The sequence below is a fragment of the Antechinus flavipes genome, chromosome 4 (genome assembly GCF_016432865.1).
Source record: "Antechinus flavipes isolate AdamAnt ecotype Samford, QLD, Australia chromosome 4, AdamAnt_v2, whole genome shotgun sequence".
NCBI lineage: Eukaryota > Metazoa > Chordata > Mammalia > Dasyuromorphia > Dasyuridae > Antechinus > Antechinus flavipes.
In genome coordinates, this window is record NC_067401.1 from 364,099,386 (window position 1) to 364,216,457 (window position 117,072).

General features: G+C 35.5%; 3 protein-coding genes across 7 annotated transcripts; 1 reads left to right on the forward strand and 2 right to left on the reverse strand.

Annotated features, from left to right (window-relative positions):
- Positions 1-32,849: 32,849 nt before the first annotated feature.
- PSMB1 (proteasome 20S subunit beta 1) lies at positions 32,850-46,219 on the reverse strand. Its single transcript, XM_051998201.1, has 6 exons — positions 46,025-46,219; positions 41,075-41,182; positions 39,680-39,761; positions 35,414-35,543; positions 34,111-34,217; positions 32,850-33,151 (listed from the first exon to the last, which is right to left on the reverse strand). The coding sequence occupies exons 1-6, from the start codon at positions 46,144-46,146 to the stop codon at positions 32,966-32,968; spliced, it is 735 nt and encodes a 244-aa protein (XP_051854161.1). The 5' UTR covers positions 46,147-46,219; the 3' UTR covers positions 32,850-32,965.
- Positions 46,220-54,393: 8,174 nt separating this feature from the next.
- On the forward strand, positions 54,394-76,081 carry TBP (TATA-box binding protein). Of its 5 annotated transcripts, none has more exons than XM_051998203.1 (9): positions 54,394-54,496; positions 59,037-59,140; positions 61,318-61,529; positions 62,723-63,072; positions 63,806-63,893; positions 65,721-65,812; positions 70,274-70,441; positions 73,629-73,723; positions 75,386-76,081. In XM_051998203.1, exons 3-9 carry the CDS (start codon positions 61,476-61,478, stop codon positions 75,463-75,465), a joined length of 927 nt encoding a protein of 308 aa, XP_051854163.1. In that variant the 5' UTR covers positions 54,394-54,496; positions 59,037-59,140; positions 61,318-61,475; the 3' UTR covers positions 75,466-76,081. The 5 variants fall into 5 exon arrangements, with proteins under 5 accessions (XP_051854163.1, XP_051854164.1, XP_051854166.1 ...); XM_051998204.1 differs by having other exon boundaries at positions 61,335-61,529; XM_051998207.1 differs by lacking the exon at positions 54,394-54,496 and adding an exon at positions 55,862-56,049.
- Positions 76,082-85,567: 9,486 nt separating this feature from the next.
- Positions 85,568-102,334, reverse strand: PDCD2 (programmed cell death 2). The gene is made up of 6 exons (XM_051998208.1): positions 101,949-102,334; positions 95,333-95,575; positions 94,351-94,503; positions 92,300-92,403; positions 91,063-91,176; positions 85,568-90,704 (listed from the first exon to the last, which is right to left on the reverse strand). Exons 1-6 carry the CDS (start codon positions 102,277-102,279, stop codon positions 90,546-90,548), a joined length of 1,104 nt encoding a protein of 367 aa, XP_051854168.1. The 5' UTR covers positions 102,280-102,334; the 3' UTR covers positions 85,568-90,545.
- Positions 102,335-117,072: the final 14,738 nt, after the last annotated feature.

The following is a 117,072-nucleotide window of genomic DNA, read 5'->3' on the forward strand; positions in this document are numbered from 1 at the left end:
CAGCCCATGTAGGTCTCTCCAAGCCTCTCTGTATTCATCCTGCTGGTCATTCCTTATAGAGCAATAATATTCCATAACGTTCATATACCACAATTTACCCAGCCATTCTCCAATTGATGGGCATCCATTCATTTTCCAGTTTCTAGCCACTACAAACAGGGCTGCTACAAACATTTTGGCACATACAGGTCCCCTTCCCTTTTTTAGTATCTCTTTGGGGTATAAGCCCAATAGAAACACTGTTGGATCAAAGGGTATGCACAGTTTGATAACTTTTTGGGCATAATTCCAGATCGCTCTCCAGAATGGCTGGATTCGTTCACAACTCCACCAACAATGCATCAATGTCCCCGTTTTCCCGCATCCCCTCCAACATTCATCATTGTTTTTTCCTGTCATCTTAGCCAATCTGACAGGAGTGTAGTGATATCTCAGAGTTGTCTTAATTTGCATTTCTCTGATCAATAGTGATTTGGAACACTCTTTCATGTGAGTGGTAATAGTTTCAATTTCTTCATCTGAAAATTGTCTGTTCATATCCTTTGACCATTTATCAATTGGAGAATGGCTTGATTTTTTATAAATTTGAGTCAGTTCTCTATATATTTTGGAAATGAGGCCTTTATCAGAACCTTTAATTGTAAAGATGTTTTCCCAGTTAGTTACTTCCCTACTAATCTTGTTTGCATTCGTTCTGTTTGTACAAAGGCTTTTTAATTTGATATAATCAAAATTTTCTATTTTGTGATTGGTAATGGTCTCTAGTTCATCTTTGGTCACAAATTTCTTTCTCCTCCACAAGTCTGAGAGATAAACTATCCTATGTTCTTCTAATTTATTTATAATCTCGTTCTTTATGCCTAGGTCATGGACCCATTTTGATCTTATCTTGGTATGTGGTGTTAAGTGTGGGTCCTTGCCTAATTTCTGCCATACTAATTTCCAGTTATCCCAGCAGTTTTTATCAAATAATGAAATCTTATCCCAAAATTTAGAATCTTTGGGTTTGTCAAACACTAGATTGCTATAGTTGACTATTCTGTCTTGTGAACCTAACCTTTTCCACTGATCAACTAATCTATTTCTAAGCCAATACCAGATGGTTTTGGTGACTGCTGCTTTATAATATAATTTTAGATCAGGTACAGCTAGACCACCTTCATTTGATTTTTTTTTCATTAATTCCCTTGAGATTCTCGACTTTTTATTGTTCCATATGAATTTTGTTGTTATTTTTTCTAAATCATTAAAATATTTTCTTGGAAGTCTGATTGGTATAGCACTAAATAAATAGATTAGTTTAGGGAGTATTGTCATCTTTATTATATTTGCTCGGCCTATCCAAGAGCACTTAATATTTTTCCAATTATTTAAGTCTGACTTTATTTGTGTGAAAACTTTTTTGTAATTTTGCTCATATAATTCCTGACTTTCCTTTGGTAGGTAGATTCCCAAATATTTTATGCTATCAACAGTTATTTTGAATGGAATTTCTCTTTGTATCTCTTGCTCTTGGATTTTGTTGGTGGTGTATAAGAATGCTGAGGATTTATGGGGATTTATTTTGTATCCTGCTACTTTGCTAAAATTATGAATTATTTCTAATAGCTTTTTAGTAGAATCTCTGGGGTTTTCTAGGTATACCATCATATCATCTGCAAAGAGTGATAGTTTGGTTTCCTCATTGCCTACTCTAATTCCTTTAATCTCTTTCTCGACTCTTATTGCAGAGGCCAGTGTTTCTAATACAATATTGAATAATAATGGTGATAGTGGGCAACCTTGCTTCACTCCAGATTTTACCGGGAAAGGTTCCAGTTTTTCCCCATTGCATATGATGCTTACTGAAGGTTTAAAATATATGCTCCTAACTATTTTAAGGAAAAGTCCTTTTATTCCTATGCTCTCAAGTGTTTTTATTAGGAATGGCTGTTGGATTTTATCAAATGCTTTTTCTGCATCTATTGAAATGATCATATGGTTTTTGTTTGGTTGGTTGTTGATATAGTCAATTATGTTAATAGTTTTCCTAATATTGAACCAGCCCTGCATTCCTGGTATAAATCCTACTTGGTCATAGTGTATTATCCTGGGGATGATTTTCTGTAATCTTTTTGCTAATATTTTATTTAAGATTTTAGCATCAATATTCATTAGGGAGATTGGTCTATAATTTTCTTTCTCTGTTTTCAGCCTACCTGGTTTAGGTATCAGTACCATATCTGTGTCATAAAAGGAGTTTGGTAGGACTCCTTCAATCCCTACTTCTTCAAATAGTTTATTTAGCATTGGAGTTAATTGATCTTTAAATGTTTGATAGAATTCAGATGTAAATCCATCTGGTCCTGGGGTTTTTTTCTTAGGGAGTTGATTGATAGTTTGTTCTATTTCTTTTTCTGAGATAGGAGTGTTTAGGATATTTACTTCTTCCTCTGTTAGTTTAGGTAAGCTATATTTTTGGAGGTATTCTTCTATTTCATTTAAGTTGTCGAATTTATTGGCGTAAAGTTGGGCAAAGTAACTCCTAATTATTGCTCTAATTTCCTCTTCGTTAGTGGTGAGTTCTCCCTTTTCATTTTTAAGACTAACAATTTGATTTTCCTCTTTCCTTTTTTTAATCAGATTTACTAAGGGTTTGTCTATTTTGTTGGTTTTTTCATAGAACCAACTCTTAGTTTTATTAATCAATTCAATAGTTTTTTTACTTTCAATTTTATTGATCTCTCCTTTTATTTTTTGAATTTCAAGTTTAGTGTTTGATTGGGGGTTTTTAATTTGTTCTTTTCTAGCATTTTTAGTTGCAAGCCCAATTCATTGACCTTCTCTTTCTCTATTTTATACAAATAGGCCTCTAGAGATATGAGATTTCCCCTTATTACCGCTTTGGCTGCATCCCATACATTTTGGTATGATGTCTCATTATTATCATTTTCTTGGATGAAGTTATTAATTATGTCTATAATTTGCTGTTTCACCCAATCATTCTTTAGTATGAGATTATTTAGTTTCCAATTATTTTTTGGTCTACTTTCCTGTGGCTTTTTATTGAATGTAATTTTCAATGCATCATGGTCTGAAAAGGATGCATTCACTATTTCTGCCTTACTGCATTTGAGTTTGAGGTTTTTATGTCCTAATATATGATCAATTTTTGTATAAGTTCCATGAACTGCTGAAAAGAAGTGTACTCCTTTCTGTCCCCATTACATTTTCTCCAGAGATCTATCATATCTAATTTTTCTAGTATTCTATTTATCTCTTTGACTTCTTTCTTATTTATTTTGTGGTTTGATTTATCTAATTCTGAGAGTGCAAGGTTGAGATCTCCCACTATTATAGTTTTACTGTCTATTTCTTCTTGCAGCTCTCTTAATTTCTCTTTTAGGAATTTAGATGCTACACTACTTGGTGCATATATATTTAATATAGATACTTCTTCATTATTCATTCTACCCTTTAGCAAGATATAGTGCCCTTCCTTATCTCTTTTGATTAGATCAATTTTTGCTTTAGCTTGATCTGAGATCAGGATGGCTACCCCTGCTTTTTTGGCTTCACCTGAAGCATAGTAGATTTTGCTCCAACCTTTTACCTTTAACCTGCATGTATCACCCCGCTTCAGGTGTGTTTCCTGTATACAACATATTGTAGGATTCTGGCTCATGGCTAAACTCATTGACAAGATTATCTATAATATGTACCACCACTTCTTCCCTTCTCATTCTCTTCTTAATTTTTTACAGTCTGTCTTCCAACTCTGTTCATTCAACCAAAACTATTTTTTCTAACATTATCAGTAATCTCTTAGTGACCAAATCTAATGGCTTTTTCTCAATCCTCATTCTTCTTGACCACTTTGAAAACTTTGACATAGTTGTTTTTCCTCTTTTTCTTAATATTCTCTTCTCTTTGGGTTTCAGAACACCACTCTCTCAGTCTTTCTATCTAACTTACTCCTTTTCAGTCTCTTTTGCTGGATCATCATCTGGATTATTATCACTGGTTGTGGTTGTTACTCAAGACTTGGTCCTCTTCTCTTGTTGCTCTATAATATTTCACTTAGAGTTCTAATTAGCTCCAATGCATTCAGTTTCATCTCTATGTTGACAATCCTCACACCTACTTATCCAGTTCTAACTTCTTTGCTGACCTCTGAACTCAGATCTCCAATTACCTATTGGACATCTGGAACTATATGTTCTCTAAATAGCTTCAGCTAAAAATGTCCAAAGTGAACTTGTTTTCTTACACACACACACACACATACATCAATTCTCTCCTCTTTCAAATTTCTCTATTACTGTCAAGAGCATCTCTACCCTGCTAGTTACCTGGGTGTATCTGAGGTGTTATCCTTAGCTCTCACTCTCTCTTATCTCCCATATTTGTTGCCAAAGCCACTAGATTTTACTTTTGTATCATTCCTCCCATATTCTCTTCTGATACTGTCATGATCCTGAGGCAAATCCTCCTTCTGGACTATTTTACCAGGTTACCCCTTATTCAAGAAACTCTAATAGCTTCCTAACACCTCCAGATAAATTCAAATATAAAATCCTTTGTTCAAAAGCTTCATAATCCCCCATTTTCAGTCTTCTTATAATCTACTTAATCCTACATACTCTTTATACTGACACTAGCCTATTTGCTATTCCTGGAAACAGACACTCCATCCAGACATTTTCATTGGCTATTTCCCATGCCTGAACAGCTCTCCTAATCTCTACCTTCTGGGTTCCTTCAAGGCTCAGCTAAAATCCTACCTTCTGTAGGAAACCTTTCCTGATTCCTTAATTCTAGTGACTATCCTATTTATTAGTTCCAATTTATTCCATAGGTAGCTCATTTGTACATAGTTGTTTGTATGTTGCTTCCCTTGTTAGACTATGAATTACCTGAAAGTAGGAACTATCAATTGCCTTTCTTTATTAGTAAATATTTATTGAGTAACTGAGTTTTTAAGAATGTGAACATGGTATAAAGTTCTACATAGATAATTTGATGTAGTTAATAAACTTCTTTCATTTTTTCTTCTTTCTTTGTTCTTTTTCTTCCTTCCTTCCTCCTTTCCTTCATTTATTCCTTTCTTTCTTCCTTCCTTCTTTCCTTTTCTTTTCTTTCTTTTTTAATGAGACTGAATCTCCTAGCCTGGAACTGAAGTGGTCACTCATAGAATGATCCCAATAATGGTTGGCATAGGAGCTATAACCTGCTCCATTTACAATCTGGCCAGTTTTCCCTCTCTTTAAGCAACATGATAATCTCTCTCATCCAGGGATTTACTATATTGTATTTAGTACAGACAACCAATTGACTTAGTATACTGCAGCTCAGAACTCCTGAGCTCAAGCAATCTACCAGCCTCAGCCTCCCCATTGACAAGGTTTACAAGTATATAGAGCCATACCTACCTTTATTTCATTTTTTCTAAATTAAACAGAAAATATAAACTATTATAATGAAAATGATCAATTCACTAATACTTTGACTCCTGCAGCTACAGGAGACAGTCCAGGAAGCAGAAAAAAGAAGGCACATAATTACCAAAACAAATCTTTTGCTTTGAAATTCTTCCTACACCTAGCTTTGCTGCTCCCCTCATTCCAGGAGCTAAATAAATGTTTCTTCCTTTTAAAAATGTGGTGAAAGGAAGAAAGAAAGAAAGAAAGAAAGAAAGAAAGAAAGAAAGAAAGAAAGAAAGAAAGAAAAGAAAAGAAAGAAAGAAAGAAAGAAAGAAAGAAAGAAAGAAAGAAAGAAAAAGAAAAGAAAGAAAGAAAGGAAGGAAGGAAGGAAGGAAGGAAGGAAGGAAGGAAGGAAGGAAGGAAGGAAGGAAGGAAGGAAGGAAGGAAGGAAGGAAGGAAGAAAAGAAAAGAAAAGAAAAAGAAATTAAACAAGCTATTAATCAATTCCCTAAGGGAAAAAAAAGTGGTTTCAAGAGCAGCTATTTCTCCTTTCCATACTTGATAGTCTTCCTTTACAGAACCTGGAATAAAGGGTGAAGTGGGAGTAATAGCCCATAGATATCTGAGTTCACAAACATTTCTTGTAAAATGTGAATATCCCCTGGAAGAGATGAGTTCATCATTTATATCTTAGCTAAGTGTCAAACAATCTGATTGCTTTATTAAAATAATTCACACTAAACTGTGGGTAGAAATTAGAATTTGGATTGGAAAGCAGGAAGTACAGAAACTTTGGAACCTGGGCCACTTGTGAAAGGCTAGAATTGTCCTTAGGGAAAAAGTGCCCAAGTAGGGAGCTTTTGAAAGCCAGATATACTGGGAATAGATGGTGGTTAGGGAAGGAATTACAAGATATACTGGGAATAGATGGTGGTTAGGGAAGGAATTACAAGATAGCTAAAACTTCCCTTTCAGATTACCTTAATTTACTCTCTATATGCTTTATATGTACATAGTTATTGATAGTACCTTCCCACATTAGACTTTATGCTCCTTAAAATGGGACACTAAAGCATTGTTGATGGAGTTGTGCACTGATTTAATCATTCCGGAGAGCAATTTGGAACTATACCCAAAAGGGCAATTAAAATGTGCATTTTTTTTTAATTATAGCTTTTCATTGACAGAATATATGCATGGGTAATTCTTCAACATTGTTCCTTACAATCACTTCTGTTCCAACTTTTCCCTTCCTTCCCTCCACCCCGTCTCCGTATATCTTAAATACAATATATGTGTACATATTTGTACAGTTCTCTTGTTACACAAGAAAAATCAGATTCAGAAAGGTAAAAATTATCTGGGAAGAAAAACAAAAATGCAAGTATTCCATATTCATTTCCCAGTGTTCTTTCTCTGCGTGTAGCTGGTTTGTTTATCATTGATCAATTGGAACTGAATTGGATCTTCTCATGTGTATACCCTTTGATGCAGCAATACCACTAGTAAATTTATATTCCAGAAATCATAAAAAAAGAAAAAATACAAAAAAAATTTATTGCAAATTTTGTGGTGATAATAAGGAATTCAAGAAAAATTTTGTTTATATTATAATGCCAGAGAAACTGAGTCGAGATAGAGATTAGAGAGTTTTTAATATTTTATTTGAAAGGGAGAGATTGTGCTGGAGACATGATGTCCCCAGGGCTGATGTCCAAAGCATCCAGCAGCTAATGTGTGCTTCCCATGAAGTATAACACATGGCTCCAAGCTGCCATTGGATAGACTGAGGCAGGGGCAGAGTCAGAGCATTGAGAGCAGGAACAGACTATCAATCTGGTTCTTAACGGGTGGAGGGGCAGCACCAGACATTCTGATAAGTAGGAAAGGTCTGGAGGGTCATGATGTCTAAGACAGAAGATCTTTCTCCTTATCAAACATCCTGATGATTAAGAGGGAAGGGTGGTGTTGCAACCTGAGGATTAGGGCAGAATAACTGAGGTAAGACAATTCAAGGAGACTGTGGCATAACAACATGTAGTTGTGAAAATAATAAAATAAAATTTTAATGTTAACAAATTTTATTTACATGTAGTTGAGAAAAAATAAAATAAAAATTTAATGTAAAAAAAAAAAAAGATGGGATCCCTTCCTTTATGGAATTTACAATCTAGTGGGGACATATGATATATATAAAAATAGCTATAAATAATAGGAGAACTTTCTCATCTGCTAGACTTGAGCCCATGGAGCTGGGTATATATACATTGGCTTTATAGGAATGAAAGTAAAGTAAAAATAAAATTTATCAATAAAAAATTTTAAATTCAAACAAACAAATAAAAAAAGTGCCTAGTGTACTTTCTTAACTACTATGCCTGTCTGAGTTTGGATTTTCTTATTTATGTCTTTCTGTCCACCCCTTTTATAAGTTTTCTTAAAATTCTTTTCCTCATTCATTCATGATAACAATACATACCACACTGATGACTCTTTAAAAAAAAAAAAAAAAAAAAAAAAAAAAGGAACTCTGCACCAGAACTGAGAAGTGTTGAGACACATCCCTGAGACAATATGTTAAAGCTAAATCTTCATGTTTTTTCCCTTTAGGAATACATATCCAATTTTATAATGCAAATCAATGGGGAAGTAGGATTGCACATGCAAATTTGGCTTTATAGACAGACAATTCTTTAACGATGTGCCTCATCATTACATTAAAGGACACACCTAGGTTCTGTTTGTACAATTTCTTTATTACAGTAGTTACTCATGAAAGAGCAGCTGATGCCAAGGAAAATAAGTCAATCTCATTAATGTAGAATTAATCCTTTCCTACCCCAATATACAGAAGATAATTGGATTTGTTTATTGTTCACTAAATCCAGGTGCATCTGAATTACAATAAATATTGAAGGAAATAGTTTCAGAAAAAACACAGGGAACTACTCTGCATATTTTATTATAATCATTTGCAACTTGTTACTTCTCAAACGCCTGATCCACACCCACCATGATGGCTGATACTCACCTGATACATTCATGCCATAATGCCACTGGTACCTGCCCAAACCACCTCCACTTCCAACTCTTGGAACAATAATCAAATCAACAATACCATTCCTAGAAAAGGCATGTCAATTCTGTGCCCTATGGCTCCACTCAGCTCTTCCTGGCTTCCCTGAAGAAACCACCCCATTCCTACCCACCACTCCGGATGCGTTATCTCCCTTCTTAGAATGTAAGCTCCCCAAGGGCAAAGAATATCTTTTTTATTTGCATCCTCCACACTTAGCAGAAGTCCTGTTGTATAGCAAGCTTTTAAAAATTTTTTATTTGTTTATTCAGAAATAGTACAAGTAAAAAATATAAATATGTGCAAGAATTTAAATAATTTGTTAATTAATCAAATTGTGTTAATATAGTTAGGAATGATAGGAGTCCATTAATATTGGCATGTATTTCATTCATCAAACATTTCTGAAGGAATTCTGATAGACAATAAGCATACAAAAATGAGGGGTAAGGGAGAAAACCTTATTTCCAGCCCTCAAGGAACTTATATTCTCTACTATGCTCAGGGAGTGCTAAGCTTCCAAGAGATATACAGATAAACAATATAAGGTAGAGTATAGAGTGAGAGCAAGAAAGATACTCAAAGTGCTCTAGGAAATTTTATCATAGAAGAAAACCATCCTTCTTTAGAACAACCACCCTTTGGATTAACTGCTAGAGACAAACCACTGACTTGGATGGCCCTTGGATCTGACTCAGAGGGTATTTTTTATGTCCTTATCATGAAGTACCAGAGTCTCACACTGGGCAAGCAGTAGAAATGCCAGCTGGAACAAGTAACATATATCACCAGGAATAGCCTGATACTCTCAATAAAAGGGAACCTGCAGTGCCTGCGATAGTGAGAAGATGGATAGATAAATCACATTTGTACTGCCACCCTTTGTGTCCAGCCAGGACCATCTGGGGAAGCTGGAACTCAAGGACACTTTGTGGTATAGTTCTGCTGGTTGTAACCCACAGCTGTCCTAAATGTAGGAGTAAATCAAAACTAATAATGGTATAGGTAAAGGCAATAAGGAGAATAAAAGTAATAAATTATTCTTTGCTATTATTGTTAAGGCAGCTAGGTGGTGCAGTAGATAGAGAGCCAGATCTGAAACCAGGAAGACTCATTTTCCTAAATTCAAATTTGACTTCAGATACATATTAACTATGTGATCTTGTTTTGTAACTTGATGTAACTATGTTAATCTTGTTTGCTTGTTTCCTCATCTGTAAAATGAGGGTCATGAAGAGTTGGACACAACTGAATAATAATAACAACATTATTGTTATTGCAAGTAACAAAATATTTAAGTTATTAATCCAATACCCATGCTGTCCAATACCCGTATTGTCAATAAAAAGTTATTTTTAAAAAAAGAAAAAGAAAAAAAAAAAGAAGTCTGTGGTTTTTTCCAACTCAATGACTGAACAGATCTTCTTTATGAAGTCTCAAAGTATACTCTTTTTCATTCAATAGCTCCTGAATGCAGAGGAGAAAACAAGAATCATTTGGCTCAAGCAACTGTTAAAACTGTCAGAAACTTTTTGTAATGGTATCTTAAATGAGATTGGGACACTTTTGAAAACAGCAAATACTTTTGTTCATCACCTATCCCAAACTCTGCTGAAATGTTTATTGCTCCATGGATTTCTGAAAACTGAATTAATTTGGACTTCCATTTTAATCTCTGCCTTCATTAGACAATGATTAGGCTACTTTGCAGATACCAACATGGCCACCCAAAACTGAAAAATTGAAAACTGAAACCAGACTTCTGGTTTACTCAAAGCCAACTTGTCAGTTGGGATGATTTTGTTTATCAATTGCTTGATTTAATTCACTTTCAGAGAGGAAAAGGAAGAAAAAGAATCAGATAACAATGGAAGCTTCAAGAGTTCTTCATTTTACATATAGGAAACTGAGGTCCAAAGAATTAAAAGTTACTAAAAATCAGATAGTGTCAGAACTAGAACCCAACACTCCCCATCTCCCAATTAACTTCTTTTTCCACCTAGTCCAATATCTTTGGATTGTGTAATCCTGGCATAAATGGACAATTTAGAGGCAGTGTAGTACAATGGAAAGAGCATTAGTTTGGAGTCAGAGGAGCTGAGTTCAAATCCTATCATTTCTAAACTGTATAACTTTCGGCAAGTCACTTAATCCCTCTAAACTTGCTCCTTATCAATAAAAAGAGGAAGTTAGAGAAATGGCACTTAAGGTCCTTTACAATTCTCAATCTATGAAAAGAAAAAGTTACACCAACACAAACACGTAAATATGTGTATATATTATGTTTATATGTGTGTTTATATGTATTATGTATAGACTAAACTGAGGGAAGGAGAATTGTGTGTTAATTTCCAGAACTTCGTTTCGACACATTTAGTATCATATTGCTTGCTTTGCCAAAAGATGGGAGAAGAGCTGGAGGAAAGGAGAGAATTTGGAATCTAAAATATTGAAAATGAATGTAAAATTTAAAAATAAAATTTTAAAGAGCACCCTTATTGATTCATATGTGCTTATAGGATTAAGTCTTATCAAGTCTTAACATTCTCCCTGAGTTATAAAGGGGCTGTTCTTACCTCATAAATCCTATTAGGAATGAATACCAATTCCCTGTGTGTAAGTATGATCTCTAAAAGAATCCAAGAAAGGTTTTATTAAAAGAAAAGTCAATGAATATAACATTTGGCAACAAATTTATATGGCAACACAACTTTCCCCAAATCCCAAAAATTCTACAATGAGTATTTATGTCTATGTCATAAACCTAGCATGAAAAATCTCCTTATATTTGGGTCTTCCTTGAGCCACTTACAAAAAGACTATTGGATTATAGGTCTGACAGACCTCTGAGGACTTCATTACTATGCTGCTCTCACTTGGTGATCTCTCATTGTTCCTCAACTAACTCTTTGCCTTGTCTCTTAACCATCTCTGCATCTCAGCCAAGGTTCTTCTGTCCTTTGGACAGAATCTCCTTTTGAAGATTAACAGATGTAAAAGTATCAAAATTAGAAACCAACAGTAATATAAAGACAATCTTTTAAATGGAATGCAATTTCTTTTTTTTTAGTTTTAAGGATATCCTTTTGTTTTTTATATCCCTTTCATTTATAAATATATTCCTCTCGTCTTTCCTTTCCAGAGAGCCTTTGTTTGTACACATACACATACACATAAGTACATATATGAGTTTTAGATATAAATGTATACAAAGGTTACATGCCCACCAAAAAGAATAACTCATAAATCATAGCCAGCAAGTCTGTCTGACTTGATTCGAAATCTCAATATACCTCAATTACTCCTCTATTCTTCTCTCCTTTCCTTTGTCTGTTTCCTCTTCCTCCACTCCTCACAATCCCCCAGAAATTATTTGTATTGGTCTAATCATTGTCAACAGCTTTCAGGAAAAGGACTGTGAGCCACTTGTCACAAAAACCACAAGGAGAACAAACACAATTAACTTTGAGGAAGAAAGGTGTTTGACAAACAGTTTGTGAATGTTGTTTGACAGTTCCTAAGCAGCATGTTTTTTGTAAGAAACTATAAGAAGATTGAATTATTAAAATCCCACCAATGACATCCCTGTAAATGCCAACCAATAACTCAGATTTTGCAGAAGGAAACTTGAATTTGCTTAACATTACAAATTAAAAAGAAAGGAAAACAAATCGAAATTCTGCTCTGTGAAGTAATACATAAAATCCAACACTCCCCACTCCCGCCATGGAGAAGAATCATGAATCATTATTACACTTGGCATTGGGAAGATCTGGGTTTGAAGCTAATCTCAGACAATTATGTTTATGTGACTCAACAAATCATGAGCTTCAGTTTTCTCATCTATTAAAATGGGGATAATAATAGTGCTGAATGGTGCAGTGGTTAGAGTGCTAAACCCCATGTCAGGAAGACCACTATCCAAATTCAGTCTCAGATACCTACTAGCTATGTGACTCTTGCTAAATCACTTAACCATGTTCACCTCAGTTTCCCCGTCTGTAAAATGATTTGAAGAAGGAACCACTCCAATAGCTTTGCCAAGGAAACACCAAAAAAGAGTCAGGAAGAACCAGACCAAAAAAAAAAAAAAAAAAAAAGACTAAACAATATCTATCCCACAGAGCTAGTTTGAGAATCAAATGAGCTATTGTAGAATGAGTTGCAAATCTTAAAATGCTACATAAATGTAGCTATTATTATTTGTTTTTGTTCAATTTCATTTGTATACCAATCCAAAAGGACCTTGGGAGTTGTAGGTCTTATAGTTCCAGCCTCACCACAGTGCCTAAGGTTTTGATTTTTGTTATTGTTTTTATAGATTCATGATTTGAGTATGGAAGGCCCATAAGAAGTTAAATGGATGTTAAAGAGGAATTTATAACCCTAATTCACATAATTGCCTGGGACCATGGATGTCAAATTAGTACCAAGAAAAGATTTATAAAAGAATAAACTTAATCTTAGCCTAAGACACTCTGGCTTTTCTCAGGTGCTCATAGTTATGTGTCATGGCTTATGGTCTCAGCCATAACCTGAAAAAGCCGTTAACCTGTCCTCCCCAAATGGAGCTTTTTTAGCATATGGGAACCAAGAAGATAGCATATGGACTTGCAGAGATGAAGCACAGAAGAGAGCAGCAGAGAGCATTTTGGTAATCTCAAAACCAGCAGAGATGTCAAGAAATATGACACACAGAGCCAATACAACATTCATCAATGAATAATATGATGATAGACTAGAAGTCAATGGGTTCTCCTACAGTATCAGCGGTGTAAACTGTCCTGACCATGCGTCTTATCTTTATGTATCCTCTACCTATATGCTCTGGTCAGACGGATTCCTGGAATATGCTTCTTTTAAACATACTCCTGGTTTTTTCCAAACATTTTCAGAATGAATTTACCCTCAAAGTGTTCCCTAGTTTTATCACTTTACGTTCTTATCATTTTATTTTATAAGCTATTTGATTAATGTCTTTTGCTTAGAACTCATGTGTCTTTCAATAGCTAGTAAAAATAGATGGATAGATAGATAGGTAGAAAGACAGACAGACACATCAACAGAGGCTCATGACCAGTGGTTTTGAGTAGGTTTTGACCTTGAACCTGGTATAGCTTTTTTGGAGGCCCAAAAATGAGAAAGGAATACTGCAAGTGCTACAAATTTATAATGAAAAGAAAAAAAATCCCCATACTCAACTTCAGATAATTCTACCATATGACCTTGCTTCAGTGGAAACATGGGATTTGGGTTTGATCTTTTTTCACAGCATATCCAAAGAAATCTGTTTCACAAGTACAAGATGGGGGAATGCATAGTTAGATAACTGTTCTTTAGACATTATATAATAGGTCTAGAGCATCTAGGTCTTGTAGTAGATAGAGCACTGGGTTTAGAGTCAGAAAGACTCATCTTTATGTGTTCAAATTCAGCCTCAGATATTTACTGGCTGTGTTATCATGGACAAATCACTTAACCCTGTTTGCTCAATTCCTCATCTGTAACATGAGCTAGAGAAGGAAATGCTAAACCACTCCAGTGTCTTTGCTAAGAAAACCTCAAATGGGGTCACACAGAATTGGACATGATTGAAATGACTGAACGAATAATACCACAACCAAGAAATCTAATGTGATTATAGGCTCCTTTAAGAGAGTAAGTAATACCTTCAAGGAATAAGAAGGAAAGAATCCTACTGTATTCTACCTAGATTCATTTTTGAGTAGCACATTTTAGAAAGAACATAAGCTAGGGAGAGTTCAAGGAAGAGAAATCAGGATGTGGACAAGACTCAAAATTCAATGCCATGCGAAGATCAGTGGAAGGAACGTGGGATTTAAGCCTGGAGAACAGAAGACTTATAAGTAATAAAAAAATTATCTTCAAGCATTTAAAGAGCTGTTACCCAGAAGATAGATCAGATTTATTCTGTTTGATTCCAGATAGCAGAACTAGAACCAAAAGCTGTTGTAAAGAGGGAAGTTTAGACTTGAAATCAAGAAAAACTTGCTAACAATTATACCAAAGTGGAAGAAATTGTCTAGAGAAATGGTGCATCTTCCCTCAGAGGTCTTCAAGAAAATACTAGCTGGTCCTTTGTTGAGTGTACTATAAAGAGAGTTCTAAATGGCCAAGGAGACCTCTTCTGGCTTAAAAATTCTGTGACTTCTGTATTGCTTTGAAAACAAAGACAATCAATAATCAGGGATGTGCTGCTAAATATTTAACAAACAGGAAAAAAACACATCAATAACACACTTTTAAGTTAAACTGCATTATTAACATTTTCTTCATTGCTTTCTTAATTCTAAACAATCAACAAAACAATAAATCAAGCCCTGATTTTTTTAGCCTTCAGATTTCTAAAATGAAAAAGCTCGTACTGGAAATTTAACAACCAGCTTTTGTGCACCAGTAGAACTGGTTACCAGCATACTCCTATCAATAAGAGAAAAAAAGGTTTTTTTAACATTAAAAAAAAAGACATTTGACTATACTGTTTAGTAATGATCATAAAGGTAAAATATTCTTAAAAACAAATTCCAAGGAATGACGTATATGTGAGTGTGTGAGCAAAATATTCTGTCATGCTAAATATTTTTCTTTTTTTGAGAAAGCAATCAGAATTAAATGATTTGCCCAGGATCACATAGCTAATAAGCCTGAGGCCATATTTGAACTCAGGTCCTCCTAACTTTAGGGCCAATGCTCTATCCATAGTGCCACCTAGCTGCCTGCTAAGTAGTTCTTAAAATAATTTTCCTAATTTATAAAATGAGGGAATTGAACCAGATTATGTGACACAGCCATCAGGCCCACTGTGTTCCAACCCAGGGGAATGATATTTGCCAATACTGATAAGCTGGGACCGCAGGCCCCTTGAAATCTCAAAAACCTAAGAAGGATTTAATTTTCCAAACTAACAGGATGTTAACTCTGAATGGATCATTTCTACCTGGAGGCCTCCAATGCTTCTTTTTAGGGAACAAAGTAGACCACAGGAAGCTGTCTTCAACATATATTCTTGATCTATTGTCTACCATGTGCTTTCAGCAAGTTATATTGTTATGCCACAGTTCTCTTTAACTGTCCTGACTCAGTTTCCTTGTACAAGTTTCCCTTATCTCAGTCTCCCTAACTACTCCCCTAAGCTGTAAATCTCCCTCTGGTCCATTACTGCGGACCAATTACTCTAAGGTTATAAATTGTTAGCCCAAGCAAGATAAACAAGAGAGTAGACCTCCTGACTCTTTTCTGTCCTCAAGAATTTACAATATCCCTCTAAAATATTCCAAGATATTTCACTGACATCTTTATCTCTGTGTATTCAGACATGCTGTCTCTGGGTTTTTGAGGGTTTATGGCCTCCCCCATCCTGACAGCTTCTTACCCCTTCCTTTGTTCAGAGAAAAGGTATTTAAGAAGTTGGGGTTCCTCCATTCATTGCTGGAGGCTGGCAGCTGTTGGCTGTATGCTGGATGCTGGATTCTTTGGGATGACAGTCTTCTCCAGCTCTGGGACCAACATGGATTCCTTGGTCCCAGTATATCTTTATCTCTGTCTGACTGGATAATTTGAGATGAGAGTCCTGTCCAGTCAATCTTACTCTCCCATTAATAAAATATTAAAAACTCTCTAATCTCTCTCCTGCCTCAATTTCTCTGGCATTATAGTATGTTATATAAATATTGGTTTCAAAGTTACCAAATCTTGCATACTATATGATCTTGTGATTGTATAAATAGGTCCTTAATTGATCTGCGGATTGGAAATCTTTCTGTTTAATAGAAATTTTTCAGCATAACTTGAGTTTACTGATTTTTTGATCTGGGATACTACTAATATGATTATGTAAATGTGTGACCCATTTAGGTTTTGGCAATTTTACTGTTGAAAGGGACAAAAAGAATGACATGTAAGACTTACACATGAAAAAAAAAAAAAAACCTAAGAAAGCTACCTGCAGAGACAATGCACCTCGCCAGGAAAAATACTGTTACAACATACTATTTCTTAGCTATTCATTTTCCTAAGACCAGGAGAAGAATTCTGGAGATAATAACTACAGAATTCTGAACCATGAATTGCTGTATGATTATTGGACAAATTATATTGCCTTGTTATAGCTTAGCTGTCAGAGAAGAGAATTTGATAAATGTACTCATTGATTGCTCTAAGTAAAGTGAGATTTTGAACTGAGGGAATCCAGTCCTAAAGTTGAAAATTTGATCTAAGGAAAGACCTCAGAGTCTAGCAAAAGAGAGGCTCTATTTTTCTACATTGCTACCTGACACCTAGAAGACTTGCTTTGAGAAAAGAAAGAATATTTCTCTTCATGTTTCCACTGTTGCATGGAAGATAGAAGTCTCTCAGAGTCGAACTAAGGGAATGGAACTTAAGAAGTTCTGCCAATACAAAATTGAAGGTCTCTGTTCTTCCTGATAAAGTATAGGATGACTCTAGCCATGAAAAAACTTGACCCAGCAATAGAAAAATCTGATCCAACAATCAGGTGGTCTAGAGTAGCAAAGAAATGCCCAGCCCAGAACAGCCTGGCCCAAAGAGTAGTTACAGATCAACACCATTTTGCAGCAGTCACCCATTTAATACTGACATTAAGCCCACCAGTGAATTCTGTGAGGATACTACTTAAGGAACAACATTGAGACCCACATTTCCAAAGTTGTAAGTTTCCCTGTAATATTCCTTAGTGTCATATAATTTACAGACTTTTCCCCAAAGACACTGTATGTACTGGTATAAGTGTTCCCCTTGGTTTGAGGGCAGAATGTTGTATAATTATTATAATTTTCTTGTATAACCTTTAATTATTTTAAGAGTTAATTGAGTCAACTAGCTAAGGGCAAATATACTGCTAAGGTTCCAGAAATATAATAGAAGGGATAACAATCCACAGGTTAGCCCTTGAATCCTAAGAGTAATAGTTGCTGCTCTTTGAGTTCTCAACTTGATACTACAAATGCAGTTTGGGGGAATGAGTCAACATGTAGATTCCTATTATAATAACCTCAACTAAACTTCTTAATGACATTTATATACATAGATCCCTCTGTTATCATAATGTATCTTATATTCTGTGGCTCATTCTTCTAAAATTGAGCTCCTGTATTTCACCCTCAGGATTCTAGACTGGTATTCCTGAGGATTAAGGGTGTCTTCTCTACTGACATCAAATCAAATTCTCATAAACTATATTCTCCCATGGACCAGTGACTACTTAACCATTTAACCACTTAATCTTGATTGACTTTTTCAAAGTGATAGTTACTTCAAAAATGTGGCAAGAATAAGAATACAAACATTTCCACAAGTGCCTCCAGGGCATATTGTTCCCTATACCATCTGTCTGAGGGGGAGGAGATTCAAAACTTGGCTCATTTCCTATATAATATTAATCTCACCAAATTTATACCCAAATTTATTTATTTATGACATATATACTCATGTCATGAGGATTTATTTTAATTTCCATTGGGTAGAACAACTAAATGTCCTCCATAAAATGTCTCCTTGTTCTTTAGAATATTGATATGGCCACAACATTCCCTCATCTTGGACTACAAGGAATCCCAGATTCCTGGAGTTCATGCTCTTGACCTTTTAGAATTTTCAAGATCACAGACTATCACCAGATGCCAAAAGGAAAGGAGTCATCAAGATCCCCTGGGAACAAATGAAGTAAAAAAAGCAAGTTAGTTGACGCTAAAGAGCTTTTAAAATAATAATAATAGTAATATTTATTTTCTCAGTTTCGTGTAAAACAATTTTGAACATTCTTTTTTTTAAGCTTTGAGTTCAAAATTCTCTCCCTTTCTCACTTTCCCCCCACCTCATTGAGAAGTCAAGAAATATTTATATCTATACAGTCATGTAAAATATATTTCCTTCTTAGTCATATTGTGAAAGAAAACACAAGTCAAAAAATAAAGTGAAAAATGATATGCTTCAATCTGTATTCAGACTCCAACAATTCTTCTTCTAGAGGCAAATAGCATTTTTCATAAAGTCTTTTGGAATTTTTTTGGATCACTATATTGCTGAGAATGACTGGGTCATTCTGGTTGGTCATTGTACAATATTGCTGTCCCCTCCAAATATTACTGTTTTTCTTTTCTGTCATATTAGCCAATCTGATAGGTATAAGGTATTACCTTAAAATTGTTTCAATTTGCATTTCTAATGACTTTTTTTTTGAGTGCCTCTGAAGTCAGAGATCCTCTTCCTTCACTTATGTGATTAGCTAACCAGAACCCACAAGGGAATGTGTGCAACATGCTCCATAGTCTTCCTGACTCCAAGTCCAGCACTCTGTCCACCATACACCCAGCTAAAGTAGCATGGTGTTTTGGAAAAAGCAATGGACAAAAGATAAAAATAGTAAATGTTGGAGTTGGTGTAGGAATTCCTATTAGTGGAACTGCAAATAGATCTAATCATTTTGGAACACCAGTTAGAATTGATCCATTGATAGCATCACTAGGCATATCTCAAGGAAGTCAAAGACAGAGGAAAGGGTCCCATATATACAAAATATTTGTAGCAGCAATTTTTGTGATAATCAAAAAGGTAAAATAAAGGGGATGTCCATCAACTGAGGAGGCATATGATTGTAAAGGATTGTTATTTTATGGCATATGAATGTAAAGGAATATTATTTTGGCCTACTACATGACATAAAAAGAATTCAGAGAATCAATCTATCAATAGACACTGTGCCTTGCTATACAAACAAAAGAGAAATTCTCCCTGCCCATATTAATGATGAATAAAGTAAGCAGAACTAAGAAAACAATTTATCCAGTGAACACTATTAAAGGAAAATAAAATTGGAAAACATCAGAATTCTGATCAGTAGTGTGAGTGGTGTTGGCTCCAGAGTCTCACTTCCTTTCCCCAGAGAGAAGTTGAGTTATAGGTGCAGAAGTATACAAACATATGAGCAATGGGATGATTTACTTAGTTTAACTGTACTTCTCTGTTACAGGAAAGGTTTATGTGAGAAGGGAGTTATTGAGAAGTGACAGGATGTTTTTTTAAAAATCAATAAAATTAAGTTACATTAAGAGAAGCATTGCTCCCACAAAAATCAAGGTACTCATCTCATTATTCTTTCCCTTGTCAAACCTCAGCTGGAGAATTACCTTCAGTTCCAAGTGCTGCCGTGTGAGAAGGACATTTATAAGTAAGAGAATAGCCAAAAGTTATCCATGTTGGCGAAGAACCTTGAGTCCATATAATATATGATGACCTGTCCAAAAAATTGGGAACATTTAGCAGGAAAAGAGAAGAAAGGATAGAAATGATACTTGTGTTCAAATAGTCATTCAAATTGTCATATGATGGAGGGATTAGATACATTCTGGTTGGTCCCTGATTGTAAAATCAGGAACAATGGGTAGAAGTTGTAAAGAAGACAATTTCAGCTTGATGTCAGGACAATTTTCCGAACAATTAGAGCTATTCAAAATTGGAATAAGTAGACTGCAGAACTTATGACTTCCTCCTTGGAGGTCTTCAATCAGAGACTAACTATTTGCTTCCTATGTCATTATGGAGATGCATTTTATATATGGATTGGACTAGATAGCTTCCAAGTCTCAAATTCTGTAGCTCTATAATATTTCTTTCTTTTAAAAAATACTTAGGTTCTGCTGAGCATGTTTGTTTTGTATTTAAGATTTTAAAAAATGTTGAAAATTACAAAAACACAAAAAGAAAGCAAACATTGAACTAGCAATTAATGAGCTGAATTCTAGTCTAGCTCTCCTATTATTGAGTTGATATTTAATTAAACCATTGGTTAAGTCATTTATTCTCTCTGAGTCTGTTAAGATGAATAAGTTGGACTTAAAGATATTTAAGATCCTTTCCATCTCAAAAAATTCTCTGAATTTTGATTTACCGCATATACCATTATTCTAATCTTCCTTCGTATATACTAGAAGTTCTAGTTTAATACAATCAATTTTGTTCTGCTCTTACTTTCCTATTTGGGAACTGGCTATCTCTCATCTGAGTTATGCAACAAACACCCAGGCATACAAGATCAAACTCAGATCTTCAGCAAAGTCAACCAGCAAAGGCTGAGCAATAAGAAAGTTTCTGCAGGCCATGCCAAAATGCTATTTTTATACACTAACCTATTAAATTGTTCATGAGAGGGATTCGTGTGAGTGAGACAATACTGTCCTCTGGTGGTTGCCAGTAGAGTGACACGTAAACTGGACTAATAGGAGTCAGGGAGTGAGACTTTCCCCCAAAACAAAACACATCTCTCCATCTTTCTGGATCTGAGCCAAAAGGGCAGGAACTCTTTCAGCTCCCAACAGTCCCTAATAGAGGACTCTTCATCTGTGTTTCTAAACAGTAGCTCTCTTTCTGCAAAAGGCCACTAGCTATTGGTATGCTTGTCAAAGCATTATGACACCCCACCATAATTACATAGCACCTTTCTAAATAATGAGCTCAGAGTACCTTTCAAATCTGACCTATTTAATCCTCACAACACCCCATAAGGCACCATTACCATATTTTTGCATATACAGAAGCCTTCCCTTAGAAACCCACTGTTTCCACCCCAAAACAAAGGTTGTCCACAGGCTACAAACTAAGAGCCACTTGCCTGGTGGGGGTGGCTCCAGTAAGATGTGCATGATTTGGAAAGGAGTTCCAGACCTGTGAAAGCACAAGGCTATCCTTGGGACAGAAAAAAAAAAAAAAGGAAAGCTGTGATATGGCCCACTGAAAGCTTGGGCTCTGCCTTGGAGCTAGAAACAAAACACAAGACGGGATAGGTCTCTTTCCTTTCTAGAATGGAAAACTCCTTACCCGAAATGGTTAATACACCGTTGGTAGTCACTCTGGAGGTAATACAAGTTCGCATAACTACTAAACACATAGCCTCCGGTGTTACTTTGTTCCCTGGGTAAGATATAAGTTACTGGATCCCATCCCAAAATTCAGGTTCCTTGAACTCCCACAGAGAAAGGGCACATACTTCAAGTATTACCCTAAAGGATAAACAATGAGCTGGATCCCCAAAGTGAATAGAGAGAAGCTTTCAGAAATGGTAGTATTTTGAATGATTCCAAGCTTCTCTTTGACCTGAAGATCATTCTTTTTTAAATCAATATTCTTAGTTGGTATTGTAGGATTAAGTTGTGAATAATATTTATTATAACTGGTATTTGTACAGGATTTCAAGGTTTGCAAAACATTTTGGAAAATTAGCTCAATTTATCCTCACAAGAACTGCAGGACATGGGTGCTATTACTGTTCCCATTTTACAAATAAGGAACCTGAGGCAGATAGCAATTGAGTGAATTGCCAAGAGTTACACAATCAGAGTGTGAGACTTGGAGTGGGGAAGACTCCAAGTCTAGCACTCTATCCACTATATCACCTAGTGGTCAGTTTCAAGTACTACAGAATCTGTTGAATTTACGTTTCAGATACCCACACATTTTAAGGCACACAGGGCACACAGTACAGATGCTTGCAATCACAGAAGTCCGTGGAGACTCAGCTGCCCTTTTGTCTACAAAGGTGGCTTATTGGCAAAGAGTTCTTTGTCTTTCCCAGGCATCTGCTCAGATACTAATACCGATACTTCCATTTCTAAGCTCCAATGAGGATTGAGAAATTTCTGCTCAGTTTGATGCTTGTTTCTATATTTTTACTACTGTATAATCTCAGGGATGCTGGTACTTCCTTCAACAATTCAGCTAACTGTCCATTCTCACCATGTCTTATTGCATGATGGGAATCCTCTGGGAATTCTACAAAGAATAGTCTACTGAAACATTTTATAGTGTTTCTGAAACTTTAAATTGCTATATAAATGGTAGCTGTTTAATATTATCATCATCATTATTATTAACTTGCTGGAGGCTATCCTCTAAATCTCTTGACATTATACAATAAACAGAACTTCAAGCCATCTGCCACCCTCTCACTGACCAACTTCTTCTGGACATGAAACTAAAATGAAGATATAAGATAAAATGAGATAATATTTGTAAAATATTTACATAAAGTGCTTTCATAAATGTTTATCATTATCTCCCAGATGATATTTTTCATGTTACTTCTCAGCATAATTTTTCCTTCCTTGGTAATATTTTGTAGCCTTCTGGTGTCCTCCATGCACCTAATTATGGCTACTTGGGTGACCCTGAAATTTTAATTGTTTAAAGACTGATGTCTCACAACCTTACAGGAGCATAGCATCACCAAAAGAAAAATGACATTTGAAAATAGCCCTGTGTTTCAAGAGAGAAGCTTGGGGTCATGAAAAGTGCCACATGGTTTCCCAAAGGCAGCCCATTCCCCCTTGGATTCCCTCTAATTCCAGTTTACCATCCATCTAGCATCTGGTTTCCCCCATGGTGTTTTCCTTTTGCTTTGATTTTTCTCTCCAACATGATTCATAAAGCAATGTGTATTAAAAATAAATAAACTTACATCTAGCATCTGGTGAAATTTAAGCATTGATTGATTCGAGTTCTGGTACTAAGGTAGACTTTATCACCAATAGTAGATATATAAATATTGAGAACCTTATGACATTTTTGTCTTCTTTTTCTTATTGTTTCTGTTTTTGTTTTGTCTTCTTTAAAAAAAAAAACTATCACCAAGTATTGACTGGGCAGCTAGGTATAACAATGCTGACTGGACTCAAAGTCAGGAAAACCTGAGTTCAAATTTAGTCTCAGTCAAGTCACTCCATATCTGTTTACTTTAATCTCCTCATCTGTAAAGTGGGGGTAATAAATAACACCTGTTTACCCATGTTATTATGAGGACAAATGAGATGATAATTATACAGTTCTTAGCACAGTGCCCAGCATATAACAAATGTTATATAAATGTTAGTTGTTATATATTTATCAATAACGCATCACATTAATTTACAAATAAATATATGTCAATTACCTAAATTCCTGTAACTCCCTATTACTTCTAAGATTAAAAACAAATTCCTTTAGTTTGGCACATAAAACTACTCTGAACCTTTCTTCAACACACTTTTCTAGCCTTCTTATATATTTGTTCCCTTCACGTTCCCTCTTGTCCAATCAAGTTTGCCTTTTTGTTCTTTCTCATATATGACATTCCATGTTTATTTCTAACCATATTTGAATGCCTCAAGCCTGGGATGTCCTCTCTCCTTCCCGCTGATTCATAAAATCCCAAGTTTCCTTCAAAGTTCTACTCAAACACTACCTTTATCATGACATTCCTGATTCATTTCCAATTGCTATTCCATTAGTTTGGATTTATTTAATATATGGCTATCTACCATCGTGTGTATGTTCCTATCTCCCAAGAATTTCAGTCCTTCAGAGAAAAAAAAATTGGTTTGGTTTTTTTTTTCTTTGTATCCCCTAACCCAAAGCTTCTTAAACTGGAAGTCACAACCCATATGGCATCCCATTACTGAATGTGGGAGTCATGAAAAATTTGGCAGCAGTAAAAGATTTTTTAACACAACAATCAAAAATTAATTCAAGATCAAACGTGTAATGAATCCAAGGTGTTTCTGGCAATGCTCACCCATATTGCATCACGCAACTTCACTGCAGCTTTGGTTCTGAATATACAACATGAATACTTTGCACTGCACATTCACCATGGCTGCCAGGAATACCTCGGCTGAGATTCCAGGCAGCATTACATAAAAATTTATCGGGTAAAAAGGGGTTGTGAAACCATCAGTCTTTCAAATATAGTACTCAATTCTATATTATCTTATATACTTTATAAGTATTACTCCTCTCCTCCAACAAGACTAAAGTTCCTTGAAGATAAAAATAATTTAATCAATAATCATATATTAAATACTTACTGTGTGCAGAGCCTAAGGATCCACTCAAGTTATTTTGTCCTTGAAGTCTTTTACCTCATCCACAACCTTTCCCCACAGACCTGTGCATTACTTATTTCATATTCCTCTATTCTAGTTTCTTATATTCTTGTTAGACTAAAAGCTCTACGAGGGCACAGGAACTGAGTCTTCCCTAAACTCCTAGGCTCTGCATACTCTAAAGCTTAATAAATGGTTATTAAATTGAATTATTTTTCTCTTCAAAGATCTTAAGTCTAGTTGGGAATAAGAATAATACCTAAAAATTATAAAGTATATTGGACAGTATAAAATTAATTATTATATTATACAGTCAGATTATAAGATTTAGAAACAAGAAGGAATATTAGAGAGAATCTGGTTCCATCTCTTCATCTTATAAATGGAAACAGAGGTCTTAAGAGGTTATATGACTTTTCTAAGATTGAACAGATAATAAGTAGTAGCATCAAGATTTGAACAGAGTCCCTGACTTTAAAGCCAGTGCTCCTTTGAAGCAGTAAGCCAATGAGGACTAGGGTGGATGGAGGTAATTGGCTTGTATTGTTTGTTGATCAGTTTTTTTTTCAGTCATATCATATACTTCATGACCCCATTTGGGATTTTCTTGGCAAAGATACTGAAACCGTTTGCTATTCCCTTCTCTAGCTCATGTCACAGATGAGGAAACTGAGGCAAACAAGTTTAAGTGAGTGGCCCAGGGTCACATAGCTAGTAAGAGTTTGAGGCCAGATTTGAATTCAGAAAAATGAATCTTTCAAACTCTAGGACTGGCACTCTATCTACTGCATCCTCTAGCTGACCTTTAAAGACCTTTATTACCTAGGCCCTTCCCTTCTTTCCAGTGTGCTCCCTGGCCTCCTTGTTATTCCTTGAACAAGACACTCTATTTTCTGCATCTGGCCATTTTTCCTGGCAGTGCTCCATAATGGAATGCTCTCCCTCCCCATCATTGCCCTCTGGTTTTCCTGGTTTCCTTCAGGTCTCTTTCAAAATCCTACCTTTCACAAGAAGCCTTTCTTGATCCTTTTTCATCTTACTGCCTTCCTTCTATTGATTATCTACAGTTTATCCAATCTATATCTTATTTGTTGTCATGTTATCTCTCCCATTAGAATGGGATGCTTTTGCCTTCCTTTGTATAAAACCTCAGCATGTAGCACAGTAAGCATATAGTAAGCATTTAATAAATGCTTGTTGACTGACTGGAACAGATGAGCCTTGAAGGATGCTTTCAATAGTCTTTGGATTTGGGCAGGCATAAAAAAGTAGATGGCATTCTAAGAAGAGAAGCAAAGCAACATGATCAAAGGAAGAAATGAGCATAGCCTGAAAGTGGATGGTGAGAAAGAGTAGGAAACAATATCGGTCAAGTAGATGAAGACATATTTTGTGGGAACCAGAAAGACAGGAAGTGGTTTGATCTTGATTGGGTAGAACCACTGAAGAATTAGGAAGAGGGAAAGAACATGTTTTATTAATGCTTCTTTTTTATTAACGCTTCCTAATTTTGAAAACACATGCATGGGTAATTTTTCAGCATTGACCCTTCCAAAACTTTGTATTCAAATTCCCCCCCTTCCCCCTACTCTCTCCCCTAGATGGTAAAAAAAAATATGTTAAATCCAATATATGCATACATATTTCTTGCTGCACAAGAAAAATCAAATCAAAAAGAAAAAAATGGAAAAAAAATTAAAATGTATGCAAACAACAAAAACAGTGAAAATACTATGTTGTGATCCACACTCAATTCCCATAGTCCTCTCTCTGGGTAAAGTTGGTTGTCTCTTATTGTAAGACCATTGGAACTGGCCTGATCATCTCATTGTTGAAAAGAGCCCCATCCATCAGAATTGATCATCCTATAATCTTCTTGTTGCCGTGTATAATGATCTCCTGATTTTGCTCATTTCACTCATTATTATTAATGTTAATAAGAAACATTTATATGAAGAATTCAAAGATGATATATTAACTTACAATTCATGCAAGTCTCACCAATCCTCTCTATATTCATCCTGCTGGTCATTTCTTACAGTACAATAATATTCCATAACATTCATATACCACAATTTACTCAACCATTGACGGAAATCCATTCATTTTCCAGCTTCTAGCCACTACAAACAGGGCTGCCACAAACATTTTGACACATACAAGTCTCTTTCCTTTTTTTAGTATCTCTTTGGGGTATAAGCCCAGTAGAAATACTGCTGGATCAAAGGGTATGCACAGTTTGATAATTTTTTGAGCATAGTTCCAAATTGCTCTCCAGACTGGCTGGATGTATTCACAATTCCATCAACAATGTATCTGTGTCCTTATTTTCCCACATCCCCTCCAACATTCCGTATTATCTTTCCCTGTCATTCTAGCCAATCTGACAGTAGTGGTATCTCAGAGTTGTCTTAATTTGCATTTCTCTGATTAATAATAACTTGCAGCATATTTTCATATGGCTAGAAATAGTTTCAATTTCTTCGTCTGAGAATTATCCTTTGACCATTTGTCAATTGGAGAATGGCTTGATTTCTTATAAATTAGAGTCAATTCTCTATATATTTTGGAAATGAGACCTTTATCAGAACCTTTGATTGTAAAAATGTTTTCCCAGTTTATTGTTTCCCTTCTAATCTTGTCTGCATGAGTTTTGTTTGTACAAAAACTTTTCAATTTGATATAATCAAAATTTTCTATTTTGTAGTCAATAGTGATCTCTAGTTCTTCTTTGGTCATAAATTCCTTCCCCTTCCACAGGTCTGAGAGGTAAACTATCCTATGCTCTTCCAATTTATTTATAATCTCATTCTTTATGCCTAGGTCATGAACCCCTTTTAACCTTATCTTGGTATACCGTATTAAGTGTGGGTCAATACCTAGTTTCTGCCATACTAATTTCCAATTTTCCTAGCAATTTTTGTCAAATAATGCGTTCTTATCCCAAAAACTGGGATCTTTGGGTTTGTCAAACACTAGATTATTAAAGTTATTGGCTGTTTTGTCCTTTGAACCTAACCTATTCCATTGATCAACTAGTTTATTTCTTAGCCAGTACCAGATGGTTTTAGTAACCGCTGCTTTATAATATAATTTTAGATCTGGTACAGCTAGGCCACCTTCATTTGATTTTTTTTTTCATTAATTCCCTTGAAATTCTTGTTTTGTTAGTGATATATATGTTGATGACTTTTGTGGGTTTATTTTGTACAGTTTCCAGTTTCTTAATGCTTTTTTTAATATCTGTTATCTCCCTACCTCCAGACAAAACTTGACCTTATGACCAAAAATAAATAAATAAATAAGTGAAAACAGATGTATATACTCTGTGTTTACAATAGCTTACAATACAATAGCCTGCAGCCCCCAACTTCTCTACTTTAAAGAGGAAGAGGCTTTATTCACTCTCCTCCTGAAGTTAAGCTGATTTTTCTATGACTCAAAGTTCAACTTCCTTTTAGTGGTCTTTTCATTTACATTTTGGAGTAGATTATTCTCTTGGTTCTACTAATTTTTTCTTTGGGACCTTTTGGACAAGAAAACCACATGATGAGAACAGTGTTTTAGAAAAGTAATTTGGTTGTGTAATGCAGGAATATTAGAGTGTGGGGACTTAGGTGTCAGCCAACGACAGAACATAATAGGTAACGAGAGCCTGGAATACAGGTGGTAATAATGGAATTTTTTTTTAATGGATAAAAAAGACATTTTACTCTCAGACCAAAGGCAATGTTTACAGTTTTAAGCAGAAAGAACATCTAAAAGGCTATTAGACATTAATAAGAAGCTAGAATTTGAGACCTGTAGTCAGAGATCTAAGTTCAGATGCAGCCCCACACATTAGTGGTTTAACTTCTGCCTGCCTCAGTTCTCTCATCTATAAAGCGGGGTTCATAATACACCTTCCTCCCAAGTTGCAAGGAAAGAAATAATATTTAAAAGATATTTTACAAACCTTAAAACACTATATAAATGAAAATCTCTTTGAACTAAGTGATTTGTGTTTCACTGAGAGGAAAAAAATTAAATCATTCCTTTCAACTTGGACTTTCTGTGTTCTTCCTGTAGTGCTTTTTATATGCATTCTGCTTTCCTAGCAACAATTGATTAAAACAAGTACTTTTAAGAGATGAAAGCTCCTGTCTTCTGAGGGACAACAGTGGCACCTGGTGGTCCACAAATGCTTTTTTATCTCTGCTCAGGTTTGTCTAGGGTTATTCCATATCTGAGAGAAAGTGCTTCTTAAAACAACTCCAGAAGAAAGACTGAAAACAAATGCAGAGGGGACAGATTCTTCCATCTGTGGATTATTTCCAATTTATCCCACATATATAGTTTATTTGAAGAGAGTTGTTTGCATCTTGTATCCTCTATTAAACTCTGAACACTTTTAGAAGAGTTCAGAATAATACCTGACACATACTGCTGTATAAATGCTTATGGACTGATTTGTCACATAATTCCTAAAAATACTTTTAAGTGTCTCCTGCCTTTTGAAAAACAAATCAATAATATGATAGAATACTATAGTATTCTATCATGTACTATTATACTATAAGAAAAAATGAGGATATTCTTAGAAAAACCTAGAAAGATTTACATGAACTAATGTAAAGTGAATATATATATATGTATGTATATACAGTGCATATATACTATATAATACTCATATATTTTTATTTATATTGTGGAATATTATAGCCTATGAATGTAATGAAATAAAAAACATTAATATGAAGAATTCAAAGATGATATATTAACTTATTAACTGATGCAAAATGAAGTAAATAGATGATCTAAATAATAATTATAATAATATAAGTAAAAAATTACCAAAGCTTTAATCTGATTAATTGTAACAGCCAATCTTAGCCCCAGAAAACATTTGCCTCTTTTCAGTAAAGACATAAGTGACTACAGATGTCACATATTTCATTCCCTGTCAAACATGGTTAATTTTGCTTAACACTTTTTCTGTTACAAGGAAGAGTTCAATGTGCAAAGGTGGGACATATCAAGAAATTAAAGTGATGTAACAAAAAAAACTAATATTTTACATTTTAATGAAATACAAATAATTGAACAGATATTCTTTAAGTACAGCTGAGCCACATCAATATAATATAAATGATAATACTAATGAAATAAATTTTAAAAGTTAGCACTTAACCATACTACTATAGGCTACAATGTCAATAGGAGGGAGAGAGCCAACTAAAAATGCTATTAATGAAGTACATAAGTAACCAGAAGTAGTCAAATTTATTTCACAAGGAAAAGCCACTTTTTAAACATAAGTTCATATCCAATATTTTGGAACAATGTAATACCCAAAACAATGTCCAACTCTGGAGTACATGTTGACCTAAATGTCTATGGTCTCTTTAGGGAACAATGAATGCCATTGATCAATTACTAGAGGGAGATTGCTTTCCTTCTGAGCTTCTCTGCTGTCCTACTGAACAAAACTATTTCTCTGCTACTCTCAGGACACTGAACAATGTCAAGTTCTTTTAGCTAAACATGACCTCAAATCTAGGATCTACAGAGCTTCCATGGACTAGTTCTTTGGCAGTACACTGGCGGCACATGAAACTCTTTCAAAGAAAACTAGTACCTTTTAAGCCTGGGATATGCAAAGTCATTCAGATCTGGTTTCTACAGATTTTGAGGAATTCCCTCCCCCCAGTAATTTAGGGCAGAAAAAAACAATTATAGCAAACCAGGGTTAGGGTTTGGGGTGAGGTGGGGAGGACTCCCCTGTCTCAAGCTTTAATCATCAATAGAAAATAATACTGCCTTTTCCTAATCAGCTCTCCATCCAACACAGAATGTTTTCTCTAAATAGTTCCGAATCATTAAAGTTTTCCCCCAATCAAGTTATCTGGAAGGTAACCTTTCAGAATCAAATGCAAAGCCTGTTTGCAATTCTTTGCTCTCGGTTTTTGACAGCTTCACAGTGCCAATGGCTTTTCAGTTCCTGTGGTTTCTGTCCTCTGACATAGGGCCTTCCATAAACAGCTTTTCTTATCAATTTCTCTGTGTCTTCTCTAGCTCACTTCTCAAATGGCTTCAAATCTAATTTTTAATGCTTTGGATTAAGGCATCCTCATTATATGACTGGCTTATAATACAGAACTATATATAAATTAAATAAAAGGGTTTTTGTCTACATAAGCTTTATGCTCAAAAATGGGTTAACATTTTTAACATAAAACCTTTTTTTAAAACAAGGTTCAAGAATATAGCAATAAAACTATATTCACAATATTCTATTTAATATACAAAAATTTCCCATTTGGGCTATAATTTTGCCCCTTGATACACAAGCACAAACCTCATTTGAGGAATGGAAGAACTATTAGATGTGATTGCTAATATATTATCCATGACTTTTATATGTGTGTTTATGAGTGTGTTTTAACAAATCATTTTCCAATTTAAAAATCTCCACCATTTTCCACTTAGAAGTGAACAGAAGGGGCAGAGATATGTATTTTGGACATGACAACTGTGCTAATTCATTTTGCTTTACTATGCTCCTTTGCTTTTAAGAACCTTAATTAGGTACATTATTGGTGGAATTGTGAATACATCCAACCGTTCTGGAGAGCAATTTGGAACTATGCTCAAAAAGTTATCAAACTGTGCATACCCTTTGATCCAGCAGTGTTACTACTGGGCTTATATCCCAAAGAGATCATAAAGAAGGGAAAGGGAGCTGTATGTGCACGAATATTTGTGGCAGCCCTCTTTGTAGTGGCCAGAAACTGGAAACTGAGTAGATGCCCATCAGTTGGAGAATGGCTGAATAAATTATGGTATATGAATATTATGGAATATTATTGTTCGCTAAGAAATGACCAACAGGATGATTTCAGAAAGGCCTGGAGAGACTTACACGAACTGATGCTGAGTGAAACAAGCAGGACCAGGAGATCATTATATACATCAACAATACTATATGATGATCAATTCTGATGCATCTGGCCATCTTCAGCAATGAGATGAACCAAATCAGTTCCAATGGAGCAGTAATGAACTGAACCAGCTACACCCAGTGAAAGAACTCTGGGAGATGACTAAGAACCATTACATTGAATTCCCAATCCCTATATTTTTGCAGGCCTGCATTTTGGATTTCCTTCACAGGCTAATTGTACAATATTTCAGAGTCCAAAAGAATATCTACTGGTCATCCTGCCATCTGAGAGAGGGGGTAGGGGAAAGGAGGGGAAAAATTGGAACAAAAGGTTTGGCAATTGTCAAATACTGTAAAATTACCCATGCATATAACTTGTAAATAAAAAGCTATTTAAAAAAAAAACCTTAATTAGGGTTTCTATGTAAATGAAAACGACATATAGGAAAAACAAGGTAAAGATGGTACTAAGAAGATATAACAATTAAAGTCCACAATTGCTTCCAATCACCCTATTCTATCTCAATTAGCTGAAATTGTTCTTTACTCTTAACACCAAGAGGTTTGGAATCAGAAGAGCTGATTGGTTAGCAATTTCTATGACCATCTGGCAATTTCTTATCAAAGCAAGTGAGAGCAGAGCCCAAAAACAGTATGAGGCATATTTAGTGGAAATTCTTTTTTGGGTATGGGTTCAACTAGATGGCCACTGAGATCCTTCCAATTCTAAAATTCTATGATCAATATGAGAACTCTGCACTTGCCAATCAGGCATACAAATGCAAAATGAAGTATTAGACTTGTCCTTCACTAAGACTGCATTATGGATCACTAATCTATACTCCCTATCTGGAAATCTTCATCAAGTAGAAAAGGGAAGGAAACCTCAGAGAGACTGTAAAGGGAATTCTGGTTCAAATATGGATTGAATTGATACCCTCTTAAATCTTTTCCCTCTGAAACTGTGTGAATCATCCACCTAGGATGACTTAAAAAGGAGTCTAATGTAAAAGGCAGAAAGAAGCTCCTAAAATCAATCTCCAACTGCAAAAATAACTATGAAAAGACAGACGAAAGCCTTATTTCCAAGTTAATCTTGTCCCAAGAAATCTGTGAAGGCCAGGATTATATATATAAATCCCATCAGTAAAAGTCCCTTCTAATTCCAAGATATCTCAAAAGTTTTTTCTAGCTCCATTTCTCCCCATGAGGCGTCTTGCACCAGACTTTTCCAAGAGATAGAACAATGATACTACAGCATTTTTTCATACAAAATCCTCAATAGCAAAAAATGTACCCTACCACCACCAAAGGTATCTATGATGTTGTTCAATATTGGGATTCATAGGACATGAAAAAGGCCTCAGAATAAAAGAAAATGAGATTCAGACTCAGTCGTGTAGAATGGGGACTGCCAGTTTAGGAGTAAAGGAAATGGACTACAAAACTGTTTTTTTCTAACTCATCCTGTATGTTTTTCAATAAATCTCTATTTAGTCTAGTAAATCTCTTACATAAATCATTTGTATCACCCAAATTGCAAACCATAGACCAGATACTTTCCAACTTTTCGAAAATGTTTTATTAAGACAAATCAGTCATACATTACAAGCAGACTAAATCTTGCAAAAATTGAGATAATCTTTCCAAATGATTAAATGTAATAGTGTACAAATCAATCCTTCCTTAATGGAACAGTCTCTTCTTTAATGCCATCTTTAGTAACAATGCAAATCTTAAGTGAGTCTCCAGTATACACATCTCTCTCAGCTGCAGAAATAAACACATCCTTCACAAGCTGCATGGCCCTTTCCAAGGACAGAGGAATATGCTCCACATTCTGCATATTCTTAAAACCAACCTAAGGGGGCAAAAGAAAGCAAAATAGGTAATTAATGCATGCTGTAATATTAATGGTTAAAAAAAGCTTTTAAAAAGACCCTGATAGCTTTAAAAGCATAATTTCTATTACCTGAAGAAAAGTGAATAATTTTTGTGGTATATGAATGTTATGGAATATTATTGTTCTGTAAGAAATGACCAGCAGGATGAATACGGAGAGGCCTGGAGAGACTTACATGAACTGATGCTAAGTGAAATGAGCAGAACCAGGAGATCATTATACACTTCGACAACGATATTGTATGAAGATGTATTCTGATGGAAGTGGATTTCTTTGACAAAGAGACCTAACTCAGTTTCAATTGATAAATGATGGACAGAAGCAGCTACATCCAAAGGAAGAACACTAGGAAAGGAGTGTGAACTATTTGCATTTTTGTTTTTCTTCCCGGGTTATTTTTACCTTCTGAATCAAATTCTCCCTGTGCAACAAGAGAACTGTTCGGTTCTGCAAACATATATTGTATCTAGGATATATTGCAACATATCTAACATATATGTGACTGCTTGCCATCTAGGGGAGGGGGTGGAGGGAGGGAGGGGAAAAATCGGAACAGAAGCGAGTGCAAGGGATAATGTTGTAAAAAAAATTACCCTGGCATGGATTCTGTCAATATAAAGTTATTATAAAATAAAATAAAATATTAAAAAAAAAAAGAAAAGTGAATAATTTTAATAAACACTTTTAAAAACCTCCCCTACCTTCCAAATCTCCAATGCTATAAGATACAGTGTGTGATCAATAAGTGTTTACAGAATAAAAAAATATATAAAACTAAACCAAATTCACAGAGTAGCAAGAGATTTTGATTTCTCAAATCTTTCAAATGAAATGAGAAATCCATATTATAAATGTGTTTGAAAACAAAGAAAAGGATTTTATGACAAGACAAAAAAAATTGCATATAGGTTTGTTACCTGATTGTCAAGCAGAGGCTGAAGCATAGCACTTGCTGATCCTCCAGCCTTGAAGGAGTCTCTCTGGTAAGATCCTACAGGATCAAAACTGTACACAGCTCCTTTGCCTTAAAAAGAAAAAAAAAAGGAAAGAAAAAAAAAAAAAAAAAGAAAGTTCAAAAGTTTTCACTGATTCCACACTAGAAAGGCATTAAAAAAAGAAAGACAATTTACTCTTAGATTCAAATGCAGATTTGAATACTTGGGATATCCCATTAATAAAGCTTATGGTATTTTAAATTACACTTACAATATATAAAATTTTTTACAAAAATTCTAGTCATTACTGCATAATACCATCTTTTGAGAAAATCTCAAAAGGTTCTTTCAAGTGAAAGTATAAAACAACACAGAGTTTCTAGGCTATTTTTCTTCAGTATCCTCCACGTTACCTATTCCTTCCAAGTTAAAGCCAATTTAGATAAGAAAATTGGCGCAACCACCTAGAATTCTATATTCGTGATTTCCAATTTTTAATAGGCTCTTTTTGTATGAACAGTTAACATCTCTACACACACACACACACACACACACACACACCCCCGTGCTTTTTCTCAGAAAACTGCATATGAACCAGGAATTGAAATAAGACTTTAAGTTAGTTTTTATATTGCAAAAACATGTAGTATTTCCTACATTTCCAAATTCCAAATAGAACTCTCTTCCTTTTATTAATTCTTGAAACTGGATAGTGCTAATCAATCAAGTTAGCTAGCTCTTATCTATTCTTCTCAAACCACAAAAGGCTTAATTTGATGTCCACTTTATGGATGAGGAAATCAAAGCTCAACCGCGTGAAGTGATCTGCTCAAGACCGTATACGTGATAAGCTTCCGGCATGTTATTCAAAATTCTCCCAACAACAGAGTTAGACTCTATGATCCCTTATACCAACAATGACTCTTAAAAAATTCCAAGTGTTCTGAGATCAATAGCTATAATACTGGAATAAAAATACAGAATGCCAAAAGGACTATTTGGAAAGATAATATTCAGTAGGAAAATTATGATGATTATTTAAAATATTCATTATTTTACTGTTTTATATTCTCATATAAAGTAGCTATTTCTACTATTTTCTATGTAATTCTAGCCATATTATTTATCTTCTCAGAACCTGTTTTCTGATAGCAAAATACTTTCTAATTTCCTGTATAATAGGAAATTGAGACTAATAATACTGCTATTCATTTTTAGCAACATATTACTGAAGAAATGAAAAACACCATTCACTCTCCCTTCTTCTCTAGAAAGAAATTCTAACCTTCTTCATCAAGTCCACCAATGATGTTATAAACATAGTAAGGAAAAAAGCGTCTTGAATAGAGGATCGTAGACAACATTGCTGCAATTGCTCCTGTGGTCATGGCCTTATTATTGGAATGTTTATACATCTGCAATTAAGTTATGAAAACAGAAAAAAACATTATTATATAGGATAACTTTGACAGGCAAACACAAGACAATTTTGTCGTTATTAAATAAAACAACATAATTAAGAGAATTATCATATGTTATAATTAAGGTTACCAGATTTCTTTCATAAAGACATTTTTAAAGTGCTGAATTTCCAGTGTCTTATGGAGAACAATCAAATTTTGCATGCCTATATTTTCTATATTTTCTAGGCCTCAAAGTTAGCACATGAGCATGCAAAGAAGACTCATACAACATAAAATGATCTAGAATACCACATTCTAGAATCATGGTACCTGAATACATAACCCTCACTAGGTCACAGTCACATGTCAACCATTTGAAGGATCAGGGGAAATGGAGGTTCACAAGGAATTCTTTTATTATAGATATATCTAGAATAGTTCATGGTAGCAGCCTTGGCATTTAAGCTGTTTCCTTAGAAAACAGAACTTGACAAAATATAATCATTATATAAATTCCCAGTTCTAGCTTTTTAACACCCTAGACAGTTAATGTTTATTACCTGAAGGAGTATCAAAATTCTCCAGAATATTCCAAAACTGATTTTAGTTCAACATAACCTGTTTTTAAAATATGCCTGATATCTAATTTTAAAGATGTAAACCGTTTGATGCAAAAATCAAACAATTATAATCTGACAGTTATCAAAAATGTGTGAATCACTACTAAAATACATATTAATCAAAATACTTTTTCAAGATATAGGTGAAGGTACACAAACAAATCAATCCAGTTAAGGTTAGAAGGATTCTGATAAAGGCTTCATATCTAAAATATATAGAAAATTTACTCAACTTTATAAGAATACAAGCTATTCCCCAATTGATAAACAGTGAAAGGATATGGAAAACAATTTTCAGATGAAGAAATTGAAGCCATTTATAGTCATATGAAAAAATCACTATTGATTAGAGAGAAATGCAAATTAAAACAACTCTAAGATACCACCTCATGCCTATTAGATTGACTAAGATGACAGAAAAAGATAATGACAAATGTTGAAGGGAATGTGGGAAAACTGGGACACTAATGCATTATTAGTAGAGTTGTGAACTGATCTAATCTTTCTGAAGAGCAATTTGGAATTATCCCAAATCATACTATAAAACTTCATATTCTTTGATCTAGCAGTGCCACAATTGGATCTGTATCCCAAGGAGATCATGAAAAAGGGAAAAAGACCCACATGTGCAAAAAATATTTGTAGCATCTCTTCCTGTGGTGGCAAAGAATTGGAAAATGAGTAATCATTGGGGAATGATTAAATTATGATATATAAAAGTAATGACATTATTATTTTATAAAGAAACGATGAACAAGCTGATTTTAGAAAGGCCTGGAAAAATTTAAATGAACTGATGTGCTGCATGAAACAAGCAGAACCAGGAAAAGATTATACACAACAGTAGCAAGACTGTATAATGAGTAAATATAATAGAGTTGATTCTTCTCAAACTTTGGATGAAAAATGCCATTTGCATCCAGAGAGATAATTATGGAGACTGAATATAAATTAACACATGCTATGTTCACTTTTTTTTTTGTGGTTTCCCTTTTGTTCTGATTTTTCTCTCCCAACATAGTTCATATGAAAATATGTAAAAAATGAATGTACATGTATAATAAAAAAATGCTATTCCATGAAAAAAAAAAAAAAAAAAAAGATATAGGTGAAGGACTTATGATTAAAAATGCTATCCATAGCCAGAGAAAAATTAGCGATTAGCTCAAAATTAGTGATTGGGTCTGAAAACAGGTTGAAGCCTAATTTTTTAAACTTTATTTTTCTTGAGATTTTTTTTTTTTGGGGGGGGAGGTTTGGAGGGAAGAGGGAAGAATTTTGACTTTCACAAAAAGACTTTTATGGAAATATTTTGGATAACTTCACATGTATCTTCTCAATGGAAGGGAAGAGAAACTGAAATTCAAAATTTCAAAAACAAATGTTAAAAAAAATCGTTTTACATGTCAGTGGGGAAAAATAAAATATTAAATAAATAAAGGAAAGGAAAGGACATAGATGAAAATCTTTTTCACAACTTTTCATTTCAAAAATATGTCATAATTTACAGACAGTAATTACTCTCATAACTACAAACTGGCTGGCAACAGCTTCCCTCCAGAATTACAAAATGGTAATAAATGAATGAAAATTGGGCACAAAACAACGAATAAAGAAGGTATAGGAAACAATGGATCACAAGATAAATCTCATAAACACACATAAGTGTTTTTCTAAGAGAAAATACAATCACAATGAGGCACTAAAAATTAATAAATACAATGCCGAAAAAGAATACAATTTTAAAACCCCATTTAGAAAGAAAAATTCTGCACCAATAACTATGAAAATGAAAAATGAACTTTAAGTGCTGTACTATGTGCAAAGCAGTGTAAGTACTGTGGTAAATTATGAATAAAATCCTCTCTTCCCTCCCCCCCAAAAATAATCATGAAACAGGAGCAACACCCCCCCACACACACACACACAATGTTTCAGAGGAGCAACAAAAATAAATAAATAATTAACTAAAGGACAGAAAATTACCAAATTAAAATTACCAATAATATCAAAAAGCCAAAGCTAGTAACTATAGCAAATCATTTAAAAAATATTAAGTCTCTGAAAAAGAGAATGGCAGCTCTTAACCTCAAAAATGCAGAAATGAAAGAAAAACTAATAGCTATGACTAGTTATAATTGTGATATCAAATGCCAAATGTTATATAAAACAACATGCTCTAATAGCTAAAAGTACTTATACTAGATATTTAAGGACTGCCTACTTTTTCTGAACTCTTATTTTTTGTTTCATAACAAAGTTCAATCTCTGAGTAGGGAAGGCAATTGTTACATAATGGAAAATAAATTAAGTAAAAGATACCTATAAAACTTAAAAAAAAAAAAAAAAACTGTAAAGTAACCATTCTGCCTCTACCCTCAAGCAAAACAAAGATTTTAAATAGTAATAATCATCTATGTAACTTTTTTTTTTTTTACATTAGGCTATATTTGTAGCTTTTTAAAAAACAATAAATTACCAAAAGCCGAGTCTATGTATCTATATGTTATCCTAAGTAGTCAAAGGATGGCACTTTAATATTGTTTTGAGTATTTGTATCACAAAGCAAAAAACAAAATCTGATATACAATCTGTATAATAAATACCAAAGGACTATATCAGATTTTTTTCTTCCAAATGAATTTTGTTGCCCCAACTATTACTTAAAATAAGGCTAATACAGCAGCAACCTAGACTACAGATAATTCTAGATAACAATGGTCAAAATCAACTCTGGACAGAATTACAAAGAAAGTAAATTTAACCTCTTTTCTTCTTTCTCATAAAACCAAAATCCTGAAAACTATTCTTGTTCTCAACTGGTTTTTATCTAATTCTTGTCAAAATTCTGCCTTCTAACTAAACTGTTAGGTGATATTAGGATTGAGATGTGACTGTCTTTTAGGTTCCTAGTCTACTCCATTCTAAAAAAAATCAAGATTTGGGCAAGAATTCTTCTCCAGGATACCAAACTAATTTCCTGTGTTTTAGCTGCCTCACATAGCCAAATACTTTTGTCTATTTTCTAGAGAAACCAGAGAGTTCTGTTATAAAAACAAAAAATCAGTGTCTGCTATGCCTTCTGTACTCTTTTAATAGGTTACTTCTTTTTTGTTGTCGGTTTAGGTTTTTTGGTTTGTTTTTTCCAAGGCAATTGGGTTTAAGTGACTTGCCCAGAGTCATACAGCTAATAAGCATTAAGAGTCTGAGACCAGATTTGAACTTAGGTCCTCCTGATTTCAAGGCCAGTGCTCTATCCACTGTCCTAACTGCCTCTAGATATGCTCCTTCTTAAAGATTACTGACTTATTATTTGGTACAAAGATGTTTGTTAATCGTATTTTTTGTACAATACTGGTGATATTTTAGTCGCCATTATAGCTGACACATTTAACAATGCATGACATTTAGTAGGGGAAGGGATGTGAGGTCTTTGAACACTGGATCTAGTGTCCAAAGAACAACAGTCTGTCAAACTGTCAGACTCATAGGACATATTGAATCAGTGAGACTATCAATGACATCTACCTTTAATCTTGCTTCAATAATTTTAGTAAGTGTAAGGCAGTCTCCATGAAAACCACTGCATCCAATAACTGTTTTGTCTGTTCTGTAAAATACAAATTCAAAAATATTATTATTTGCACTGCAGGGAGGACAAAGGGAGGAAAGGAATGGGAAAGAAGGGAATTAGGGGGAGGGAGAAAGAAAAGATTTAGAAAAGGAAGAGAATGTATGAAAAGCAAAAAGCAGGCAAGGAGAGGTAGCCAGCATAGAAATGCTCATTTTAAAATATAAATATCTCCAGGAAGATTAAGGGCTCTCATTCATATCCTAGTACTGGTTAATCCGATTATTTTCTTCAATTCAAAAAACACTTATTAAGTTAGGAACTCTTAACAGACTATGGGGATGCAAGACCAAAAAAATAAAAATCTCCATCATCAAGGAACTTACATTCTACTGGGAGGAAAAAAAATACATAAAAATATGCAAATGATACAATACAATTAAATACAAATTAATTAAGGAATGAGTAACCAATGAGGAAATCAGTAAGAGTTGGCATTTGAAGTATTCCATGAAGGGAGCTATAGATTCCAAAATGCAGAATTTTAAAAAGAGAATATCCCAGACATGGGAAACAGCCTGTACCAATGCACAGAATGTTCTGTATGAAGAACATCAAGTAGACCAGCTGATTAAATCGCAGAATGCCTGAAGGAAGTAATATACAATTATCCTACAAGGATGGATTAGAACCAAATTATAAAGTACTTTAAATGGCAAAGAGGAGATTTGGTATACTATCCCAGAGGTAATGGGAAGTTGTTGGGTAATGACATGATGTTAGATTTGTACCTACTAAGATCTACTAATAGCTGGAGAAGTAATGGGAGTTTTTCTCTAATTCTAAATGAAAGGTAATTTAAGACAGGTGCTTTAAGGAAAAACATGGGTCAAAATAAAGTGCTAAATTGGGATCTAAGGTCAACATGAGAGAACTAGATGACTGGGAATGGAAGAGGACACCAAGAAGTAATAATGGTGTACAAAGAGGATGTGGGAAGGGTAGCAGATGCTAAAGAATTATTCTATCTCTTCTTATTCTACCTCTGTCTTCCTGCACTGAATGTTCCTTTCTTTAAGAACTAAAAATTCAAATTTATGCTAGTTTAGTAACATGAGTTAAATAGACTTCTATGCAGTAGTTTAGGAACCTAATCAAAATTTAAGTTTCTATGGGAAGATAAACTGCATCTACTTCATATATAAGTGGTTGGGAGAAAAGTATTTTATAAATTACATAAATGTGAGTAATTTTTATTAATAGAGTTTTAAAAAAGATTTTGGAATACACAAACTTAAAATCATCTCCATGTTATATAAATATATGCTATATTTCCCAAGAAATTTACTTACAGTTTATAACATTTGGGGCTATCCCGAGTATGAATTGAAAAACCTTCACTTAGTCGGGTGTCAGAGGCAACAATGGAAAAATCTTCTCCAGCAATTGCCAAAACAGTTCTAGAAAAAAAAAGAAAGAGAAGGTAAATCAGTTAGATTTCCAAAGCTTTGTCCTTTAGTCACTCTCTCCCTCTCTAGTCTTCAATTAGCTCTAGAAAGATAACTCCAAAAACTATGGGATTCTTTTAAGTCTCAGCCCAAATTGCCAACTCCTTCACATGAATACACTGACAGCATTTAGAATTAAAAAAAAAAAAATTTACTGCAGACTTAGGATATAGATAAATCTGCCTCTCCTTCAAAGACCACTATTTCTCAGTCTAGCCTTAAAATCTTGGAGTCATTTTTGTCAGTTTTCCTTCCATATTAGTGTATGCCAATTAGGAGATGATTGCAATGGTCCACATGTATGGTCCTATACCAGAAGAGTGATCAAGAGAAGAAGAAAGGAATGGCCAAATAAAAAGGAAGAAAAGGACTTCATGAATGTCTCCAGGTTGAAGAAGAATGAGACGAAAAGGGACAGGTAAGTTGAGGAAGAATTCTAAAGAAAAAATTAGTTTTAAATATGTTGACTTTGAAATGCTGAAGTGATACCAGGACAACCAAACGATGTCCAACAATCAATGGGAGATAAAAGACTATGTTTGAAAAAGAGATTAGGGCGGAAGATGTGGATTTGAAATTGTAAGGTACAAAACTGACTGTGTAAAGGTACTAAAAAGAAACCATGAAAGATGAGTTTTAAAAGGAAGAAGACAGATAAAACTGGAAAGATGGCAACTGAACTAGGAGCTTGTGAGATCAGGGAAAAATTCACGATGAATGATTTATAAAGGCAGAGAGATTTCTACTTGGAATTATGCATAGTTGAAAAAAAAATCATAATACTGGACCTAATCTGTGTAAACTTCAGGTGAAAGACTGATCAGTTTCCAAGATTCTTTTGCACAAGTGCCAATAAAAGCAAAATTTAAGGAGAAAATACACCAATGAAATATTTGGAAAATAATACATCCCTAGAAATAAAATTTATCTAAAAAAAACTTGATAGGCTATATCAAAAAAAAAAAAAAAAAAAAAAAAAAAAGCTACCAGTTGTCTATTGTCTTATTTATAACAAAAAAGACATACTTATAATGAATCACTTTAGTATATAAAAAGTTTGCAATATGTAAGCGTGGTTCAACTAGAGAATCTTGATCATAAATGTACATTTAAAACAAAAAGATCAAGAATTTAAAGAGAATTAATGGGAAAAAAAATGCAAACAAAGGTAGCCTACCTGTACCAGATCTAAAACTATATTGTAAAGCACCAGACCATCAAAACAGTTAAGTACTGGCTAAGAAATAGAGTAGAGGATCAGTAGAATAGATTAGATTCACAAAACACAATAGTCAATGGTGATAAAAATCTAGTGTCTGATAAACCCAAAGACAAAAGCTTCTGGGAAAAGACAAGAACTTCTGGGAAAACTGGAAAATAGGATGGCAGAAACTAGGCTTTGACTAACACCTAACACCCTATACCAGGGGTCCTCAAACTACAGCCCACAGGCCAGATGCGGCAGCTGAGGAGATTTATCCCCCTCACCCAGGGCTATGAAGTTTCTTTATTTAAGGGACAACAAAACAAAGTTTTCATTTTTACTATAGTCCTGCCCTCCAACAGTCTGAGGGACAGTGAACTGGCCCTATTTTAAAAGTTTGAGGACCCCTGCCCAAGATAAAATTGAAATGGGCTTATGATTTAGACATAAAGGGTGATACTATAAGGAGATTGGGAGAAGGTTATAGTCTACCTCTCAGATCTGTGGAGAATGAAGGGATTTATGGCCAAAGAAGAACTATAGAATATTATGAAATGCAAAATGCATAATTTTGATATTAAATTAAAAAGCTTTTGTATAAACAAAACCAATGCAGCCAAGATTAGAAGGGAAGCAGAAAACTGGGGGGAAATTTTTTACATCCAAGGTTTCTGATAAAGGCCTCATTTCTAAAATATGTAAAGAATTGACTTGAATTTATAAGAATACAAGCCATTCACCAATTGATAAATATCAAATTTTCAGACGAGGAAATTAAAATCATTTCTAGTCATATAAAAAAGGCTCTAAATCAATACTGATTTGAGAAATGAAAATTAAGACAACTCTGAGGTACTACTATACTTCTCAGACTGGCTAAAATGACCAGAAAAAATAATAATAAATGTTGGAGAGGATGTGGGAAAACTGGGATACTAATACATTGTTGGTGGAGTTGTGAAGTGATCCCAACCATTCTGGAGAAAAATTTGAAATTATGCCCAAAGGCATATCAAACTGTAAATACTCACTGATCCTGCAGTGCCCCCACTGGGTCTGTATCCCAAAAAAGTCACACACAAAAAGAAAAAGCACCCACATATGCAGAAATGTTTGTAGTAGCAAGAAACTAGAAACTGAGTAGACGTCCATCAGTTGAAGAATGGCTGAATAAGTTATTGTATGTGAATGTAACAGAATATTATTGTTCTATAAGAAATAATCATCAGGATGATTTCAGAAAGGCCTGGAGAGACATTGTGCACAGAAACAAGATTATGTGATGGACATAACTTTTTTTCAACAATGAGGTGATTCAGGACAATTTCAACAGACTTGTGATGGAGAGAGTGATGTGCATCAAAAAGAGGACTGTGGAGATTGAATGTGGATTACAACAGTATTTTCACCTTTTTTGCTGTTTGCTTGCTTTTTTTCACTTTTTGATCTGATTTTTCTTGTGCAGCATGATAAATATGGAAATACATATAAAAGAATTACACATGTTTAAAATATATTGAATTACTTGCTATCTAGGGAAAGGGAAGGTAGGGGGAAAAAAATTGGAACACAAGGTTTTGCCAAGGTGAATGCTGAAAACTATCTTTGCATATATTTTGAAAGTAAAAAGCTATTTAAAAAAATAAATTATAGTATATAAATTTAATGGAATATTATTGTTCTATGTGAAGCAATCAGCAATGGAATTTAGTGCAATATATGATCCAACAAACACAAAACCCTTTCAAGGAGTCTGCCAGCTCAAAACTACTTTCTTTAGTTGAAGATGCTTTCATTTCTAATACAGTATATATCGTGTGTGTGTGTGTGTGTGTGTGTGTGTGAAACATATCTCCCACAACATAAATAAAAGCTAAGGAGAAGGAAGAGAGAAAAGGTGTTAATTTTCCACAATTAAGAACATAAAGGAGTTCTGAAACTACTAAGTTTGAGAACTGTCAGCTTACTGCACACAGTGTGTAAGACTTAAAATCTCAAAGACATTGAGTTCAAATTTCACTTAAGACACTTATTAGCTCAGCCTTAGTTTCTGCATCTGTAAAATGAGAAGGTTGAAAAGATTGAACTAGATAGCATCTAACATCCTTTCTAACTCGATACCTATAATCCTATGACTCTTTTATATTCCATTTCAAATATACAATTATTCATAATTAAGTCTATGTAGTCAGCTTTTACTGGATTCTACTGTATCATGTTGGTACCAAAAAACTGTAGTTATACAAAGGATAATAAATAAACAAGAGAATAAATAAGAGAAAAACTTTACAACATTTTCAAAATCACAATGACCTAATTACACTTATTTTTTCTGATGGAAAAAAATATTTATCTGATGGCATACAAAATGGGAAAAAAAAAAAAGCAAACACAAAAACTTGTTTGGATGGAAAATCTTAGCCACCACTTTGATTTATGTCATATGTACATGTCCTAAATATAACATTAGAGTTATAATGGCAATAGGACTGAACTTGAGTCAGAGAACCTTCCTAGATATTTGAGTTTCCCTTCTTATTAGATATGTGGTCATGGTAGTTTCTTAGCCTTTCTGCATCTGTAACATGGGAATAGATACTTGTAAGACTTCACAGTAATGTTGTGAATAAAGATTATACAAACTTATGTTAACCAAATATAAATTATAAATATACTTGTGTATATATAGACATAAATCATTTATTTATGAGACTTCAAATATGATTTACAAAATTGTATGTAAAGGTAATAGTAGTAACTTTAAAGAAAAACTGACTATGAGCTTGTATTGGTATAGTTCAAAGATGAAGAAATTCCCTCTAACAACGAAAACTTACGGTCTTAAAATTTTCCTAGATCACTGGCTAACGAACTAGCCCAGTGCTACACTGCTATTTGTCAGTTAAGTCTTTCTGGCTTGAAGACTGTCTCTTTGCAACACATCAGGACTCCTTTCCTTTAAAGTCATCTGTCAACCTAATGTATTCTGCAATACAATACTTAAGACTTTCTCTTCAATTCTGAAATTCTATTTTAAATTATTTTAAAAGTACTGACACCAAACCTGCAATACAATTTAACTACATTCTTTTCCTGTTAAAAAGGCATGTATAAAATATTCTTTAAAACAAGCTAACTTGTGAAACCAAACTCGACCAATCATATATATTTTTGCTGAGGATCCAAGACCGCACGCATCGGTGCGGGGAAACTCCCACCAATGCATTTGCAGAGACTGGGAATGGAGGGGGGCTTGAATCTAGGTCTCTCTGCTTCCAGTCACTGTACCGTACTACCAGTCACAAGCCACGGCAAAGTACAACTGGACAGTTTAGAGAGGGCAGAGACAAAAGGCGCAAAGGATTTTTTTTTCGAACAAAACTCGGCACGACCTTCTCCATACAAATTTTAGAATTTGAAAGACACAGATAAAAGTTTAAGGCTGGCCTGAAGTCCCCGGGGAAGGGCCGGAGACAGGAGTCTCGGAATCCGGGCTCCGGGAGCTAAACGAAAGTGGAAACGATGCCCGGTCCCCCGCCCGGCCTCCCCAGAAAAATGAGGCGGCATCTGAGGGCCCAGCGAGCCTTTACCCTCCGTTGAAGACGTATGGTGAGAAGCGGCGCTGCACGGGGCCCACGCTGCTGTGAGGCTCCAGCTCCCGCTCCGTCCCGGGCCCCGGGTACATAGCGGTGAAAGGGGAAGCGGACAACATCGCGAGGTAGCGGCAGCAAGAACAGTTCCTGCAGTTGCTGTCTCACGGAGAGATGGCTGCTCTGACGGAAGTTAAGTCACTTCCGGATCCCGCCCCGCCCAGCTCCACTTTCAGCAGAGCCGCTCTATCTGAACTACACTCTATCGTCTGCTCCTATGGGCAGGGCGCCCCCTGTCCTTCAGAGGCTCTCTGAGTCTCCTTCCTCAGGCGGAGTATAGCCCCTAGGGAGCGAGAAGGGAGGAAGCAGTGGAGGGAGGCTCTTCTTCCTTCTGAGGCTAAAAAGACGTGTGGCTGCTATTGCCCTGGACTCAACAAATAACAAAAACAAAGGTGGTCCTAAGGTTTTGGGGGTTCCATGTGCTGTGAAACTTATTTAAGAATCATTGATTAACCTAGATCAGATTGTTTGCTATCTTGGTGGGCAGGGGGGAGGTAAGGAACACAAAGAAAAATCTGAAACAAAATCTTAGAAAAATGAATGTTGAAAAATATCTTTACATGTATTTGGGGGAAAAAATGCTATTTTTAAAAAAAAGTCATTAATAGATTAAGCATCTACTAAACTCAACTGATCTCCAAGTCGTTCAAGTCCCACCCTTAACAAGTACTAGCCTTGAAGCCTAAGCTGAAGAACTGATCTTGGAAAAAGGGAGCTCAGGATTCAGATTCCATCTCTGTTCCCTACTAACTTCTCTTAAAATTTGCTGGTGAAATCCTTTGACCCTTCGATCTGGTGAGTTTACTGGCAGGGGCAACTTCCCCATGGAGAAGCTCGCTCTACTAATGCAGATCGCACCTTCTTGGCAACTTCCAGTTGTGGAAAGCTGTCTAAGGAACTGAGAGGTTCCCTCCTACCCCTCATCTTTTGGATGAAGATGTGAGGTCCAGAGTGGCTTGCTCAGGGTCTCCCAGGTAAGGAGAGCAGAATTTAAACCCAGGCCCTCCGATTCCAGATCTATCTAGGATTTCCAGCTTTCATCAGGACAGGATTGTGGTGTTCTCTTCTTTTTTAAGAAGATCATTCTCTCTGGGAGCAGGTTTCTTGGGGAGGTTTCCTTAATTTCAGTTCAGAGTAATAATCACTCTAAACGCAGCCAGGAGTTAAAATCCAGTCCTTTATTGTGTCTTTCAAAGTCTTGAGCTTCAGAAGCCCCTAGCTCCCTCCGAATGTCTCCAGCCAGCACAAAGGTGGAATGTGGAATGAATCTGTCTCTGCCTCCCAGAGTGCTCTCTGTCCCGGCCCCTGAGAGCTTCTTGCTTATTTGCTATGCGTTGAGTACACACCAATCATTATATCACTGGGAAACCATTATTTGTTGTAGGATTAAATCAATTCTAAACTAGATTAAAACATTGTCTCCTCAGTTCCACTTAGTACCTTGTTTCAAGTTCTGGCCCATAACATCTCCTTGTAGGATCAGATCAATCATACTGAACCATGCTAAATTACATAGTTATTGTCTCTATCAATTCTAATGACTTAACACTTTGTAAGGATTCCAACACAGGATTACATAGCAATGGACTAACCTGGCAGCCAAGACATTGTGTTCTGCAAGTAATAGGGTGGCTATGCTGCATCCAGAAGCGAACTGGGTGACAAAAATGTTAACTTTCTTCAGGCCCAGAAATGGTGGGAGATTGTGTACTTTTGGCTTTGTGGGGGGAGGGCTTTTGTTTTTCCTGTATCTTTTTAGTAAAAAAATATCCTTTTGTAAAAGCTTAAAAAAATACACAGTGTCATATTTTCCCTTGGGTGGTTTGGTTAATTCTTCTGAACCTCAATTTTCACTTCTATAAAACTAGGGGAAAGTGGGAAGAGACGATCTCTGGGTTCCCTTCCAGTTCTAAAAAGTTTTTGATAATTACTCCATTGGTGCAAAATCATAAGGACCAAACTTGACTTCATAGAGAAGATAGGAGAAGGTATCTCCTCCCTGCCCCCTCTGTATTAGGAGTAATTGATGAGTAAAGAAGATCACATACAAAATCTGATTTTTTTTGTCAATCATTTTTGCTGGTATTTTTTTTTCATCCTCCATTTAAAAAATGGCTATAAGAGAGAATTCTATGGGGAGGGCAAGAAACTGGGCCTATGTACAGAGTAATGAGAAACAAACAGTAGCAATATGTCTCAGATCCCACGAACAGAAAAGGGTCTCATACAGCTTCTAGCCGGCTTTGAAACCTGCAGAAGAATAACCAGGACTGGAATCTCAGATCTAAGCCTAATCTACTATTCTGTTACTCTGAACAACAGAATTTCAGATGGCTGATAATACTGAGTCCAGAAATAGCTTACTATTGACCAGGAATTTGCAGGAACAGGCAGCAATCAGGCTTTGTACTGAATCAGACAATTTTAAGAGTATTGGAAACTTGCATTTCCAAGCCTGAGCAGTCCCTGAGATGCTGGAGAAATGCAATATTCAATACGTCAAGAAAGTAGGGATAGAACCAGCCCAGACAATCCCTCCAGAAGCATACAGATGCTAGCCCTAAGTGTGAAGTCAGAAAGTAGATTTGAAAAATGAAGAGACTAATGAAGAATCCCTTCATAAAGAGCTTTTATGGTGATAGGGATACTGAAGACAAATTCAGAAGACAATGACTTCAAAAAAAACTACAAGAAAAATTTCAAAGAAAAACACAAAAAAAAAACTTTTTTGACAAAAAAATTCAATCAGAATAGATGGGTTTTTTTTTTAAGTTAAAAATGTTTTTTAATAAGTAAAATGTATTTATGCAAAAATGTAGCAGCTCTATTTTTGGAGGCAAACAATTAGAAAATGAGTTGATACTCATCAATTGGGAAACAGCTAAATAAGTTATGATATATTAAAGTAATATAATATCATTGTTTGATAAAAAAGATGAACATAATCAGGAAAGAACATTGTACAAAGCAAAACTATTCTGAATATCCACAGGGAAGTTTGTTCAAGATAATTAAGGATGGAGGATTGAATAAAGCATGTCAAAGATTCATTGAAAAAAAATAAGTAAAATGTATGCTGGTGGGAAGGGAATTGGAAAAGAAATGAGTGCTATGAAACAAAGAATTAGAAAGGAATTAATAGCTTAGCACAAGTGCAAAACCCCACCGAAACAACAAACTTCCAGAAAATTACAGATTAAATGAAAGGTAATGATTTCCAGAAGACATTAAGTCAAAGGACTGAAAATACAGAATAAAATGGAAGATATCTCAGAGCAAAAATTGATCTAGAAAACAAATGAAAGAAAAAAATTAAGAATGAGTGAATGCCATAAACAAAAAAAGAAGACTCTAGACATCCAATTTTAATTCTTTATCTTGTTTTTGAAGGCAGTCAGGATTAAGTCACTTGATCAGAGTCACATAACTAGTAAGTTTCTGAAATCAGATTTGAATTCAGGTCTTCCTGACTTCAGGGCAGTGTTCTATCTACTAGCACCCTCTTGTTGCCTCAGTTTCAAGATTTCTTAAAAGATAACTGCCTAGGGCAGGATCCCTAACTGCCTATTGAGGATCTCTCCAAAGAGTTTTTGTTTTTCTGGATTATATTTATAGACATTTACCATATTGGAAATAAAAACTATTTTTGAATTTGTAGACCCTCTAAAAGGGTTTCAGAGATCCCCAGGATTCTCTAGACCATACTTTGAGAACCACTGGCCTAGAGCTCCTAGAATTAGAGGGTAAAGTAGACATTTAAAGAATCTGCCAGTCACCTTTTGAAAGAAACCCCAAAATGAAAACTCCCATGAACAACAAAGTGAAAATCCAGCTTTCAAATCAAAGAAACAATACTATAAAGCAAAAAGAAAAAAAAAAAAAAAAAGAATCCAAGTACCATTATTATAGTCGGGATCACACACAATTTAGCATCAACCACTTTAAAAGGACAACTTGGAATATAATTTTCCAGAAAATAAAAGTTATGGGAATAACTTGTCTAGCAAAACTGAGTATAATACTGGGGTAAGGTGGGGGGTGAGGGAATGAACTTAAAAAAAAAAAAAAAGTACTCCTAATGAAAAGACCAAAGCTGTGATGAAACTTTGAAGTTCAAATACAAGAATTAAGAAAAACCATAGAAAAGTAAAAGCAAATGAACAATGAAAAGAATCAAACAAGGATAAATGCTTGCTTTTAAATATGGGGAGACAATACGTTGTCTTCCCTGAACCCTACCATAGGCAGGAGTCATAAAAGGAGCCTATTGAATTAGGGTGTGAGTGATTCTGTTATGAGAAAAATGGAAAGAGGGGAAAGAAAGGAAAATTAGAAAATTATCAACCTAATCAGGGTATAAAACTAGATATCAACACAAACAAACAAACAAAAGCGAAGCAGAGAGCACCAGCCCTGTAGTCAGGAGGCTCTGAGTTCAAATTTAATCTCAGACACTTAACACTTCCTAGCTGTCTGACCCTAGGCAAGTCACTTAACCCCAATTGCCTCAGCCAAAAAAAAAAAAAAAAAAAAAAAAAAAGGAGTGAAGCAAGAACAACTGATACTTGAACCTCTCATCTAAACTGGCCAAAAAGAGGGAATATACAGAGAGAGAGAGAGAGAGAGAGAGAGACATGAAGTTAGGTATAGAAAGAATTTCACTCAATTGGAAATGGGAAAGGGAAGATGAAAATGGAAGTAAATTAAGGAAGAGATTAGTCCTAAGACAAAAAAACAAACAAGCAAACCTCTAAGTAACAAAAATTTTAACTGTTTTTGAGTGGCAAAGAATGAAAATCTGAATTCTCATAAATTGAGGAATGGCTGAAGAAATTATGGTATATAAATGTGAAAAAATACTATTGGGCTATAACACCTCAGAAAAGTCATTTGTATTGATGCAGAATGAAGTGAATATTATTAGAACAATTTATACATCCCAACAATATGGTAAAGACACAACTTTGAAATAATTAGGAACTCTGATTGATTTGGTAGAAACTCCAATAGTAGGAGAGACCCCAATACTTTTCCAGGCTTCAGACTGTCTTGCCTTAGGAATGTAGCTATTGGCAATGATGTCGCACAACTTTGGAGAATGTGTGTAAAAGAAAGGGAGTTGGGCCTGATAGCTTTATTCCATTAAGCAATCCTTCAAGGATGTCTGGTTTGGCATCCAAAAGTCTGGACTGCTATCTCGCACCTGGACTCAAACAATGAGCACTTCTTAGTTTCATGAAAGAAAAAAGGCCTATGTGGAAATTTATTTTGCTTGATTTTATATGTTTGTAATAGTTTTTTTTTTTTTTTCATTCTCAACTTTCGGAAGAAAGGGAGAAAAAATGGAGTTTTACTTACTGAAAAAATGAAGTAAGTATTTTTCTAAAAAGAAATGATCAATAGGCAATTAGTGGTAATGCAAGACTGAAATCAAGACAATGATATATAGGGACTAGATACTATAGGTCCGCAAGTTGTCTGCATAGAAATTTGGTAATCTTACTATTTCCCAAGGGTTTAAATGTCTTCAGTTTTCCTGGAATATTTAACTATTTTATATATTTAGATATAGTTCTGAGTTCTTTGTGTATATTCAGTTTGTATTAAGGACCACACCTGATAAACATATTTTCAGAGAACTCTTAATATGACCCAATTCTTAGCTTTCTTAGAGATTTCTGAGTATGAGCAGACCAATAGAGAATCCTGACTTGATCTGGGATAAACCGTCCTACCTTGATAACTCAAGTCAATTTAAGCCCAGACTTCCTTATTGGGGGGGGAGGGAGAGGGGGGGGGAGGGAGGAGAGGCTCTCTGAGCTAAAGGACATAAAATATAAAAGAGTTTATCAATCAAGAAATACCGGCATGCAATGGAATTTGAATTAGAAATATCCCATGAACGATGCCTGAGCATTTGCCCTTTTTTCTGATGGATTCTGATGGATTGTTGTTGTTCACTGGTTTCAATTGTGCCTAACTATGATTTGGATTTTTTTGGTAAAGATACTCCAGATGAGGAAACTGAGACAAACTAGGATTAAGTGACTTTCCCAGGATTATATAGGTATAATCCAAAACTGGATTTAAAATCACATTTTCGTGACTTCAGGACCATCATTCTATCCACTGGACAATCCAGCTGCCCTCTGACAATAATGAGGAGCTTTTAGGTCTAGTTTGAACTTGACATTCTGGTAACTCTTGGGATGGTTTCTTTGTTTTCTCTAGCAACCATGACAGAAGTAGGGGATGAAGTGTTATATTAGTTAAAAGAAGAAATAGCTTCAGGCTATCTCTTTGCTTTAGAGCTTCTTTTTGAGAGATGGTAAGTGTCCAAATTTTTCATGAAGATGATGGAAGAATAAGTTTTGATCTTCCTGACTACTCCATCAACACTGCCATGTAGAATACAGATAAGCAAATGAGCTTTTGACTGGAACCTAACAGCCTTTTTAAAAGGCGATCAGGCATCAATCTTGAGGCAAATGTGTCCAAGCTTGGCTACACTGAGGTGAGTTTAGGAAGTCTTGAGCGTTTTTTGGTCCATAGAATTAACACTGACTGGTGGGTTAGGGCTCTAGAATAAGTTAACCACCAAGAGCACTGGGTCAAGCCTATCTGTTTTACCCACAGATAACAATAGTGAATTGTTTGGATGGTGCAAAAACAAAGTAAAATATAAAATGCCTAATCAGCAATCTCACAAACTTTTTGATGAGGTTTAAGTTTTAATCCCGAAATAAATTGTAATGGTAGTTACATCAAAAATTTGAATCCTATTTTAAGTGTTTGGTTTTTTTTAATAGGAAAACCTTTTGTGTAGAAATGATGTATTTGTCCTATATTAGACTCATGAGGAAGTTAGGTGTGGTAGTAGACAGACTGCTGAATCTGGAATTAAGAAGATAGACCTGAATTCATATATGACCTAAGATACTTAGTAGCTATGTAACTCTAGCTTGTTGTTAGGATAAAATAAGAAGATAATTGTAAAGTGCTCAGCACAGTGTCTGACACACTATTATATAAATATTCACTACTGTTAGCTACTATTATTTTGTGATAATAAAATTAGATTTTTTTTCTTTTTGATCTGATTTTTCTTGTGAAGCAAGATTATTGTATAAATATGTACACATATATTGGATTTAACATATTGTTTAACATGTTCAACATATTTTGGATTACTTGCCATCTAAAGGAGAAGGAGGGGAAAATTTGGAACACAAGGTTTTGTAAGGGTCAATGTGGAAAATTTATCCATGCATGTGTTTTGAAAATAAAAGGCTTTAATTTAAAAAATAAAAGATAATAAAATGAGATCTTTGTAAATTACTTTGAAACCTTCAGGTGCTATATAAATGCAAGTCATTATTAATTAGCCTTTTAATTCCATAAAATAGGGGAAACCATAGATATATTTGTTGGAGGAGGGGGTAATTAGTTAAAGAGGGCAGGAAAAGGAAGAGTCTCATTAAAAGCTAGGCTCCTACAGGGACTGAACCCTTCTGAAACAATACAGTTGGGTCCAAATCAGAGAAGGCCTCTTATTGGAGAAGGGAATGATACAGTAGCACAGCTTTCGTGGGCCTGTTGGGGTTGAAAGTTAGATGTTAAAGATTCTATACGATTAATATTAGAGTTGTTATAAAAATTGTAATAGTGTAATAATTTCTTAATTTGATTAGTATAAAATCTCATCTAAGGCCCTTTGCTTATTTTATGAAAAGAGGAGGTACAGCAGTAATTTATTTAATTTTATTTGTACAAAACCTGAATTGAAGCAATTTTGTGCTTGATTAATTTTTTGAAAAAGGGGTGTAGCAATTTTCATTGCTTTATAAAGGCAATTGTTTGCTTGATTATTTTATGAAAAAAAGAGGTGGAGTGGTGATTTAATAAATTTTAGGAGGGGCGCGGCTAACAAAAAGTTTGAAAACCACTATTCCGGGAAAGATGTAAGTTCTACCCAGAATAGGAAGGATACAGCTCAACTGATGGGTTTGGTTGTCGTGAACACGTGCCTCTCTAGAAAAAGCCGGGTGAGAAAAGTGGTGATTATGCCAGCAGCGTTCCGGATACTTAAAGGAGAAAAAAACCACCAAAGGTCAACACTAGAATAGTGAACTTATCCATCAATTCTGCCCTTACAAGTCCTAGCACCGCCCACTACCAGTCACGAGTAAGAATTTCCGGAAGTTATATTACTGCCCACACTAAACATGGCTTTACAAATTAATGGCTACAGACGAGAGTGAGGCTAAATAAAAAGATGGCGGAAGTGACGTAATTCGGCGCGCCGAGAGGTCAGGAGGGCCGGGTAGGTTCGGGTCGCCGTGGCGGGCGCAAAGACTGTCTCTGGCCGACCTCCGGTTCCACCGGCCGCGACGGTGGCCACAGCGACTCAAGGTATTCTTCCTTTTGATTTTTCCCTTCCCTGGAGAGTCAAGAGTTGGGAAAAAGCTAGTAGATTGGCATCAGTGGGGGCGGCCGAGGCGACGGCCGCCGTGTAGCGCGCTGACTGCTTTTAGGGAAGGGGGGGATGGGAGGAGGGTTGGCGGGCGCGCGGGAGGCGGCTGGGGGCGCGGGCTGGGGGGTGGGGGAATACGCTGCTGGAACGACCGGCGTGGGGCGCGAGGTACTCGGCAAGGCTCGCGACCGCGGCGCACCAGGCCCTGGATGCGGCGGCCGCTAGCGGTTCGATCCACTCCCCGCCGGCTCTTTCCCGGTTCCCCGGCCCAGTGCTTTGTTGGGGTTTGTGCTGTTTCCCGGTAATTCTCTCCAAAGCTGGAGGAAAGTGCCGAGGAAAGATTGCACACGTGCAGGTGACGGGTGGAAGAGGCATCCCTACCGCTGCTGTTGGTTTACTTGGGTGGTAATCTTGATAAGATGCGAATCTTAACTTGGATTCCAGTGCTGCCTCTGACTATTGGCGACTTTGTAACCTTGGATCAGTCTTAGTAACCCCAGGCAGCTCTCCTACACTTTCTGGTTATCTGGAGGTGATTGTTTTGAATTGATGGAGTTTTCTTTTGATGGAGTTTTCTAAACCTGAGCGAGTGTTTTTCTTATATTAATGAAATCACTGGATCAATCCACAAAGCACTTAAGTGACTTCCTTGATGTTTGGAACTGTGATAAACTTGGGGATGAGAAAGAAAGATGGAAAAGAGCCCCGCCTTCAAAAAAACTTACAATCCAGTGGGGAAGACCACATAGTAAAGAGAGAAAGTAGGTTCAAGATAACTTAGTAGCAGCTGGGAAGATTGAGAAAGGCATCATGTAAAAGGTGGTACTTGAGCTGACTGTTGATCCCCCCCGGAGGTGAGAAGGAAGAGTATTTCAATTATAGGGGATTGCTAGTGCAATTGCACTGAAGGAGATAGAGCCTCCTGTATGAGGAACAGCAAGGAGGCTTTTGTAGCTGGACCTTAGAGTCTATGCAGGAGCAAAATGTTTAGCCAGACTGGAAAGATAATTGGGGGATAGGTTGTGAAGAGTTTTTAAGAAACAGAATTCATTTCATCCTAGTGGTAATAGTCACTGGAATTTATTGATTTGGAAACTGACATGATTCCTATGGCTCATTGGTTATAGGAGTGAACCTGGAATCTGGAAGACCTAAATTCAAATATGGCCTGAGGACACTAGCTCTTTGATACTGGGCTAGTCAGTTAACCTCTGAAATAACATCACTTCAGTATCTTTACCCAAGAAAACCCCATGGAAAGTATTGGTGTATTATGGTCCATGGGATCTTGGCAGACATGATTTAACAACATGGTGACACCTGTGCTTTTAGGATGATCACTTTGGCAGTTGTGTGGAGAATGGGGAGATAATTGAGACATTCCAATTAGAAGCCTAGTGTAATCCATCCAAGAGGGTGGTGACTCTGTTAGTTGAGAGAAGAGGACATGTAGAAGAGATAATATGAAGATAAAAAAGACAAGATTTGGGAGGTAATTACATATGTGGGGTTGAGTGACTAAAAACTGAATGAGGTTGGAGTGACTGGTGTCCTTCATAGTAACAGGAAAGCTCAGAAGAGAGATTGGTTAGTGGGGGTAAAGAAAAGTTCCATTTTGGACCTTTTGAGTTTGAGATGCTTGTGAGACAGCCAATTTGAAATGTCCAGTAAATATTTCTTGAAACTAGAGGAGCCAAGACAAAGACTAGGATTGAGCATATTTAGATCTGAGAATCTTCTACAATAGAGATAATTGTAGAAATTGATAAGATTAGCAAGTGATTGAACAAAGTAAATGGTGTTCCTCTAGCCTTTCTTTTTCTTCCTTCCCTCTAAAAAAAATGGGCTATCTCAGAGGAGCTTGGGATTATCCTAAATCCTATCCAACTTTTTCTACTTGTCCAAACCAACTCTCACTAGAATGCCAAAGTGTACATATATCAACATTGATTTTCAGACTGGAGCAGAAATCTGAGATTCCCTGTTGTGAAAAATCTCAACATTAACATCCTGCTGGAGAGATTTCTTTGAAATTATGTAAAATTTAGGAAATAATTGCCTCTTCCAAAACCCCATAATCTATGGGGCTTGAATCTCTATGCCACTGTGATAGCCCAAGTTGAAACACTACTTAAATTTCTCTGTGGTTGAGCAATTGTTTCTTTAGCACATGTTAAGTACTTAATTAATATTGACTGGTAGACTAAGCTTGCTTGAGTTGAATCATTCTCACTTCCTAGAAGAGTATAAAGCCCATGCTAAATGTTAACTACTTCTTAAATTGAGTTTTCCCATTAAGAAATCTTTGGTCATCAAGAACTGCTAATAAGTAAAATTAATTCAAAATGTTTATGTATTTTTCACATATTCAATTCATATTATATTAAGTATCTACTATATAAAAAATACTATGCCAGGGATACAATAGGCAGCTAGGTGACTCAGAAGATAAGAGAACTGGGGCTGGAATCAGAAATTAGTTGTTCTTGTTCAGTCATTTAGTCATGTCCAACACTTCATTAACCCCATGGCCCTACATGACATTACAAGCCCTCCTGTCCTCCACTATCGAAGTCTGTTCAAGTTTGTGTTCGTTGTTTCCTTCTGTTGTTCCCATTTCCTTTTCCATCCAATAAGTCCCATCTTCTCATATGACCAAAGTACTTAAGCTTTAACTTCAATATTTGACATTCCAATAAATAGTATGAATAAATTTCTTTAAGTATTGACTAATTTTATCTCTTTGCTGTCCAAGGATACTCTCAAAAGTCTTCTCCAGCATCACAGTGGAAAGCATCGATTTTGTGTTACTCAGCTTTCCTTCTAATCCAATATTGTAATTATACATTGCTACTGGTAAAACTATACAGACCTTTGTTGGCAAGGTGATAGCTTTGCTTTTTAAATATGCTATCCAGATATGGTGTAGCCTTCCTACTAAGGCATTTCATGGCCTTGACAGTGATCATTAAGCTCAAGCATATAAAATCTGATACTGCCTCCATTTCTTCTCCCTCTCTTTGCCTGGAAATGATAGAAACACTTGCCAAGGTCTTAAGGGTTTGCTTTTTTTTTTTTTTTTAATTTAAGCTTAAAACTAGTGTTAATACTCTGTTCTCTCATCTTCATCAAGATTTCTTAATTCCTCTTCACTTTCTACAATCAAAGTAGTATCATCTTGCATATTTTCCCAGCACCCTTAATTGCAGCTTTTGATTCATTCAGACTGGCATTTTGTATGATCTACTTTGCATGTAAGTTAAATAAAGTGACACTATACAGCCCTGACATTGTCGTTTTCCAGTCTTAAATCAATCTGTTGTTTTATATTCAGTTCTAACCATTGCTTCTTGGTCCACATACAGGTCCTCAGGAGACAAGTAAGATGATCTGATATGCCCATCTTTTTGAGGACTTGCAACATTTTGTTGTGATCCACACAGTCAAAGGTTTAATATAATAAGTGAAGGAGAAGTAGATGTTTTTCTGGAACTCACTTGCTTTTTCTCCATAATCCAGCAAATGTTGGCAGTTTGATCGCCTTTTCTTCTTCCTCTTCTAAAGCCAGACTGCTTGCTCTTCGGTTAATTCTCAGCTCACATATTGCTGCTGTCTAAGACGCTTGCAGACTCTTAAGCATTACTTCACTGGCATGTGAAATGAGTGCAGTTGCTGAGTAATTTGTATATTCATTGGAATTTTCCTTCTTTAGAATTGAAACATGAACTGTTTTTTTTTTTTTTTTCCCAATATAGTGGCCACTGTTGAGCTTTCCAAATTTTCTTGCCTATTAAGTTAGCTTAACAGCATTATTTTTTTAGTATTCTAAGTAGCTCAACTGTAATCCATCACTCCACTAGCCTTATTGTTAGGAATGCTTCTTAAGGCCCATTTGACTTCATACTTTTGGATGTGACTCTAAAGATACTAAGATCTTTCTTATATAGTTATTTGGATGTATTTATGTATCCTTAACACTTCTTGTTTTAAGACTGTTTGTTCTTAAACAAACTTAAACAAACTTTTTTCTGTTTGTTAAGTCCCTACCATTTTTGTTTTTTATCATGGTTTTTTTTGTTTGTTTGTTTGTTTGTTTGTTTTTTTTTTTTTTGCATGTAACAGATGCTAGCTTTGTGATTGTGGACAAGTCACTTAACATCTGTTTCCCTTTATCTACTGGAGAAGGAAATGGGCAAATCACTCCAGTATCTTTGTCAAGAAAACCCCATGAACATTTTGGTCCATGAGATCACAGAGTCAAACAGGATTGAACAACAAAAAGGGATACAACCATGGTCTCCAGAATCTTTTGATTGAAGACCATATCCAACCCCAAATAGCTCTCTTGGGTTCAAGTTCTGCATCCTAAAGTGACTCTTAAACATCAGACATTGTATACCAGGATGTCCTCACAACACCTAAAGTTTGATCTGCCTGAAAACTAAACTAATCTGTCTTCTCTTCCCCTAACCTTACCAGGCCTCCCAATTTTCTTATTTTGATGGGTAATATCATATTCTTAAACCTCGGCATGGAACCTCACTGAACCTAGCAGCTAAACTATTTCTCATCCCACGAATTAAGTAAGTTACCAAGTCCTGTCAAGTTTTTACCATTCTAATATCCCTTCCTTCCTCATCAGTCATACTGCTAACATTATTAATAGTTATTAACTATCCAGTGTAATTATTAACTATCCAGTGTTATAGTATAAACTTAAAGTTGGGATAGTACTATACCAAGAAGTGACAATATCAGCCTGTGTGCAGTATTAAGCAAAATAAGTTGAAGCACTAATGAAAGCGGTTTTTTTTTTTTTTAATTTTTAAATTGTTCCAAAGGTTTTATAAATAGCATAAAGTAATATTTTAAAAATCTTGATAGGTTGCTCATTTTTGGAAACTTGAAAAAGTGTAAATGTTCAGATTATAATAGGTTAAGTTTTAGAGAGAGGGAGTCACCTATATTTTTCAGATGAAAACACTGATTCCCAGAAAGTGTCAGTAACTTGGTGTCAGGCGCAAAGCTGGGATCCAAGAACAGTCCTTGCTACAATAAATTGATGTCTTATTCTGTGATACTAGGAACTTAGAAATAATTCCTGATATTCTTGGAAAAGGAGTGCAAATTTTTGTTTTTCTTCCCGGGTTATTTTTACCTTCTGAATCCAATTCTCCCTGTGCAACAAGAGAACTGTTCGGTTCTGCAAACATATATTGTATCTAGGATATACTGCAACATATCTAACATATATAGGACTGCTTGCCATCTAGGGGAGAGGGTGGAAGGAGGGAGAGGAAAAATCGGAACAGAAGCGAGTGCAAGGGATAATGTTGTAAAAAAAATTTACCCTGGGATGGATTCTGTCAATATAAAGTTATTATAAAATAAAATAAAATATATAATTAAAAAAAAAGAAAAAGGAGTGCATTTTTTTTCAGGTAATTGGGATTAAGTGACTTGTCCAGAGTCACACAGCTAGGAAGTATTAAATGTCTGTGGTCAGATTTATTTGAACTTCTACTGAGCCATCTAGTTGCCTCTGGAGTGCTTTCTTTTAATTGAAGGGACTTCCAGTTGGTCCAGGGGCTGCCTGGATGTTTTTTTCCCTCTTTCAAGCAGGAGATATTTAGGGACCTAAAGAGTTCCATGGTAACAAATTTAGCAAATCTTTCACCATGCTAAGGACACAAATTGAAGAGTTTATGGGCCATTATGAAAGCAAAAAGATCTTGGCACCCTTCTTAGAATCTTTTCTTTCTAAGCCCATCCCCATCTCTAGGCTAGAAATGACTAGGCTACTCCCTTTCTGATTTTCACCAGACTTTCTAGATAGCTTATTTCCTAGCTTTCTTTAGTATAGCCGCTATTTCCCTTCACAGTGTATACTATAATCCTAAAACAAGTTGTAGTCTTTTTTCTAAAAGCTTAAAAAGAAACATAGTTAAATGTATAATTTTTAATTGGATATGTACTTGAGAAACAATCATAGTCATGAAGTCCTAGGTTCAAGGCTCTGCTAGATGATCACGGGTCAGTTACTTAATTTTTTTGTATCTCAGGCAAGGAGTTGTTTATCTCTTGGTTAGAATAGGAGTTTCTTGTCAGGATAAATTCATAGTTTGAGACCAAAAAATACACATATGTATATGTATTTGTTTCGTCAAAATTATATACCTTTGAATCAAAAGTTCTCAATTTGGATCTAAGAAATTTTTTAAAAAATATTTCCTTGTAATTCTGTGAATTTTATTCTATTCATTGAAAAAATTCTGAAAAAGTATTCATAAACTTCATCAACTTGCCCTAAGTTTCCAGAAAAAGCTTAATCCCTTGCTTTAAATTATAAATTAGCAAGAAGAGGCCATGCTTTATTGTTGGTATGTAACAGAGGAAAAAGTATTGGATGCTCAGTATTGGAGGACTGGTAATACACATTGCTTGTAACCTGCCTTAGAATGCTATTTAAAAAAAAAAAATTATAGTGGTCACAACCTGTATGTGCCTTATTTGTCATGCCTAGGGCATATAACTGTCACAGAGTTTGAATTTGGTCATATGAGTGACTTTCACACAATAGATTCAAATGAACTATTGCTATGCAATATCAACATTGTCATAGATATGGCATACTTGAAGATGTGAGAAGAGAGGCATCTAACACTGGGGTGCAGAGGAATACATTGTTAACTGTTGGTATTTGTGGGGCGTGGCTTTAAGATATTGTTTACTTCACATTGTTTCTCCATTTAAACTCCAGATTTCTTTCCCCCCAAGAGACATCACATTTCCTTGAAGTGGATATAACCTAAAGAGTTTTCAAAGGAGCTAAGACATAAATACTTGTGATGCTTTGAAGGACAAACTGAAGCAAAAGGAGCGGAACTCTTTGGTTTGTCTAAGAAGGAAGTGAACATCATGGATCAAAACAACAGCTTGCCGCCTTATGCCCAGGGCTTGGCCTCTCCTCAGGTAATACAGCTGGACCATGGGTAGAAAGCTGCATTGTAAGGGACAGGTAAGAGGGAGGGAAGGGAGGTGGATTGTTGAAATATTGGCATGGATTTGCATTTATTGTTTGAACCTTGTGTTTTAAACTGTTTGTTCAGACAACACCACCAGATTTTGAATAGAAATTATGAAAGCTTTTGTTGTAATCAGGATTTTATTTCAAAATGGTAAAAGTTTTTTGTTTTTGTTTTTGTTTTTTTGTAAAGGGAATATCTAATTTCTGGATAAATCCTAGAAGTTTACCAAATGATCATAGATTTTTTAAAGCTTGTGATAAATATATTTTTCTAGTTTTGTCCTTAAAACTATATGTTTAAAAATCCTAAACCCAGGTCTATCTTTTTTTTAAATCTAGTAGTAAAAATTACTTTGCATCAGCTCCAAATGGTGTGTGAATCAGGTTGTTCTGCATGCTGTACATGTTTATAAAACATTAAGTAAAAAGTTAATAACATAGGAAAATGCATGTTAGAGCTTTAGTATGTGGCTCCCTTCCCCCCCTCCCCAGTTTCTAGTTTGTCTTGTTTCTACTGTATTTTGGGTGGCAGAAACTATTTGACAGAAATATTCTGTCCTATAAAATGTGAATATTTCATACTTTCTGACATAAATTGCAGGTACAAAGTTCTGATATCTATCAATTATTAGTATTTTTGGTCTAATAGAGCACAGAGATAACTAGATGTTCTGAACTTCTTTGAGTAGCCATTAATTAGTGTTTAATCTTGAGGATATTGAGACTTATTTAACTGTAAAATTGGGGATTAAAATGCTGTTCATGACTAGCCTTCATGTGAAATAATCCACATGCGTATGACTTGAAAAGTTACAAAGTATTTTAGAATTGCAGTATATTCATATCAATGATGGAAAATTGTTGATTTACCTTTTTTGTGAGGGATTAACTTTTTTAGGCATTTTTGAATAGAGATTAATAATTATGGTAATTTTAAAGAGCATTCTTTTATTTGTTCTTGGTGTCTCAGAATTAGAAGGAATCTCAAAGCATAAATTCTTTATAACTACAACTGAAAATGCAGAATATTAAAATGAGGACATTTTCCCCCCTATATTTTATTAATGTTGAATGCCAATCAAACCATATACTCTCAGCCAAATGCCTGCATAACTAATTTTACTCTTGTTCTCTTCAGGGTGCCATGACTCCTGGAATTCCTATCTTTAGTCCAATGATGCCCTATGGTACAGGACTGACTCCCCAGCCTGTCCAAAGCACAAGCAGTCTTTCTATTCTAGAAGAGCAGCAAAGGCAACAGCAGCAGCAGCAACAGCAGCAGCAACAACAAGCTGCCCAACAGTCTGCATCTCAACAAGCAACCCAGGGAACTTCTGGCCAAACCCCACAGCTCTTCCATTCACAGACTCTTACCACGGCACCTCTGCCAGGCACTACACCCTTGTATCCTTCCCCAATGACCCCTATGACTCCCATTACACCAGCCACACCTGCATCTGAAAGCTCTGGAATTGTACCACAGCTACAGTAAGTATGTTTGTCTGGTATATCTACTTCCTTCCTCTGAATTTGTAGGGAAAATATTTTTGAAGTTTTATGTTTTCATTTTAGAGGTAACCATAGTAATATTTTAAACTTGGCTTATTTTTTACAAATCTAAAAGAAACCTTTGTAAATGACCTTTAGTAAACAGATTATCAGTCTTCATATATTAAGTGCCACTGCAAGGCATTTTTTCCTTCTCACTTCCTTTAATTTTGCACTGCATAGAAGGCACTAAATATTTGTTGAATTAAATTGAATTTGTGAACTTGAGCTGATGGGAATCAAGAGGGTCCTTTGTTTACTCCCCTGAATAGATTGCTGCTGATCAGAGATTGCTTTAAATATTCTTACTCCTCCAATACTCCTTTCACAGATAAACTTTTTCCTTTTTGGTCTGAGGTAGCCCAGTAAAAACTAGTTCTAAATAGAAGACAGAAACATAAAGCCTGAATCTCATCTTTCACCAAGTGATGTTTATTTTAGAAAATAAATTTGGTCTTCCTTATTTACTTGTATTGTTCCAGTTTTTGAACAAGTAGTCTGTTTTGTTCTCTTTTGTCTTTTTTATTCAGACTAAACTCATTGGTAATTTTTTAGCAGGGCTCAGGAGTTTGGTGTTCTTATGCAATTGTTAATCCAAGTCCATTCTATATGTTAGTACATTCTTGTTATTGGTTATTAAATTATTCATATTTTCTCTTTAAATTGCTTTTAGGAACATTGTATCCACAGTGAACCTTGGTTGTAAACTTGATCTAAAAACCATTGCACTTCGTGCCCGAAATGCTGAATACAATCCCAAGGTAAAAAGCTGCTTTGATACTCTCAAAAGTTAAAATTATATCAGAATACATTTTACTTCAAAATAAAAGAATTCAAATACAGTAAATCCAGAATCGAGGAGCTTAAGTCATGTTTTCAGTTTTCTTTAAATCTCCAAAATAAAGCCCAGAATACTCCTTTTTATATATAAAGTGTTTGAGGCTTTGAACAGAAATATTTTTCAGTTTAATAACAAAAGTCGACAGATATTCAGAATTTTGTTATTAGCTTAAGTCACAGATTCACTGTAGCTTTAGGGGGATCTCCTGTGCCTTTGCTTAAAATGGGTAAGAGAATTGCCACATATTTAATAGTAGATATTGTAAAATATAATTTACAGATAAAACTTATATAGATCATAAGTAATATTCTGAAAACTCAAATTATTTTCTTTTTCTTAACTCACTTGCCTATCCAAAAAACTCTTCTAGAAGCATAAATTAGGTTTTCTTTACCATAAATGAAGACTGGTACTAAGTCACTGGTAAACATAAAACTTTCATTCTTTCTATCTTGCATTAATATATTTTAAACTGAAATTGCACACATATAGAGTACCTAAGTAGAGATTGCCACTCGTTCCATACATTTTTCAATGTCTTGAAAATCAGTATCTTGAAAAAATTAAATTGAGACTCTGCTAGGCTCCCAGATATAAAAAGAAAGGCTCCATATATACCAGAATATCTGTAGCATGGCTTTTTCTTGTAGCAAAGATCTAAAAGCAGAATTTCAGTTGGAGAATGCCTAAACAAATTGTGCCACATGAATGTAATGATGAATATGGTGAACACAGAGAGGTATGGAAAGACTCAAACGAAATATTGCAGAAGAAAATAAGAAGAAAACTATACATAATGACTACAACATTGTAAATGGTGGGGAACAGTACTAAACAATCAAAAATGTTGCAGAATTGCAAAGAATAAACTTGGCCCCAAAGAAAAGAAAAAGATATGAGAAGAAATTTCCCCCTACTGCTTTGTAAAGGTGGGAGTTGGGAGGGGAGAGGGAAGGAGAGCGTGTACTATGGGTATAGAACATTGTGTATACCATAAGATTTGTTTTTTCAATGTATTGGTCACTTTTACTGTGTTTTTGTCTCTCTCTTTTTTTTTTAAATAATTCTTTGTTATAAAAAATGGGTATTTGGAAGGAACAGGGAGAGATTAAGGCAGTGTTAAGACATTTTTAAAAATTAAATGAGACCTAAACAAAATGTACATTGGATAGATTGAAAAAATAAAAATGATTACATTCATATCATTAAAACTCTCCAGCTACCGTATATACTCGAGTATAAGCCAACCCGAATATAAGCCGAGGCCCCTAATTTTAACCCAAAAATCTGGGAAAACTTATTATATCAGTAGGTTTAGGTAGTGCACCGGTACCCGCAGAGGAGGAGAGCAGGTGCCAGCATTAATATACAGTCTGGTTACCGACTGTGATACTACAGGAACAGCCGCATCACCGTAGCAACGGCGGGCCCTGTAATATAACAGTTGGCACTCGCGCTGTATACTACACAGCAGGGGGGCATTAAAAGGGATATTTACACATGTTTTATCTAGTGATTCGAGTATAAGCTGAGGAGGGGATTTTCTGCCCAAAAATTGGGCAGAAAAACCCGGCTTATACTCGAGTATATACGGTAATCGCTATTTAGCTTCAGAAAGGTCATTTAAAGTAAGATTTAAGAAAGAATCATTGGCATTTTGGTACAATGCTTTGTAAGTCAAGCTCTACATTGTTTAGAATTGCTGTTCAGTAACATTATTAAGAATTTTCTATTGGTAACATTTTAGCGTTTTGCTGCAGTCATCATGAGAATAAGAGAGCCAAGAACTACTGCCCTTATTTTCAGCTCTGGGAAGATGGTATGCACAGGAGCTAAAAGGTAAGAGCAGCCATCACTTTCCTTATAGTGAACACTTGAGTAAAAGATCATGAACCCTGAGGTTTCAAAGCTTTTAGGATAAATTAAATGGTTTTTTTTTTTTTGATGTTTTAAATATCATTCTATTAGTCAAATTAGCTTCTAAACTCTAGGTCAGTGGTTCTCAAATTTTTCAGTATCAGGACCTCTTTGTACTTTTAAAAATTTAGAATCCCAAAGGGTTTTGTGCGTTATGTGGTTTCAATATTTACCATATTTAGAATTAAGGTTGATAAATGCTTACAGATATTCATTTTAAAATAATAATAAATCAATTGCATGTTAACATAAATGATATTTCTATGAAAACTAACTTGTCCAAAAAAATTTTTAGTGCAAAGAATGACATTGCTTTAATATCTCATTTAATAGAAGACTCTTACATTCTGCTATTTGTTTCTAGATTCATTCTCTTGATATTTTTTATTTTGGTTAAAGTATATGGAGAAAATCTGGGCTCAGAAAGAAATCTAGCTAGAAAAAGAAAGATTATTTTAATAAGAAAAAACTCTTAGTTTTATTATGAAAATTTTTGACCTGAATAGATCTTGTGGCACAAACCATACTTTAGGGGTTAGCAACTTTTTTCTGATCACCATTGTTACAAATCTATGATCATTAATAGATACTGTAAACAGTCCTTTTCCCCTTCATTTGTATTTGACAGTAGTTATGATGTGAGTACTTGTATTGGCCCTTCTTTTCCTAACAAAATCTGGCCATAACAAAATGTTTTCCTTAGCATGGTAGTGTGTAAGAAAAAACAAAAAGGAAAATATTATTATGGACATGTTGATTTTTGCTCTTACAGAAAGTAAAGTGAGGAAAAAAAAAACTATTCTACTTTTTTACTTTCTGTGGTTTTTATTTGTTTCCACAGAACAAAACAGGTATGAAATTCCCATATGACCAAGAATAATATGTAAATTGGAAATGCTTAATAAAATAAAAATATACAATATACATAATATTTGTTTGTGGTTTTCTAAGTCAGTTAGCTGCTTCAGGGATTGTTTCTGTTTATGTTTGACACCACAGGCAAAATAGACTTTTGGATAAAGACAAAATACTCCTTTGCTTCATCTTTCTTCCTCAGTATATTAGATATGTTGCTTTGTAAAATGCACCACTTGGCTCTTGACAGTAAAAAAAAAAATAGAAATAATTGTAAGTAACATAATATTTTATGGTTTTCAAAATAATTTTTTTTACAATGACCCTCTGAGGCATGAAATAACCTAAATAATATGACTTCTTTAGTGATGACTTTTTTAACTTAATTTGTTAATACTATCTAACCAATATCATCATAACTTCCCATTGATTGCCTCTCATATAATAGTTAAGTATAGATAAAGAAGATGGAAAAACGCTTTGGTCATGTTTGAAAATGTGTGGCCCCTTAGTAATGGTTTGTCTTTTATCTTTGTGCCAAGAGACAGACAGAAAGATGCTTTACCAACTGCCTTCTGAAGTTGTGATTATTCATTAATATTGATCTTCACATAAATATGCACTATGATGTTTATGATATTCAATATTTCAGTTCTATAGATTTTTTTTTCATTGCTCCATTGTCTTTTTTTTTTTTTTTAACCTTGTAATGGTGTAATTTATAGAGTGCGAGGCATAGAGTCAGAAAGACTCATTTTCACAGGTTGAAATCTGCCCTCTGATACTTGCTAATTGTGTGACCTTGGGCCAAATCACAATTCTATTTGCCTTATTTTCTTCGTCTGTAAAATGAGCTAGAGAAAGAAAAGGCAAATCATTCCAGTATCTCTGCCAAGAAAATCTCTTATAGGGTCATGAGGAGTCGGATATGATTAAACAAACTGAGCAAAAATAAATATTTAAGCCTTTATTGTATATAGCACATAGACAGAAGAGGAATGATATAAAATTTAAATAACAAACCCTTGTTACCTTAATGGAAGTTACAGTTTAGTAGGGGGTGTGATTAATAAATAAATAACACCAACAAAATGTGCATAAAAGTTCATAAAACACGTGTGCATTATGCTATCTGAGATATAAAAAGTGAATAGTCGTCAACTATGCAAATCAAGAAAAAGGTAGTATTTGAGTTGGGCTCTAAAGAATACATATAGTCTTCTAAGCAAAAGTAATTACCTGAGTGTTTCTTATTAAAAAACAAAAATATATTGTGGTATTTTGGCATTTGATTTAGTCTGCTGTCTGCTTCCATTTTATGGTAGAGTTCATCTTATTCACATTCACAGTTAAAATTACTAATTCGTGGACAGTTAGGTGGGGCAGTGACTAAAGCACCAGCCCTGAAGTCAGGAGGACCTGAGTTCAAATCTGTTTTCGGACACTTAATACTTCCTAGCTATGTGACCCTGGGCAAATCACTTAATCCCAGTTGCCTCAGCAAAAAAAAAAAAAAAATACTAATTATTTCCCACCATCTTATTTTCCTCAAGTTATAATTTTCTCTTTCTTTCCCCCCTTTCCTTCATTAATATTTTACTTCTAATCATCCCTCCCTCAATCTGTTCTCCCTTTTACAGCCCCTCTCCCCTTTCCCCTTCTACTTCTGTTCTTCCTTCTATTAGCCTCCCCCTTTCCCTAGAGAACACTATCAATGGAGTTCAGTAGTATGGGATCAATCTTGAAAGTTGAAGTCCTTCAGTGGTAAACTAGGAGTTTGAATTCTACTGAGTAGGCAGGAGAGAATCATGTGTTTAAGCAGAAGAGTAACATAAACTAAAATGTGAATAAAAAGAGTAACTGTACAATAAAGGCTATATTGGGAATGATGGGAAGAAAGGGGAGTATAATAAAGGCAGAATGCTCATCCTAGGATAGTGACTGTGGGAAGAGTACATGGTAACTGATTAGATAGAAAGAAAGAAGAGGGAACTGCCAAAGAGAACAGTATGTCTTTGAGCTTGTAAAAGTGGGCAAATGCTAGTGTTGTCGAAAAAAGTAATGAAGTAGTTGATAAGGACAGTTTTTATACACATAGCATTTGCATTGGTCAATGAAATATCTAAATAGAGGTGCATCTAGGAAATTTATGTAGGTCTGGAATTGCGTAAAGAAGACAAGGCATCTACATAGAGGATGTAATTGAAGCCCTGAGAATAAATTAAATTGCCTATTGAGTGAGAAGAAAGGAAAGTAGAAAAGAGAGTCTACAGGAACATCGACTTTAAAGATAGGAAAGACTGCTTGGTATCAAGAAAAGAGCATTAGAGTTTAAATGTGTTAGAAGCAGATTTGAAATTTCTCTCCAACACTTAACTAAGCTATATGCCACAAGCAGATCTTTTAATTTTTCCATAGCACTTTATCTGTAAAGTGGAGATAATACCACCAATGGTATTTTGTCTCAGAGTTACTAAATTAGAAGGGGATAGGTAATTGGTATAGGTGGACTTATTCTTCCTCCTTTCTTTTTTCCTACCTTCCTTCCCTGAAATGTTTAGGCCAAATAATATTCTAAAAGAGCAGAACTGACCTCATTTTCTTTTCTTTTTTTATAATAGCTTTATTTTTCAAAACATGTAAATACAGTTTTCAACATACACCCTTGCGAAACCTTGTATTCCAAATTTTTCTCTTTCCCTTTCCTAAATAGCAAGTAATCCAATATGTTAAACATGTGCAATTTTTCTAAACATATTTCCATATTTATCATGTTGCAGAAGAGAAATCAGATCAAAAGGGGGGAAATGAGAAAGAAAAAAACAATAATAAAAAAGGTGAAAATACTATGTTGTAATCCATATTCCATCCCCATAGTCTTCTTTCTTGATGCAGATCTCTCTCACACAAGTCCATTAAAATTGGCCTGAGTCCCTTCATTGTTGAAAAAAGCTAAATTCATCACAGTGATCATCAAATAATCTTACTGTTGCTATGTACAATGTTTTCTTGATTCTGTTCACTTCGCTTAGTATCAGTTCATATTATTCTCTCCAGGCTTTTCTAAAACCATTCTGATGATTGTTTCTTATAGAACAATAATATTCTATTATATTCATATGCCATAATTTATTCAACCATTTCCCAACTGGTGGGGAATTTACTCAATTTCCCGTTCATTACCACTACAAAAAGGACTGCTATAAACATTTTTTTGGAGTATTTCCCTTTTTTATGACTTCCTTGGAATACAGATCCAGTAGAGACACTACTGGATCAAAAGGTATACAAGAAACTGACCTCATTTTCATACTTTTGTTAAAGGCCAAAGCTTAAGGCAAATTTTCTAACATGATAATATTAAAGAACAGTTAAAATTTGCTTTTATCATAAATTTAAATAGTTTATCTTTTGCTGTTGATGGTAAGTTGCCACATAAGACATTTTGTCTCTTTTATAGTACATTTTTGCCTGATATCATCTTTTGATTATTTGGGGCTAGAAATAATTTTTTTTTTCCTTCCTCAGTGAAGAACAGTCCAGATTAGCAGCCAGAAAATATGCCAGAGTTGTACAAAAATTGGGCTTTCCAGCCAAATTCTTGGATTTTAAGATTCAAAATATGGTGGGCAGCTGTGATGTAAAGTTTCCTATAAGGTTAGAAGGGCTGGTACTGACACATCAACAATTTAGCAGGTAAGGAGAAAAATGTAAGGAACTTGTATTGAAGTCTATGTTTCCAAAATAGATCTAATACCTGTAATTGTATTCAAAATTTTAAGTTTTTTATTTGCTTCCTGGGCTACTTAAAAATCTTCCATGCTCACCAGCTAGTTTTCAAACTTTTAGTCCATTTCCTCAAATCAGAATTCCCTTTTATTGGAATCAATTTGATTTTGCCAGATCAGTTTTTTAATATGAAAATAAATTTGTAAAGTAGGAATGGGGGGGGGGGGGGGGGAAGCCCTAAAAGGGACCAAGTCTTTGCCATTTTGCCACTCACCTATAGCAGAAACAGTTTTTAGGAAAGTTGTATCTGATCAGTATATCAAATAAGTAGACGATAAACAGTGTACCAATATTTGTACTGAAATAAGAAACCTTCCTATTATTAAAGGCAGACTTGTATAAAGCAATTTGGTATCACCATTAGTCTTATTGCCAGTAGATTACCAAAGGAGATTTCCTCACCTTTGATTATAAACTGTATATGAATGAAAGCACTATGAGAGATTTGAAGAGAAAAGTTCGTGAAATTTAAAACTAGAATTGGACTTCTTGGAAGCTTTGATTTGCAGAAATTATTTATTGAAGATCCACATTATAGAAATGATTCTATATATGAGCAATGTCAGATGCTGTAAAGCATTTTTGGAAAGATCTTTTTGAGGCTTATGTTTATTTATTGCCAAAAGTCAACTCTGATTCATATCGACTTTAAAATGATGTATGTGTGGGACAGCTTGTTGGTGTAGTGGAAGAATACCAACCCTGAAGTCAGGAGGACCTGAGTTTCAAATCTGGCCTCAGACACTTAATACTTCATGCCTACGTGATCCTAATCAAGTCACTTAACACCAATTGCCTCAGTAAAAATAATAATAATAATAATAATAGTTTTATGTATTATTAAAGTATTAAAATTCTGTAGGTGGAGATCATCATTGTTTATTCAGTTTATTTAATATTCACATATGTTCTGATTTTTTAAAAGTAATAAAAATTGATCGTTTTAGAAGCACAAAATATTTTTATTAAGTCAGTTGTAATTGTTACATTGCCTAAACCTCCCAATTAGTGCTTCATATTTTTAAAATAATTTAATTAATTACAGACAAACTAAAATTTTCATGTCAAATTTAGGAAAATTTAAGTATCACAATTGTTAAGAATATTTGAAAGATTTTTAAATTTAGAGATCCTTTCATTTGTGTCTAATTGACATCTTTAGCAGGTTTTTATTATATTTCTTGTACCTTAGACAATAAAATAATACCTTGTGCCTGTTGTAAAAGTTTAAAGAAAAATGAATTATAGTATTTTGACAACCAGAACTTGATGAAAAACAAATATCCTTTCTTTTTGTCTTTAATATAGGTATCCATTATCATTATCAATCCCCTCCCCCCAAAAAAATTAGGTTCATAGTTTGGAAGTGGAAATCTTTATATTTAATATTTTAAGTATCATTTTTAATTCTATTCAGAAAATATTTTAACATTGGATTAATTTTGTTAAAATTATCTTTTCATTCATTTCAATAAGCATATTATTAATTCTATGTCATATATAGGATTACACCTATTATTGTGTATTTAGAATTATATGATATATGTTATCCAATCTTTATATATCTTTCAGCAAAATACTGAAGGTATTTGATATATTTATATAATACATGTTGTTTATTATATAAAAATGTTAATCATATGTATGCTGCTAGAGGATGTACAAATTTTGACTAAGTTACAATCCTGTCCTTACAGAATGAGAATCTCCCTTACAAATACATACAATTGGTCATCTTGCTTCTGCTCAGAAACCTCCAGTGGTGGGAAACCAACCACTTCTGAGAGCAGCATCTTCACTTTTTTAAAGAGCTCTAATAATTAGGAAGTTTATCCTTTTAAGCTTGTCTTCAAGAGAATTTTAATTCATTTCTCCTAGTTTTTTGTGGCAAGGAAAATTAATCTGTGTTTACGTCTCTAAACTTTTCTCTATTTCTTTTAATGACTCTTCATCTTTGTTCTCTTGCTTTAATGTGGGTATTTTACAGATATGACTATGGCACCCTTTTTTTTACATATATTTAAAACTGTTGAAAGTCTTAAATATTATATCCACCTGACATCCAACAGATATCTCCATCTGCTTTCAGTACGTCTACTAAGATATTACATATAGCCCAAACCTAAGATGTCCAAAACTGAACTTAAACTTTTTCTTGCATTTTCTCTTTCTACTGACTTTACTGTTTCTGACTGTGATAATACCATTCATCCATGTTCCCATGTTGAAAAGTGGTAAAAACTTTGATTCATTCTTCTCCCTTAACTTTTATATTCAACTGGGAGTCTTATTCATTCCTTGTTCATGTCTCTGTGCTCCCAAATTTTTTTAATAGCTTTTTATTTTTTCAAATACATTCCAGGTTTTTTCCCTTCCTTCCCCACCCCCCCACTTCCTCCCATAGACACAGTAAGCAATAAGTTAAAACATGTGCAATTCTTCTAAATGTATTTCCACATTTGTCATGTTGCAGAAGAAAAATCAGATCAGAAGGTGAAAGAAAAAAAGGAGAAAGCAATTCAAAAAAGTGAAAATACTTTGCTTTGATCCACAATCAGTCCCCATAGTCCTCTCTCTGGATGTGGATGGCTCTTTCCATCAAAAATCTGTTGGAATTCCTTGAATCACTTCATTGTTGAAAGAGCCAAGTTCATCACATTTGATCATTAACATAATCTTGTTGCTGTATACTGTGTTCTCTTGAGTCTACTCACTTCACTTAGCTTCAGTTCGTGCAAGTCTTATCAGGCTTTTCTGAAATCAGCCTGTTCATCATTTCTTATAGAACAATAATAATCCATTACATTTGTATACTAACTTATTCAGCCATTCTCCAACTGATGGATAAAGACTCGATTTCTAGTTCTTTGTCACAACAAAATAGCTGCTACACATATTTTTTTATGCTCACAGATTTTTGAAAAATAGTAATTTCACAGATCTCGGAAAATTACAAAGGCATTTACAAATAATTGAATTTAACAATAATACTCAAAAATTTTAAGTGTAAATATTAGAATTAAACCTTCAAAATACTAGCTAACAAGAGAATCACATATAATTACTAAATCTTTTTTTTTTCTTTTTCCTTCAGTTATGAGCCAGAGTTATTTCCTGGACTAATCTACAGAATGATCAAGCCCAGAATTGTCCTCCTTATTTTTGTTTCGGGAAAAGTTGTATTAACTGGTAAGTTAAAAGGTATTTGGCATATTAGAGTTTTAAAGGTTAGCCAAATTGCTCAATGATTAATATTGAAAATAGTTATTGATGTGTTCAGATAACTTTGTTTCTTAAAAATCTACTTGAGCATAAAAAAGTTTTGTGTTTTGTTTTGGCAATGTGTTATTTTGAAGTTTTGATGCCCTTTGTTTTAAAAATCATTAGTCATTTATAGCTATGTCCCTTTCCCCCTCTTATCCTCAGAGCATTTTCTCTTTAACAAAGGTGAGAGAAGCCTTAAGCAAAACCATTCGATATATTGATCTGAGTGATAGCATCGGCCCCCATTCCATAGCTATAATCCTTCAGTCCTACAAAGAAGGAAAGGAGGAGCATTTCCTCATGTCTTCTCTGAGGCCAAGATTAATGACAATATTTTAAAGTCATAATCCGATAAGCAAAACTTTTCATAAATTACCATCCTGCTTACTAGCTTTAGTTCATATTTACTCCCCTGTGTAGTCTTCTGCTTCAGTCATTCCCTAGACATGATAGTCTTCCTCACCTTGGCTCATGGAATTATTCCTCTTTGTCTTTTGCATTCTCTACAGCATGGGCCCTTAATCTTTTCATAACACAGCCCCTTTAGCAATCTAGTAAAGCCAGGGAAACCTTTCTCAGAATAATGTTTTTAAATGTTTAAAGTAAAATACATAGGGTTAGAAAGAGAAGCTGTTATATTGAACTGTAGTTATCATAATTAAAATAAAAAAGTTTATGGATCCCAAGTGTAGAAGCTCCAAAATCCCAATTCCCATGCCACCTTGTCCATGAAGCTTTTTCCTGGTGTTCTCCCCTCCATAGTTTTTTATTTCTGTCTCTGTTGCATTTATCACAGATTTTGTGTTCATAAACATTTATTAGGTGCCTACTATGTGACAAGCATTGTACTGAGCAATAGGGATACAAATAGGACAAAGATAATCCCTGCATTCAAGGAACTCACAGTCTAATGGTGGTGGGATACAGTACACAAAAGGAAGCTAAAGAATAGTGGGAAGGTACCCAGTGGATAGTGAAGTAAGAAAGTCCAAAATAAGTGTAGGGCATGTGCATAAGCATCTGTGTCTATGTCTATGTGAGAGAGACTGAGATTCTTAGAATTATGGGGGAGGGGTTGTCCCCATATTAGACTATGGGTTCTGTGAGGGCAATACCTAATCACACCTAATACGTTTGTCCAGGGGGCATCTAGTTGGTATAGTGGATAGAGCACCAGCCCTGAAGTCAGGAGGACCTGAGTTCAAATCTGGCCTCAGACACTTAACATTTCCTGGCTGTGTGATCCCGGGCAAGTCACTTAACCCCAATTGCCTCAACGAAAATAAACAATAAATAAAATAATACAGTTGCTTGCACACAGTCAACACTTAGTAAATTGCCACTTGGTATTTAAATAAATAAATTCGGGGGCAGCTAGGTGGCACAGTGGATAGAGCACCAGCCCTGAAGTTAGGATGACCGTTGTTCAAATCTGGCCCAGATACTTAACACTTCCTAGCTGTGTGTCCCTGGGCAAGTCACTTAACCTCAATTGCCTGAGCAAAATAATAAATGAATGAATGAACGGATAGAATGTTTACAGGATGTATTTTAAACAACTCTCTTTTATCTATCACAATCCCTTAGGTGCTAAGGTCAGAGCAGAGATCTATGAAGCATTTGAAAACATCTATCCTATTCTAAAAGGATTCAGGAAAACAACGTAACTTTTCTCACATTTGTATTTTTTTTACAAGTTGTCTTGGTACATTACATGGTGTTATTATATACGGCACAGAAGTGAGATGAACTTTCAGTTGCAAAGTGCAACACTAAGATACTTTTCTAGTGCCTATTTCCTGGCACTGCTGAAGAAACTGTATTATTTCCTACAAAGAACATCTATGCGGCGTTACTGTGAGTTGCTTTTATGGGGCTGTTTTGGAGCAGCACTGTCTATTTTATTTATGTTTAGATTTAAAACACTTTTATCCTCGATTGTAATTCACAAGTCAGTTTAAAAGACAAAAACTGTGTTACTAAGTGTTAAAAACTACTTCCACTGTTGGGGGGTTTTGTTTTAACTTTCACCCATAAATCATAATTTTTATATTTCTACCATAAAATGAAACCTTTTTAAAAGTGTTTATTTCTGATTTATAACTTAAAAGGGTTTTGTTTTTGTTTTGTGCCACACATTCCCTCTTTCCAGTGTTGCAGGACAAAATAGATGTATTAATAGAGAGAAAGCTTGGCTGTACATATTCTTCTTTTGAGACCAGAACTGTCATATTTCCTCAGAGCGCTCTGTACAATAAATGCTGTTTATACAAGTGTGAGAAATTGTTTTAATGTTATCTCATAAGTTTTAGGTGTTCATATTACAAAAAGACTGATTCAGTCTGATATTTCTTCATATGTACTAAATCTAAGGAAAAGGGGATTCTAACTAATCCTAATTGAGCAAAAATGTCTGTTGCAATGTATTTGACAAATGGCTGATCAATTTTAACAACATGACTACACTAAGAAAATAATTTAGGGTATTTCTACTAATACAACCACAATAAGTATCCCCAAAGAATAATTTGTGAACCTTTCATTGTTCAATAAGTAAGTCTGGCCCAGAAAGCCTATTAGTCACAGAGGAAGAAAGGAAGTCCTGAGAAACAAAGGGATTTTTCCCAAGGTCACAGCTACACATGGAAGATGTTCAGTTTGACGAGCATTTTACATTGTCCAGTTTTATTTATACATTATGAACATTAGGTGCTTTAAAAAACTTCTTGCCAAATGAACTAACAAAGTTACTCTAAAGTGGAGCCCTCACATAGGCTGGATGAATGATGAAATTCAAGGTTATTAATACTCTTTATTAAATAATAATTCTTTTATGATAATAGGAAGTAAGGAGTGGAAGTTCAGAGAACAGTAGGAAATGAGTATCTTTCTGTGTTACAGCTAGGGCAAAAGGACATTTATCACCAAAACAAATAGATATTTTTTCTGTACTTGTAGAGGGATCTATACCTAAAAGCCTGCCTGTAAAACAGAGCAGGAAAAGGAACTCTTAAGATAATCAAGGGCCTCCCTGAAAACTGAGGCCTAATTCCAAGGCTTTTCCTTAGATGCCCACTAATGATATAAGGTATAAGCTGCCTGAGAACTCCCTTCTGCCTGAAAAATGCTTGTCTCTCAGATTTAAGTCCAAATGGTTGACAGTTGGCTTGATAACAATAAAAATGCCTTTGTTTATTTAACAATATTCTGTATAGTATACAGAAGCTTAGGCTGAAGCTGGGAAAGATGTTGCATAGACCCACAGAGTCTATAATCCATAATGAGCCTAGTTTGGTAAGGGACCATCTAGTATTATTTATTTAACATTATAGTAAGTGAATGTTCTTTTAATTATATTTCAGTCTTCATCGATTCATACAAATCTACCCTGTTTCACTGAATTTTTTTGTGATTTATTACATGATATTTTATTATAGCCAATTATCTTCATTTATGTCAATTTATTCAGGTATTTCCTAAATGATAATTTAATTTGGTTTTAGTTTATTTGCTATCTTAAAGAGTAAAGAATGCTAGGAGTCAAGGTAATTTAGCAAGTATAGGAAAGTTGTCTTTAGCCCCAACCACCTTTGCTAGGTTTTTGTTGTTTTGTTTTGTTTTGTTTTTTTGCCTGACCGGTGATTTTATTAGTGAGCAAGCAAAGATCAGTACCTAGTCTGTAACTAAAAACTTCCTATACCTTCCTCTGTGCTCCCTGTAAGCTTGTTACATAGGCAACAAACTCTGTTTCATCCTAAATCAACAGTGAAATCTAGCTCCCAACCCAGTAACAGACTCTTTGGCCATTTTCTTTGGCTCTGTGGTTAAAGTGGAGTTAGAATACTCTGCTTCCCACCACCACTTCCAGATTCTCCCCTTTGCTCCATTATTCAATAACCTCTCCTTTGGGATATACACTGTTATCTACCACCACCACCCTACCCCACCCCACCCCCCAAAAAACTTACTCATTAAACAATAGAAGGGTCACAAATTATTCTTTAGGAGTACTTGTGGTTGTATTAGTGGAAGTAAACCCTCAATTATTTTCTCAGCGCAATCATGGAGTTGAAATCGATTAATCATTTGTCAAATGCATTGCAAAAGAAATTTTTGCTCAAGCAATTAGGTTTAGGTGGAATCCCCTTTTTCTTAGATTTAGTATACTTATACCTGTTATTATTATTTGGATCACTCCCTTTCTTCCCTCATTGAATTCAATATCTGGATCACTGTTTTTCTCTGTTACTCTAAGAGTGCCATACTGATTGGATTCGACACCCTAACCAAACAATTTCTCAATCTACTCATTTCTCTATAACCTACTTCTCCACCTTACCTCAGATTCATTTAAAAATAATTCTATGCTTGTTATCATCCACAATGGCAATCTACCTTCACATTCAAGAGTTCTGAGATTCCCTTGTCCAACTATAATCTATTGGCTCTTACTTCTTCCTTCCTTTATGAAACCTTATTCTTCATCTACATTGCAACTTCCAGTCCCTCAAACTGTTTTCTCCTAAGCTTTCTCCTCTGCACTAACCACACACTCATTTCTCCCCCTCCTCCCCCCATCTTGAGCCAGTTAAACTCTACACGATCTACAAGACCCCTTTAGCATGTCACCAATTGTGCCCTGCCAACTTCAGCCTTGGGTCCCATCTGCTGCCTTCATCCCAGGCACATGCTGCCGATGGTAAGTGAAGAAATCATGCAACCATTCCAGATTCACTATACTATGTTATTTGCTACCTTAAAGAATAAAGAATGCTTGGAGTCGAGGTAATTCAAGGTAATACATATTCACTGTATATTTGTTATACAGCTTAAACTGGCTTCTCTCACTGCCACCATGCATTCCTTAGGCACTTATAAATTCACTTACACTCTTCATAGTGGTTCCCCTTTCTCAATCTCCCATCTCAGAAGGACTGCCCCTACCCCCACCAACCCTCTCAGCTGAAATATTTTAAAGAGTCTATTTCAGTAGTTCTCAAACTTTTGTTTTCAGTATCTTTATCTATTAAAAATTATTGAGGATCTCTCCAAAGAGTTTTTGTTTATCTGGATTATATTTATAGACATTTACCATATTGGAAATAAAAACTATTTTTGAATTTGTAGACCCTCTAAAAGGGTTTCAGAGATCCCCAGGATTCTCTAGACCATACTTTAAGAACCACTGATATTTGCTGTGAGCTCCCTCTTCACAAAGGTAGCATTACTAAGGTTCACCCTCAATCAGTCTGTAAAAGCAAGTTCATTCCATCTGTCTCCAATAGATTACCCTGTCAAATCCTCTTAGTTATTTTTAACCTCTCCCTGTCTACCAGTTCCTTCCCTTTTGGCTATAAGCCTGTCCATGTCTCCCCCAACCCCAAACCTTACCATTCCCAATATCATCCTCTTTCTTTTTTGCTCTTCATGCCAACCTCTTTGAGAAGGCATTCTCCAAAAGGCCTCCACTTTCTCTCACTCACTTAGTTCTTTGCATGATCCAGCTTCTGAGTTTATTGTTCTACCAAAACTTATATCCCCCAAAGGTAGCAATGATCATTTTTTTTCCCTTATCGATGACCTGTTTCTTATATGTGTTATCCCAATTTTTCCTTCTCCTCCCAGAGAGCCATTCCTTATAACAGTTTTCTTAGGAAAAGAAAAAAATCCAAAAACATATGTAATGTATATATAACTCTTGTAGCTTTCCCATCTTCACAAAAGTGAGTTTGGAATATATTCTCACACTTCTGATAATCCCATATTTTAAAATCAGCCAGAGTCAGGAATTCAGGTTAAGGGAAAATCTTCAATTTTTATTCTTTTTGAGGTGAAGGGGGATTAGCAATGTGAGCAGCTGCCTCAGGAACCAGCCAGCAGTCTCTTTTTCAGCTTCTCTCTCCGACCCTCTGCCCCCACCCACCAAAAGCGTCATTTCCAGTACAACACATCAGGACTTGCACCAAGAGTGGGTGGGGCCATTCTTTCTCCAGGCATGTATATTATTAGAGTATAGTCCAATTACTATTTAGCCTCACATGCTTGGGACCTCAGTGCATCAACTCGAGCTTAAGCCCATTACATCTCCTGCTTTCTTTTGTTTTAGAACACAGGTGGTCATGTCATCCCTGACTCCTCAGAGAGGTCAGAGCCCCCAAAGGGAGGTGATCACGACCCCCCTGACTTCTCAGGAAAGTAGGTGAAAGCACTAAAAAGGAGATAATCACGCCTTCCCTGACATCTCAGGAAAGGAGATGAAAAGCACCAAAGGGAAGTGGGGGTTGCTAGCAGGTTTCTGGGCTGAAGGGTCTTATTATGCACAAACCCATCAGCATGGGAGTTTTTACACAAGCACACAGCAATAACGCAGAGGCTATTAGTGATGACCCTCCCCCTCAGTGCAGGCTCGATGTAGTGTAACAAACATGAATTGTACACGTAAATAACGGTATAACAAACAATATAAATCAACATGGTGTTGTAAAAGATTGCCAGAAATCCTAGAAGGAGAGTATGTAAACAGCAGTCACATATATGCCTTCTTCAGCAGCCAAGAGATAGTCCAAAACTAATCTATTGTCCGTTGCTTCACACGTCAGGGAATCCAATGATCCCCCCCCCCAAGTTTTGAAGTCTTGCAAAAGTCTTTTTATGTGTTAGGGAATCCAATCATTCCAACAGATTTTGAAGTCCTGTAACAGTCTTATTTCTCAGAAAATCCAATGATTCCTGGGGGTTTTCAAGTCCCACAACAATCTTATCATGTCACAGAGAATCCAATGATTCCTGAGGGTTTTCAAGTCCTACAACAATGTTATCATGTCTCAGAGAATCCAATGATTCCTGAGGGTTTTGAAATCCAACAATTTTCAATGTCCATGAGTCAAACACCATAACTGCCGTGCTCTTTCAATGATAAGCACAATCAGCAATAGAACCACCCGATATTTCTTGGGTCTTATCCTTTGTTTCAAGGGTCTGCTCCATCTCTCTGCGATGGACAAGGTGAATACGGCTCGTTGGCAACCATCTGATTCCCTCTCCCTCAAGCAGCTAGTCTATCTGGTCCCTTCCATCTCTCCACATCACCTGGCGATTATCTAAAGATAGTGGAGCTGCTCGCACTGGACACTGCCCTTCCAGTGGGTTATAAAACTTATCTGCTGGAGCCAGTGCATCTTTGTCAAAAATCAAGAAGTTAATAGTATAAAGGGCTAGATTTAGAAGTTCTCTAGGGTTACCTGTGGCTCCCCCTTTCTTTTATTTTTGGAGCAGCATCTTAATGTCTCTGTTTCTCCTCTCGACTATTGCCTGCCTGTCCTTGAGGATTAAAGGGTATGCCAGTGGTGTGTAAAATCTTATACTGTGCACAAAAGTGTACAAAATGTTTGGAGGTGTATGCAGTTCCATTGTCTGTTTTTATGGCTTGTGGCACACCCATAATGGCAAATGCTTGTGTGAGGAATTCAGTGACCACTCGGGCTGTCCCTTTGGCTGCTGGTATTGCAAAGGTGAATCCTGAAAAGGTGTCTGCCACAACATGGATAAAAGACAGACGACCGAAAGATTTATAATGGGTCACATCCATTTGCCAGATTTCATTGTCTCAAACCACGAGGATTCTTCCCTGGAGGCAGTGTAGGAGCATGGAAAAGAAGGCAAGACTTTTACTATGCTCCTAGCTTCCTCTCTTGTTATTCCAAATTGTAAACATAAAGCTTGAGCAGCCTGATATTTAAAATGAGATTCCTGGGCTTCTTGGAATAAAGGAGTATTGGCCAACATAGAAGGCTATCTGCCTTTGAATTACCATCAAAAATAGGACCTGGGAGTCCACTATGTGAGTGGACATGCAAGATATAAATCTTACCTGGATGTTTTCTCACTTGCTATTGAAGTTTCTTAAAGAGCTGATATATATTAGAGGCTACAAATTTTATTTGGGCTGTGGCAATTCTTTGTACCATACCTACTGAATAGGCCGAATCAGATATTATATTTATGTCTCCTGGATAATAAGTAAGAGCTAGGATGATCACATACAATTCATTCTGCTGAGTAGACTGAAAGGGAGTTCTGACTACTCTCTTTATAGTTAGGTCATGAGAGTATACAGCACAAATATTATGTTTGGATTCATCTGTAAAGATAGTTGGTCCTTTAAGAGGAACTTTAGAAACTTTTTCTTCAAGAATCCATTGCTAATTATGTAATAATCTGGTTATCTTTAATGGAGATCCATGTGTAAAATTTGGAGCCATGGCTAATAAAATTTGCCACTCTGGGATGGTTTCACAGCACACATTAATTTGTGTATTGGTATAAAAGGTGTATATCTTGTCAGGTCTTGTCCCAGATAATTGTACTGCTCGCTTAATGGCTTTTAATAAAATTCTAGCCACAAGCACTGGATAAGGAGTAAGGCTTTGTTCTGGTTGTGCTGGGAGGTTCACCCACTCTATCACACTGTCTCCTTGATGAAGGACTGCTATGCGTGCCTCTTGTGTGGCAAAAACTGAGATTTCTAAGGGTTTTTGAGTGACTCTTTCAACCACATTGGATAAAGCCAGTTCAACTTTTCTCAAAGCCTCTTGAGCTTCTTTTGTAAGCTGGTGTGGTGAATTTAAAGCAGTCTCCCCTTAAAATATCATATAACTGTTACAATTGATAGGTAATCAGGCCTAACAGTGGTCGCATCCATTGGATATCTCCTATCAATTTCTGAAAGTCATTTAAGGTGTTTAGCTTCTCTGTTCTTAAGGAAAGTTTTGCACTATAAGCACCTTAGGGTATACTTCGTATCCTAAATATTGAAAAGAAGCATGTCTTTGAATTTTTTCTGCAGCTATGTACAATTTGTAATTCCTTAGTGTTTCTATGGTCTTTTGTATACATGCTTCTAACATTTGTTCCTCAGGTGCACATCTCAATATATCATCCATATAATGTAATAACATAACTTTTGGAAATGCTTTTCTTCCTGGCGTAAGAGCAGCAGCAATGTACATTTGACACAGTGGGGCTGTTTTTCATTCCCTGTGGCAAAACTGTCCATTCATATCTTTTATGAGGTTCAGCTAAGTTGACGCTGGGCACTGAAAAGGCAAATCTTTTCATATCCTCCTTATCCAGAGGGATAGAATAGAAACAATCCTTAATATCGATGACCCAAAGAGGCCACTCTCTAGGCAATTGAGTAGGAGATGGAAGTCCAGGCTGAAGAGTTCCAATAGTTTCCATCTGTTCATTCACCTTTCTTAAATTAGTCAACATCCTCCATTTTTCAGATTTCTTTTTTACAACAAACACTAGGAAATTCCAAGGACTTAAGAGAAGATTGTAAGTGTCCTTGGTGAAGTTGCTCCTGTACTATATCTAATAAGGCCTGAATTTTATCGCTACCTAAGGGCCACTGTTCTATCCACACTGGTGTATCGGTTTTCCATTGAATAGGAACAGGTGAAAGTGTTGGCAGGCCGTCAGCAGCCCTGCCTAAAAAACTGAAATACTCATTTTTAACTCTAATTGCTGTAAAACATCTCTTCCCCACAGATTGATGGGGATTTTTTCAACTATAAAAGGAGTAAAAACTCCTGTTTTGCCTTCAAAAGTCCATCTCACAGGGGCAGCACTAACTTCAGCTGCTATTGATCGTCCTACACCAGACATGTAGGTGTCTGCTTTAATCTTTGGCCCGTGACTGGGCCAGTTGGCACCTCTAATGACTGTAGGATCTGCATCTGAGCCTACCAGTCCTTCTAATGGTAGGCCATTTATATAGATTGTGAGCCTAAGTTGGTCAGCTGTTACAGTATATTCCTGGATTTTGTGGTCTGGAATCTGGGTGACTATCACCAGGTTGCTTATTAGGATTCTGTATGAGTAAACCTGATGCTACTACTTCTCCTGGGTGATAAGTCACACATTGTCTACCTGTATTAGTGACTGGGATATTATGTACACATTCCCCAGTTTCCCACATCTGTGTGTGGATGGACACTGTTTTGTACGTACAAAAAGGAGGTGAAATGGTCAAGCCTACTGTGCCTGGAGGTAAGGGATCCATAGGCTGGAGAGAAACAGATTTCACTTCTCCAGGGGGTATCTCCATTGTCCCAGCTGCATACAACTCTATTCTCCCCAGTTGTAATTCCTTTCTCCCATCAGATTGCTTCCTGGCTGATTGATTGTGTAATCCCTTTCTTCCATCATATGGCTTCCTAGCTGATTGGTCATGTCTGGGTACTGGACTTCTAGGCACTCTCTGGGTGTAGCATCAGCTGCCATCATGCCCCAAGTGTTTTTTTGCCTGGGGCCCTGAGGCTGGGCCCCTCATCCCGTTTCCCTGAATCTGTCTACATTCTGAGGCCCAAAGGAAGCCTCTGTTGCATTTTGGACATGGGGTATTAGGTCTTATTCTCCCACCCTGTTTTCTCATTCTGTCTCTATGCCAACATTGAGCTTTCAGATGCCCTACTTTACCACACTGAAAGCATCTACGAGTCTCTCTGGAAGTCCCTTGCCAGAAGGGATCCTGTCTTCCCATGTTTGGATCTTGGGGAGTCTGCATTATAGCCTGACTATAAAAGGCATCTGTGCCCACTGTGGCTCTAAAGGAGCATCCTTGCGCAGTCCCAGTATAATTCTTCTGCAAACTTCATTAGCATTTTCCTTAGCAAGTTGCCTTATCATAATGTCTGTTACTGCATTTTCACCATTAGTTCTTGTGATAGCTGTCTGCAAACATCCCACAAAGTCAGCAAAGGGTTCATTTGGCCCTTGTGTTATTTTTGTGAAGGCCTCACCCTTGTTGTCTTTCTTGTGGAGAGAAGCCCACGCTTTGATAGCATTAGCAGCAATTTGCTCATATGCTGCTATGGAATAATTAATTTGTACTGCAACGTCTGCATAGGAACCTATACCTGTTAGGTCACAGGTGATTGCAGCATGAATTGCACTTTGACTATTTTGTTGGACTTGTATCCTACAGAGCTCACTATATTCAGAAAGCCACAAGTAGTTTTGTCCTGGTTCTAGACATACCTTTGCTATAAACTTTCCAGTCATTAGGGTTCAAGATTTCGAAAGCCAAATTCTGTAATAACATCTTAACATAAGCTGATGTAGCCCCATAAAGAGTACAAGCCTTTTTCAGGTCTTTGAGGATTTCTATATCAAAAGGAGTGTATTTTCTACTTCCTTGACCTGAAGAGTTAAACTGTTGAATCACAGGGAAAATGTGAGCTTGAAGTTCAGTTACATCTCACCCTTCCGCTTGGCCTTAATTAGTCCCTTTTGCAATTAGGTCATAGAGTGGTTACCCCCCTCACTACCCCTCCTCCCTCCTCCCTCCATCTTGGAAGGTGGAATTGATGGAGGAGAATCAATTACCTGCTCCTTAGGTTTGTATTTTTAATTTTTTGATGTCATTGTTTCCATTTACATTGTTATAGTCATTGTGTGTTTTTTCTTGGTTCTGCTTCCTTCAGCATGAGTTTATATAGCTCTTTTCATGCTTCTGTGTTCACACAAATCATTTTTTAAAAACAGCTTTTTATTTACAAAACATGCATGGGTAATTTTTCAACATTGACTCTTGCAAAACCTTCTGTTCCTACTTTTCCCCTCCTTCCCTCCACCCCCTCCCCTAGATGGCAAGTAGTTCAATACATGTTAAATATTAAAGTATATGTTAAATACAATATACGTATACATATTTATACAGTTAACTTACTGCACAAGAAAAATCAGATTTAGAAGGTAAAAATAACCTAATAACTTAAGAAGGAAAAGAGCCACGTCCATCAGGATTGGTCTTCGATTTCTGAAATCATCCTGCTGGTCATTTCTTACAGGACACTAATATTTCATAACATTTACATACCACAATTTATTCAGCCATCTATTCAATTTCCAGTTTCTAGCCACTACAAAAAGGGGTGCCACAAACATTTCTGTACATGTAGATCCCTTTCCTTTCTTTAGTATCTCTTTGGTATATAACTCCTTCTGGATCAAAGGGCATATGAAGAGTCTGGTAACTTTTTGAGCATAGTTCCAAATTGGTCTCCATTCACAATTTCACCAACGATGTATCAGTGTCCCAGTTTTTTTCATATCCCTCCAACAATCATCATTAGTTTTTCCTGTCATCTTTAGCCAATCTGAGAGGTGTGTAGTAGTATCTCAAGAGTTGTCTTAATTTGCATTTCTCTCATCAATGACTTGGAGCACCTTTTCATATGAACTCTAGTCATAGAGTCAATTTCTTCATCTGAAAATTGTTCATATCCTTTGGCTATTTATCAATTGGAAAATAGCTTGATAATAAATCAAATAATCAGAGTCAATTCTCTATATATTTTGGAAATGAGGCCTTTATCAAAATCTGACTGTAAAAATGTTTTACCAGTTTGTTTCCCTTCTAATCTTGTTTGCATTAGTTTGTTTGTACAAAAGCTTTTCAATTTGATATGATTTGGTATAATCAAAATTTTCTATTTAATGATCTCTCGTTCTTCTTTGGTCACAAATTCCTTCCTCCTCCACAGGTCTGAGAGGTAAACTATCCTATGTTCTTCTAATTTTATTTATAATTTCATTCTTTATGTCTAGATCATGAACCCATTTTGACCTTGTCTTGATGTACAGTGTTAAGTGTGGGTCAATGCCTAGTTTCTGCCATACTAATTTCCAATTTTCCCAGCAGTTTTTATCAAACAATGAGTTCTTATCCCAAAAGCTGGGGTCTTTGGGTTTGTCAAGCACTAGACTGCTAATAGTTGACTATTTTGTCCTATGAACCTAACCTATTCCACTGATCAATACCAAATGGTTCTGGTAACTGCTGCTTTATAAAATAGTTTTAGATCTAGTACAGCTAAGCCACCTTCATTTGATTTTTTTTTCATTAGTTCCCTTGAGATTCTTGACCTTTTGTTCTTCCAGATAAATTTTGTTATTTTTTTCTAGGTCACCCAAATCATTCTTAACAGCACAGTGATTAATGTTCCATTACATATCTGTACCAGTTAGTTTAGACATTCCCCAATTGACAGGCATCTACTTTGTTTCTAATCCTCTCCTATCACAAAAAGCTCTGTTACAAATGTTTTGGCATATATAGTACTGACTTCTTAATTGTAAGCCCAATAATAGGGTCTCTGCTTCACAGGTTAGGTTACCCTAACACTGCTGCTGGCTTCTAATCTCTAATCTCTGAATGCCTTTCAGACATTTCAAACTAGACATTCAATAGACATCTTAAACTCAAAATGAGCAAAAACTCAATTCAGCTTTCCTCAAAACCCTGTAACCATCATCTTCCCAGTCCCCCAGATTTGCAGTTTACTTACATTCTTAAGTACCCAGTATCATTCACCCACCAGATCTAGTCTGTCACCTAGAACTTTTAATTTCATCTTTGCAACATCTCTTCTATATCTATATCCCTTCTCTTCTCTGATACAGAAGCTTGCATCCTCCCTTCAAAAAAAGTGCTCTACAGATAATGAACTTCAAACTAGTAACCACAGGTATGTTCCAAATCACTAATGAAAATTGCAAATCAAAACATTAGGGTTTCATCTCATGAAGCAAATTGGCAAAGATGATAAAGTGAGTTGTGGAAATATGATAAGCACACTAATTCATTATTGGTGAAATTGAATTTTCTAAGATCATTTTGGAAAGCAATTTGGCCTTATGTAAATAAGGTGACTAACACTCTGACTCAAAATTGCTAGGCAAATACTCCAAGGAGGTTATTGATAAAAAGGGTTTCAGATACACTAAAATATTTATAGCAAATAATATATAAATATAAGACCTCATCAAATGAGGAATGACCAAGCCATATGGTACATGAAAGCAACTCAGTATTTCTATCCTCTTAAGAAATGATGATTTATATGCAGAGATGAGAAAAAAATACCAAGTAATGTTAACAATATAAATGGAAAGAACTACAAAAAAAGTATTGCAAGCTAATTAGCTTGGCTCCAAAGAAGCACTCCTTTCCACCATCTCTGCAAAAGTGGGGTAATGTTCCCCTGATTTAGAACACTGCAAATTAATTTTCAATATATAGGTTGATGGAGATGAGGTGAGAGGAGAAAAAAAGAAATATAAGAGAAATTTTAATCTATATAAATAAGAGATATGTTAATTTTAAAAATTTGTAAACTAGTACAATTTATAATGGTCATGAAGTCTTAAAAACTATAGCTTTGAGCAGTCTAAATTAAAATTCAACTTCAGTGGTTACTGTGTAGCTCTCCATTAGGGTAATTTTTAAATCTCTTATTATTGTGATAAAAGATATTCTTTTAAAGATGGAATTTGAGTATTTTCTACAATCCTTTGATTAGTCATCAAGAACAATCTTAGAATGATACTACTTCTCTCATCCTGGGTTTTTGAAGGCTAGATCAGGTAAGCCTTTCTTAGAAAAAAACTGAAACATGCTTTCCTATTCTTAGGTAAGGAGGATTATGATACAGAATGTTACAGTCTTAGACTTGGTTGCTTTTTGCTTAACTTTTTTTTTAAGGGAGTGTTCTCTGCAGAATTGGAGGTAATTGATGGGGTAAATATTTAATAAAAGAATCACTAACTTTTTAAAAGGAAAGGGAAGGTACACTCTCAAAGGAGTGAAGTTCTGGTGAAATCCCAAATCCACAATAATAGAGTACAGGTTTTGGCAAGGTTAATGCATCCATTATTGAACCAACTAAGGTTCATTCCCAGGCAGTGATTTTGGACACAACAATTATGATTTTTTTTTTTTTAAGAACATAGCATATGTTTATTTACAATTCAGTCTCCTTAGTTCTTTTTCTGGATGCAGATGGCATTTTCTGTCCATAAATATCTTTTAAAAGTACGGTCACTGAGAGTGTATCCCCATTAAAATAAGTGATGCACTCCTTACTGGGACAATTGGGAGCTACAAGTACAACTCAATTTCCCCCCCAGTACCCATCTCTCTTTATGCCAAGTACAAAACCCTTCAACATACTGATGAACAATAAACTGAGACCTAGAAAGGGATCAAGAGGGAATAGATTTGGGAAAATCCATCATGCTTTCAAGGTTTTGAAAATCTCTGCTAGTTCAATGCTCATTTCTTTAAAACAATATTCTGATGATGCTATTGTTACTGTTCAGTTGTGAATAGTCAAGTCTTCCTGACTGTACGCAGGCCCAGTGTTCTATCCACAGAGCCATCCAGCTGCCCAATGATGCAGTACAGCTGGTTAATTTTGTAGCACCATAATGCTGAAAGAATAAAAGTTATAAATAATCCAGAAGACAATAGAAGTGTGGTGGACAAAATCATGTGGCATATTTACCAATGACAATTTATGATCAAGTAGAAAGGGATACATCAAAATACAACTTTGATATATTTGATCAGAAATTCTGTTCACATTAATCCTGATAGCAAAAATCTCCTTTTACTATTCAGCCTAATAGGCTTGCTCCTATTGCCTTCAGTTATTAATAGTGAGCTCCTCGGAGAACAAAATTATAATAACTCAACCAGAATAAGAAAATATAAGAGAGTGGTCACAGGATTTGCTCCACATCAGAGTTAAAGTATTCTTGTCAACAATAACTTAAGAAGCAAGATATAGCTAATACTATTGCCAGTACGCAAAATTATGGGCCATAATCTCAACTTGAGTAATGTATTACTCGAGGGAGAAGAAATCTAGACCTAGATAAATTTTAATTTTGTGCAGTAGCCTTTCTCATAGATTACTGAACCCTTAAAAATTTGATTCATTTTACAGATGAGAAAAAGAGGGCTAAGCAACTTGCCCAGTCAGAGCTTACCTTGTGGTAGAGCCAGAGCTTAAATCCAACTCTTTCTGACTCTATCCAGCACTTTCTCCCCGATACAATGTTCATCAACTGAGGTTGGAGGAGAAGAAAGCCAAATTAAGATACTATTAAATTGATGATTTAGTAGCTTTGCTACTTTCATATAGTTTGAGACAATGTATACAGTTAAAAAAGAAAACTTTTTTTTGAGGCAATTGGGGTTAAGTAACTTGCTTAGGGTCACACAGCTAGGAAGTGTTGAGCATCTGAGGTCACATTTGAACTCAGGTCCCCCTGACTTCAGGGCTGGTGCTCTATCCAGAAAGTTTTCTTTTTAAAGCAATTAAAAAAAAAAAAAAAAACAGATGTGATAAGTTCATTACTCTAGATGAGCACTCTATTTAGCTCTAAACTTCCTGGCAGTTAAGGCAAAAAGGATTAGTGTAAGAAGGCACTGGTGTCTAAGAATTACATGCAACAGAAAGGGAAACAAAAAGACAAAGGAAGTGACAAAATAAAAGATAATAGAAGACAAAGGAGAGAAAAAGACAAAGCCACAGTTCTATATTGTGTCAGCATATGAGTGCGTAACAAAAACTTTTGAAAGAGTTTGGGCAAAAGATTGTTAATTATGAAAATAAGAAACCATCAATTGATTATGAGCTAAGCATAAGTTCTTTGATATCTAGCTTTGCAGGTCATAAATAAAATACTTCCTCCCATCATTTAGCAGACACAATATGTGCTTTTATTAGCCTAACTCCCCATCACAGTCAGCCTATCATTAGACACTGGGGCTGTTGTGATGAGTTTTATCTAGATTACTATTAACATTAGCTTTTCTCCTTATCAATATGTACAAGGCATGAAGAATGCTTAGATATTCTAAAAAGTGGAGAGTACAAAATCTTTGATGATTCTAAGTTGTATCTGTAAAGTCTTGTTTCCAAATGAACTCCTCTGTGTACTTGGTGCCCAAGTTGCAGTTCTCCACACAGGTAAATACAGCCAGAGTCCCCCAGTCAATACTTCTGCCCAGTCTGTCAGCCTTCAGGTAATTCAGAAGCTGTGGCATAACCTGAGAAAAGACAACAAAGTATTGGAGGGCAATACACCTCTGTTTGGATTAAGGCAAACTATAACAAGCTGGTTTTTATCACTTATCTTAAATTATTAAAATCTTTAATGTAAATCAGACTTACTATGTAGCTTACATTTTTAGCAAATTCCCTAATCTGTTCTATGGCTCCACCTCCATGTGGCCTTTGTTTGTTTTTTTACTAAAATAGCTCTAACAATTACAATGAACTTTTCATAAATGTTCCAAAAATGATCCATTCCTTTTATGTGGCAAGGACAGATACACAGAAAAATTAACTAATTCAGAAAACAGATCAATTTTTAACCATGATCATATCTTATTTCAGAATTCATACCTGGAATTCAAATATCCTCCTGGCACCACATGGACAATTTGGAATATCTTGTTCTTGAGGAATATTTTCACCAGAAATCCAGATAGGGTCAATTCCTCTGCCATATCTAAGAATCTAAAATCAAACATGAAAATTCTAAAATACTAACACTTTATTACTCACAAATCTTACCAAAAGGATTATGAGGAAAAGATTTTTCATAAAAAATGTGCCTTTACAAATAGCTTTGGAAAGTTCCTCCAAATATTTATCTGAAATAGTTTGATATAATCTATTAACATTTCCCAGAAAACACCTGTGTTACTATACACTAATAATGCTTCCTCAAAACATATGCTGTAATACTAATGCTGATAAATCAATTCAGTTCATCAGTAATGAAGGCTCAAGGGAAAGATCTCAATATTATTCCACATTTATTCTATTTGTCACAATCCTTGCATTCCACTTAGTACAGCTGACAGAAGAGCAGTAAGTATGAAAACAGTATCCAGTCTAAATATAATCTATGGTCCAGCAAAATGCATCTTCAGTACAGCTCTCTGGTCTTTAGCATTCTATACTTAAGGTTTGTGTTTAAGGTTGGCCAAATGAATTAAGAAACAAAATTAGAAAAACTGAACAAATGCCAGAAGAAATACTCTATAAAAATCCATTAATAAAATCAACTCCACCAAATATCAATTCTGCTCTAACATTGTGAAAATTAGCACACACCAACGATTACTTCACTCACAGGATCCAAACACTGGAGATGACTGTAGTGAACTATAAAAGGTTAAGGAATGCTCTGAACTTCCTCCCACTTGCTCCTTCTGAGCTTCTTTCTTGGATTTCATTAGATTTTAGGGACAGGATTTACAGACTTAATCAGGCTTTTTTTCAGGTAGCTGGCATGTTTAAGGTGAAAAGAAGTGAGGCAAACTGCAGTGTACAGAATCCCATGAGTAATAAACCAAGAAAGGGGAATAAATGATCTTTCCAAAAAGACAAACTGCAAAGGCCCCATCATAAAAGGATGCACAGACATCACAAAAAGAAAAAAATTTTTTAAAGGATTATGAATCTTAAAGGATTAACATAATCATATTATCAGAGCATTGTTTTTATTCATTGCCCATCAAGGAACAGTCCTTTGTAAAAATATTTGTCGTAATAGATTTTACCTTCTATGGTGATGAGTCAAAAAATATTTTCTAAGACAAATGATGTAACAATTATGCTTTGTTTACTTTACCTGGTCTGGTTCAAGGGCTATTTGAGTTTTAAATTTCTGGAAGATTTCATCTTCTCTAGATTCATGCTTTGCTATGGAATCCAATTCTGCCTCAAGTGCTTCATCTGAAAGCAAACAAATGCTATAAACAAATTCTAAGACAACAGATATACAAAAATAACAATCCACTTATTTAACATTTCATAGTTTACAGAGAGCTTTCTTAACTATTTCTTGTAAAAATTTATTTATTTTAATTTATAATTTATTCTTTAATTTATTTTTCATAACTATTAATGATATTATCCCCATTTTACAGATTAAGACATCTGAGGATCCAAGATGTTAATAACTTGTCAAGGAACTCTTTCTACACTATATTATGCTAAGTCCACTCAAAGTAGCTTTCATGCACTTACATCTTTTTTTTTTTAATGATGTTATCTTCTGGTTTTACATCTCCATTTCTAAACATTTAAGTGACACATGTAGATAGTGCACTCAACAGTGCTTCCCCTAGAGTTGGGAAGATCTGAGTTCAAATTAGATGAGACTGTGTTTCCCCGGACAAGGCACTTAATCTCTGTCTGCCTCAGTCACTTCATCTGCAGAATGAGGAATATTAATAATACTTATTTCTCAGGGTTATTGTGAGGATTAAATGTCTCTATAAAGCTCTTAACAGAGGCATACATACAGTAAGCACCCAAAATGTTTCCCTACTTCTATCATAAATGCTTTTTCATTCAATCACTGATTCAAATATTCTTACCTCTCTTTACCTAGCCAAGTCATCTTTAATAAACAAAGAATAAAAGAGAGAAAAAAATCTCTGCAAAAAGAACCAATTTCTATCAATTGACTCTAATAGGATATACAATGTTCAATACCCATAATCTCCCACTTCTGTAGAAAGTGGAGATCTCACACCTTTAAGTGTTTTTAAGTATGCTAAAATTAAATGTTCTATGCTTCCTTAGGATTTGCATCATATCCATGCTTCAAATTCATGATCTTCCATCCCTAATTCTTTCTTCATAAATATAGCAGCAGTTCAACATAAGTTAATTGTTTTCTGCTTCTTTAAATTATGTATTAGTCTCTAGTCTCAAAGAATTTACAGTCTGGGGCAGCTGGGTGGCCTCCCTGAAGTCAGGAGAATCTGAGTTCAAATCTGGCCTCAGACACTTAACACTTCCTAACTGTGTGACCCTGGGCAAGTCACTTAACCCCAAGTGCCTCCAAAAAAAAAAGAAAACACCTTCCATGACAAAGGGATTAAATTTTTCTTTATGAATTAAAAAATTTTCTCCTTCCACTCCTCTGTGTATGTAAGATGTGTATGAAGAATATCATGGATTATTTTTTTGCTGCTATGAAGCTATAAAAAACTGCTAAACTGAAATACAGGTAAGGAAGCTTTAAAGAAGAGGGAAAAGATAAATATTTTCCATTGGCAAGATTATTACTTATAGGCTGCAGTTAATGAGTTGGCTAGGATATTTGGACTGGACCTGAGCCAATTGAATAATGGTATCTGAAAGTCTAGCACTTTTTCTACTGTAAGGGAGAAATGGAGTTCTACATGTTTAATGAAAAGGGCTTTTCAATATGAGGAAAAGGATTACTGAGAGCAAGGAACCTAAATAATCTATTGTGAATTATTAATGTCAATAAAACAAAGACAATCATTTCTGGCATTTTGTGTATGTTTTTAATCTTTTTTGTTGCTTTTATTTTGACTGATCCTATGATTACACTGATGTTCTGAGTAAAGAATTCTAGGTGAAAAACTTCCCTTTAAAAATGCATGCTGAATAGGTCACTGAGAAGTCAAATAACATCCTCAGCACCACAAAGCCAGTATATGCCAGAAGCAGAACTTGAATCCAATGCCAGTTCTTATCCACTATTCCAGACTACATCTACTTTCATCCTATTATATAATAGAATCAAAATGGAAAAAGCACAGGCTAACCGTTTTCCTTCACTAGAGTTTGCATTTCTGTCAAGCTGATAATAATGAAATTATCTTTGCAATAATGATTTATGGGCATGAAATGATTTCTTACCCATAGTGCCAATGAGCTCTGAGTCTTCACACTTTTCCAGATCTTGAGGAATGCAGTCAGAAACATCATCAGGCTCCAGTTCTTCTGTTTCTATTACAATTTCATATTCAGGAAAAAGGAACTTGTGGTCTGGAACTGCACTATTCAAATTATCTAAAAGAATATATCTGCATTAGTTATAATGTAAATTATAGTTAATCAACTCAAAGATAACAGAAAAATGACTATGAGCCTCTTAAGGAGTTATATACTATAGGCTCTCAAATAAAATTATTTGTTGGGTTCAGGAATGATGGATGCTGAAGAAAGGCTTAGAGGGAAGGGATGTGACAGAATTGTACCTGAACCAATCTTTAATCCTCTGACCTATACCAGATTGTGAAAATTCTGAAGAAACTTACCTATTTTTAAATATCAAGATTTTTAAGAAATATCATTAGAAAATTTAACACATAGTTTCTGGTAACTCCAATTATGTTTTAATATTTCACTTAATGATATCCATCCATAAAGTACTTAATTTCCAGGAAGATACTGAATTACATCACATGATATAATAAATTTCATAGAAAGTAGTCATCTCTCCCATCTTTTCAATGTATCATTTTACAAAGAAGTATTCTTTCCTTCCTCTTCTTTTGCAAAAAGGACCATCAGTGTGGAATATTGTGTATGTCAGACTTTTCAATATTTTGCTTAGTTTTATATATATATTTTTTTCCCCTCTTAAAATCTTTATCATAAGAGATTTGACTCACTGGAAGGGAGATGGAGAGTAAAGTACAATGGGAAAGGTAGGTGATATATCAATAAAATTTTATCTGAAAAATTAAAGTACACCAGAAGGCTCATCTTTTTTTTTTTTTTTTAAATAATGTCATTTTTTGACATCACCATTTAAAAACTCAGACCCACAAATAGAAGGATAAGGAACTGAAGGAATATTACTTGGGAAATGATTTTTTAAAACTATTTAACTTACCTGATGTGGTACAAGACTGTTTATGTGCCAATTTCCAATCAAGAGTCTGATGATCCTTACTACAATAATGGGCCTTATGACACTTGGAACAAACTTTGGGACCCAAACAGCCACAAACCCTACAAAGATGAACACCAGATCGAAGCTGTACACTTGGAGAATCATCCTTTTCATCCGGTGGCTCTTCAGATGGTGGTTCATAAGAGTAATGGTCATTTTTCCTAGGTAGTTGATTCCTGAAAACTAGAAAAGTAGAATGAAAATAACTAAAAATCTCCATTAAAAATATTAGGCCACTAAAAAAAGGGGTTCTCTAAATTATGTCAAAGGAAAAATTATGCTATTCATAGGAAGCTGATGTTACGGTAAAAACACTGATGTTCCTTCAGTGCTTCTAGAGTTAGTCACAATACCAAAGGATGTTACTTTTACTGAGTGATCAAAAGCAGAGTTGGGCTGAACAGTATTGTTCATAAAATATAGGCTGTGCCCCGGAATACATGCAAAAATAGTTTTTAACATTCAACTTTGCAAAACTTTGTGTTCTAAATTTTCTACCTCCCTGTCCCATCTTCCCTCTCCCCAAGATGGCAAGCAATCTGATATAGGTTAAATATTGCACATTCCTTTTAAAGTAAGTTTTCCATTTCATTTATTTATTTATCAGGTGTAATTTGATTCCCACCATTTAATCTGAAATTTTTTTTCATGGAAATAATATTTTCTAGGCAACATTTTGGAAATATTTCCATGAAAAAAAATTGGTGAAGAATTCCTGTTAAACATAGACTGGACAAGATAACCTTTTTTTTTCAAGGTATATTTTTTTTTTCAATATGTAATTTAGTTTTGTGGGGTGTTTTTATAGCTTTTTATTTACAAATATATGCATGGGTAATTTTTCAGTATTGACAGTTGCAAATCCTTTTTGTTCCAACTTTTTCCCTCCTTCCCCCTACCTCTTCCCCCAGATAGCAGATGGACCAATACATGTTAAATATATTAAAGTATAAGTTAAATACAATATATGTATATATATGTATATATACATACATGTTTCAACAGTTATTTTGCTGTATAAAAAGAGTCAGACTTTGAAATAGTGTACAATTAGCCTGTGAAGGAAATCAAAAATGCAGGCAGACAAAAATAGAGGGATTGGGAATTCTATGTAGTGGTTCATAGTCATCTCCCAGTGTTCTTTCACTGGGTATAGCTGGTTCAATTCATTACTGCTCTATTGGAACTGATTTGGTTCATCTCATTGTTGAAGTGAGCCACATCCATCAGAATCAATCATCATATAGTATTGTTATTGAAGTAAATAATGATCTTCTGGTCCTGCTCATTTCACTCAGCATCAGTTCATGTAAGTCTCTCCAGGCCTTTCTGAAATCATCCTGCTGGTCATTTCTTATAGAACAACAATATTCCATAATATTCATATACCACAATTTATTCAGCCATTCTCTAATTGATGGGCATCCACTCAGTTTCCAGTTTCCGGCCACTACAAAGAGGGCTGCCACATAAAGGTCCCTTTCCCTTTTTAAAATCTTTTTGAGATCTAAATCCAGTAGTAACACAGCTGGGTCAAAGGGTATGCACAGTTTGATAGCTTTTTGAGCATAGTTCCAAATTGCTCTCCAGAATGGCTGGATGTGTTCACAATTCCACCAACAATGTATCAGTGTCCCAGTTTTCCCACATCCCCTCCAACATTCCGCATTATCTTTCCCTGTCATTCTAACCAAGATGACAGGTGTGTAGTGGTATTTCAGAGTTGTCTTAATTTGCATTTCTCTGATTAATAATAACTTGGAACATCTTTTCATAAGGCTAGAAATAGTTTCAATTTCTTCATCTGAGAATTGTCTGTTCATATCTTTTGACCATTTATGGACAAGATAATCTTTGAGGTCCCTTTCCAATGCCTAGATTCTATGATTCCATAATATGCCATGCAAAGGAACAAATGGCATTTTTTTTAGTGGAAGCAAATTTCAGCTCAATATAAATAATAAACTATCAGCTTGATCAATTAAAAAAAGGAAGAAAATATCTTCTATTGTCTAGCAGAAGCATGATGTATCAGAAATAGCATTAGTCTTGAGAATCACAGTTTCAATTGATCAATGATGGACAGAAGCAGCTACACCCAAGAAAGAACACTGGGAAATGAATGTAAACTGTTTGCATGTTTGTTTTTCTTTCCGGGCTATTTCTACCTTCTGTATCTAGGATATACTGTGACATATTTAACATGTATAGGACTGCTTGCCATCTTGGGGAGAGGGTAGAAGGAGGGGACAAAATCGGAACAGAAGTGAGTGCAAGAGATAATGTTCTAAAAAATTACCCTGGCATGGATTCTGTCAATAAAAAGTTATTATAAAAAAAAAAAAAGTCTTGAGAGTCAGAAGGTATCTGGATCAGAATCCTACCTTTTAAACTTTCTACCTTTGTGAACAAGAAAATGGCACAAAAATCACAAACTAAGAGTTAGATAAGACTTTAAAAAATCCTTTTCTTCAGGTGCTCCAAATCACTATTGATCAGAGAAATGCAAATTTAGACAACTCTGAGATACCATTACACATCTATCAGATGGCTGAGATGACAGGTAAAGATGACAAATGTTGGAGGGGATGTAGGAAAACAGACACATACATTGTTGATGGAACTGTGAAAGAATTCAACTATTCTGGAGAGCAATTTGGAACTATGCTCAAAAAGTTATCAAACTGTGCATACCCTTTGATCCAGCAGTGCTACTACTGGGCTTATATCCCAAAGAGATCTTAAAGGAAGGAAAGGGACCCACATGTGCAAAAATGTTTGTGGCAGCCCTTTTTGTAGTGGCCAGAACCTGGAAACTGAATGGATGCCCATCAATTGGAGAATGGCTGAATTGTGATATATGAATGTTATGGAATACTATTGTTCTATAAGAAATGACCAACAGAATGACTTCAGAGAGGCCTAAAGAGACTTACATGAACTGATGTGTAGAGGGCAGGAACTCTGAAAAGGTATACTTAATGATTAATTTAATCCTATAACAAGATATTAACTCAGTGGAATTGACAAAATAATTGGTTCTCTAGTGATATGATTGGCCTGTACTCAGTATGATGAATTGATTTAATTGTAATAGAGTATTTAAGAGGTCAGAGTCAGACCGAAATCAGAGCAGAGACTGAGATGTGCAGACTGCTGACGCAGATTGGGAGACTGAAGGAGATAATAAAGACTTTGGACTTTAACTTGGACTATTCTCGTGGTGATTATTCTGCTGAGACCAAGGCTGGTTCCAAGATCCTCCAGAAAGCTAGTCAGAACATTACACTGAGGCTAAGTGAAATGAGCAGAACCAGGAGACCATTATACACAGCAACAACAAGACTATATAATGATCAATTATGATGGACACGGCTCTTTTCAACAATGAGATGATTCAGATCAGTTCTGTAGTGTCTCTTATTGCTACCCTAACCTTGTAGCTCCTCTTTGAATTACTCAATGCTTAATGTCAACGGCGATGGCTAGGCCACACTTACCCATCTTCGGGTACCAACCTGGATAACATAAAGACAGACCAGCAGGAGGTAGGGGTGAAGCAAAAGAGATCTTTATTCTTAGATAGCACATATTAATACCCTCCCTGAAGAGCAGGGGGAAGGGGAGGTCCTCTAGGAACCTGGCATAATGGGATTGGCCTGAGAAGAGAGAGGGAGGCGTACTAGGCTTTGAGAGCATTAAGGAGGGAGGTGTGGTACCTGGGTTCAGACACCACCTCTTGGGGCTATGCCCCACCTCCATGTAAAACTCACCTGCACCTTAGTACCTCTCATCCCGCAGGTCCTCCCATATCCCTTGAACTGCATTCCTTGCTTCTAGAGGCTTTCTAACCCTTATAAGTGCCAATGATCTTGTGATGAAGAGAGCCATTTACACCCAAAAAGAAGACTGTGGAAGCTGAATGTGGACCACAACATAGATTCTCTCTCTTTCCGTTAATGTTGGCTTACATTTTTGTTGGGTTTTTTTTTTCTTTCTACATCCTTTTTTCCTTGTGCAGCAAAATAACTATATAAACATGTATACATATATTGGATTTAACATATAATTTAACATATTGGACTATCTGACATCTAGGGGAGAGGGGAGGAGAAGAAGAAGAAAAGTTGGAACAGGAGATTTTGCAAGGGTCAATGTTAAAAAATTACCCATGCATATGTTTTGTAAATAAGAAATAATTTTTTAAAAATCCTTTTCTTTGTCCTCATCCTTCCTGACTTTCTATAGTATTTGAAGATGCCAGCCACTCCATCTTCTGGCTCTCTCCTCCCTGTGTTTTCTTTCCAACTATCTCACTAATTCTTTTCAACCTTTTCTGAAACAGCATTATCCATGTCCCAATCCTGATGTGGGTGTACCCTAGGGTTCTGTCCTGGGCCCATCATCAACTACTTATTGGACATCAACACCTGTGTGTTCCATAGATACCCAAAACTTTTCAAGCTTAAAATACAATTTTCACCCTAAATAAATCCTCCTAACTTCCTGATTTATGTCAATGACATCCTTCCAGTGCAGCATTCTTTCTTTGTACTCACCCCCATATATCAATTCAATAGCTAAGTCTTGTGGATTTTACCTCTTTCTCATCTGTCTCATTCTCTCCATTCATATCACAACCACCCTATTTTGGGCCCTCATCAACTCCTACCTGGACTACTGCAATAGAATTCTAATTGGTCTCCCTGCCTCCAGTCTTTCTCTTCTGCAAACCATCTCAAACAAAGCTGCCAAATTAATACTTTAGAATCTGACTATGTCACTCCCTTGTTCTAAAAGCTTCAGCAGATTGTCCACTGACTGTAGGCCAATATATAAATTCCTTTTTCGGATTTAAACCATCATAACTTCCGAAGCAGCCTCTTCCCAAGCTGATCACACATCACTCCATGGGATGTTTACATTCCAACAAACTGACTTAGTTGGTGTTCCTCAAATATAACATCTCATCCGCCATCTCCCTGATATTGCATAGGACTAACCCTGGAACACTCTTCCCTCCCTTGACTTCCAGCTCCTGAAAGCTCTCACTCCACTAATGAGTCAAGTTAAGTACCCTTTCTTCAGATTTTTTGCATCTCCTGCTCCCTTATCCCAGTTGTTGCTGCTCCTACCATTACCATATACTTATTTCCATAGACATTTTCTATATAATCCTAAATTGGCTTCTCTGCTGCTTATTACATTGTTTGGAGGTCTACATATTGAGGAGTTAAAGTGGTGAATAAAAGCCATGGACTTGGAACTGGAACATCTAAATTCTTCCTCAAACATTTAATAACGCTTTCACCATGGACAAGTCACTTGGTCTCTCTCAGCTTAGCATCTCATCTGTAAAATTGGAATATTAATAGTACTTACCTCAAAGGCTTGTTGCGAGGGTTAAATGTAATGATATTTCTAAAGTATGTTGTAAACCTTAAAAAGCACCACATAAATGTGATGTTAGTGTCATCATCACTATTGTTATCCCAGGCCAAACAGAATAAATATAATCCCTCATGTCAGCTTTTCAAATACTTACAATGATATGCCCCGTAACATAAAGACAGCACACTATTAATAAAGAGATCTAATAATAAAAATCAGCATATGACACTCACTATACACAAGAGGCTTTATAAGTATTAATTCATTTGATCCTCACAACAACCCTGGAAGATGGGTGCTATTATTATCCCCATTTTGCAGGTGATGAACCAGCCAAACAGAGTTTAACTTCCCCAGGTCACACGGCTGCAAGTGTGTGAGGTCACATTTGAACTCCTGTCTCCAGACTCAGCGGGCTCTGTTCTCTGTAGCACCTAGTTGCCCCCATCTTCGCTTCAATCCTGCCTCAACCACTTACTGTGTGACCACTGGAGACTTCACTTAATTATTAGTGGGGTTAATAATCGTAGCTTATACTAATAAGCTCTGAGCATATATGGGGAGTAAATTTTTCAAACGAAACAAAATCCAAAAGGGAGGAAGAGGGAAATTTTTAAAGGGGCAAAATAATAATTAATTAAAAACTAGTTAATAAGTATAAACAAATAATAATTAACTGGGAAATAGATGACAACCTGTACTCTACATCATTTCCCTTGAGAGAGAGACTGAGAGACAGAGACTGAGAATGAAAGAGAGAGAGAAGGAGAAAAGGAGAAAAAAAGGAGACAGAGAAAGAGACAGACAGACAGAATGACTTCTGGACAATTCCCTGCTCCCCTCTTTTCCCACGTCCTCCTTCTCTGGGAGGTGGCTCACTCCTGGAGTCAAGAAGACCGAGTTCAAGTCTGGCTTCAGACCCTTACTAGCTGTGTGACCCCGGGCAAGTCACTTACTCCTGTTTGCCTCCGTTTTCTCACCCGAAAAATTGGAATAATAACGGCACCTACCTCCTAGAGTTGTTTCCAACCGTAATTGGATTCCCGACCAAGGCTCTCGGCAGGCGCTGTTACCAAAGGCGGACGGGACTAGTCTAGGCGCGGAGCTGCCCGCCAGAATGAGAGGACGACGGAGGCGGAGAGGGGAAGGCAGAGCGGGCCCTGACCTCGGAGCGCGGCGCAGCACGGAGGCTCCCGGCAGCAGAAGACGAAGAGGCTGCGATGAAAGGCGTCGGCACGGTCCGGAAGCGGCGCGTACAGCTGCAGCAGGAAGGCGAGCGGCCGGCTGCACAGCGGGCACGCAAGCTCAGCGGGGCCCGGAAGGTCGCACTCGGACAGCCACGCCGGTCGCCCGCCCACCTTGCTGGGGAACTGTTCGCTCTGCAGGCGCCAGCCCGGCGCTTCGACGGCGAAACCCAGCTCCACTGTCGGGGCCGGGGTCGGAACCGGAGCCGGAGCCGGGGCCGGAGCCGGAGCCGGGGGTACGGCCAACGCCATGATAACTCCTCCTGCAGCACCAGCCGCAGAAGACCCAAGAGACAGGTTAACACGTTCTCTTAGCTACAGAGTAACGGAAATAGCCCGGCCTGAACCGGAAGTGTGCTGTGGAGAAACGAGGCCGTCGCCCGCTGAACGCTCAGGATGCTGGACGATAAGTTCCCTGTTACAATCAGTCCGCTCTGTTCTTTTAAGGCTTCTTTAGGGCGGGTCCTGTTGCGGGTGGGAGTCGGAGAATGAGGTAATTGAGAAATAACGACTATTGAGAAATAATAATTGGTATTTATGTAACATTTTAAAGTTTGCATATGATCGTAGCTAGCAGTAATATGCTACTTCAAAGTTTACAACACGCTTTATTTTTTTCTTATTTTCACCACAAGTGAGGCAGACACAATTGTCTAATACTTATTGTTCAGAATCATACAGTCAGTAAGTGTCTAGGCTATATTTAAACTAAGGCCTTCCTGACTCCAGGTGCACTACTCTATCCATTTCATCACTCTAGTTATTTAGTCGTTCTGAGTCATGCATCATTTTCATGACCCCATTTGAAGTTTTCTTGGCAAAGATACTGGAGTGGTTTATCCTTTCCTTCTTCAGCTCATTTTACAGATGAGGAAACTGAGGCAAACAGGGTTAAGTGACTTGTCCAAGGTCATACAGCTAGTAAGTGTCTGGGGTCATAGTTGAAGTCAGAAAGCTGAGTCTTTCTCATTCTTGGCTGGACACTCTATCCACAGACCACCAAAACTGCCCATTTGGGCATAAAAGGAGAATGGAGATGTCTTTCTCGATGAAACAGTTTTTAACTTTTATCTGAACCTTATCTGTAAAGGATGGAGGGAATTCTAACAAAAGGACCTTATTTGTTATCTTGAGTTTATTAATGTTTTTGGACTGCATTGTCACAGGTGAAAAGAAGTCATTTTCAATTGTATTGAGGGATTCAAGTGATCCTGGCTGTGATCTGTGATCAATCTGACACCTAAAATATTGTCCATAATAATCCATATTTTTATTTTATGGCTGAGCCTCCATATCTTTGTTCCCAACCAGTCATCTGCATGAAACCCAAAAGGAGTCTGGGAAATATAATAAGATCACCGTAAGCTCGGGTGTTAGGGAACACTGATCTAAGGTGCAAGGCTTGGGAAGCAGAAAAAGCAAACTGCTCCTGTGGCCTTCTCGATGTTATGTTATGTTATGTCATGTCACACTTCAGAATAGGGAATCTGCCAGTCCTAGATTTAGATCTAATCCAACAAGAGCTAGAGATGGCAAAAAAAAAAAAACTGTAGCTAATAAAAGAATGTTTGAGGCTAAATTTCATTTGAGGCCTTGTTGATTGTTAAGCCTGGGCCAATGAAATGTTTAAAGTATAGTCCTCACATTAAATATAATCATAGCTGACTTGTCTGCTAGGCTTTTTTTTTTTAAATGATTATAACTTTTTATTGACAGAACCCATGCCAGGGTAATTTTTTATAACATTATCCCTTGCACTCACTTATGTTCTGATTTTTCCCTTCCCTCCCTTCACCCCCTCCTCCAGATGGCAGGCAGTCCTATCTATACATGTTAAATATGTCACAGTAAAGATACAATATATGTGTGCAGTTATTGCATAGGAAGAATTGGATTCAGAAGGTAGTCTGCTAGGCTTTTAGTTCTACCTGAACTCATCCTCCAGACCTTAACTTGCTTTTACTTTTTTTTTCCTAAGATCAAAATTCCTTGAGAGAAAGAACTTGGTATAATGCTTAATATTTTTAAATGCTTTTCCACTATTTCACAATAGCAAAATTAAACCAGCAACAATGTTATTGAATACCCCCCCCCAAAAGGAACAAAATACACATATAAATTAGTGTATATGTGACCAAATATTTGTTCTTAGTGAACAACTAAGAGACAGGAGTTGCTGTGTTATATTAGCACAAAAACAAATGTAAACAGCCAAATAAATAAAGTAGAAGCACAGCTCAAATATGTATATACAATTATACCCAAGGCATACTTTATGTGGACACTCTCTAGTACTGTCACCTGATTTCCACGGGTAACCACTTCTCTAGTTTTACATATAGCATCATTTGTGACCTTTCTGTCCCTTGACTTCACTAATGAGGCTGATTGGCATTTTCTTCACACCATAGTCCATCATCTTTATACCTGAACTTGTTGAAGAGCCATGTTTTGTGAGTTGTCTCTCTTTAACTGCTCCCTCCCTTCCCTTGTTTAAATTAGTATTTTCCTTGATGTAAGGCAAGGTTGGAAAAGAGTACAGAGTGATTATTTTTTTTCCCCAATGGAAATGTTATATTGTGGATTGTTAACTGGTGTAGACTGTCCTTTTACAATTGGTGAATGGTCTCTTTTGCTTAGAATTCACTAAGATCAAGGTCCATCACTTCTACCCAGCTGCTCATCAAAGTCCATGTAAGTCTTCTATCTCACTGCCACTATTTGTGGCAATTCTATAAAAAGGCAAGTTAACCATCACTCAACAACTTGGTATGGAATAGTTTCATTTGCTCTGCTAATTTGTATATTCCTTAAACATCACTCTTAGTAAAACTCGATTTCCTTATTGAAGATCTTGATGACAAACTCAGGCATAGTACCATTTGTCTCTGCCAAAGTTCTTACGATCAGAAGTTACTGCTAGGATGATTTCAGAGAGACCTGGAGAAGTTTATATGAACTGATGCTGAGTGAAATGAGCAGAACCAAGAGATCATTTTATACGGTGACAAGAAGATTATACAATGATCATTACTGATGGATGTGACTCTTTTCAACAATAAGATGATTCGGATTACTTCCAATGATTTTGTGATGAGGAGAGCCATCTGCACCTAGAGAGAGGACTGTGAGAATTGAGTGTTGTATGGGTCACAACATAGTATTTTCACTTTTTTTGTTGTTTTTTTTTTGCATTTTTTTTCTTTTTTGAACTTATTTTTCTTGTGCAGCAAGATAATTGTATAAATGTGTATACATATATTGGATTTAACATATATTTCTAACATGTTTAACATATTTTGGATTCTTATCATCTTGCATGTAGGAAGGGCGGTGGAATTTGGAAACAAGGTTTTACAAGAGTCAATGTTGAAAAATTATCCATGCATATGTTTTGAAAATAAAAAAAACTTTAATAAAAAAATAACATATTATAGGACATTATTTTGGTCTCATCAAAACTATGATAACTATAATACATTCCATAGTCTATTTGTAATTCTCTACCTTTTTCATAATATATATGAGAATAGTTACTCTAAGATTTTCACTCCTATAAAATGCCTTCCACTAGGAATGCAGATAAATTGATATTGTTTGCTAGTGAATGTATATATACATACACATATATAGTATGCATAGCTTTTTGTGTAAGGTGAAGTTTTCTCCCTAACATTAGAATCCTTTCTCTCATGTAAGTCAATGTTCACAAATAGAATACCAAGGGAACGTTGCAAACTATAGTTGCAAATAATTTTAGGCAAATACTTTATTATTTCCTCCTCTGCTCCTCTCCTTCCTACGCCCTTTCTGACAACATAAGCCTCAAGATCATTTCCCTGGGCAATGGAAAAATCTATTTTAAAATCTATTTAAAAGATAAAGAATGCTCCATAAAATATTTTCTTTGTTTTCTCTCTTAGGAAATTTGTGCCAATTTTCCTATTTTGTCTTATATCTCTGACTTGTTGGAAAGATTTCTTTCCAAATTTATAATAAAATTATAAAATAAACTCACACAAATCTCAGTATTCCTACATATCACCAACAAAATCCTGCAAAAACAGATAGCAAGAGATATCTCATTTAAAGTAACTACAAACAGTACAAAATACCCAGGAGTATACCTGTCAAAACAAACCTAGGAACTAAATAAAGAAAATTATTTTTAAAATGCTTTTCATATAAATAAAATCAGATTTAAATAATTGTATAATAATAATTGTTCAGGAAGTATACCTGTCCAAAAAAAAACCCCAGGAACTATATAAAGAAAATTATTTTTAAAATGCTTTTCATACAAATAAAGTCAGATTTAAATAACTGGAGAAATATTGTTCATGGGTAGGTAGGCCAATATAATAAAAATGACAATTTAACCTAAATTAATTTATGTATTCAATGCCATCCCAATTAAATTATCAAAAAATTATTTTATTGAGTTAAAAAATAATAACAAAATTAAGTTGGAAGAACAAAATGTCAAGAATATCAAAGGAAATAATGTGAGTGAGAGGAATGTAAAGGAAGGAGATTTAGCAATACCAGATCTTAAGCTGATATTATGAGACAGTCAATTATCACTTTTTGGTACTAGTTAAGAAATAAAAAGGTAGATCAGTGAAACAGAGTAGCATGAAATGTGCAATAGCATATAACTATAATGGCCTTATGTTTGACAAATGTAAATGATAGAATGGGCTTTAGTCCTTGCTTTGTATCCTGCCCTATGGAAAACTTGCCTAGCAACAATAGAAACTTTGCCCCAGTAACAAAAAGCTGTTTTTGGGGACTGGAAAATATGTCTGAACTTTTTACCAAGATCTTTGAAACTTGCATCACTATCCAAACCCCTTACACTTGGCTGAGTAGGCAACCACATTGTTTTTCTATTCCTTACAGTTAACTGCCCACATAAGAACTAACTCAGTTCATGACACCTGACACAGAAATCTGTACAAATGTGAGACCATTTCTCTAGTTTGCTGCAGGTCCCTTAAGCTCTAAACTCTAAACCCACCTTACTGTTCTCAGTGAAATCTCAGGAAGAACTGACTTTCTCCCCCTGAAATTCTTTTCCCAAGATCTTAACTGATCCTGACAGACCCTCATCATAAAGTCTTAAGTTTTGAGGATAAGAATTCATTATATGATAAAAATTTGTCATGAAAGCTGAAAAGTGATCTGGCAGAAACTGGGCATAGACTAATATATTATACCATTTACTAAAATGAGGTCAAAATGGATACAGTATCTAGATATATAAGGAGATATGACAAAAAAATTAGAAGAACATGGAACATGTTCCCTATCAGACCTATGGAGAGGTAAACAATTTATGAATAAACAAGAAATAGTATTATCAGGTGTAAAATGGATAATTTGTATTACATTCAATTAAAAAGATTTTGAACATATAAAATTAAAGCAACCAACATTAGATGGAAAAGCAGAAAATTGGAAGGAGGGAATTTTATAAACTGTTTCTCAGATAAAGGTTTCATATCTCAAATATGTAAAGAACTTTGTCAAATCTATATGAATATAAGACATTCCCCAATTGATAAATGGTCAAAGGATATGAACAGGCAGTTTTCAGATGAAGTAATTGAAACAATTTATAGTCACATAAAAATGCTCTAAAATATTATTGGTTAAAGAAATACAAATCAAAACAATGTTAAGATATTACATATTCATGTGCACAGTAGACATCTCCAGGGCAGGGAATAGGGGATGGTTGGAAAAAATTATAAAATGTGCACAACAGAAAATAAAACAAAATGTAGAAGGAAGCATAGAAAGCAGAATAGTTTTGGAAATTAGAAATACTCATTCTATAATTTTTCAAAAAAAAAAAAAAAAAGGAAATGGGGAAGCTAGGGGGCACAATGGATAGAGCACCAGCCTCGAAGTCAGGAAGACCTGAATTCAAATCTGACCTCAGACTCTTAATACTCCCTAGCTGTGTAACCCTAGGCAAGTCATTTAACCCCAATTGCCTCAACAAAGAAAAAATAGATAAATAAAGGAAAAAATGTGAAATAGAAATTCATGTTTTTATAGCTAATCCTTTCTTTTTAGGTTCTGTTCTGTATGTGGAAAGGTTCTTTTTTTGTCTTTATGTATTTAAGATCAAAATAGATAAAAATTAAAAAGTAATGCTCAACACAAATGACATAAAATCTTTTTGATCCTTCGTTCCTATAAATTACAAGTATCTGACTTCTGCAACTATTAAAGAGCCTTCTGATCCTATACATCTACAATCTCATCTAGTTAATTACTGACCCGGACTCCTTAATTTATATCAGACATAAGACCTTTTTTTTCTGTATATAAAGGAAAAGCTAGCGAGCCATCTTTGAAGTCTGTACTTCCTTCCCTTCTGGCACTTCATATATACAAGTCTACCATCCCATCTTTGGTACTAAAATGTCCCATCAGTTTACTGTGAGTCACCTGAAACCTCAGGCTTCTATAGTACTGCTACTCTGCTATTTGGTAGAGAGCAATTATAGATTAGGCAGTGTCTCAACTCATTTCCAGTCCTTCAGAGGCCCCCTACTGGCTATGAATATATTCTTCAATAAATTTTAGGAAATGTAAAATCTGTACATATGACCTATTTCTTCCCTCTGTTTAGGTGATTGTTAATTTAATTGTAAAATTAGGCACTAAATGTCAATATCCAATAAAAGTAACATAGATATAGGACAGTTACATGCAGGAATGTTTAGACTGCTGGACCAGGAGTCAAGAAAACTCTTCTTCATGAGTTCAAATCTGGTTTCAGCTGTGTGACTCTGGCTGGGCATTTAACCCTGTGTGTCCCAGTTCTTCATCTTAATATGAACTAGAGAAGGAAATGGCAAACCACTCTATTATCTTTGCCAAGAAAACCCCAAATGAGGTCACAAAGAGTTGGACATGTCTGAAAAACAATTATAAAGTATAGATATGGGAATCTTCTCAATTTTATTTTCAGGTTTTTTTTTCCTGTGGATCCCCAAAACAACTCTAATTCATTTGGAGAAAAAATTCGTTTGGAGGAATAAAGAATATAAAAATTCAGAAAGGCTGAAATGTTATATAGTATTTCTATGACTATTTCCTCAACTCACACTTAAAATCAAGGCTTGAGGCATTGAGAAAATGGCTGCTATTTGCTCTAAAGGTTCTAATCAAAAGATGAGCTTGATGGATTGAGTTTTTAGTACATTATTTCACAAATGCCCCCTGATATATTCCTCATTCATAATTAGCCAACCAATTAGCTTCAGTCCCAGCCCAAATCCTGATCATGGGTGAGGTGTGAAGGGGTAAAACTCCTGTGCATGAACTAACTATAAGATACTGCACATAAACAACTTGCTATTGTGTACAGATGTTTCCTTACCACTTTAGTATAACTCTGCTTTAATTACAATACAGGTTGTCACACCACCTGACTTCTCAAGAAGGCTAAGAAGCCCCTAAAAGGGATGGGGAGCCAAACCAGACATGTCAGCAGGGTTCCTTTTACTAAAGGTTCTTACACCTTGTCCAGACTTCTCCCCTATCTGTGGCCCTCTACAAAGTATAGTGAGAACAACGTACGAGATAGCCCTTCACTCAGAACTCAAGGGGAACATTCTTTCCTTGCATACATAAGGCCCCCAAGAAAGAGTAAGCTCAAACTGCATATACTCCAGTTCCTGGTTCTGAAAATACTTTTTTCCCTTCCTGGGTTACTCATGAAGCTCTCTATGTAACTCTGTTGAACTTTTAAGCTCAGTATCTTTCCAGAATCCATTGCCATCCCTGCCGTATTAGGTTCATGCTCCTCAGACTGCAGCATACCTCGATAACTGTTTATCCATATCCATCTGCTGCCAATTCTGCTACTATTGTTATAATAATATGCATTTCTTGACATGCATTTCTGTTTTTTTTTTCAATTACATGTAAAGATAATTGTCAACATTCATTTTGCTACGATTTTGAATTCCAATTTTTTTCTCCCTCCCTACCTTTTCTCTCCCCTCTCCCAAAATATCAAGCAAATTGATATATGATATACATGTACAATTATTTTAAATATATTTTCATATTCTGACATTCATTTTTTAACCATTAATAACATTTCTGTTCAGATACTTGGAACTCATATTCACCTGGAAACTTCCATTTCATAATATTACATTTATCCATTATCAAGAAAGAAAAACTTAAAGAGATGAAGGCAATCATGTGCTCACAACTGTCCAAGCTATGTGAGAGACAGAACTGCTACCTCTCTCTCTTAAACTCTTATGATTAATTAAAAATAGTCCTGACTTTTTTTCCCCATCTACAAAGGAAAGAACAATGGAAGGAGTAGATCACCTCTTTTGTATATCCACCACTTAGTTCCACCTCAGCAACAGAGTGCTATGCTCCCTCAACCTAGCAACTGAGGACAAACTAAAAAATAATCCCAAACTAAGCACAAAAGTAGAAGCTTTGAGAATCAAAGAAAGAGAGCAGAAAAGCACCCCAGGAAAAAAAAAAAGACTCCACAGGAGATTTGGATATAAGTAAGTGTTCACCTAAGTATTTCAGAGAGTGAGGAAGTTGGCTCACCATGAGCCAACCAAATTGGGAAAAAAGATATTCCAGCCATTTTGGTATAAAAGGAAGGGATTTGGCAGCAGAGTGTAAAACAGAAAATTCAGATAGACTGGAGGTATGATTTATCCTAGAAAGAGCTATAATACTGTTAATGAAAACTTCTAAAACTTCACTTCACTGGCAAGCTGCTTAGAGTTGCTGCTCAGAGTCAGTTTGTGAAGAGCCTTAAATGCCAGACTAAGGTTTGTGTGTGTGTGTGTGTGTGTGTGTGTGTGTGTGTTTTTAGAGGCAAGAGGGAACCCACTGAAGGTTTCCAAATTGGAAAGTGTCCTGGTTAAACATGAAGCTGAAGAAGCTTGTGTTGGAAAATAGATAAGGGAGAATAGAAACAAGGAGACAAATCAGGAAGCTATTAAAATAATCCAAGCTATATCCCGAAGAGATCATAAAGAAGGGAAAGGGATCTGTATGTGCAAAAAATGTTTGTGGCAGTCCTCTTTGTAGTGGCCAGAAACTGGAAACTGAGTGGATGCCCATCAATTGGAGAATGGCTGAATAAATTGTGGTATATGAATATTATGGAATATTATTGTTCCGTAAGAAATGACCAGCAGGAAGATTTCAGAAAGGCCTGGAGAGACTTACATGAACTGATGCTGAGTAAAATGAGCAGGACCAGGAAATCATTATATACTTCAACAACAATACTATATGGTGATCAATTCTGATGGACCTGGCCATCTTCAGCAATGAGATGAACCAAATCAGATCCAATGGAGCAGTAATGAACTGAACCAGCTACGTCCAGTGAAAGAACTCTGGGAGATGACTAAGAACCATTACATTGAATTCCCAATCCCTCTATTTTTGCCCACCTACATTTTTGATTTCCTTCACAGGCTAATTGTACAATATTTCAGAGTCTGAATCTTTTTGTACAGCAAAATAACGGTTTGGTCGTATATACTTATTGTGTATCTAATTTATACTTTAATATATTTAACATCTACTGGTCATCCTGCCATCTTGGGGAGGGGGTCGGGGGAAGAAGGGGAAAAACTGGAACAAGAGATTTGGCAATTGTCAATGCTGTAAAGTTACTCATACATATAAACTGTAAATAAAAGGCTATTAAAATTTTAAAAATTTAAAAAAAATAATAATCCAAGCTAGTAGTGATGAGGGACTGAACTAGGGAAGTGGTTTTATAAGTAGACAGGACATGGGTATGATTTATGTTGTGCAGGTAGAAAGAAAATATAATATAATATAATATAATAAAATAAAAGAAAAACAATAAAACAGTGCAAGACTTGGCAAGGTGATTGAATGGAGAAGGGCTAAAGAAGAATCGGAAATGACTTGATGACAGAGTAAGGTGCAGAAATAAGAAAAGAATGAAAATAACAGGGAAAACTGGAAGATAGTTTTCTGGAGATGTACTTTAAACATGTTGAATGAGTTTGATATGCTGATAATGGAATATATAGATAGAAGCATCCAGCAGGCCTTTCAATGTAAGGAGCCTGATATTCAGAGGAAAGCAGAACAACATTTGTATGTATGTGATAGCAAAGAATTAGAAACAAAATATATGTATAACTGTGTAATGACTAAACAAGTTAGTGTATCAATGTAATAAAATACTGTTAAACAATGAATATGAAGAATCCAAAAAGACTTGGCTAGACATCTGTTAACTAACGTAGTAGAATGAAGTAAATAGAAACCCCCCAAAATTTACAATAACCAAAATAATGTAAAAAAACAAAAACAAAAACCCAGCATGGAATAGAAAGACAGGGACTTTCAGATGGATGCCCTCGAAGCTGTTCTTTCCTAAGGAGTCACGGAGGGAATGAAGGTTAGGAAAACCAAAATATGTCATCCAATGAGGGAAGACTGGTCACTTCAGGGCCCAGGGCCATCAGGCAGGGAGGGGAACTGGCCCCAAAGGGACATGCCATAATTGCTATAAACCAGGACATTACGCAAAGAAGTGCCGCAAAAATAATTCAGGAAATGGGATGAGGGGCTCCTCGAGGGCCCACAACAAGCTTATCAGGAAAAGGAAAGGCATTCTCCAGTGACTCAATTAGGACTGCAGCAGGCAGTGAACAGTCTTAATTTCAGAGGACTGAGTATGAAACAAGTCTCCTTTCTTTTAGCAGAGTTAATATTAGGTAATATTTATGTTATTGCCTCTTTAAGATGTACAAGTTATGTACATGTATATAACATTTGAGATAATTCAATTACATAATGAACTATAACTTTATAGATATGAAATGGCATGTCCATTTTCAATATGTCTAAGATTGGTTTATTTCGCTTAATTTCATTTAGTATCAAAGCTGACAGGATATAATAGTAGGAGCATAGAACCAGGCCTAGAGAGCTCTCAGAGAACAAATCCAACATCCACATTTTGTGATGAGAGAAGAAATGATGAAAGAATGATGAGAAGAAAGATGAGAGAAAATGACTTAAGGTCACACAGGAGAATCAGAAGCAAGACTCAAACCCAGGCCTTCTGACTATAAGCAGTGCTCTCTCTCCAACAGAAAGCCTTAGTATGGGGATGGGAGGTTACTGGAAAGAAATAGCAATGCTTCAAAATGAGCATTTTAAAATTAGGTCTGATTTACTATTTTGTGATTCTAGAAAAAAAAATCATTAACTTCTGCCTCAGTTTCTTCATCTGTAAAAAAGCAGTTAGTAGTACACCGGAGTCAGGGAAACTAGTTTTACTACAACTTGTTTGAGTTTGAATACAGCCTCATACTAGTTGTGTGACTTAACTTTATTCGCCTCAGTTTCCTTACCTGTTAAATGAGCTGAAGAAATGACAAACCATTCTAGTATTTTTGCCAACAAGACCTCAAATGAGATCATGAAGAGTAGGACACAATTAAACAACAAAAACAAGAGGATAATAATAGCACTTACTTACCTCACATGACTGTTATTAAAATGAATGAGATTATAAATGTAAAGCATTTTACAAACCTTATGATGCTAAGTGTTAGCTATTATTTTTTATTTAGGTTTGAGCATTTTTAATTTTATATAATATAAACAATCTTCAAAAGAACATAAGCAAGAAACAGAAAAGAACCTTGACCATAGAAAGCTACTATGGTGACAGGACAGACCAAAACACAAACTCAGAAGAGGACAAAATGTCCACAAAGGAAATCTCAAAGAGTAGGATAATTAGTCTCAAGCCCAACGAGGCTTCTTGGAAATGCTCATAAAAAACTTTAAAAGGCAAACAAGAAAGGTAGAAGAAAAAATGAGAAAGGAAATAAGAGGTACACATGAGAGAGTCAACAGCTTGGAAAAGGAAAGAAAAAAATTATCTGAAAAAAACAACTCCTTAAACAGTAGAATTAACCAAAGAGAAAAAGAGATACAAAAGCTAATTGAAGAAAATCACACATTAAAAATTAGAACAGGGCAAATGGAAGTTAAAGACTTTGTGAGACAGCATGAATCAAAACAAATTAAAAAGAATGAAAAATGGAAGAAAATGTGAAACAGAGGGGGAAATACTGATTGAAAGAATCCATAGATCCCACAAGGAAAACCCCAAGGAACATTGATGTGAAACTCCAAAACTACAATCTTAGGGAAAAAATACTGCAAGCTGCCAGACAAAAACAATTCAAATATCAAGAAAAGGCCCATATTGATGAAAATATTTATTGCAGTATTTTTCATATATTTCAACAAAATAGAGCTATTTATCAATTAAATAATGGTTAAACAAAATATAGTGTTGTGAATTTAACAGTGAAATGATTGCCATAAGAAACAATATTTAGAATATAGAACAGAAGATAGAAATAAGCAGAAACAGGAAATGTATATAATGCCAAGAATGTAAATGGTAAGCTCTCCATCATCCCCAGTCAAATTTGAATGCTAGTGCTACATACTGAGTCTATATCACAAGGAAGTCATAAAGGAGGGCAAAAATATTGTAGTGGTTCTTTTTATGGTAGCAAAGTAGGAAAATGAGTAGATCTCCATCAACTAGGGAATGACTGAACAAGTTGTGGTATATGAAGGTAATGGAATATTAATGTTCTATAAAACATGATGAACAAGCTGATTTTAGAAAGACCTGCAAAGATTTACATGAACTGATGCTGAGCCAAACAAGCAGAACCAGGAATACATTGTACACAATAACAGAAAGAATATGTAATGATCAACTATGAAAGATTTGGTTCTCAGTGATTCAGTGATCCAAGGCAATCCCAACAGACTGGTTAGAAAATGCCATCTGCATCCAAAAAGAACTGTGGAAATTGAAAGTAAATCAATATAGGTTTTCCCCCCCCTTTGTTCTGATTTTTCTCTCCCAATATGATTCATAAAGCAATGTATACTAAAAATAAATTTTGAATGCTAAATGAGTTTGATCCTGAAGATTAATGAACCTTTCTCTCTTCTTTATAGAGGTGGAGAGCTATGAATATAGAAGTGTATATAATCAGCTTTATTTAATATGTTGGCTAGTTTTGCTGAAGAGCTTTTTTCTTATCTTTCTCACATACTCCCTGTCAAAAGAGATGACTCTCTGAATAGAGGGAGATTAAGGTAATATCAAAGAAAAAAAAAGGTGTGTGTGTATGTTTTAAGGGATCCTCAAACTCAGCAGGTTGGACTGGGAATCACTGCTAAAATCAAGCCTATGAAGAAAAGGGAGTAGAATAGCAGTAATATATTGAGAAAATGAGGGATATATAGAATTAAGGTTATATTGAGGATCAGGAAGTTTAGGAAAACTGATAAGTTGGAAGGAAAGAAGACAATGTTAAGGTCAGGTTTGACCACCTACCTCTTTGGATAGCTGGGCTGGAAAGGAGTGAAACTGGGTTCTGAGTCTAATGAAATGTAAGACCAGAATTTTTGAGTTTACAAATTATCTCATTCCAAATTTCAGACTTACTTCCTAACGACTTAACTCGTTTCTCATATTTCTTCCTCTGATATCAACAATTCTCCTTGAATACTAAACTCATTAGTGTGGATATTTACACCCCTTGATGCAATTTGCAATCCCTCCCTACCACCTAATAGTATAAGATTTTTCTCTTTTTTATACATCCTACTCAATGTGCTAGAAGCCTTCTTTTTGGTTCTACTTCAATTCTTAGATAGCAATGCAGTTTCCAAATTGTCTATCTGCTAATCCTCAGGCTGTTTCACAACTAACAATGCTTTTTCCCCCCCAGTAATGATTCTTTTCAAGTCATAAAATCACTGAATCTCAAGATTTCAAAGGGACTTCAAAGCCATCTAGGCTTATCCAGACACATCTTCATAACACATCAATCATGAGTAGCTGTCTGACCTGGATTAAAGACTTGCAGCAAGAGGAAATATATTACTTCCTGAGATAGTGCATTCCAGTGTGAAATAACCTTTTTAAGTCTTGAGAATTTTTTCCTTAAATTGAGATAAAACATGACTTTCTACAACTCTCACCTATTGTTCCAAGTCCTATGGAGCAGACAGAATGAGTTGTATCCCCTTTCCAAATAACAACTCTTCAAATATCCAAGGAGCAGTATCATAGAAGGTAAGACAATAGGGCCTCATTTCCTTCAATTATATTATAGTATGATTTCTCAAGGCTTGCATCATTCTATTCAGCCTCCTTTGAATATTCTTCAGTTTATCAACATCCACTTTGTTATGGACAAAGTTTAACCCAGATGTTGTCTGACTGGGAAAGAGTCCAGAAGAACTAGCATCTCTCGTCTATTTCCTCTCAATGAAGTATAGGATAGTCTTTATCATACATAAAGGCGACTATAATAATAAAACTGACTTAAAGAGAAAGCTGACATTAAGGATACAGTCTATATAGCTGTCAGATCTTTTCCAAATAAACTATCAAATCACACCTACCCTTCATCTTTTATTTGCATAGTTGTTTTTTTTTGAACCCGTGTAAAGTTTTACATTCATTCTATTAAATTCCATCATATTAAATTTGGACCACTGCTCCAATCTGTTGAGATCACTTTGGACTCCCATCTTGTTATGAAATTGATAAGCATGCCATCTATGATTTTATCTGAATCACTGATTTTAAAAATCTCAAGTAATCCAAAGTAAAAATTTAAAAGAGCTGTGCAAAAAACAGTTCAGTCTTTTTTCTATCTGTATGTATATGCTTTCAAATGTTTGCTTGATATTATTTTAACGTTTTTAACATGTATTGGATTACCTGCCATCTAGGGGAAGGGGTGGGGGAAAGGAGGGCAAAAGTAGGAACAAAACGTTTTACAAGGATGAAGGTTGAGAAATTACCCATGTTTTGTAAATAAAAAGCTTTAATTTAAAAAAAAAAATTAGTTGATAATTTAAAAATTCATAATAAAAAGAATTTTCTAAAAGACCAAAGATTTGCAAGATTTTTACAACCCCAGTAAT

Coding starts and splice junctions, on each gene's coding strand:
- PSMB1 (XM_051998201.1), bottom strand. CDS start 46,146: ATGTTGTCCGCTTCCCCTTTCACCGCTATGTACCCGGGGCCCGGGACG. Junction 34,218..35,413: donor TGGTGGACTTGATGAAGAAG/GTTAGAATTTCT, acceptor TTTCTTTTTAAG/GCAAAGGAGCTGTGTACAGT. Junction 33,152..34,110: donor AGCCTCTGCTTGACAATCAG/GTAACAAACCTA, acceptor TTGCCCCCTTAG/GTTGGTTTTAAGAATATGCA.
- TBP (XM_051998203.1), top strand. CDS start 61,476: ATGGATCAAAACAACAGCTTGCCGCCTTATGCCCAGGGCTTGGCCTCT. Junction 63,073..63,805: donor GGAATTGTACCACAGCTACA/GTAAGTATGTTT, acceptor AATTGCTTTTAG/GAACATTGTATCCACAGTGA. Junction 70,442..73,628: donor ACACATCAACAATTTAGCAG/GTAAGGAGAAAA, acceptor TTTTTCCTTCAG/TTATGAGCCAGAGTTATTTC.
- PDCD2 (XM_051998208.1), bottom strand. CDS start 102,279: ATGGCGTTGGCCGTACCCCCGGCTCCGGCTCCGGCCCCGGCTCCGGCT. Junction 91,177..92,299: donor TAGCCCTTGAACCAGACCAG/GTAAAGTAAACA, acceptor GTTTGATTTTAG/ATTCTTAGATATGGCAGAGG. Junction 90,705..91,062: donor GGAGGATATTTGAATTCCAG/GTATGAATTCTG, acceptor GTCTTTTCTCAG/GTTATGCCACAGCTTCTGAA.